The sequence below is a fragment of the Artibeus jamaicensis genome, unplaced genomic scaffold, assembly GCF_021234435.1.
Source record: "Artibeus jamaicensis isolate MK-2021 breed Jamaican fruit bat unplaced genomic scaffold, CSHL_Jam_final scaffold_369, whole genome shotgun sequence".
NCBI lineage: Eukaryota > Metazoa > Chordata > Mammalia > Chiroptera > Phyllostomidae > Artibeus > Artibeus jamaicensis.
The window spans coordinates 34,215,302-34,354,834 of NW_026522042.1; the positions used below are offsets into that span (position 1 = coordinate 34,215,302).

At 55.6% G+C, this 139,533-nt stretch overlaps 2 protein-coding genes and 1 long non-coding RNA gene across 10 annotated transcripts; 2 read left to right on the forward strand and 1 right to left on the reverse strand.

Annotated features, from left to right (window-relative positions):
* Positions 1 to 7,026: 7,026 nt before the first annotated feature.
* SLC12A7 (solute carrier family 12 member 7) lies at positions 7,027 to 89,728 on the forward strand. Of its 7 annotated transcripts, none has more exons than XM_037137419.2 (25): positions 7,028 to 7,198; positions 57,742 to 57,839; positions 58,325 to 58,447; positions 62,499 to 62,645; positions 63,913 to 63,967; positions 65,716 to 65,846; positions 66,721 to 66,962; positions 67,832 to 68,043; positions 69,315 to 69,482; positions 70,844 to 70,942; positions 71,553 to 71,610; positions 72,216 to 72,390; positions 73,835 to 73,953; positions 74,312 to 74,410; positions 74,974 to 75,093; positions 76,485 to 76,589; positions 77,236 to 77,404; positions 78,208 to 78,403; positions 78,794 to 78,963; positions 79,111 to 79,242; positions 81,508 to 81,615; positions 82,927 to 83,105; positions 83,693 to 83,707; positions 86,718 to 86,851; positions 87,985 to 89,728. In XM_037137419.2, the coding sequence occupies exons 1-25, from the start codon at positions 7,069 to 7,071 to the stop codon at positions 88,074 to 88,076; spliced, it is 3,276 nt and encodes a 1,091-aa protein (XP_036993314.2). In that variant the 5' UTR covers positions 7,028 to 7,068; the 3' UTR covers positions 88,077 to 89,728. The 7 variants fall into 7 exon arrangements, with proteins under 7 accessions (XP_036993323.2, XP_036993314.2, XP_036993320.2 ...); XM_037137421.2 differs by lacking the exon at positions 7,028 to 7,198 and adding an exon at positions 38,661 to 38,878; XM_037137423.2 differs by lacking the exon at positions 7,028 to 7,198 and adding an exon at positions 38,661 to 38,878 and having other exon boundaries at positions 57,745 to 57,839.
* Positions 89,729 to 92,709: 2,981 nt separating this feature from the next.
* On the reverse strand, positions 92,710 to 121,392 carry NKD2 (NKD inhibitor of WNT signaling pathway 2). Of its 2 annotated transcripts, XM_037137403.2 has the most exons (10): positions 121,136 to 121,392; positions 121,008 to 121,043; positions 120,602 to 120,699; positions 97,430 to 97,490; positions 96,992 to 97,107; positions 96,465 to 96,560; positions 95,670 to 95,817; positions 95,261 to 95,345; positions 94,524 to 94,651; positions 92,710 to 94,354 (listed from the first exon to the last, which is right to left on the reverse strand). In XM_037137403.2, exons 1-10 carry the CDS (start codon positions 121,158 to 121,160, stop codon positions 93,762 to 93,764), a joined length of 1,386 nt encoding a protein of 461 aa, XP_036993298.1. In that variant the 5' UTR covers positions 121,161 to 121,392; the 3' UTR covers positions 92,710 to 93,761. The 2 variants fall into 2 exon arrangements, with proteins under 2 accessions (XP_036993298.1, XP_036993299.1); XM_037137404.2 differs by lacking the exon at positions 121,008 to 121,043.
* A 5,614-nt stretch (positions 121,393 to 127,006) lies between these two features.
* Positions 127,007 to 128,803, forward strand: LOC128626156 (uncharacterized). Its single transcript, XR_008390080.1, has 3 exons — positions 127,007 to 127,132; positions 127,559 to 127,709; positions 128,620 to 128,803. It is a non-coding gene; the product is annotated as an uncharacterized LOC128626156 (long non-coding RNA).
* Positions 128,804 to 139,533: the final 10,730 nt, after the last annotated feature.

The window sequence follows — 139,533 nt, forward strand, 5'->3', positions numbered from 1 at the left end:
GTCCAGGGCAAAGAGTAGCTGGTCCAACATTTTCTAGAAGAAAAGAAGAATTAACATTTCCTGAGCACTGACTACACTCTAAGGAGTGCCAAGCATTTATCCAGCCACCCATTATCCATTCATCCCCAGAAAGGCTGGGAGCCCCTTCATGGACACAGTGAGGACCCTCCATCCTAGAAGAATCTTTCAGAGGCAGCAGGGGTTTCTGAGCACTCCTGGCCCTCCCCAGGCACCCCTGGCACCCCCGGATGACCCAACAACGTGTGAATGAGGGCAGTCACTGTCAGTCTTGTGTGAATCTCACCCAGTGTCCCGGACAGGGGCCTGGCTCAGCATTTGTCTGCCTGGGGCCAGCTGTAGCGTCTGGGCTCCTAACTTCGTGTAGGAGGGGTTTCACAGTACAAGGCCAGGTGACTGTGAGGGTACATTTATTAAAGCTGGGACAATGAAATGAAGAAGACGTAGCATAGAAGAAATAGGAGAGTCTAGGCCGGGCTGCCTTAGCTCACTGGGACGTCAGAGAAAAGGGGTCTTTGGGAACAGGTTCAGAGGGTTAGCCAGGACCAGCTGCCAGCTCCCCACTGCCTTAGAGTTTAGCAGACCCCTGCCTGCCTGCGGGGGAAGACGTGGAAGGAGGAGCAGGGAAAGGGAACAAAGTGTTCTTTGTCTTGAGGCTTTTGTTTGTCTCTCGCAGGTGGGAATCTTAGGGGAGGTCTCAGGGGAGGGTTTCAGTAGAATATCCATCAGTTCTCCACGTGTGCTCTTTCAGGGTCATAGTCCCCCCTGAGTGGACAGGACAGGGGGACTTGAGTTGCTGCAATTGGCTCTGGCCATCCACACCTGGTTTTGCTGCCTTTCTGGGCCTGGAACTGAAACACGACTGAGGCCTAGATGTTGCCTCCGAGGAGGAAAGGCAGCGGAGGACAGGTTACCATGGGGGGAGGTCCTCGTTTTCCCAGTTTTGCCCTGCCAGGGCTTTCCACCCTGGTGACCACCGGCACCTGGCTGTAAACGGCTTGGTCACTGTGTTCAGCTGTCTGTCTGTTTCCCTATTCCACTTGCCAAGGAATTTTTCTAAGTTTCTCACTGCTCTGTCTCACCTGAACAATGTCCAGCAGCACAGCACATGTCTAGCACCTTCCGACACATCCCTACCCCCGGCCCTCCCCCTGGGCTCCTGATGGCCGGCAACAGAGGGCTGAGCAGGCCAGCTTGGCTAGAAAGTGACCCCTGTTCTCCAGGGCCCAGGAGAGTATCCAGAACTCCAGGGCTGGGGATGAGGGGGCCTCTAGGGTTTGCTGCAGGTCTCCCCACCCCGCTGGTTGAGGAAAGGGAAGTGCTGACGTGGGAGGGGACGGATTATCAAATACCCCTGCCCTGGGTTAGGGGCACCACCTCCCCCAGCAGGGGCTTTGTGCCCTGCAGCCAGGAGCGGCCCCTCTCTTCCTAAGGGAAGCACATTACCTTGATACACACAACCCTGAGCCTGTCCTTCTGGGGGGTGGGAGGGCAGGTATTCTGCCAGGTCATGGGGCAGTGAGAGGCCAGGTGAAGCAGCTTTTGCAGACAAGGTGGGCATCGCCCCTCCAAGCCTGTCTCCTTCCTAAATGAAACTGCGAAGGGTGTGAGACCTCCCTGGCTCAGAGAGAGTGACACCCCAGCCAGGACCCCACGTTCAGCACCATTGTCACTGTCCCCAGCATACAGCCACTGGCAACGTTAAAAATACAGTTAAGAACAGAGGGGACTTTTTTCTTAAAGATTTTATTTATTTATTTTTAGAGAGAGGGGAATCTAGGGAGAAAGGGAGGGAGAGAAATATCGATCAGTTGGTTGCCTCTCATGTGTTCCCAACCGCAGACCTGGCCTGACTAGGAATTGAACTTTTAGTCTATGAGACAATGCCCAGCCCACTGAGGCACACCAGTCAGGGCCAGGGGACTTTCACTTTGAAGGGACTCCAGTGCGAGACTGCGGCCTCCTTCCCTCTGGTCCTCCACTGGAATGAGGTGGGAATGAGGTGCGGCCTCTCCCCTCTCACAACAGGACCTTGAATTTCTCAGAGAGGTGACACTTGAAACCCAAGTGGGATCTGAGCCTCCTGAAGGTTGGGGGAAGGTCGAGCGTTTGTTGTTCATGGGGGAGGGGGAGGACGGGTTTTATTAAAGAAGAGGGGACCTGGAAATGGACAGGCGAACCCCTCTGAGGGCTGGGGTTGTGTCCACAGTACACGGGTGGAGGGGTAAATGGGGACGACTAGCAGGGCTGGGCCGCAGGCCGGACGGACAATAGGTCAGAGGTCCATGGCATGGACCCCAGCGAATGGGCCTCCTCACTGTCCCCCATGGGCCCATGGGCCCATGGCATGTGACATACAGCACAGCCTGACTAGGGTTGAAGCTGCCAGGCCTGGGCTAGATCAGCCCATGTGGCTCAGACCCTGGACCGCACCTGGAACCCCATCTGTCCTCAAGCTGACTGTGGAGCCAGGGGTTAGGTTCAGAGAGCTGGTGCAAGTCTTCACACCACCCCGGACTTGTGTGTGCATGTGTGTGAGTGTGTACACACAGGCATGTAGATTGTCCTGCCTGGGGAGTCATTAAAAATGGCTCCAGCTCTGGCTGGTATAGCGCAGTGGATGGAATGCTGGCCTGGGAACCAAAGGGTTACTGGTTTGATTCCCAGTCAGGGCACATGCCTGGTTGCAGGCCAGGTCCCCAGTAGGGGGGTGCATGAGAGGTAGCCACACACTGATGTTTCTCTTCCCTCTTTCTTCTTCCTTTCACCTCTCTCTAAAAATAAATATATAAAATCTTTTTAAAAAATGGCTCTGAAGTGAGGGCTCCAGGCTCCGGGTTGTTAATGTCCTTGCCCCCAGAGCACAGCTTTATCCACCAAGACACAGAGGACTCTAGTCTCCTACCAAACCATCCACTCAGACTCAACAGCCAGCTGCGTGTTCTACTAACATGTGTCCCAGTGCCCCTCCTGGTGCGTCACGGGGCGCTCACCGAGGAGGGGGTTGGCTTTGGGCAGGTAGAGGGTCCTCTGGGCCACATGGACTGCGGCGCACAGGGGCCTTCTTTGGCCTTAGCCTTGTAGATGGCTCAGCATGGTCGAGTGAGATAAGCCCAGAGAGCACCAAGCCCCTGGCGTGGGTGCTGGGTGGTCAGGTCAGCATCGGGGACAGTGGGGGCTCCGGTACACACGTGGTCAGATAACACAGAGGCTGCTGGTTCCTGCCTGCTCATACCCGTTAGCCAGTGTGCTGATTGCATGCTGACCCTTATGGACACCTGGAGCCTCCGCCCAGTGCATGCACACACATGTACACAAACACACACGTGTCCCCTGCTGGCCCTCATCTATCGTCTAAACGACTCTGAGACTGTGACTTTTGGGGTCCATCTGAAGACCCTGCACTTTGCCACCACTGCAGCCTGGAGGCCTGGCCAGTGTCACCCCTGAAAGTTAGACTTTGTGGAGTGCCTTCCTAGGACGTTTATATCGCCAGGGTGGACACTTTTCACACGGGCTTTAAATTTTCCCAGGCTGAGACTCAGAAGGCTAGATGTTGCACAATGGCTGTCACTTAGGGGATGTGTTGCAAAAAAGGTCAGGAGAGAAACTGACCACTGCTTCCAGGGGTGGGGAACAGGGGTGGCAATGGTGCTCTGTGTTCTGCTGCTCGAATCGGCCAGAACCCAGGGAACTCCACGGAGAGAGGGTGACTCCTCCTGTTCCCACATGAGACCGCAGTTAACAGCAGTCAACAAGTAAATGACGTGTGCATATATAGTTTTAAAAGTGGAGGCTGGAAAAGGGATTTCAGGGGAAAAGAGTAAAACTATAATAACAGATTATGTGGAAAATAATGATTTTGAGAGAATACTCAGAGAAAATCGGCCTGAGAGAGGAGGCCAAAGCTATTTTCAGAAGAAAATCTATAATCTTCAGTGTTTTCACTTGCCGAGACATAATAAGATGTTTTTCAAACTGAGCATTCAGATCAAGATGGTAGAAAGAAAGATTGAAAGAGGAGAAAGTGAAGACAAAAGCTGAACTTAATGAGTGGGAGGAAAAGGGAAAGCAGGACTGAGGGCTAGCTCATGCTTGCACCTGCACCCTCCCCACCTCGTGGCTGTCCGGTGTCCCTTTGCGAACTTTCCTGGCACCCCTGAGCTGCTCCTCAGGGGGCAGGCTGTGTTATTTTGTATTCACAGCCCCTTATCCTCTCATCTCCATTTACCCAGCACATTGAGAGCTGACATGAACCAGGCAGCATTTTTCTGGTTTGGACATTTTAAAGAAGTAACTAGGTACTTTACATTGTTCTCAATTGCAAATGGATAGCAATGATCAGAGGCCACTTAGGTTCTCCAGGGTGAGGTCCCGCCCGTTCCTACCAGGACAGGCAGAGGGTTCTGAGGCACCCAGGGGCATTCACCAAGGACCTCTCAGGTTAGGTGATGCAACCACAGCCCGCATGAGGCCGTGCATCCAGGCTGAGATTAAATGGCCAGGGGTTTCTTTGCGGCTCCAACTTCTATGGATTTCTAGGGCAGCCATGTGCTGAGGGGTGGGGCAGGCAGACAGCCTGTTGCATTGAGGGTGTGGCTGGACCAACTAGGTTTGGGCATTTTAAAGGGAAAGCTGGACTGCCAGGGTGTCCTCTGGCAGGCACTAACCAGAGGGAAGAGAAGGCTTGAGTGTGGAAACAGCCCTCAGCAGCTCCATCCCATGCCTCCCAAGTCAAGTCTGCCTCCAGCTGCCTCCGGGACTTAAGGGTGGCTGCTGGCTAACAATGACCACCAGAGCCAGCAAGGGGAGGGCAGTAGTGCAGGAACACCCATGCCAGGCCCTTGACCAGCACGACTCTTCACGAGAAGACACCAGGACTGGTCCCATTCTGCTTCCGACCATACAAGGAGCTCCACCAAGCATGGTATTTCCTATTACTCTGGAATTTCTAGAAAATTCCAAAACAAAAACAAAAAGGGCGAAAGAAAACAGAAGAGGTAAAAACAACAAAGAAATACAAAGCTATCATTCTTTATAGGTAAAATGATTCCCTTGCAAAACCTAAGAAGTTGAACCTGAAAAGGCAATTGAATAACACAATTTAGAATTCTGTGAGTTGGCAGGTTACAAAAGAAACACACAAAAGCCAGTAGTGTTTTATGCTTTTGTTCTTACATATCAGCACAGTTGCAAGGTTCATTACAGGAGTAACAAAACATGTGAATACGTGTGAATTAACTTAATGAAAAAGACCTGCAGAATCTGAATGAAGGATTCGACACCATAAAGATGTCAGTTCTCAGCTAATTTATTTATATGGATTGGATGCCACTCAGTCAAAACGTAAATGTATTTGGTGGGAAACATTCCAAAATTATTCATATGCTCATTTTGGGGTGAGGATTAGTGCTCAAGAGTGGCTAAGAAAATATCAAAGAATGGGTGGCTAAAGGACAGTGCTGCCGTTCCCATTTGTCACACTCCGAGATCTGTGAAGGGAGCAAGAGGGGTTCCTGAGCACCCAGAAGAGCCCAAAAGTTTGTGCAGGAAGGAGATGTGTGTGGCCAGCTGTTCCTGCAGGTGTGAGAACTTGGACCCTGGTCCTCTTCCTTCCCAATGAATGGAGGTGGGGGGACATAATGAGAGGGAGGGTGCAAGAACAGAATCCTCATCCTCCAGAATCCTGAATCTTTTCTCTTGTGTTTGTTGTACCTCATTCTTCCTCACTAACAGAGCCCCCAAACATTAGTGGGCACATTTCCCAGCCTTCTTCACAGGCAGATGTGGTCATATGACTAAGTTTGTGGTGGCTAATGGTTCGAGCAAAGGTGTTATGTGCAACTTCTGGGCTGGGCTCTTGGGAGGACAGCTCATTGCCCTTTGCCTAATTTCTCTCTCCGCTATTGGAATATAAATGAGATGGCTGGACCCGAAGCAGCCATAATGGGCCATGAGGCGAATGAATTGAATGCCATATGGATTGGATGCCACAGCTGACCACTGACCTCCTTTAAGTCATTGCTCAGATGTCATCTCCCTCTGGGTCCCTCTTAGACACCCCATTCACAATTGTGCCCTTCCTAGAAATGTTCTTGTTTGCTCCTTAATCAGAGCTCTGATCTCTGTCTCCAGTCCAGAATGTATGCTTCAAGAGGCAGGGATTTCTGCCTCCTCATGTCATCCACAGGGCCTGGCATAGCTAGTCACTAGTGAGTATTCATTGAACGAGTGAATGTGCAAACCACGTTTCATATTTTAAAGTGCTATGCTAATAAATGTAAAGTGGTAACAATGGGATGGCAATATGAACCTGCGGCATGTGTTGTAGAAACCCATTAACGGAGTGACTTATCCTCCCCCAGGAGGAGCCTGTCCATTGGTTTCCATACCTCCTGACACCCAGTCTCACCTCCACCCTTCCTGCCCTCCACTCTCCTGCACATCCATCCCCCAAACTCCAGGGACTGGCTGCCTCACCTCTCCATCTCTCTGGGATCCTTGGTACCCGCCTTCATTGGGCGTGGGCAGTGGTCCCAGGCCTGAGCCCCGGCGCTGGGGGTGAAGCCGTGGGAGACCCGAGATCTCCCGCGTCCCATGGCCTGTCCCTCTCCTGGACCAGGTCCTGGCTTTCCTGGGATAGGGCCTCCATGATCTTGCAGTGCGACCCCCCGAGGTTGTGCTACTCGGAAGGAACAGGACTGGCCTCAAGATCAAGAATTCTGTGTCCAATGGCGGAAAAGGGATCCAGCGACGGTCGGCAACCAAGTCCACCCTATCTGCCAAGACCTCTCCTCCCAGGTGCCCGCGCCCCGGCAACGCTCCTGGCTATTCCCGGAACCCTGACCCCATAGAGTGCTGGCGACCGTCTCCTCCCCGCAGGCCGCGCCCCGCCCGCCCCGCCCCGCCCCCACCTCCGCCCGCCCCGCCCCTACCTCCGCCCCGCCCCCACCTCTGCTCCTCCCCTGCCACGCCCTCCCCCACCTGTCCTCCGTTCAAACCCGGCTCACCTCCAGCAGCCCTGGCGTCGCCAGGGCACCCGAGGGCAGTATGTCCCAGCGTTTCGTGGTGACCCCCGCGGCGGGCGGGGTGAAGAGTCCGGACCCTGCAACTACCCCGGAGCCGTCCTTGGTGGATGCGCTGCCCATTCTGAACTACGGCCGTGAGCCGAGTCGCTACGGTACGTAGGGCCAGACGCGGAGGTCCCCTCGGGGGTGCGCGGACATCCGGAGAGTTGCGGGCGTCCACGGCGTCGCAGCTGGGTGGCCGGCGGCCTGGGTGGGAGAGCGGCTATAGCGCTGGCCTTGGGAACGGCCGCGTATTGCTGCGTGGTCAGTGCTGGGTTGAGCTGGTGCGGTGCGTCCACAGCGCTCTCCTCCGAGACTTTGACAGCAGCCGCTCCCGTCCGCCGCGGTGTGTCCTGTCTCGGGGCCTAGAGGGAGATGCTGAGGCATTGTCTTCGGGGGATTGGGCGGTGACAGCTTCTGGGCCCTCAGAACGTCCGTCCAATTCACAGTCCGGGATTGTGTAGGTGTGGGGCTCTCAGACCACCAGGGAAATGTTCTGCTGGGTTCCTTCTCTCTGGGTGTCTCGCAGCCCAAGGGTCAGTGAGGCCTCCGTTCAGGGCTCTGCTTTTACAACACGTGCTGGCCTCTGATCAGCCGCTTGGTTTGTGCCATTTCCCCCAGTGACCCCACCCGCCTTTAATCACTTTAATTATCTAACGTCTACCTTCGTGTACTTTGTCTTGAGAACTCTGATTTGAAAAAATTGAGAAGTGTTGACATCCACATTGGTGTCCCCTGCCTGGTTCCTACATGTGGGGCATGTATAGACAGTGTCCGTCCTGGCCACTCACTGCTCACACTGGTGGGGCCCACAGCCCTGGGCCAGGAGGGTGGGAACATGGGAGGACAAGGCAAAGCCTGGTTTCCAGCCAGCAAAGAGCAGGAGCAGGGTTTGACTGAAGCTGAAGGGCTGCTGCAGCCCTGCCCTTCCACTGCAGTCTCTCTCCATTCCTGGGGGTTTATGCCCCTGGGAAGGGAGGCCCACCCTGGGGCTTGATCTCCCCCAATCCTTTCCTGGGGCAGACTGCCCTTGGGCTCTCGCTTGCCTACAGGACCACAGCAGAGCTGAGGTTGGTCCCCACTACCGTCTGCCATGCCCAGTAGTCCCAGCAGGCCAGCTCCTCAGGTGGAAGGGCCTCCTGGCTGTCCCCCACCCTGGGGAAACAGCGCATACAAGGGTCATGCATGTGCACTCGATGGGGGAGGGTGGCTGTAAGCGTGAGGGCTGAGAGGAGCAGAGCTTTTAGAGGCCCATTGGACAAGACCTTTCTCTGAGGTACTGGGAAGTTCTTCAGCATCACAGTGACATCTGAGTGGTACCTCCCCACATGAGCAGCGAGCTTCCTGTGACGCGGGTGTGCATGAAGCATGCTTGCCCGTAGGCGTGTGTGTGTGTGTGTGCTGCAGACACCCTCGCTGTAGGACAGCGCCTTTGGCACAGACATGGAATGTGTGTGTTGATCCAGTTCTGCTCTGAGTTCTAAATCAGGTGTGAGTATGTGGACAGGACTCTTGTCACCTCAGTAGTGGCTCATTCTCAGGTCACGCGCCTCCCTGTCATCCTCTAACTCTTGAGCTCCAGGAGAGGTGTGGCTGGCACCTGCTGTGCACCTGTGGTATCAACCCCAAAGCAGGGGGAACTGCTCCCCTGCTCCACTGCTCCCCAGCTCCACTGCTCCCCTCAAACCACTGTGCCCAAGCAGGGGGCACTCTCTAGCAGGGGGCTAAGGCTTCTCCTGCTCTGCTTACCAGTAACATGGTCCTTTTGTTTTCCTCTGAGGGGGTAGTTCTGCAGTTATTGATTAGAGTAAATCAAAGAAACTAATGATTGCTCAGGGGTCAGGCAGGCCTCCAGCCTGTTCTGAGGGAAATGGCTTTGATGAAGAACTTGGCGGAAATTTCAGGGTGAGTGTGGGCAAGAACAAGAACTGTGTTTGGAGCCTGCCAGGGGAACTCTTCCTGACAGTAGTCAGCAGTGAGATGACCTGTGCTTCAGGCAAGTGGAGCTAGGTCTGTACTCCCTCCCCAGGGGCCCCTAGGGCGGTGGTCTAGGTTCTGCACTGACCCCAGCCTGGGCTTGCTCTGCCCCCATGCTCTCTGCACAGGAACTGGGGCCTCAGTGGCCTTGGCCTTACCTCTCGGCTGAAAGATGGCCCTCCCAGTGGGCACTGCCCCATCATGGGGCCCTTCTTCTGGCCGGAAGAGCTCAGCTCCCAGCACCCCAAGCAGGGACAAGGGCTTGGGTCAGCTGACCCTTCATGTCTTCCTCTGGCTGCTCCTTTTGGGCCCCTCTGCCTCCCTGGCCCTTGTCACCTAGCACACTGGACTGTGCCCCTGGGGAAAGGGTTTGGTGCCAGGAGACGTGCACAGGCCTTGATGCATTTTTTTGGTCTCTCTCAGGCTGCCGAGATCTTGATCCTCATGCTGGCATAGAGGGCATTGCACCAGGGTTCTCGATGAGACACTGAAGAGAGGGGGCTGTTGGGGCCAGGAGAACCCACCTAACCCTGGAATTCCCCCCACACATTCACCTCTTCTTGTGGGCTGCTATCCACGGGGCCGGTCCCCCTCCCTCCCTCCCCACCACTGGGGAACCCAGGTGAGGATGGGCCACCCCAGCCACTCCCTGGCCGCAGTCCTCAGGTGTGGAAACTGCTGAGCCCGGAGCCGCTGCCTGCCCCACCACCCGGCTGGCCAGGGTTTGCCCTTGGGCTCCACGGTGCGGGAGTCCTAGCCAGTGGTCAGTGAAATTATTTTATGTTGTGCTCACTATATGGGAACAAAAGCCCTATTATTTGGTGCTCCATTTAAACCATGTAAACTGGCTTTTAAAAAGGAAACAGGCTTTATTGACACTTCTTGCTCCAAGCCAGGAAGTGGGGCACGGTGGGCACTTGTCCAAAATGGTCCTTTTACTTGCAGGTATGTGGGGTGTGATAGAGGGGAATTTCTAATCCTTGGGGACACCCAGCCTTTCCGCTCACAAGCTCCTAAGGTCGTGTCCATGTCCCTGTGGTGCCTCCTTCAGCAGCCAGCCTGGAGTGGGAATTGCAGAGTCTAATCACTCAACTTCACTCTCAGACTAGCTCCCCTGGAGTGAGTGCCTGTGTGTGCAGAGAGGCCACCGTGGTGGGGTCTCCGTTCTCTGGGACAGGACAGAAGCCCAGCTGTGTGTCCCCATCTCTGTGTCTCCCTGGCTCAGCCGGCACTTCCCCAGGGCTCCCCCTCAAGCCCACAGCACGCACTGGCCACAGCAGCACGCCCTGCACCATGGTTAGTTAGTTCGCTGAGGGCAGCCTGATCCTGTGCTGGGACAGGAGTCGCCTGTGCATCTTCGCCCAGGAAATGAGAGATGTGCTCCAGATGTGACTACCTGCCCCACCACTCTCCCCCATGTGGCTGCGGGGAGGGAGAGCTGGTGCGTGAGGGCACCGTAGAGCCTTTTGTCTCACAGCAAAGGCCTGACCGTGTGGCCACGGGCCTGGAAATGTCAAAGGTGGTCTGGAAGGTTGCAGGTGCATGAGGCTGAACCATGGCTCTTCTTTTGTTCCTGGTAAAGGGGTGCTGGTTGGAACCCCCAGTGCAGTTCCTTTGGTGAGATCTTCAGAGGTGGTTCAAATCCAGAATCAAGACATGAGATGCACGTGTTCCCCCTTCTGCCTGAGGGCAGTTAGGAGACAGGATCCAGCCTGGAAGGAGAACCTGTGCAGGATGCCGCCGTGAGGACAATGACGTTTGGGGAGGGTCAAAGCCGGCTCCAGGATTTGTGGGAGGAGAGAGCCCAGGGAACACCTGCACACCCTCCCCTCCCTTCTCCCCTAAACCCCTCAGTCCCAGGGCCACACCTCGGAGGGCGGTTGGCTCTCCAGGGTCCAGACTGCCCTATGCCACCTCTGTGCGTCCGATACACCGAGGTTGCAGGTTTGATCCCCCATCGGGGCACATATAGGAATCAACCAATGAATGCATAAATAAGTGGTACAACAAATTAGTCCTGGCTGGTATGGCTCAGTGGATTGTGTGCCAGCCTGCGAATCAAAGGATCGCTGGTTGGATTCCCATTTGGGGCACAAGCCTGGGTTGCAGGCCAGGTCCCCAGTAGGGGGTGCACAAGAGGCAACCACACACTGATATTTCTCTCCTCTTTCTTTCTCTTTTCCCCTCTCTCAAAAAATAAATAAATAAAATCTTTTTTAAAAGTTTTAGGGAAAAGCCCCATTTCCTGGGCTGAATGTGATGCTTTTCATCAGGACCCAGGCTGCTGCCTGTTCTCTCTTGGCTGACTGACACCCAAGGTGGAGGCGACAGACGGCTCTGGTGTCGGCCCCCCACCCCCAGCGTGCTGGGCCGACTCTGTTTCCTTTCCCTTAAATATTTTATGGAGCATGGCGCATGTTAATCTGTAAGCCACCTCTGGGTCTCAGGGAGCAGTGCTTCTGTCCAGAACGCCTGAGGGTTTGGTCACTCTAATCCTGAAGAATTCTTGTCTTGGTGATGTCTAACTTGGCTTAAAAAGAAAACACTCAAAGGCACAGCCATCATTTCTCTTCTTTGCTTCTTAATGTTCAGTTTGGCTCCTTTTTCCCTGGGAGGTTGTCATGGGTTTTGAGGCACCAACTTCCTTTATACAACAAAATTTTCTTTAAATAAAGGCTTTACCATCCAAAGAGAGAATCACAGCTCAGTCTCGAAACGTGTGAGTCAGGGGTCTGCACGGGGGGGTTGGCCTCTCCAGCCTCTGTGCAGAGCTCCCCACACACAGGGGCTCTGGGGGTCCCTGGTCCTTGCTGCTCATCTCCACAGAGGTCAGTTGCTATAGGTGACAAGCAGGAGAATGTCTGTTTTGGGCAGCCATACAACCATCCTTAACCCACTGGGAGGCTGTGATGGCGGCAGGCCCGGGCCACAGCCAGGATGTGCTTGGAACGCCCCTCCCACTGCCCTGGGGGTGGCGCCTACCTGGGGCCCTGGCTGCCCTCCCCTCACAGGCTCCACCCGGGCTTCTGTCCCATGGGCTCAGGCTGGCGTTCCGGACCTGTGTCCATGGATGTTGGCTACTACACCAACATGGTGTCGGGGGCCGTAAAAAGGTAACTGCAAACACAGGCTTAAAAATGCAAACATGCACCAAAGGACACTATAAAAAGACAACCCACAGAGTGGGAGAAAATATTTGCAAATCACATCTGAAATCCAGATGATATCACATCTGATATCCAGATTAATACCCAGAATGTATAAAGAGCTCCTATAACAGCTTAACAACAAATCAAACCAATTACAAATGGGCAAAGGACTTGAATAGACATTTTAAGAATTAAATGTATTGAGGTGGTACTAGTTAATAAGATTACATAAGTTTCAGGTGTACAGTTTTACAATCCATCACCTGTACATTCCATTGCATGTTCAGCACACAACATCTACTCTCCTTCGTCACCATGTTTGACGCCCTTACTCTCTTCATCCTTCCTCCAATCCCCTTCCCCCTCAGTAACCCTCAGACTGTTGTCTGTGTCTGAGTCTGTTTGTTCATCAGTTGCTTTCTGTTTTATATCCTACATATATGAGTGAAATCATTTGGTTCTGGTCCTGTTCATCTGACTTATTTCACATAGATGGTACTCTCAAGATACATCCATGTTGGTGCAAATGGCAGTATTTCATCCTTTCTTAGGATTCAGTAGTATTCCATTGTATACATGCACCATAGTTTCTTTATCCAGTTGTTTCCATGCCTTGGCTACCCTGAATAATTCTGTGATGAGCATAAGGGTATATATATATATATATATATATATATATATATATATATATTAAAGATTTTATTTATTTATCTTTAGAGGGGAAGGGAAGGAGAGAGGGAGAGAAATATCAATGCGTGGTTGCCTCTCATGCATCTCCTGCTGGGAACTGGCCTGCAACCCAGGCATGTGCCCTGACTAGGAATCAAACCATGATCCTTTGGTTCACAGGCCCATACTCAATCCACTGAGCTATGCCAGCCAGGGAAGGGCACATATATCTTTGCAAATAGATGCTTTCAAGTTTGTAGGGTAGATCACCAGGAGAGAGATTACTGGGTCCTGGGTAGCTCTCAAATAGACATCTCTCCAAAGAAGATGTACAGATGGACAATGAGCACATAGAAAGATGCTTGACATCACTTATCATTAGGGAAATGCAACCAGAATCACAGTAAATAGGGCTTTATCCCCCCCAGCCTCGATTTGAATGGCTATCATAAAAAAGTAGAAAATAATGAATGTCAGCAAGGATATGGAGAAATTACAACTCTTGCACACTGCTGATGGGAATGCAGAATGGTCCAGCTGCTGTGGAAAACAGGAGGTTTTACACATAGATTTAAACATAGAATATTTAATATTCTAAATATTCTAAAATATTAAACATAGATTTGCCATATGATTCAGCAATTCTATTCCTTGGTGTTTACCCAAAGGAATAGAAAGTAGGGTCACACAGAGATATTTGTGCACCCATGTTCATGGCAGCATTATTCACAATAGCCAAAAGAGGAGAGATAACACAAAAGTCTATCAGCAGAAGAACGGATAAAGGAGATGTGGTCCAGGACTTCTGGTCAAGATGGAAGTGTAGGTAAATATGCTTCATCTCCTCACACAACTACAGAAAGAATTACAACTAGACATCAAAACAAATAATATCAAGTAACATCTAAAAATTGAGCTGTGTGGAAGTCCAACAACCAAGGATTTAAAGAAGCCACATTCATCCAGATGGGTAGAAGGGTGGAGACCTGGAGATAGGACAAGAGGCAAGGAGACACAGCGTGTCTTGGAGAGGTGGTGACAGCAGCAGCATGGGTGGTCCTACATTCAAGTGCCATGGATAAAGATCAAGTGTGATCCCAGCCCCAGGCCAGACCACACAGCTCAGGGTTCCAGTGCCAGGAAGATAAATCTTTATAACTCTGGCTGTAAAAATCAGTGAGGGTTGGAGCAGTGGAAGAAACTGCCAGATTTTTAGGAGACTCCATTTGAAGGGCCTGCATGGACTTAAAACATAATGCTGACCCACCCCTCTGGGATTCAGAACCAGGGAAAGAGCCAAAAGGGCTCCAGTCGCACAGGGTGAGTGCCAGGCAAACCTCCAGAAGAGAAGCCAGGCAGCAGCATTGTCCCCTGTCTGAACCCTCCCCCAACACAGAACCACAAAGTGGTGAAGCTAGTTGCCCCACCTTGGTGATTACCTAAGACTCATCCCACACAATTTACAGATGCCTTTCCTACAATAGGCCATGCTACTAAGACAGGCAGTCAAAGCAGCTCTACCTAATACACTGAAACACATAAGGAATCTGCCAAATTGAGAAGACAAAGAACTATGGCCCAAATGAAAGAATAGAACAAAACACCAGAAAAAGAACTAAACAAAATGGAGATAACCAACCTGTCAGATGCAGAGTTCAAAACACTGGCAATCAGGATGCTCAAAGAACTCACTGAGAATGGCAACCAACATAAAGGAAGAAATGAAGGTTACACTAAGTGAAATTTAAAAAAACCTACAGGGAACCAACAATGAAGGGGAGGAAACTTGGATTCAGATCAATGATTTGGAACATAAGAAATATGTTTCAACCAGAACAGAAAGAAGAAACAAGAATTCAAAAAAAAAAAAACAAGGATAATATAAAGTGCCTCTGGGACATCTCCAAACACACCAATATCTGAATCATAGGGCTGCCAGAAGGAGAAGAGGAAGAGCAAGAAATTGAAAACTTATTTGAAAAAATAATGAAAGAGGCCCTGGCTGGTGTAGCTCAGTGGATTGAGCGTGGGCCTGCGAACCAGAGTATCGTGGTTCGATTCCCAGTCAGGGCACATGCCTGGGTTGCAGGTCAGTTACTGGCAGGGGACACACAGGAGGCAACCATACATTGATATTTCTCTCCCTCTCTCCTTCACTTACCCTCTAAAGATAAATAAAATCTTTAAAAAATAATGAAAGAAAACTTCCCTAATTTGGCAAAGGAAATAGACATACAAGCCCAGGAAGCTCAGAGAGTCCCAAACAAGTTGGACCCAAAGAGGATCGCACCACAACACATCATAACTAAAATGCCAAAGCTTAACGATAAAGAGAGAATCTTAAAAGCAACCAGAGAAAAAGCAGAGAGTTACCTACAAAGGAGGTCCCATAAGATTATCAGCTGATTTCTCAAAAGAAACTGCTGGCAAGAAGAAACTGGTAAGAAGTACTCAAAGGGATGAAAAGCAAGGACCTACAACCTAGATTACTCTATCCAGCAAAGCTATCATTTAGAATGAAAGAGCAGATAAAATGCTTCTCAGACAAGGTAAATCTAAAGGAGTTCATCATCACCAAGCCATTATTATATGAAATGTTAAAGGGACTTATTTTTTAAAAGATCAAAACTATGAACATTAATATGGCAATAAATTCACCACTATCAACAACCAAATTAAAAAAAAACAAACTAAGCAAACAATCAGAAGGGGAACAGAATCATAGATATGGAAATCATTTGGAGGGACATCAGCAGGGAAGGGGAAGGGGGAGAATGGGAGAAAAGGTACAGGGATTAAGAAGCATAATTGGTAGGAACAAAATACACAGGGGGAGAATAGTATAGGAAATGGAGAAGCCAGACAACTTATATGTACAACCCATGGACATGAACTAAGAGAGGAATTGCTGGAAAGGATGGAGGTGCTGGGCAGAGGGGAGCAAAGGGGGGAAAAATGAGACAACTGTAATCACATAATCAATAAAATATATTTCCTAAAAAGGAAGATATGGTCCATCCATACAATGGACTATTATCCAGACTTAAAAGGGAAGAGCATTCTAACATACGCTGCAGTGTGAGTGAACCTTGATGATATGCTGAGTGAAATAAGCCAGTCACAAAAAGATCAATTCTGAATGATTCTACTCATACAAGGTCCCCAGAGGAGCCAGATTCACAGAGACAGAAACGAGAAGGGTGTGTGCCAAGGATGGGAGAGAGGGACGGGGAGTTAGTGTTTAACGGGGCAGAGGTTCAGTTTGGGAAGATGAGGAAATTCTGGAGACGATTGGCAGTGATGGCTGCACAGCGATGTGACTGTGTGCTTAATGCCGCTAAACTGTACACTTACAATGGTTTAAATGCTGAGTTTTATGTTAGACATATATTTTTATCACAGTACAAAAAAGAAAAGAAGAAGAAAAGCAAACAGGAGAGAATGGCCAAGAATGAACTAAACCCCTCCTGCCTGCTTTTGCCAGAGAACCCCCATCTCTAGTTTTCCGGGAGGAGGCCAGTTTGATTAAATCAATTCTCACCTTGCGGGGCTCTCCCAGGAGTGGGTCCTTTGTAATCTAAATTGCTCTCTGCAAGGTGCGAGTTCAGGCCTCTTTCAGGAGATATTTTTGTCCAGGAACCTTCCTGTTTCAAATAACACCCTGTATGGCCCCTTCCGGGCTGGTCCTGGAGGGGAAGGGGAGCTTCTGAGGGGCTTCCTGTATGTAGATTATGGAAAGGGGGCTGCAGACCTGGTACAGCCCCTTCTCACACTGCTTCCCCCAAGGACCTGCTCCTTCCTGGACAAAGAGAGTGGCAGCCTCAACCACCCAGCCAGGCATTGAAGGGGAGAGGTGGCCCCGAGTCCTCCGGCCCACTCAGGCCCTCTCCTTCCTGGACATGCACTAGCTGTCTTGGTGCCCAGGGCCAGCCTCAGCAAAATGCACAGACCAAATGTCCTGGCGGCTGAGCCTGCAGCCCCTGCCTCTCCTTAACCACCACTGCCCTTTCCCAGACACCTCGGAGTGGGGACAAGCTCTCCCGTCTGAAGAAGTGGGTGGACTCTCGGGAGGCCTCACCAGCCTCACTGGCCTTCCAGGTCCTTCCTTGTTCTGTCTGCTGGTGTTAGCCCTTTTCTTAGCATCAGTGGCCTGTCCCAGAAAGGGGAAGGTGGCTGTTGCCTGTACTTGCTCCCTCAGGAGGCAGCAAATGTTGTTTTTTTTTGCCTGGGACTGTTCAGAGTTGTCCTTGGAGGGATTAAGATCCCAGCTTTGTGCCTGAAGAGGGGCCTGGCCACCACATGCAAGGCAAGACTGGTCACAATGGTCCCTTTGGACATGCTGCATCCTGGGTGTGGAAAAGGGAGTGTGCATGTGCATACACACATGTGTGTGCATGCATGCAGGTGATGTTTCTCCCACCTTAGTAAAGCTGCCATCCACCTCCTCCTCACCTTGGACAGTTTGCAAAGCAATGCCACATCATTACACCATTCATGTCTCTGACTGTCCAGTGAGTGAGGGACAAGGCGTGCAGCCCACCAAGAGCTAGGCAGACCCAGCCCTCAGTCCTCGCTGGGTGAGAGGCAGCCAGAGCTCCTCCCACAGCAGGCTGAGTCATGACATCACCCCATGGTGCAAAGGTGCTGGATGGATTGTTCCCCAGTGGGTGTAAAGTTCCCTCAAAGCAATGCCAGAGTGGTGATGCTCGCAGCAGACATTTGAGAGAAGGTGGGACGTGCAGTCTTTGGGGCCCCAGAGAAGCAGACCCAACAGGATGTGTGTACAGGTAGACAGTGATTGACTCATGAGATTGTGCTTGATTAATTGACACATGAGAGCAAATCCCAAATCTGCAGGGTGGCCGGAGGGCCGGAGCTCTGGAGAAGAGTGGCAGTTTAGACCATAGCCAGCTACTGGCAGGATTCTTTCTGCTCCATGAGGTCGGTCTTCAACTGATTGCATGAAACCCAGCCAGGTTAGGGAGGACAATCTGCTTTCTGTAAAGTCCACCAATTTAAATGTTGATCTCACCAAAAAAACACCACCCGGAAACAACCAGAAAAATGCTTGACCCAATATTTGGGCAGACTTCCAGCCTCCAGGACTGAGTCAACAAATTTCCATTGTTTAGGCCTCCCTGCCTGTGGTGCCAGTTGTGCAAGAGCTGACTGAGATAAACTGTCCAATCGTTACAGCCGTGGGTTCCCCTGGGGCCCCCAGGTGGGCCTGTCTCAGCTCAGCCTCCTTGGTGGCCATGGCCACAGCTCTGCTCTGTCCTGAACCCCCAGCTGACTCCCTATGAATAGCTTGCCCAAGGTGGTCCTCCATGAGGTCATTTGGAGCTGTCGCAGCAAAGCCCAGTGCCTTCTCTAGCCAGGTGCTCCTGGACCGCTCACCGGGACCAAGGCTCCCTCCCTGGTAGCCACCTCTGTCAGGGTCCATGCTCTTCCCCCAACCCCGGCCACCTGAGCCCTCCCTGGAGGCCTGGGCTCCTCGCTGGATCTCGTTGCCTGGAGACTATAGCACTCCTTTCCCCCTGGACTAGGCTCTCCTGTTGCTTCTCATGTCCTAAGTCCTTCCTTGCTTCATTGTCCCAGCTTTAATAAATGCATCCTCATAGTTACCTGGACTTGTGCTCTGAAATCCCTCCTGCACGAAGTCAAGCACCCACACACTACAGCTGGCCCCAGGCAGACCTGCTTAGGGCCAGGCCCCTGTCTGGTAACACTTGCTGGGGCCCACATTCTTCTGAGTTTGGACCTGAATTTCAGTTTTGAGGTTTGTAGTTACGGCCACGCCCCAACCCCTGGTTCCTGTGAATGGGGCCTAATTTGGAGAAAGGCTCTTTGGAAATGTGATTAAGGATATGAAGGTGAAGAGATCATCCTGGGTTATCCAGGTAGCCTAGAATCCACAGACAAATGTCCTTGTAAGTGACACAGAAGGGAACAGGCACACAGGGGAGGCCATCTGAAGACAGAGGCAGAGACTGGAGTGATGCAGCACAGGCCCAGGAGCTGGAAGAGGTGGGCAGGACCCTCCCCTGGGGCCTGCGAAGGGATCGTGGCTCTGGGACACCTTGATCTCATACTTCTAGCCCCAGAGCTGTGAGAGCACACATTTCTGTGTTAAGCCACCATTTGTGGCCCTGGTCACAGCAGCTCTCCAAGTGGTGCCGAGAGAGGCTGGGTGGGCTTGCCTGGGAGGGGTTTCTGGAGTGCTGGGGGTCCTGAGGGTGGGAGTGGGTGTGGAAGGAGAACAGACACACCCCTGCTCCCGCTTCATCTGTCAGCCTCCCCATCACGTGGCATCACGGCTGCCATCAGGGACTCTAGTGTGTGTTGTGCCCTGGGCACCTAGGTGGGCCTCACAGGGCAGCACCACCACTGTCCGTGTCTACAGGGACAGAGGGGGTTCCTGGGGGAGCAGCCCCCAGCCTAGACCCCAGCCCATTCTGGGGCACAGACCCTATAGCCAGGAGCCCAGGGCCTCCTGGGGTGGTCACACAGCAGGGATGTGACCGCTGTGTCCTGGAGCCTACGGATGGTGGACAGAGTGGGACCGAGGGGCAATCAAAGGAGCCAAGGAGGCTGGGACCTGAGCCAAAAATCAGCGCTTGGAGCAGACCTGGCTCCAAAGTGCAGCTCCACCAGCAGCTGAGTCACGTGAAGGCTGCTCTCCCAGGAAGAATGGATCAGTGAGTGCCATTCTCCACCCTCCAGGGCCTAAGAAGCAGCCTCAAAGGAGAGACCCCACCCGTCCCGACCCCTTCTGGGTTTCCTGCACAGAGCCGAGGCCAGGGTCCACACAAAGTGTGGGAGCACAGGGCCGGGGTGCTGCACATGCAGGTGGCACCTGTGCATGAGTGTGTTGGTGACTCACAAAAGCCAGGGCATCCCCTGGAGTCCAGAATGGGAACCCTCGCTGGGCCCTGGGTTCCACCCGTACTTTGTCCCCTGAGCCCTTTGAGCTTTGCTTACATTTGGTAACAGACTTTGCTTGGAAGCCTGGTTGTGGCTTTAAAACCCAGCAGAGGGTTAATGTTGATGTGCTGACAGCGAGATCAGGGCATGGAGCCAGAGCAGGGACAGAGGGTGCAAACACCTGCACGCAGAGCAGGGACGAGCAGGTCGGGGGCCAGCCACGGTGGACAGGTTTACAGGCCGCCGTGGCCATTTCCCCCGAGGGCAGAGTGTTCGTTCTTCTCCTGCACTTGTATTTGAAGATAAAGGATCCTGTTGGTTTCGTTCTAAGTCATTATTCTTCCAGCTGAATGTTGGTGCTCCTGGCAGGTGTGCACTTTTACCTTCTTATTGGGTCCATGGGGCTGGTTGTGGGCAAACCCTCACATTGGGTGACACCCTGAACACAAACCCCTGGGACTAATGACAATAGGAATGAGAAAATGTCCTGGCACGGCTCAGATCTCAGAGCGGTGCTGACACCCCATCAGTCCTGACTGTGGGTTCTGACGATGCGCTGGAGTGAGCAGGAAGGACCTCGACCACAAAGGCCACTCCTGGGAAGACATGCCCTCAGCTGCCCACATGTCCAGCCCAAGGACAGCAGTGCTTATTCCCGGACAGGGCTGTGGAGGTGAACAAAGACACCCCCAGAGCTGGCTGTGGTGGGGCTGGCCCGTCACTCTGTGTGGTAGAGGCTCTGGGGCAGGTAGACAAGAGTGAGAGTCACTCACAGTGGAGCGAAGGGGGCCATGAGCCTGGGGGGGGGGGCAGGAGGCAGGAGCTGGAAGGGGACACCCTGTGTGGGTGGTTGGGGAGCATTTGCTTTCTGTGGCCGGTCCTGAGTGGAAGGGGGCCAGTCGCTGACTGAGTCTTGACCACCTGGGCCCATTGCTGCTGGGCTGCCGGTGCAAGGTCGAGGGGCAGGGTCCTGTGTCACCTGTGGTCTGGCTGCTGCCTGCTGTTCACGCCGTGTCTCAGGGCACTAGTGATGGGGCTCCCTGGGGACCGGCTCCGGATTGTTGGGCGTGGTTTGTTTTCGGGTTGGCAGGAGGGAGCGTGCGTGGCTCCCCCAGCAAGGGAGGAGGACAGCCCTCCCAGCACAGGTGCAGGGAGCCGGGGCGGGAGGAGGGAACCCCACAGCAGGTGGTGGCCTCCAAGTGCCAGTGAAAAGTTGTAGGTCATGCTCTGTAGGGGCACCGTATGACACTGGGGGCACTGTGAGGCACTGTGGGGAGCATGGTGTGACAAGGCTGAGCTCTGTAGGGGGCCCTGTGGGGTATTGTTTGGGGAACTGTGGGGAGACTGTGGGCCATTGTGAGGCACTGTGGGAGAAGCACCAGGATCGCGTGGTTTTACCCAACCCCCCGCTGAGGGGTAGGGCCTAGAGCTTCTGGTCTCCCTGTGGCCTTTGGGTGAGTAACAGGATGACCAGTAGGGGGCAGGGGAGGACCATGACAAAAACACTGGTGCAGGCTTGAAAAATCAAACCTGTGTCTGGTGCCCAAGTTCTGTTTCCAGACTGTTCTATGAGAGCACCTGGTCCTTTGGCCAACTCTGGGACCTTGTCTACCAATCTAGACCCTGCTAGGAGGCCACAGCCAGGAGAGGGATTCCAGAAGGTTGCATCCTAACCTCTCAGCCCTTGCTCAGTGACCTTCAGACACTCTCCCCATCCCATCACTACTCCCAACACCAGCTTGGCTCTGGGGTGTCTACCCCCACCGCCACCCCAGGGCCCTAGGCCTGTACAGGCCCCCAGACCACCCTGCCCATGAGATTCCTGTCTGCGGCCTCGGCTGCTCCCCACTGCCCCAGTGCCCACAGCTCCTACCACCCAGGTCCCTGGGCTGCCCACCTCTGACTGGACTGGCTGCTGCTGCTTACGCAAGGAGGCAGCCTGGGTCCTTCCGAGCTCTGCCTCCCCTTCTGCCTGCTGGGCCTGGTCCCTCCTTCCCCTCCTCCTGTCGCCGGGTGCTCTTCCTCCTCTGCTTCCCTCCTGGTTTCCTTGAAAGGCCTGCCCGTGGTCTGTCCCTCGCCCTTCTAGTGTGTCAGAGGGAAAATGAAAGCTTCTCCCCTTCCCCCATGAGCCTGACTAAGGGGAGTCACACAGGAGGCTGGGCAGGTTTGCCCTTCTGCGCGGCCCCCGTATCTAATCCTGGAGGACAGGGTGTGGAGCCTTTCTCTCAGTCACTTCAGGCCCAGGGAGGGCAAAGACCATCCTTCCTCACCCTGACCATATGTAGAAAGTCCTCTGCCACATGTTGGGGTTCAGGCCCCCACGAGGTTGCCCCCGATACCTCAAAGGCTGCTCAGATGAGGTAGGTGTGCCCTGCCCAGGACACTGGGCATGAGGGCACCTCCCTGCAGCCGTCCTCAGGGGGAGCCCACCCAGCACGTGGCCAAAGCAAGTGCAGAGGCTCCTGGCAGATTCCAGATGGTTCTGGAGCTGCCAGAGTTGGCCACCTTGATGGGGCAGTGGGCGGCAGAGCTGTCGCCACGGCAGCTAAGCCTCCTGTCACCAAACAAGGACAATTTTAGGTGATTGTCAGCATTTTTTCTGAACCACACTCAGAAATACAATCATGGAGGTAACATTACAAGTTTCTTTAGTTTTTTAACTTTCTTTTTCAGGGGAAAATGGAGACATGTGGCCTGGGCTGCCCTGGCAGGGACGTCCCTCCCCCGTGGTCTGACCCCAGGCCCCAGGCTCAGGGCCGGGGATCCGGTTTTCACCTCTGACGACAGCGAGGCACTGTGCTTCTGAATCACCGGCTTTGGGCAGAGGAACAATGCCATGCCTTGGAAGCACCTCATGTATTTGTGAATGTAACTCCATCTGAAATCTTTTATTTTCTTCCTGTTTAATCATGGCAGCGGTGCCCAGTTGAGGCTGTAATTTTCCTCCCGAGACAGTGTTGACTGTCCATGACTCCTGGGCGTTCTCATGTTCATTCCTGGGGCTGCCGTGGAGGCTCCGCCTGGCCCCTCCTGAAGGCTGGTGGCATGGTGTTCCGGCAGCCCCCCGCACCCCTGGGAGCCCAGGGGGCTCCGTGCCCTCCCTTGGTCTGGGCCTCAGCACACAACCGGAGAACTGTGGGGCAGCGTGTGGGGACCTGGCTCCGTACCACATGCCAGGAGAAGGCTTGGAAATTACTCCAGCCTCCTGAGCCTGGGGTCTCAGACAGACCCCATGTGGCTCCCAGGGGCACTCCTGGGGGGCTTCTTACCACCCCATGCCTGGGAGGGTGCTCCATGAGACCCCCCTGCCCTTTGGGGAGGAGAGGGGGTGGGTGTCACCCACTCTGGCTTTCACAGTTTGGGAATAAGACTTATAGCACAAACCAGCAGCCCTCTCCACCCTCGCCTGGCTTGGAGCTGCACAGGCCTTTCAAATGTATTTTTCAGTTGTGGTACAATACAGGCAACACAAAATTAACCATCTCGCTTACTTTGTGTGACATGAAGTGTGTTCCCAGTATTGTGTGGCCATCATCACCACTCTTCCCAGGAGCTTTTTACCTCTCCCACCTGGCACTCTGTCCCCAAGAAACGCTGACTTCCTGTCCCGCTTCAACCTCCAGGCCTCAGAGCCTCGGGAGAGCTTGGGTCAGGGAATAGGATGAGCAGAGTTTGGGGGGCGCTTTCCTTGTCAGTGCTGATGGTTTTTACCAGGGAGCTGCAGTCCTGCTGGGCCTGTCTCCACTCTTTCTGCAGACCTTGCAAGCCCCCAGACCTCTGCACCTCCTCCTGCTGCTCCTCCTGCGGCTCCTTCCCACCTCTTGGTGCCCTCGTCCTCCGACAGAGTATGAATGAATCAGGAGCTTAGCTGGAAGTTAATGTTAAAGATTTGTCCAAGGGTCTTAGGATTTGGAGATCGTAAGCACAGCTAGGCATACCCAGAGTGTTCCGAAATAGAAGGAAAAGATGAGTGTTCTTTTTTTTTAAATGTGTTTATTGATTTTAAAGAGAGAGGAAGGGAGAGAAAGAAATATCGATTGGTTGCCTCCCTTACACACCCTGGCCAGGAATCGAACCCCCAACCTTTGGTGTACAGCAGGACACTCCCACCAACTGAGCCACGCTGGCTGGGGCAAGCCGAGGGTCCTTAGAGGAAAGAGTACACGCCTGAGAAGAATCAGTCTTGCATTCTTGATCTCCGGACTGGTCTGAGATGGTAATCCTCTAGATCAGGGCTCCTCAACCCCTGGGCTGTGGACCCCACTGGCTCATGGCCCACTAGGAACTGGGCAGCACAGCGGGAGGTGAGAGGCAGGAGGATCCAGGGAAGCGCCGCTGCATTGTCACCTAAGCTCCGCCTCCTGCCCCCTCCCGTCCCACCCCCTTCCATGGAAAAATTGTCTTCCATGAAATGGTCCCTGGTGCCAAAAGGGTTGGGAACCGCTGCTGTAGATGGTGGTGTGGACAATGGCTGTCAGACGGTCTGGATGGGTCTGGATGTGGGTTGTTAGGCAATCTGGACATAGGGACATTCTTTCCTTAGTCCCTCAGGGGGTAACTAGAGGGTTATCTGAAGGTCTGATGTATATCTGGGCATTGATGCAGGACTTTGAAGGTTAAGTTCCCAGACTGGTTAAAACAAGAATTGTTTCCTCACACCTCAACCTCTGTGACTTCAGTGATTTAGCAGCTTGACTACAGTGACTCCATTTTATTTTCTCACACTTCCCTCATCCTTGACTCTCTAGAAACATCCCTGATACGCTTAGCAGACACGGTCCTACTTGCCTGTAGGTGGCACCCGCACTTCCACAGTCTCTTCACACCTCACAGGTCCTTCTCCTGGCATCGCTCTCCCCAAAGGCAGGGGCTGCTCCGTGGGTTGCAGGGAACATTCCAGATGCTCATTGGTGATCAATGCCCAATACTCACCCTTTGGTCTCGTCCAGAGGCCTCACATCTCCCTGGGTGAGGGCATCTCACTAAGTGAGTGTGTCTGTCTGGGGTGACATTTTTCTATGCATGTTAGAGTCCCCTGCCCCTGGGCCTGAACAGTGGGGTTCACCTTTCAGTTCTTCAGAAAAACATGGGGAGCCCAGAGCGTGCCCCCACCCTGCCTGTCAGCTGGTGTGATATGTGGCCTCAGAGCCTGGTTGCAGCTGTATTTGCCCAGGTGGGGGTGTTTACTCTCCAAACACTTCCAGACCTGCCTGGTGCCACCCAGGCTCTCTTGGGAGTGTCCAAGCTGGGCTCAGAGTCTCTGCCCTTTCAGAGGCAAGAGGCATGGCTTTCTCTGCAGCAGTGAGGGGCCCCTGCTGGACGCGTCTGCCCTGTGTCTCTTTCTCCTGGAATGGGCAGAGGCGCCAGCAGGAACGGCCTGGTCATGTCTGTGGCCCCTTGCAGGTGGCCCCTGGGGAGGTGCTCTTGATGTTCAGAACACATGGTCATACCCAGGTAGGACAGAACCTTGGGTGAGAACTTGACCGAGGGTCAGCGGGGTGTGGGCAGGTGGGGAAAGGCTGTTTGAGGCCATCAGACCTGGAATCTGAGGGAGACCCTCCCACGCCCTGCAGAGGGCGGCAGGGTGCAAGTGGGCACTTGGAAAGAAAGAATAGTTCATTCTTTCGAATTGGCCAGAAAGGGCAGTGGGGTTAAGGTGAAGGGGTGGAGCCCAGGGCAACTGAAGCGCCAGCCTTTGTGGGTGGATGGAGGAAGACGGTCTGGCCTCTGTGCGGGAGCGGGTCCAGACTGGTGTCTCTGTGAGCAGGGTGCCTCAGGGCGCAGGCAGGCAGAGCCTGAGTGGTGATTGGCCCTGGGCTGCTCCAGGCCACTTAAGGAACACAGTGTTCACGTGTGAGCACACACCCACCAGCTCACCCACACTCACAGCATGCATACAGACACAAGCAAAGCACACACTCACAGGCATGCTCACATTCAGACACCAACACAGACTAACACACTCACATAGACACACTCATGCTCACACACTCACAAGTGTGCACACACACTCCACTGCAGCCTAGCAAGGATTGATGGGAGCAGGGGACAAGTGGCCTTGATCTCATAGGACTCTGAGTTAATGCTGGCTTCCTGCCCAGCTAAGACCACGTGGCTTGGGTAGCTCCTCAACAGCACTCGGTTCTGTGGCAACCGCGCTTGCAGCCGGGAGTTGAAGTTGCTGCCCTCCGACCACTGTCCACTCTGGTCTTTCCTGAGGGCCGTGCGCATTTTTACACAAACTGGCACCAACACGTGACACAAATAGTCAGACATACACAAATTCAACGTTTATCACTTGCATGTAACCAGCCCTGTTAAATGGAAACCTTCATAGCTGAAGCTTGCTGAAAGAAAGGGTTTCCTGAGCCCATGCCGCCCAGAATAAGGACCAGGTCCTGCAGCATCAGCCTGAACCACCAGGGGAAGGGTTGGCTGGAGAAGGCAAACAGGTCCACTGTCCTGGGGCTGACAGGGCCCTTTCATTACAATGAGTTTGGGAAAGAGAGATGTAAGTGGCTTTGAAAGAATTTACACTGACCGCATAAGGAGGTAAAGCAGGGCTCACTCTGGGACCCGGGAATAATCCGAAAGGAAGCTGTGTTTGCTGGTTCTGTGCTGGTTGTGGGCCACAGTCCACAAGGTTCACGTTGACGCAGGATGCCGTCTGGTAGTCAGTTACCTAACTCTCTAGGTAAGAGCTGAAACAGCCACCTGGAAGTCGATTCAAAGTTTCAACACAGTCGGGAATGTGAGCAGTCTTTCCCTGGCTTCTGTTTCGACTCTGTTGACTAACCAGCTCCCAGCTCTTCTTCTCAACGTCAGGCTACTGCAATTTAACTTAGGACATCTCAGAGTTTTTGTCTTGTAACCCCCAGGTAAGAAATAGAATGTTACAGCCAACCCAATCAGTAGCATCTTCGACCTTTCCAGGGTGCATAGGACGACTCACTGGGGCTGTATCTCTCAGTTCTTTGATAACAAAGGCTTTGATTAAGCCTTTATCAAAGGATTTGATAAAATGCGTTAGGCATTATTCCTTTTTAAAAATAAATTCTCTGAAAGAGTCTAGTATAATTGGTGTTATTTTTTCCATGTTTGCAAAATTTTACCAGTAAAGCCACTGGGGCCTGAGTGTGTGTGTGTGTAAATGTTTCAAACAATGGCTATAATTTCTACATGAGATACCATGCTATTCAGTTGCTACTTCCTCTTGTGTAAATTTGGGGGGGGGGCTGTGTTTCCCAGAGAATTTGTCTGTTTCATCTACAATTTCAAAATTATCATCACAAAGTTATTCACAGTATCTTCTTACTATTTGTGTCAGTTCTTAGGGCTGCCGTAACCAAGTTGCAGAGTTGCAGTCCGAGAGCTTGAAACAACAGGAATGTGTTTTCTCTGGGATCCGAGGCCAGAAGGCGTGGCAGGGCCGTGCTCCTTTCAGAGGCTCCCGGGGAGGGTCACTCCTGCCGCCTCTGGCTTTGGGGGTCTCTAGGTGTCCCCGGGCTTGTGGACACATCACTCCAGCCTCTGCCTCTGTTGTCACATGACCTCCTCCCCTGCATTTCTTCTCTGGTGTTTTCTTATCTCTCCTTTTAAAGGTACAAATCCTATTGGAGCACGGCGCCCTCCCCCCATTCCAGTGTGACCTCATCTGAAGTCAGTCATATCTGCAATGACCCTATTTCCAAATAAGGCCACGTGAACAGCTAGAGAGGCCAGGACTTCAACATTATCTTTTAGGGGCCACAGTTCAACCCACTACACTATCTTTATAATTTTTCAGGATCCCCTGTGGTGACAACAAGTTTTTCCACTGCACAGTTTTAGCTGCACTTTACAAGTGTTGATAGGCTGTATTTTCATTATCAGTTAATTCAAAATACCTGCTGTCCATCGTGGTTTCTCCTTTAGCTCATCGGCTTCTTGGGATGTGTTGGGGATTTTCCAGTTAACTCTCTGTGGTTAATTTTCTGCTTTATTCCTTTGTGGTCAGAGATCCTACTGCTGTTCCATTCTTTGGCAGTGATTTGCTTTATGGCCCAGAATACAGTCTGTTTTGCTAAATGTGTTGCGTGCCCTTGAGAAGCACATGAGTTGTGCAACTGTTGGGCTCATGTTCAAGTACCTGTCAATTATGTCAATCTCATTACACATGTGGTTCACGTGTTCTTTGTCTTTGCTGGGTTTTTGTACTTGTTCTATCAGCTACTGAGAGAGGCGTCTTACCACTTCTGACTGCTGGTACGGACGCGTCTGTTTCCTGTAGCTCCGTTAGGCTCTGCTGTGCGCGTGGTGCCAGTAGTACGGGGGCTGGAGGTGCTGATCTGCCGGGGCGGTTGTCCAGTCCTGAGCGTGGATCTTCTGTTCACTGGTGTTGAACACGTTCTCGTTGTTGTGGTGGTGGTGGTTGTTTTGTGTCCTCTCTCCATTAGCTTGTTAGTTGCACGGGCTACTATTCTTGTCAGGTTGCCCCGGCTCATGAGGGTCTGTGTAAAAAAGCACAGTCACCACGTCCCACACAGCACAGGGATCCACAGCGTCACTGAGCCCCCCGGGCCACTGTTGCTGCATTTTTCACTCTACACACTGGTCGCTCTCTCCACATTCGAGGTCTTGTTACCACCACTGCTGTCCTGTCCAGTCGGTGCTCGTGCCCATTTACCAGCATCATTTTCCTTGCGGTTATTTTTGTGCTTCAGTAAGGGGCCCCTTTGCCTTCAGTTCGGGAAGAATTCCGTCAGGTTTTGTTTGTCTGAAAACGTCTTTATTGTGCCTTCCTTTTTAATGGCCAATTTGCTGGCGTGGACATTCCAGCCGGCAGTCATTTTCCCTGTGCACTTTGAAGAGACCTTCCGCTGTCTTTTCCTTGACCGCCTCCCACAGGCTCTAGTCCTGGCCCCAAGCCGAAGTTGCAAATCTTTCTGGTTTGGGTTTTTAATGGGCATTGCTTTTCTCCTCAAAAGCAGAGTGTAGCAATCAGACAGTCCCAGTTGACCCTGTTTTTCTTTCCTTTTCTCTGTACTCATCGGCGCCTTTGTATTACATGGTTTTGGCCTGGGTCGCTCGCTAGTCTCTGGAGAATCTGGCTGTGGCAGCGGGTATTGAGTTGTGGGTGAAAAAACGGGTTCTGCGGAAAGTAACCTCACGGGGTGATCTGATCATAAATTCCTCGCTGGGCAGGTCATGGTGTTCGTCACACTTGGGCACATAGCATTTTAGTAGGTTTACCTTCGCCTTCAACAAGGCCTGCTGTTTGTTTCTGTGCATCTAGGTTAGCACTCCTTCAAAAGGCTCACCCTCGGGAGAGCACAGACTCTTTAACTAGCCTATAATCCCCGACTTGCTTCCTCCCACACGTGTGTAATCTTCCCTAAATTCCCTCCTTAATTTCCAATGTGTAAAAGAAGCTGCAAGTTGTTATTTTCTGGAGCATCTGAGATCTTCCTCTCTGGCATATGTCCTCAGTTTGGCTCAAATATACTCTTATAAGAATTCTCCACAGGTTTGGACATTTCTTACTTTGACAGAGTTGTGAGGCCTGTTGTAACCTTGGTACTGCTGTTGTAATCAAAGGTTTTTTTGGTTTGTTTTTTAAATATTTTATTTATTTATTTATTTTCAGGAAGGGAAGGAGAAAGAGAGGGAGAAAAACATCAATGTGTGGTTCCTCTTGTGCGCCCCCTACTGGCAACCTGGCCCACAACCCAGGCATGTGCCCTGACTGGGAATCAAACTGGTGACCCTTTGGTTCCCAGGCAGGCACTCAGTCCACCCAGCCACACCAGCCAGGGCTCAAAGGTTTTTTTTTAATCCTCACCTAATGACATTGTTTAAAAAGAATTTATTTATTTATTTAAAAGAGACAGGAAGGGAGGGGGAAAGAGGGAGAGAAACATCATTGATCGGCTGCCTCTCACATGCTCACTGATGGGGAGTGAACTGGATACCTTTCTCTTTGCCAGACGATGCCCAACCTACCACCACACCAGCCAGGGTCAAGGGCATTTCCATCATTGCTTTCAGAGAGAGAGAGCAAGGGACACAGGCAGGAAGAGAGAGAAACATCCATGCAGGAGAGAAGCATCGATTGGCTGCCTCCTGTGTGTGTCCTGACCGGGAACCGTAGGTCGTGTCCAGACTGGGGGTCACCCACGCCCGTATCCAGACCCGGGATCGAACCCACTGTCCAATTATGTGCCCTGACCGGGTGTTAAACCTGCAACCTTTCAGTTATGGGATGATACTCTAATTAACTGAGCCACACTGGCCAGGGCTCAAAGCTTATTTTTAAAATGTATTCTTAAAATCATTGCCCTAAGCAAATGGAAATCAATGACTGCAGTGTTTGTAAAAAGTAGTGGTTCTCTGTAGAGGTATCAGTTCATCTTAATAGCACATTAGTCTGTCTGCTTTCATGTAAATTGAGCCAAAGATTTAAGTTTTGAATGAGGTAATTAAACCAAGAGTGAGTTATCTGACTCAGAAACTGTTAATAAACTTCCCCTTCCCTCTCTTAATATAATAGAAGTCATGAAAAGAGGTGGTTTTTGGTTCAGTTGACCAAGTGGAATCTCAAGTTCAAAACTTGCAGTGACGACTCAGCCAGTTTGGAAAATCTTTGTTACAACTGAGGCTAGCCAAGTCTGTGACCCCGGGCCCCCTCACGACTCTAGGTCCGTGGCCAACAGACAACATGTCCCTTGGTCACTCACACGGGAGGCTCAGCCCAGAGCAGGGCTCGGCCTCAAACTCATTATGGGCACATTCTCTCCCTGGACCTTCGTGTTTGGCAGTTTGTCAGAACCCACTGGTATGACCTTGGGACAGTTTGTTGGTCACTTTATCTGGGCTGTGGGTAATAATAGGATAGAAATCACCGCCCTCAGGGCGCCAGAGTATGACCTGCTTATCTCTGGGCTCAGCAGCTGCTTAATTTAAATGATTGTAAAGTATTTTTGTCCCAGCAATGCTGGCACAGGCTGCAGAAAGTAAACGGTACAGAGGAGCGTGCCTTTCCCTCTGCCCACCCCCAGTCCCTGCTGAGATGTCTCCATGTACCTGTGTTTGTTCATGTGTGTGTGACTCTTCACGAAAATGGTGACAAATTTTCCCACACCGCTCTACACAAGGGAAAATCATTTAACAAAGCAAAGGTATTAACAATGGCCAAAAGGTGGAAGCAACCCAACTGTCCACTGATGAATGAATGGGTAAACAGAATTGTGGTCTCCCCGTACAATGGGATATTATTCAGCCTTAAAATGGAAGGAAATTCTGACACCTGCTACAATACACATGAACATGAGGACATTGTGCTTGGTGAAATATGCCAGTCACAAAGGACACACTCTACAGGACACCGCTGACATGAGGTCCCTACAGGAGTCACATCCATAAAAGCAGGAAACAGAATGGTGTTTGCCAGGGGGACAGGGAGCTAGTGTTTGATAGAGACAGGCTTCCAGTTCTGCAAGATTCCTGGAGGCGGGGGTGGCGATGGTTACATGCTAAAAGGTGTGTTAATGTCTCTGTTTTTAATTTTTATTTATTGATTTGGGAGAGAGAGAGAGGGGGATCCGTTTGTCGTTCCACTTCTCCGTGCATTCAGTGGTTGATTCCTGGATGTTCCCTGACGGGGCTCACACCTGCAAATTGGGACAGCGCGCTAACCGACTGAGCCCCCAGCCGGGGCCACATTACAGTTTTTAAGAGTCTATCCGAGCAAATACCCACCCCAACGGGGTGGAAGTGATTGGGAGTTTCCCCCCCGCAGGGGCAAGGAGGGTGTTTTATCAAGAAGATGCGGAGGCAGAGCAAGGGAACTGGTGGGCTGGCCTCAGTGGAAGAAGCCGGCTCTGTGGGACAGCCTCGCTGCGTCTGTGGTGGCTGCTCTGCCGTCCTGTTTCCTTGGATGCAGGGCTGTGGCTCTGGCTGAGGCCCCCTTTTGCCTGCACCAGGCGATGCGCTTGTTCAGTCACTGCCACACACAGGAGCGCACCTCCTGCGCTGGGCTGCATGCTGAAACGTGGTTACATGCTAATTTTATGCTACGTATATTTGATCACAAATGGAATTAACGTTTTTAAGAGGGAAAGAAAAGTCAAAACTAATAAACCATTTTTGACAAGGTCTCGAGGTTGATGGTGAAGAAGGCAGGGGGACCACATGGCACCAGGACCCACAGCATCAGTGACCCAGGGCCATGTCTCACACATAGTGACAGCTGTGACCGCGTGACCCTGGGTGGCTGAGACACACTCTGCCCCGCCCCCTCCAAGGAGAGGCTTTCATCCCCACTGACCACACGGGCTGAGATTCTGATGCTTGGTGGGAACAGCACCCGCGCCTGGCCACAGGGTGACAGGACTAGTGTCCCGCCCAGGCTGCAAGTGCGCACAGCCACACTTCCCTGGGGGAGCCTGCATCCTGAGGACGCCCTGTGGACATTTGTCCAGGGCTCACACCCGGGTGAGGTGTGGACAAGCGGTAGGCTCACCTCCCGGGAAAGGCACGGCTCCCTCCTGGCCTCTCCACTCACTACCCACCAAGGGCCTGGGGACACCCAGCTCTTTGAGCTCCTTCCCTAGTGCCAGCCCCACCGCTCACTGGCTGTGCAATGTCTGGGCCCCCAGACGGGTATCGGTGTTGTGCTGACAGTTGAGGCTCCGCACACAGAGACTCACAGCAGGGCCTGCCATGGTGACTGTGGGCGGCAGCTCCCGTGAGAGGGCTTGGGGGCTGGGATGGGGAGATCGGCACACGGGGGCTGGGAGGATGCTGCTCAGGGAGGCTGTGAGCTGCTGGCGAGGACGCACGGAGGTGCTCTGGCTCCTCTGCAGCTCCGGCGCAGGCTCCGGACAGAGCCACATTCCCTGCATTGAGCGGACCGTTGCCGGGGGACTGACGAAAATTCCATGTGCGCACTGTGGGCCTCTGCCCCAGGAGCCTGTGTTGGGGTCTGCAGGCCTGACGGAGTTCTTTTCTGCCTAGACGGCTTTGTGATTTGCTGGCTTGTTCTTTCCTCGTTGACAGAAGGATGTGATAAAAACAGGACCAGGTCTCCTGCTGTCAGGAAAATGCGAGATTTGGGACCTGGGCGGCAATTCAGGGACCGGTGGAGGCACAGGCACGTGGAAGGTCAGGCTCAGGTGTGCTCACCCCACATCTCAGAGACTGCTGACCACCCCTGTATCCTGTGAGGAGTGGCTGGCCACCTGTGGGGCTCACAAGTCTGTACCTGGTGAGTTCTGTGCCATGAAGGCCTCATCCAGGCGAAAGCAGAGCCCAAGGTGCCCCAGATTTGCCCCCCTGCCCTCCTCCAGGGAGCCGCCACCCTGCCGCCTGCCTGCCCTTGAGCTTGAGGTGGACAGATTCACACAGCCTTCCACCACAGGACTGTGAGATGGAGAGGGGCTTGCGTGGGCACGATGTGTCCCCCTCACTGCTATGCGAGGTTCCACGGGACACACATTCCCGTCTGTCTGCCCAGCGGTACTGCCCAGCCCAGCTGACCTGAGGGTGCTGCTGTGACCATCCCGGTGCCTATCTGTGACTGTCCTCATGTGTGTCTTCTGTGCTCGTGCATTTCTGGAGGGAGTGGAGCTGCTGGGTCATGAAAGAGGTGTGTGTGTGTGTGTGTGTGTGTGTGTGTGTTTGTGTAATTTCCTAGGTTGTTGCCAAAGAGTTTCCAACGTGGCCACACATTCTACACAGGCAGGTGTGCAGGTGATGCCCCAGGATAAAGGGGGCCCACTGCTCCCTGCTCTTGGGGCTGCTCCTCGCTGTGGGCTTCCCTGTCCCTCACACGTGGCTGCTGGCTCCTCCTCTGCGGGCCATCTGTTCACATCCTCACCCTTTTTTCTAGGTCTTTGTCTTCTCTCTGTAGGCCACCTTTATAGAATCCGCATCCAGGCCAGGGGTGGGGGTGTGGATGGCAGCTGTCTTGGCACACAGGGGCCCGCTTTCCTCTCTCTTCACGGCATCTTTAAGAAACAGGAACATCTGACGCTAAGGATGACCACTCTGTCGGTTTCTCTTTCATGAAGAATGCCTTTTGGGACACGGGGGAATTCGGCAGCCATCACCTGTAGCGTAAATCTATGTTTTGTGGCCCCCGACACAGGCTGTGCTCCTGCAAGACTGCGGCTTCCCTGATGGCTTCGCCTCGGGTCCAGGCCCAGCCCAGTGGGTCGGCCTCATGGCGTCCTCCGAGCCTGGAGGGTGGGCCGGACCGCTTCAGCCCCAGGACGGCTCTGTGATGCTGAGGGTGCAACAGGAGACCTGGCCGGCACCCTGTCAGCACAGAGGTCCGCATCGACACCAGCAACTTGCAGTGGAGTCAGAGAAAGTCATGTCTGATGGCCTCGGAGGGACTGAATGGTTGGGAAAAACGTGTCTGTTAGGCTGGTGTGGACAGGACTTTGGAGAGAGATGGAGGAGCAAAGAGGGGGGCTGGGCCTGAACGGAGGTCAGAGGTACCAAAGCCCAAAGCTAGGTGCTCCCATCCCCACCACTGGCATAGGACAGCATGGGGCTGGCTCATTCCTTGGAACTCTGGGGAAAGTCCAGAGGAATGGGGTGTGTACCTGGCCTGCACCCTGAAACACAGCCTTCCAGAAAAGGGTGGGTCTTGCCCTGCCCATGCCATCTCTGACCTGGGCTAGAGTGTGTGGGTGGGAGTCTGGGGGAGAGGGGCTGGCACGGAGGTGGCAGAAGGATGGCCGTGTGGTCCAGGTTTGTGCCACAAAGCCCTGTTGCCCTGACAGTTATTGCTGTCTTTACCGCCCACCCCAAGGCCGTGCAGCTTCAGGAGGGGCTGAGGCTGAGGTCGCTGGCCCACCAGGCCCTGGGCACTTGCCATGGGCGAGACAGCAGTGTGATACCTGTAGACCCAGACAGGAGTGGACAGAGGGTCATACTGCAGCTAGAGTCAAGATGTGTGCTTCCTCCCAGGCTATCCTTGGAGCTGAGGGCTCCTTGGGAACCTGGGGGGTACAGTGAGGGTCGGGGGAGACTGCAGGCTACAGTGCTGGCTGACGGGCCAGGGCCCTGGGCGTCCATGCTCTCTGGCTGGGACCCCAGCAGGAGGTTTGGGGAGAAGGCGGCAGCACTCACGAGTCTGTCCTCTTCCCCACGTTTCCAGTTGCGGGTTTTAAAAAGGCTGCCGGTGGTGTTCCACGGCGTTTCTCCCATCTGCACTGGTGAAGGTGAAATGACACGCTGATGAGAAAACAGACTCGTGTGCTTAGAACTTCCCGAAAATGCCTTCAACCTGCCGTATGCATCGTCTCATGTCAGGAAGAACAGTCTGCATTTCATAGACTGAGTTTTCACAGATCAGACAGACTTTCTCTTCACAGAAATGAGGCGGACCCTCCTTTCAGGACCAATTATCAGATGCTGCTGCACCCTGCTCCCTCCCCGCCGTCCCCTGAACATTCAGCAGAGCAGAATGCCTGGCACGCTGACCACTGACTGCTGTGCAGGCAGCTCCTTTTCAACTTAAACACTTGGTGCCTAAGATCCCCTCCGGCAGTGGGCTGCCAGGGAAGTGAGGCCCTCCATCTGTGGGCTTGGGTGCTAGGTCCCCCTCTTTCTGCCCTGTGGCTCCTGGGGACCCCGCCGGGAGCTGAGCCAGATCCGCCAACTCTGCCTCTGCAGTCCGCCAGGCCGACGACCCATTCCTCGGCCTCCCCTCCTTGGGAGAAATCCCCACACACTGCAGTGGCCTCAGGATTTAGCTCAGTTTGTTGTGAGGGCACGTACTGGGTTTTCCCCACTTTCAAGACCACAGGGGTGGACTCCACCAAGTCCTTTCTGGCCAGGACCTGGGCCAGGCTTTTCCTCCCTCATGGACTCAGCGGGATTTCCTGGTGGGATGACCCCGAGACCTTTCATACCCAAGAGCAGCTGGATTTGGCCTCATGTTTGAATTTCTCAGGGCCAGCTATCTGGGCTCACAGTGACCATCTCGAATATGTCCAGGGAGCTACTACCATTGGTTCGGGATGCATTGCTGCTGCGGGGAATTCACGAATTGGCTGGTCTGGTCTGGCCTCTCTGGCCAAGGCTACCTGCAGCTCAGTGGGGACGGTGCCAGCCCCAGGGCCCCTGCACCCATCCTGGGCTCACTCTCCAACTCTGAAGCCTGGGCTCTGCCAAGGCCTCTCCTGGAGCTGACAGCAAACATTTGCTTGGGATTTACTTGAAGTTACTTGTAAAACCAGAACAAGGCCGGAGGGCAAAATGGTGTTTGGGCCGTCTCACACTTTACGATGTGCTCAAGCACCAGCACCCCTTCAGGGCTCCAGTTTGTCCTGTGGTTTGTATGTGCTCACAGCGAAGTCACCAGACATCAGTGTGAGAAACATCCTTGGTTGCTTCCTGTATGTGCCCCAACCTACCAGGGATTGAACCCGCAACCTAGGTGTGTGCCCTGATAGGGGATCGAACCTGCAACCTTCTGGTGCATGGGACGATGCTCCAACCAACTGAGCCACCCATCCAGGGCTCTGTGTTCTTTTATCACTCCTTACTTTTCTCACACAAACAAAATAAAACCCCAGCAAGGTCTCCAAGAGCTCTGTTGGTGGGGACCCCACCTTTCCATCTTGAAGGGACTGCTCCCTACACCTCCCTGCACCCCAATCCTGAAGGCCAAGGGCAATGCAGGCAGCTTGAGACATCCAGCCACCAGATACCTGGGATGTCTTGAGCTGGGGACAGAGGAGCAGAGCAAGGGCAGCTGGCAGTAGGATATCAGGATAACTCACTAAGGACATAGAAAGTTGTGGCCACTAGTATTTTTAATACAGCCACCTGTCACTTTGAAACCAGGAGCTTTCACTTAGACTCATGAAATGATTTTATTTCAAAAAACTTGCAATCGACAGGAAGATCCAAGAATAGTGTGGAGGCACTCACATGCCGGCAGCCCCACGCTGCCCTTCCCAGCTGCCCTCGCTCCCTGCTGCCCCGCCCATCTCCTGGGTCTCCTTAGACTGTGTTTTTTGTTTGTGTACTCTCAGGTAACAATGCCGCGCTTCAGGATCCAGGACGTTGCTCTGCTGAACCCCAGAACCAGTTAGGCCCTCAGGGCTGGTGGCCTGCCTCTGCCCTGCCCCCTCAGTGACAGAGATGTGTCTGTCCCCAGGGCCAACATAGCTTCTGAGCAGGAGGCAGGGCCCGGAAGCCCGGTCACAGGGGTGGAGCCTAAGGTGGAGAGGCCCACTCTTGGAGCCCCCTCTGCCTACTAGGGTGGGGCAGGAGACATTGGCTGTCCCTGACTGTGACAACCCCTTTTTGAGCCACTGTAGGTGAGACAAACCTGAGATCTTCGGGGCCACCCTAGTCCTGGACAGTCCTCTCAGAGAATTCTTCCCACCCCAACCACCAGGAGAATCCTGGTCCCAGAGGGTAGCCAAAGGCTCCAGACATGTCCTGTCCCCTCTGGGCTTTTGTCCCCGTGGTTCTCACACCCCCACCCTGTCAGGAAGGGCTCACCACACTTTTTCTTCCAAAAACTATAATTTTAGCTTTAGGTAATGGGCCTCCCTCTCACCCTTCCCTTTCTTCCCTTCTTCTCCCCCATTTCTGCCCCTGCCCTCCTCTGCTCTCTGGTAGAGGGATTAACGGCTGGTGGGCATCTTCTTCTCTTCATGGGGGACAGGCTCATTCCCCAGGGGTGGCGCCAGCCTGCCAGAGCATAAGTTCAGGTGGAACTCCTGTCAAGAGTGGTCTCAGGTCTCCTGGACCCTGGGCACCCGAGACAACAAGTCTCCAGCTTCTGCCAGGAACCTGGGACAGGGGGTGGAAACCTGCGCCGTCCCACCTTTTCTTTGTCTTTCATTGGAGATGGCTTTTCTGAATTTGGTTATACGTCGTTGGGTTGTTACAGGAATACAGTGTTGGGGAAAAAGCATAGCTTCTACAGCCCAGAGAGAACCTGGGCCTGCAGAAACACACACACTTCTCGAACAGGATTAGACCATTCTGATTATTCTGTTTCCATTTGTGACCGCGTTTGCCGGTACCACCTGTATTTATGGGTGTTAAAACTGTTTGAGGTGACTCATTGCACCTATTTGTCATAACTTTTCAGATTAACTTCCCTTTGTTGGCCCGTTTCCTTGTGTCTCAGGGGTTAGGAAAGTAACCCCAGGCTGTAAGATACTAGGCTGTCGGGCGTGCGCGCGCAGCGTCCGCGTCCAGGCCTCTCTTTCTTTCCCCGAGCTCTGCCGCAAGCTTCCCTTTCGCTTGGCGTCCCCAGACCAGACCAGTGGGGCGTGGGCAGGTTAGGCGCCTTTGAGCAGGCAGGCCTGGGTCTGGGGTCCTGTCACAGAGCTCTAATGACTTGTGTGTGGGATTGAGTCCCTTGTGGACCGAAGCTGGCCCTCTCACCAATCATAGCTCGTTTCTGCAAGAAACCCCTTCCCACGCGCTGGGCGAACTCCAGCCAGGCAAGGAGGGGGAGGGGAGACAAGATTCCAGTCGGTCTAGAAGGCGGGGGACACTTCAGTTTCGCGACGGAGCCTTTCTCGGGGAACTACTCCCTGGGGTGTTGGGGACTTTGGGCAGGACCCTGCTGGCGGGAGGGGCAGGATCAGTGTCAGCAGCTCGGGGGCAGCTCGGGGGCCGACAGTCACCCGCTGGAGGAGGGTGATACGGGAAGATCTGGGGGCGCGGGTAGTCCTGGCACAGGCCGGGGGAGGGACATCTGCGGAAAGCGCTCCGCCCCGACCCGCGCAAACTTTTCTCGGGGCCGCGGGACCGCAGGTGAGGTCACGTGGCTGGTGGGGCGGGGCGAGGACTTGGCCGGGGGCGGGCCGGGGGCGGGCCGCGTGGACCCCGCCTCTGCGCCCAAGTCCCGCGGCGCCGGCGGGAGCGGGCGGAGCGGAGCCTGGCTTGGACGCGTGGTGTGGCCTTAAGCGCGCAGTGACCGGAGTAACATGCCCACCAACTTCACCGTGGTGCCCGTGGAGGCGCGGGCGGACGGCGACCAGGACGAGGCAGCAGAGCTGAGCGAGGCGCCGGGCGCTCCCGAGGGCCACGAGCCCGACAGCCCGAGCCCGGGTGAGCGCAGCCGCACCTGTCTGCCGGACAAAGGCGGAGCCGGGCTTCGCCGGGATGGGGGCGGTTCGCGGTGGGAGGGGGACCGGAGGAAAGGGTGTGGGGCTTCTCTCCCGCCCTTGTATCCCCTTTCCCAGGGTCCTCCACAGTTCCTCTCACTTCGCCTCCTCCTGAGGTTCCCTCACGCGCACCCCCGTCCCGCCCCCCTCTTGCTTGCAGAGCCCCCACCAAGCTTAGTCGCGGGACGCCGGGTGGAGGATCCTGGCTTTGCCCATCACTTCTAGGGCTGTAGCCCCCTGTGCTGCTCCCTCACTGACCCCCCCCTCGCCCCGGGGCCCTGGAAGCACCTTCTTTCTAGAACTCAGGGTGGGGCAGTGGGGAGGTGTGGGAGGTGGGAGACGCCCAGGGTAACTATGGGAACGGGGGGAGGGGCCTTTGGTGAGAACCCCTGCCTAGTTGTGCCGGGTAGGGTGCGGAAGCTGTGGGGGTGCTTGGCTCGCCGGCGCGCCTTCCTGCTTCCTCAGGCCCTTGCTCCCCACGCGGCGAGACTAAGGGCCACCCATCAAATAAGCCCCAGCTGAGGTCCCAGTTGTGTGCACCCACTCTGTGGGTCATCAACAGGAGTGACAACAGGCCCCTGGCAGGGCGGGGCCTGGGTGAGTGTTGGGGAGAGGCCCCCAACTGTGCTTAGGCTGAGGGGATCCCTGGCCGTCTTTGTTCCGGAGTCCCGGGTCTGTAGCACTTTCACTTTCTCTTGTGGGGGCTCCCTCAGGCCTGTGCCTCCTCATCCTGGCTCCAGGCTCCTGTTCTTGCAGCAGCTGGATGGGTTCCCCCCCCGCCCCCCCGCGGTGATCAGCTTCATCTTTGCTCTCAGCCTCCCTCTAGAAATTGGGGGAAATGAGAGGACCCAGTCTATTATCCACAGCTGGGGCCCCCCCTGCCTGTGCCCCGCCCCCCATTGCAGCCTTGGGAGGAAGCTCTCAGCTCCAGGCACTTAAGGAAAGAGAACAAACAGGTCAGTGGAGGCCACAGGTCCTGAGTGCCCAGTAGGCCGGCATGAAAGGCCAGGCCCTCCTGGGGGCACCATTAGGAGCCTGCTGGAAGGCTTGTCCTGACGGGCTGTTGCATCATCCTTCATTAGGGTCCTGCCCCTTCCTTCAGGTGCCCCTTCCCTCAAGGTGAGGCAGCTGCCCATCTTTGCTCTGCTGGGTGTGGGGCTGATCACCGCTGCTCCCTAGCTGCTTCCTGGCACAGTGGCTTGAGACCAGGTGGAACATGGAGTCAGAGTCTGTAAACTCAGTCTTTCACCACTGCCCTGTGGTTCTGGTTCTGAGCACCAAGAATGAGCTCGGCGGGCCGCCAGGAGCTGTTGTATTCCCAGAGGGGCTGTCCTACTGGGTGTCTGGGTACCACATTCAGTTTCTCTCCAGACTTTGGGGCTTGTTTGGAAGCTGGGGATAATTTTCCTCCTGCCTGTCCCTTCTGCTCTCAGTAGCTCTCATGCGGTGCTCTGGGCCTTCAAGCCCATGGGCAAGTGTATCGCCCAGCTGGCCTCAAGCCCCCTACTTGAGTGTTTCTGCTTTCTGAACCCTGATCCCCCCAGTTTCTGCTGGGGGCTGGCCAGAAACAGAATCTGTCTGGGTGATCGCAGACTGAGGAGCGCCCAGGGTAGGGTCTGTGCTCACTTGTTAACAGACCCTTTATGGTTTCAGCCGAACTTGTGACACTTGGCTAAGCTGGCCCAGAGCTGACTCGTAACTTCAGCATTTATGTTCCATGCACTTCATGCTTTCTCGGAAAGAGACAGCAGAGAAGGTTTCTCCCTGCTCAGTGGTCACAGTGCTGTTGTCTTTCCGTGTCTCTGGCTTGGCTCTGAGTCTGAACGTAAGCTGTCAGACCACGGTCTGAGTTTTAACGTAAGCTGTCTGCACTCAGAGATGCTGAGTGAAGGGCACCATGTCACCAGCCTGATGCGGAGGGAGCCTGGGGAATCCACCATGCGCCCTGCTGGTTGGGGAAGGGCCCATAGGAGTTGGGAACAACCAGGCTGGAGCTGCTTCCAAAGGCCCTCGTGTGGGGTCCACAGTATGTGGGGTCTGAACTTTATGGTCCCAGGCCAGTGGCCATGCCTGCCCCATCACGGGGTCACTGGTGTTATCAAAGTTCCTTCCCAACTCTGGGTGACCCTTGAAACCTTCAGGGAGGTACCTTGCTTTCTGGGTGGGCTTCCTGGTGGTGGTGGGGCAAGTTTGGGGAGACCTTGTCCCTGGAAATCCTCGGGCTGTCGTGGAAATAGGATGCACCATCCTCACCCCTCACCCTGGGGCCCCACCCCTCCTATTTCCACCACAGCCCAGGGGTTTGTGAGACCACACCCTGGTCATTCCAGCCTGGAGGCAGGAGGGCCTGGAGCCTGTGGCACCCAGACTGGAAGGATCCGCAGCTTCCTGGGCCCTCTCTGTGCTCATGGCTGAGGCCTCATTGGGAGCCGTGTCCCTATGAAGCTTGGCCCATTTTCTGACTTTAGAAGCCCCTGGGACATTCAGGCTAGTGGTAGCATGGTGGGTGGTAGATGTTGAGCCCTGACCTTGGATTAGTCCTGCTGCTCTGTCCTCAGCTCTTCTGGCTGGCAGGCCCATGCCTCGTGCTTTAGAGCCAGGAGGACAGTGGCCCTGCACTCAGCTCTGCTTCAGGGAGGCCTCGGCCCTCTTAGAGGAGACACTCCCCCAGAGAGGGAAAATCTGCCGGGCGGAGGGAAGGGGAGGCCAGCATGAGAAGCAGAGGCCAAGGTCATTGTTAGCTTCTGCTGAGGACACCTTTGAGGGCCCTCCCCACCTCCCTGTTCCTTTCCAGTAAGGTGGAACCTGGTGTTCTGGTACGACTGGGGTTCATTTTTCCTGGGGGCTGGTCCCCTTACGGAGGATGGGCACCACACTCTGGTCCCCTGCTTCACAGGACATTTATTCTGCATTTTATTGTGATGGGAGACTGGTCTAAACTGGAGAGGACAGGTTTTTATGTATCCCAGTGTCCTCATACGTTGTGTCTTGGTAGAAATACCTTACTGAAGTGGGGTGGTAGGGAGGAGGAGTGGGGTGTTTTACCCTGACTTCTGATTATGGTGGGTTTTCTACTGACACTGGGAAGCCCGGCCTGACCCCCTTGGTGACACCACTCAAGGTGTGGTTAGTCCTGGAGGCCATGGTCAGCCTGTGCGGGACCACAGAGTGGACAGACATGCAGGGCTCTAGTGGGGCAGGGCCAGTGGCCCCAGCCCCCACAGAAAGTTCTACCCCCAGCTTTGGTGGCTAAGGGAGGCGGTCCCGCCCTTGGAGGTGTGGGAGCCCACAACCCCCATGTGTCCTGCCCCCAGCTGAGATTCTTCCTCACGTGGCCGTTCCCGTGGCTCTGACTCTGTTTCCTCCTCTCTGGGTTGCTGTTCTGCTTTTCGGATTCCTGTCTGTGATTTCACTCTCTGCTGCTGAGGTCCTGTTGGGCACCCAGGGGTCTCTCCTCTGCCCTCTGTAAAGGGGGTCTGCGAGCCCTGATGAGCTGATTCGGGCAGTCCGGGGGAGCGTGGCCTTTGTCCTGACATGGCATATGGCAGGCTGACCGTTAGCAGTGGGCAGTGGGTAGCCTGTAGCCTTCTGCGAGTTCATCTGCTAGGCCAGCTCAGGGGTCGTGCAGCCTCTGAGGCCATGACCCCAGGTTTTGAGCAAGTTTTCTGCCAAGTGCAGGGCTGATGCCACTGGGGTGCTGAGAGCACAACTCGGGAAGGGGAGGCATGTGGGAGTTTAGGGGGCAGTGCAGTTGAAAAGTGGGGCAGGAGAAAACTTTCGGGTTCTGTCCTGCTGGGCAAGGACATGGAGCGACACCCGTCACTGGGTTTCAGGAAGGAAGGGACGCATCACACTGACACAGGAAGCGCAGGCAGCACAGTTGTCCTGTTATGCAGACCCCGTGTTCAGCCAGTCTCCTCGGGATTTGCTGTAGGTGGCTTGGCTCTCAGATGTTTTCTAGGGGTTTTCATGTTAGCTAGACAGTACAGGTCACCACACGTGTGTTTTGTATGGAATTCCATTGGTAAAGGGGAAGGAACAAACGGTAGCTGGACCCTCATGCGTGGAGCACAGCTGAGAGTTCTGGGAACGTGGCCTGCACCCATGCATGCTCCATGCGTGCTCCGTGTGCACACAGGGGTCTGGACCATCTTTAGATGACAGGCCCTTTTCTTAGAAATCAAGTGATGACGTGGTTACCTCCTCCTGCCAAGCCCGTGTGTGTGTGTGTGTGTGTGTGTGTGTGTGTGTGTCGGGGGGTGCCGTGTGCAGTGGGCATGCATCTGCCTGCACGTGTCTGTGTCTGCATGGGCAGCAGGTGAGCACTCATTGCATGTTTGCATTTGTACACACGTGGGCACGTGTGTGTGTGACTGGACAGGGTGGCAGGTAGAGAGGGGCTTGGTCATTGGCACTGCGTCACATGCTATGGGGCATCTGTCCTCTCCTCTAGCCCCCCAGCAGGCCCCATTCAGTATGTGGCCGGGGGGTGCCTTGCCCATCTTGGGCCATGTGAGTAGAGGCAACACGTCTGTGCCCTGGTCTGAAGTGTGTTCCCAGCTTGTGTGCCCTGTGAACAGTGGGGGCCCACTGTCTCTTGGGCCAATTCTGTGGTCTTTTCTTCTGGAAATTTCCCCAGAACTGATCTTGATGCTCTGCCAAAGTGGGGTCTGAGCTGTGGACACCAGTGGTGGTAGCTGCTGCTGCTCAGGGGGGTGGGCTTGAGAGATGCCTCCAACAGCAGCCCCAAAGGGCCAGGCTGCTCCGGGGCCAGTGGTGCTGGCTGTGGCCGCTGCCGCCTGTCCTGTGAGGGTTGTGGAGTGTCTACCCTCATGGTCCCTCATGGTCCCTCATGGTCCTCGGTGCATCAGTGAACAGAGGATTCCGGCCCTTCTCCTGGGGCATGGCAGCTATAGGACTGAGCATGTGGTTTGTGGTGCGATGGGGGAAACAGAGCACCATGAGGGTGTGGGTGTCAGAGTGGCCTCTCTGAAGGGGACATTTGTGCAGGACTTGGGGACTGGGGACAGTGGTGCTGGCAGGGGGTGGTGAGGAGGCAGGGTGGGCCTGCAGGTGTAGACCCCAGCCCTGTCCACATGGAGGCTGCAAGCTTCGTGGCTTGTTCTGCTTCTGAGGCCTGGGCTGTGTGACCGTCCGGTGTCCCTGCACCGAAGGCACCACCCGCCTGTCACTGTTCATGGGTTGGGCTATGGCTGTGAGCAGGGAGCAGCTGACCCCGCAGACAAACTCTGTTTCTGCTTCCCCCTTCAGTGACGTAGGCACTTGTGGCTGTCACAGTGCTGTGCTGGGCCCAGCTGACGGGCTGGAGTCAGACTGTCTGGTGACAAGGATGAGCAGTCAGCTCCCCAGAACACAGCCCCCAAAATGGTGTCCTCTAAAATTCAGCCCTTCAGAATTGCAGCCCCCAGATATAGCATCCAGATTGAATGAAATGCTGTGGCCTATGGGTGACCTTGGCCCTGGACAGAGGCGCCTGGGTGCTAAGTCAGGGTCTGAAGCCAGGGGCAGTGGAGTAGCCCAGGGGAATTCCACAGGGGGCGGCCTAGGGCTGTGAGGCCACACTGCCACGGCACAGGGAGCGGGCGGAGCGGCCGGAGGAGCCTGCCTTCCTCACCCTTCAAGTAACTGACCCTGAATGTCCTGTACTAAGCTATGTGTGACAGGCTTACTCTGTACCACTGGGATTTCCGATGAAGTTCTCCTAGGGGGCATTGGAAAGAGTGTGCTGCAAGAGTGGTCTTGGAGCTGCTCAGGGCCAAGGCCACACAGGAGCTTGGGAGATGGCTGGTTCACGGCCACGTGCTGCAGCTCAGGCTCACAGACCACGCTGGGGTGGCCGGGGTGGACCAGTGGTATCCGTGCAGGTCAGACCCAGTGGGCGAACGGTGGGCTCTTCTTGCCTCCCTGCCCACTGAAGGAGCCGGCCGGGGTCGGGAGCCTCTGCCAGGGCGTCTGCCCAGTGGGCCTGTGGCCACAGTCCTGGGACCTGACCAGAAACCCCCAGGCCTGAGCTCCTGCGTCATGGGAGATGGGAGGACACCTTCCAGGGCCGCCCTCCTCTGGAGGCTGCCGTGATGGCCTCTCTGCTGAACGGCTGTTATCAGCCTGAAGGGGTCCCTTTGCCTGCTCACATCGAAGCCCAATAATATAGAAACAGCAGTTTTCAGCCAAGAAAGTAAAGGTTTATTTTAAGGAAATGGTGCCAAGCCCAGAGTCAGAGGTAAGCTAGAGGTCAAAGGCCTGGTTCCCTGATGGCTATAGGGGGACTTTCATCTGACTTTCCCCCGGTGCGATTGGCCAGAACCCAGTGGCTGACCTTTGTGTCGGGTCCTGATGTCAGCCACGGCTTTGTTCTCACTATTTTCACAAGGGTGTGGTGCCCAGGGTTCCACTTTCACTCTTTCTTGGGCCTGGGGCTGAAACACGACTGAAGTCAAGATGTTATCTTTGGCTTCTTTAGTTTGCGGGAAGGAAATTCTTGGTCCACACACCTGAGGCTTTCTTCTTAAGACAGTTTGTTGCTCATCTGAGTCTATTGTCCTAAGGGCTTAATGATTAAGGAAGAAAGTGGACAGAGAGAAAGGAGAAAAGTTTACATGAAAGAAATGGGATTTCTGCACCATTACTGTGGAGGGTGTAGCAGCCGGGCCTGGGGTCAGGTTCGAGGCTGCATCTGCTGGCGTCTGGTTAATGGCTTTGTGTGTGGCCAGCCACCCGGGTTATCACCGCTGTGGGTATGAATTTTATAAGCATCACCCATCTGCAGATACGAGACTGGAGGGCAAAGTGTGATGTTCGGTGTTGGGTTTTAACTACCGTTCACACGGCCAGGTGCTTTCCATATCAGCGTGTTTGCGGGGGTGTCCTGTGGAGTCATTTTGCAGCAACAGCTGTACTGGGGAGTGTGCGCAGACGTTCGTGAGCAGCTCTGGGCATGCGAGGTCAGCTGGGGGCCCCAGGAGAGAAGACCCACCTCTGTGAGCTGTGCCTGCCCTCATGAGAGGCCCCGTGCTGCTGAGGCCAGGTAACAGTGATGTGGACGGCATGAGAATCGGATGGGTGAAAGGGCCATCCGGACCCTGGCAGGTGGCTGGCTGTGGGCACCCACTGGGGACCGTCCCAAGGGGGTCCTGGGCTCTCTTCTGGGGTACACTGGGGCAGTACTGTCCAGCAGGGAGAACAGAGCACAAAGGGTTAATACCTTTCTTTTGTGAAAAAGAGGGGAACTCCGTCTTTAGAGTAAAGACCTGTTCTGTGCAGATAAGCCCCCAGAGCTTCAGCAGTACCTGCTGAGAATGAGGTGCCTGACTCCCCCATCCATGGCTACTGGTGCCATGGGGTACACTGGTCCTTGAACTTCCTGCCAGGAACTCCTGTGAGCAGGCCCCATCCAGGTGGTCTCTGTGGCTGTTGGGGGCTGTGGGGCTGTGCCAGGGAGGCTTTGAACTGTTGGTGTTGGGTCCAGTCTGTGCTGAGGGTGTCTGCGGGGCCCCATTGCCTGTGCCTCCGGCAGGGCCCTGAGCAAGGCCCTGGTACCTCCTTGAGGGTTCCTGGCTCACTTCCTCTCTCTTTCCCTGGCGGTTTATTTCTGAGAAAACAGTTGGGGGAGGAGTGGAAGTGCCTTTTTGTTTTGTGTGGATGGGGGTGGGAGCTCTGCTCCAGGCAGCAGTTTAGTTTCCTGAGTTTTGGGTCATTCTCCAGCACAATCCCTGCTTGCTGTGTCCTGTGTGACTCACAGCCCTGGGGTTTCTGGCCGTGGGAGGAGGGCCGGTGGCAGTTGGGCTGTGGGATATGCTACTGCCCCGATGCCGAGCCGGTCTGGATGTTCACATGCAGGCAGTGCCCCTGGCCAGCACAGTGGCTGTGGCCTGGCTCCAACTGCGATGCGGGGGCGCACCAGGCATCCCCGTCTGTGTCACTCTCTGCTCAAGTGGGCATGTCCAGCATAGGGTGGTGTGAGGCCTTAGGGGACTCTGGGGCTATCCCTGAGTTCTCCTTATGCCTCGGTTTCCCTCTCCGGGGGCTAGCCTGTCCCATACATGGCCATGACCTCTCTTCTCCTGGGCTGTCTGTTCATGGTGCCTGCGGGTTGGGCCTGCGTTCTTGGAGGCTCAGAGGATGGTCACTGGGGAGGGATCGAGTTGAGCTGAAATCAGAGGAGAGACGCGCCAGGTTGTTCTTAGGTTTCCTCTTCCCTCTGACCAAGGGTCTTGACCACAGCCAGACAGGAGCCGGAGTCGGTAATGGGAGCTGCCCCAGGGGCCTGGCTGAGGCTCTAGCCAACGCCCCCTCAGATTGCCAGCGCTGGTCCCTGAGGTGGGAGAGGTCGGTCCAAGAGCAGCGAGCAGCCATGTGACTGACTGGGTGTCAGGGAGTGGGGTCCCCAGGGGCCTGTCATTTCCCACGAGGGGTTGTGCCCTTTAGATGCAAGTCCTGGGAATATGTTCTTGTCTTGAGAAGCTTTCAGAGGTGTGGTCCCTAGTGATGCCAGTGTGCTTGTATGTGAGCGTGATGCGAACATGCGTGTGTGGGTATATCTGTGCATGCATGAGTGTGTGCCTATGCAAAGTATCTTGATATGAGCACGTTGAAAGCATGTGTGTTTACATGTGCACGTGCCCATGCATGTGTGCCCTGTGTGTCTGCATGTACGCACGAGCGTCTGTGTCTGCATGCACGTGTGTGTCTAACGACTGTCCTGGAACTGTGTGGCCGCTCCTGGTTTGCTGTTTCTCCACGTCTGTGCTTCTTGGTAGCTGAGGGCCTGGTGCTGCCTTTGTTTCCTAGACTGTGCGAGTATTGTGTGTGAGAACATGCTGGGGGGGGGGCTGAGGGCTCTGAATGGAGCGATGAGTAAGTTCAGGCCAGAGCAGGGACCTTGGCCCTGGTTTAAAGGGGGTGCTTCCTTCCCTTCTGACTCTGAAGTCCCCCTGACACCTTCCCTCAGAATCCCCCAGACCCCCTCAGTGTTTCCCCTGAGCACCTCCTCCCAACCCTTGGGGTGATGATGGCAGGAGCCCTGTGGGATGAGTCTGGTTGGTGGGGAAGTGAGAAGAACACACCTGCGCCCAGGTGGGCTTTAACCTGAGGCTACACTGCAAGCCTGGGGGCCTCTAGTCCCTCCTGAGGGAGTCCCTCGTGAGGCTGCTCCTGGCTGGTGTCACAGGGCTGCTGGGGACAGGATGCTTTTGATGCTTTCAGAAGTAGGGGCTGTGGCCCAGTGGGGCAGCCTCCAGGAAAGTAAGCAAGGCTACCTCCTCTCCATGGGGAGAAGCCAGGTGGGGAGGGCACAGGTGTCGAGCTCAAAGGAAAAAGGTTTGATTTGCTCACTTAAAGCAGCAGGTCTTCCCCGTGAGGGGCAGTGGTGGTCCCGCAGGCCTGTGCGTGGGGGGCGTGCCCCACACCCTGTCCTCTCAGGCTCGGGCGGGTTTGTTCTCACAGCACCCTTTTACTTCCCAGGAAGCCATGATGGGGAAGGAGAAGGCTCATCAGTCCTTCCGGAAGACAGCACCAGGGGGAAAACCCCTCAGGACACAGTGGCGGTCATGGCCGGTGGGTTGTGGGTGGTGCTGCTTGTCCTCTTGGTGTTTCCTGTTTTCAACGCAGGTGTTTCTGTTTCAGCCAGAAGCTTGCCGTCAGAAATGTGGGGACTCAGCCTCAAGCTTTCGTGGTTTCTCGGCCTGAATGCAGAGCCTTATGGGCATCCTCCAGCCTCCATTGCCAGGCTGCTGGATTTCAGGTCCCAGCACTGATCCTGGCTGCAAAGCCTGGAGGGTAAAGGGCAAGGGCCAGGGGTCATTAACCAATGGATTATGGAACCTAAAACCACTTTATGTTAGCACTTAACCACTTCAAAGAGGACCTGGCCACTGGGGTAGTGGCTGTGGGGTGCTCTGGGGTCCAGCTGATCGGATGCACCATGAGGTCACCAGGGGGGACTCCACCCTTGAGTCTCCACGGGAAAACCACGTGTTCCCCCATCAACAGCACCTTGGTGTAGGCCCCCGTGTGGCCCCCACAGCATCCAGTGCTGGGCAGACTGCCCTGTGTTCGGTGGCAGGAATCAGCAGTAGCTGCCGATGTTGATCCCACCTCACCAGCTGACCCTCAGGAACGTGTCTGGCTCAGAGCCTTGGCGGTCTCTCTGCTCCTCTCTGGGGAGCCATTCTGGGAGAGACGATGGTGAAATCCCACGTTCAAACTGGAGTAGAAGGCGTGGGGGAGGAATGTGCTGGCTCACTCGGAAGGGGAGGTTGCGTGTGGAGACGGAGTGGGGGCTGGTGGAGGCTGTAATCGGAGAAGGACACAGTGCACTTGGGGCCCGCTTGGGAACGCTGCCCTTGACAGGACTTGGGCTCCGATCCAGTGTCCACACAGACCACCGTGGTCTGGGCTCCCATGCCACAGCCGGACGCGGGCTCCGACTGAGTAGCCGCAGCAGAGCACCAGGGTGCGGGCTCCCAGGACACTGCAGGAAGCTGGGTCTGACGGCCTCCTCTTCATCCCTGAGCCCGGGCAGTGTTGGCTGAGTTCCACTGCCCCACCTGCTTCTCTGGGCTGACGGCTGTCTCCTCCAGCCCTGCACACAACTTAACTATGTTTGCTCAGTAATGACAAGGATGTATACACTTTTCAGGGACACGGAGCCCGACTGCCCTGCAGCTTCCGTATGGTCTCCAGAGTGACTGAGTTCAGGCGTCATCTGGGAAAGGAATCTGCTCTCTGCCAGGCTGGCACCGTCCCCAGTCGCCGTCTAAGGTTTACTCAGGCTGGGGGTTAAGTTTGCATTTCAGGGAGCCAGGAACATGGGCATCAAAACAGATGCAGGAAAAACTGATCATGGAACCCCCCCCCCCCCCACAAAGAGACCAGAGATGGCCTGTGGGGGGGCGGGGAAACTTTCTGGGCCAGCGGGTGTTCCCGCATCTTTGGGGTCAGTTTCACAGGGCGTTGGCAGCGGCTGTGCGCAGAGATGCTCCTGGCCTCAGCTGGATAGGTGGACTCCGCGCAGGGGGCGTGGCCAGCACTGGTGGGGGGTGGGGAGCTCCGCAGAACATCTGTCAACTTTGCCGAGTGTTAAGATGTTTTTGGAATGAAATGACAAGAGGAAGACATAAGATGAATGGCTTCATCTAGGACACACCTGCCACTGCCTACCCGCGGAAGAGGAAGAGGGCGCTCGTCAGGGCTGCGTGCCCTGGGCCCACCCTGCGTCCTGGAACCCTGGGCTCTCCACCAACAGGTGCCAGCTGTCTGGTCCATTCCTGTGGTCTCTGTGGGCTACGGCTCTGGGTCCTAGGCCTGCTGACCAGTCATCATCTGTCGTGTGTCCAGAGCCAGGACCTTTGTGGATAGATAATCTGTTCTGTGTTTAAAAGGTGCTGAAGGTGCTGTGAGCAGAAATGTCTGGAACTTTGCCGACACCTTGAGAGGACCAGCAAGTTTGTGTGATCACTGAGGCCTGGTTGTGCCATAATGAGAAGTGACCCAAGAAATGCTGGCTTCCTTGGACTTCCCTGGGCCTCAGAAGAGGGGGCTTCTCCAGGGAGAGGGCTCTTCTGCCTGCTGCAGGGTGGGGCCCAAGCAGGGCCAGGTCCTAAATCCAGGAGACCTTAGGCTGGGCTGGAGGAAGAACCTGCTGGTGGATCTCCTGGGCTGGTGCAAGAGTCCCATGAGCTGTGTATCGAGAGCTGGCTGCTGAGCTCTGCAACTTATGGCCCGGCAAGCTGCTTGCTTTGTCAGTAAAGTTCTAATGGAACGTGGCCCTGCTGTTTTGTTCCCACACTGTCTTCAGTGGCCACGAGTGGTTGTGAGGGAACAGTGTGGCCCTTTACAGAGGAGGCTTGCTAGCTTGTGGTCTAGAATGTTCTCCATCCTGCCGTCTTTCCTGACATCTACTTGTTCAAAGATACCTGGGTCAGATGTCTTGTGGAGTCCCACGGAACTTCTATATGTCCATTTCTTCGGGCCTGTTTTCAGGAGAAACACTTGGAGGTGAGAATGCCAATGGACAGCCTGTGACGCCGAAGTGTTGGGGTTGCCTCCCACCACCTGTGTGACCTCAGACGACCCTGGTCCTGGACCCCTGGCCTTTGTAATCAATATACAAGGACCTGCCCCCACCCCATGACTTTCACTCAGTTGTATCACAGTGTCTCTCGGGTTCTTGCCCAGTCACTTAATACAGTGATTACAAATGACGATCTCTTTCATGCACTGATGACGTTCACGAACTGCACCTGTTGGTGTTTTCCAGGCCTTCTTTCTTAAGTTTTCTCTTTATGGTCCCACTGAGATGGGAATTATTTCTTTACTTAGCGCACTTGAGGTTTGGTGTAGTTCTGAATTTATGGGGCGCGTGGGGTGGAGCGGGTTCCCACACACCCTGGTGTGCGCTCCGCACCCATTGTCGTGGTCACAGCGGAGAGCTGGTCCTGCGGGCCAGTGCCCACTGCGCTCCAGACCCTGAGCGCCTCGCCTCCTCCTCAGCGTCCTTCTGAGGAGGATGTCCTCAGCTGGGTGTGTCCCCTGTTGTCCTCGTGGCCAGAATGGGGCTGTGGGTTTGGGGAGGAAGCCCCAGAGAGAGTGTGTCCTTTTCATCAGGGGTGCGCACCATCACCCTGGCTGCTGCGGCAGAGGGCACCTTGACCACCGGCCCAGGTGTGTTGATTGTGCTTTGCCGTAACACCACTCTTCCTCTTTTCCTAATTACGAGTCATGAAGCCCACCTCCCAGCCTTTTAATTTTTTTTTAACTGAGTGGCATGATGACTTTATGATGTTGTTTTATTCCGTGTTGCAGCCAGTTGTCACTGTCTTGCCGCCTTGGTCGCCCCATATTTGGGACAGCCACTCGGCTGTGGAGTTGGCGGGGGCTGAGTATTCAGGGTTCCTGCTTTTGATTAGGTGGTGGGTGTTGGTGTCCTCGGCCCAGGGCCTCTGAGCACTCCTGGGACTGGTGGCCCTGGGACAGTCGGGGAGCTGGGCTGACGCTGCCCTCTGCTGTGGGACCGTGTGTTTAAAGTCCACGAAAAGACTAATTGCAGGAAGTGGCTGCTGTTGCAGAAAGTCAGCCGTCTGGCCCAAGCACAGTGAGAGTGCAGAGCCAACCAAGTGGCCGTAGTCCAGGCCATTGCATACCAGGTGCTGATGGCCCATGGCCATACGGTGCCCACTGGAGCCCTGATAGGCTTCGATCTCTGATGGCAGTTTCCGAGGGGCCCACCGCCTGTACCGGTTGCTGCAGAGCCGCGGTCCCGGCACCACACTGAGCCCACTGCGGCCCTGTCAGAGAAAACTTGATGGACTCATTATGTATTTTCATGGTGTTTCCATAAAGTCTCCCCATTTCACTCCATTTGTAGGAAAATAACCCTTCTGTGCTTCAAGAGTCATTGGTGCCTCCATTCTTTCTTTCCTGTGTGATGTAGTCACAGCTCAGCCATCTCCACCTCTCAGTGTCACCTCTGCCCGGTGACGGTGTTTCCTGGTCAGGCCAGTAGAGGGAGCAAGGTAAAATTCACGCTCGCTGGCTCTGCTGCGGTTTTGATGGGGCAAAGGGTCTATTTTAAAACCTAACTCATCTGTTTTCTCAGTGACAAGAGGAACCAGTACCATGGAGGGAGGGGAGGTGGTGGTGGGGAGTCTTCCTCGGGTGGGCTCCACATCCATAACCTCCCCTGCCACCCGCAGTGTGTTACCTTTAAGGAATTGGAATCCCGCCCACTCTCTGCTGAGTCACTCAACGGCTACACCACGTCCTTGTAGCTTGGCTTCAGAGGGAGGGGTCACAGGCTCCTGGGCTGTGACCTTCCACGTTAGAGCGTTGTTTTTCTGTGCAGTCGACAACAGATAGTTACATGTAGATTGTAAACTCAACACATTTTAACATTATTTTTGTAATTGTGAGGCCAGTGTGCATTTTCAGTCCTCAGAATTGGGGTGGGTCAGAAATGTGTTTACCTTTGGGCAGGAAGAGGGAGTGTTGGGGATGGTTTGGGGTTGATCACATGACCTCCGGGCCAGAACTGTGATTAAACATCTGATCAGCAGACCCCGGTTCTTCTATTAGAGCAGATTAACCATGGCTGGGGCATCTCCGAGATGGTTCTTCTATTAGAGCAGATTAACCATGGCCGAGAGCACTCCTGCTTGGAGACTCAGGTGTGGGTCCTGCCCTCGGGCGGCTTGGCCCAGGACGCCCAATCCTGCCTTGGAGCTGTCCACTTCATCCTGGGCCATCAGAGGCCACCACCTTGCAACATGGACACCCGGAGCCCAGGGCTGCGTGCCTGACGGGGCATCACCCAGGGTCCTGCCCAGGAGGGCGCTGTGGGCCTGGTGAGTCTGGCCGGCCCTTCTAGCACCTTGAGAGTTTCCTGTGCCCAGGCTTGTGCCCAGTTCTTGGCATCATGAACGAACAGAGTGATGAAGGGGGTGCCAGCCAAGGTGAGTGGCCTCCCAAAACTCAGGTGGGTCTCGACCAGAGGAAGACCCCTGCCCTTCAGAGCTCCAGCAGGCTTGCAGGGTTGTGTCTGGGGAGTGGAGGGGGTTTGAAGCCTGCCCTGCTTCCCACCTGGGGGTCTGTAGGACCCAGTTTCCTTTGTTCAAACTTTAATTGTAATCTGTCCTTAAAAAACATGAAACAAAGTTTGAGCGTCCTTAGAGGTACAAGTAAGCAGGGCACTCACAGGGACCGCCCAGGTGCTGTGTGGATGATGTTTCCATACTGCGGAGGTGCAGGTGGGTCCCTCGGGTCAAAGCATTGGTTTTTATGGGAGTGTCTTGACTTCAGCAGAGTCGAGTGCAGTTGCGCGGGCACTGTGCTCGGGCCATGTTTTGGGATCTGGGAGGCCGTGTGCCTGCAGATGCTGTCAGGGGCCTCCGAACGCAGGCCCTGCCCAGGTGTGGGTCGCACTGCAGCCCCGTGTTCACCGGCAGAGACGCTCCTCCTCTCCCGACCGGCCGTGCGTTCTGCTGGGCCCGTGAGTGCTGTCGGTAGCACACCTGAGAGTTGACTAAGTGGGCAGCTCTCAGAAATGAAGGGACATGTATTCTCTTTAAAGGACTAATGACTGGAAAATGGCTTGGGTAACGGGAAGAAGCACAGTGGGTCACACGTGGGGAGCAGCCTCCAGACCAGAGGGACCCCCCCAGATGCTGAGGGCGCATCTGCTGCTGCTTTTGTTTGGTGTGTTTCTCCGTTTTCCACCCTCGTCGTACGTGTCACTTTGGTGCCCACAAAGTACCTGGGAAACCAGGTATTGGGTCTGCAGCTTGTCCCCGGCCAGTGGCCCAGGGTGCCCTGGCCCGCTCTGTGCCCCGGCCATTCATGTGTCCTTCATGCCCTGGGCTCCCACTGTCCCGGTCTTTGTTCCGAGGAGTTTACTTCACCAGGTGTCCATCTCTGTCGTCAGGCTCATCCACAGTGTCAACAGTCACTAAATGGCCCCTTAACTGGTGGTGTTCTTTTCTGCTCCCGTGGAGAGCGCTGGGGATACTTCATACCTGTTTAGTTTCCTTCGAGTCCTCTGTCTGGACACCTTGTCTCAGCTGTTCCTTATCCCAGTGGACAGGTGTGTGAAGGCATGTCTACGATCCACCTGCTCCCCGTGAGCATTAGATGCCTGGGAAAGACATCGGGGCCCTTGGAGCTGCTGGGTGTGCGTGGTTCTGGCTGTGCGGGTGGCAGAGGGGTCAGGCCTCAGCACTCACTTGCAAACAAGTCCCGAGAGCCGTGACTACCAGCCTGTGCTTTCCCAACACACAGTATCGGTTTGGGCTGGTGGTGAACTGAGAGCAGACCTCGTGGTTGCCCAGGGACACGTGGGGAGCTGCTGGCCCGAGCTGTGTAGCAAGGCCCTTCCCATGTCGGCTGCATCTCCCAGCAAGAGGAACAAGAGACCCAGGAGCTTGACTTTGTCCAAAGTTGTGTGGCCAGGCTGGCTTATCAAAGGAGAACCTAAAACTCAGTGCATCCCACTCCCTCCCTCGCTTCTGGGGCAGTCGGCATCGGGTGCAGGGTGACTGAGTCAGGGCCTGGCCCTGGGGGCCTCTACACAGAGGCTGGTCTAGACAGAGCCCTTGGCATCTTGCATTCGTCCAGAAACACTGTTAGGAGCCGAGCCCTGGGCTGGCCCGTGACCACCACTAGAGGAGCGAAATGAGCATGCCCAGGACGAGTGTGCTGCTGGGGGTGACCCGCGGGTGGCAGTGACTCGGAGGTCAGCAGGCTGTTGGGAGACTTGGGCAGGATACACACTGCTTTTGCCTTGAGTGTCCCTGCCAGTGGCTTCTGGGCTGGCCCCGGTGTCCCTGGTGGAATGTACTGAGGGTGCTAGAGGGGTCAGGGCCCCATATCATGCAAAGATTTCTATCAGAGCAACACCACTGTGGGTTTTCTCTCCATTCTGAATTCAGAGCATGTATTCAGGTCCCCTGTTTGGGGATCAGGGAATGAACTCACACCTTGAATTCAGGCTGGGCTCATCTGTGGCCTGGCTGAGGTGACCTGCGGACCTGGGACAGGCTGTCCTGAGAGAGTAGCTATGGAGGTGGGGGTCCGAGATGGTCACCTGCAGGCTGTATCTTGTATTTCAGTTCTGTAACACCCATGGTGGGATCTGCTCTGAACCGCTGCGGGAGCGCGGGCAAGGCCACTCTGACCTGTCAGGACTCAGGGTGCTGTCAAACCAAACTAGCCAGCTACGTTTGTTCAGCCGCTTCTGTGAGCATTTTCATGTTCTGGAAGTTCAGGCCATTGGTCAGTGGACTTACTTTTAAGGTATCTGTCCCCAGGAGTCTGGTGAAGCACAGGGTTGGTGGGACCTGAAAGGCACCCCTCATTGGGACTTGAAGTTCCCGAACAGAAGGCCATCGTACTTGAAGCTCCTTTTACCAGAGCCCCCTGCCCCAGGGGGGAGCTTTAAAAAGTCCAGACCACACAAAGACGTTATTGTCCATTGTCCCAGCCCCTGCAGCGAGCCCCCCTTTACCTCGAGCTGTGCTCCTGTTGTGTGCTATGCTGTTACCGTTTTTTATCTGACACACGACGGGCGTAACTCATGGTGAATGCAGCCCTGAGTCTTCTAAAATAAGCGCAGACTTTTATTACATAGTGAGCCATATTTAAAACCAAATCCCCACTAATGGCCAGTCCGGTTGCTGAGCAGGTTTATCCTTATAAAGAGAGCTGTATGTTTGGTCTGAAAGTATCTGGTTAATTGTGGGAGGGGCACAGACAGGGTGTCTGCCAGGAGCCGGTGCCTGCTGTGGGCCCCCTCCCTTCCTGGCAGCTGCGCCCCAAGACAGGCGCCTGCCTCCCCCACCCACCCTCTTCCCCGGGGTGCACAGCGGAGCGGGGACAGGCCGCCGTTGCCTTGCTCTGGCCTCTTCCCTCGGAGGCTGACAGGGTTCTCCTTCAGCTGCCAGTTGTCCTTGGAGAAGCGGGTGAGAGGTGCTTACCGCCCTTCCCCTGCTAGCTGGGCGAGGGCCTGGGACCCCTCCCAGTCCAGGCGCAGGCGCAGGCGCTTGGTGGGGCTTCTGGCCTTTGTGGGGAGTGTGGGGGATTCGAGGTCCAGGGTGGTACCACGCCTGCAGGCAGGGCAGCTGTGACCTTGGCTGCTTCCATGTTGTGATTTAGCCTGTGTGCCCCTCACCGTAGATGAGGTTTTCTGTGTCCTGGCCCTTTTCTCTTTTTCTTCTGAAACAGCAAGCAGTGTGTCATGTCGCTGAGTTGTGTTTTGGGCTTCAGGGCAAGGAGGCCATGCCTGTGTGGAGGGTGTGGGGGCACCTCCGCATCAGTCCTGCCCCCTCTGCAGCGTCTCTGGGCTCATCTCACACCGGGACGCCCTCCCGCCAGCCCCTGTGCCCGGGTTGCCGACCGCGCTGTCCTCTTGGCAGACCGGACCCAGGTGTTCTGGCCCGGTGCTCCTCTGGGACATGGCCTGTTGCCTTGTGGTCAGACCATTGTCTGGATGAAGGAGCAGTTGTTCTTCGGGGGGTCCTGTAGCCACGTCAGTCCCCCGAGATGCCCAGCTCATGTTTCACTGACTATCTGGGGGCAGTGCTCAACTCGGTGGCTGAGGAAATGTGGCCCAGGTTGGGGTGGGGGGTTCCTGCCTGATGGGTGAGAGGACTGTGGGGCCCCACCTGGCCCAGACCTGGCTGCCCGGGCCACCCAGGATGATGTAACTTCCCCACATGGAGACCGAAGTCGGGGAGGGGACACAGGTCCAATTCGCTGGCACTGCCTTTCCTGCCTGGGTTTTAGGTGGGCAGAGATGGGCCCCTCACTCTCCTCTGTGCTTGCGGAGGACAGTTTGTGGCTGCTGAGTGTCTCCGTGGCTCATCATGTTGTACTGGTGGAAGGTTACCCGGGCTCTGAACTGTCCACCACAGGACCTGCGCTGGGGAGGGAGACCCGGGACGTCCGGCCTGGCAGCATTCCAAATACAGTGGTCCCTGCCCATCTTGGCTTCCCACTTCTCGGCATCCAGGACAGGGAGCTGGGACCCTCGTGGGCCTCGCTGGTTCGGGGTCTCGGGCAGAGTGTGGTGTTGGCAGGTCACCTGTGTGTTTGTGTTCCCAGAGAAGGAAGACTGGCCACATGTGGCTCTCAGAGTCCTGCACCCTCGTCCGCGCTCACTCTGTCCCCAGTGCCCCGCACTCGACTCAGCTCTGGACTCCCTCCTGTTGCTGGGATCTGCCCCAAGCTTGTTGTTCCCCTGCTTCCCTCTTGCCTCCACCTCCTTTCAGCTCCTAAACTGGACCCAAACTCATTTCCCAGCAGGAGATGGACACTCGAGAGAGAACAGCCCCATCGTTAACAATGGCGACATGGAGAGAGAAAGTTTCTTTGAAGGAAAGAACATGGCACTTTTTGAGGTACATTACACTTTGTCCTGCAGAAAGCAAGGGGCAGTATAGTAGCTGTAATTTGGACACGTGAAGAGGCTGTGGTCCTGAGGCCCCCAGTCTAAGGGTGGACCAAGGGGCTGGGCCTCCTGACTGGACGCTGGGTGGGCAGGGAGCTGGCAGCCGTCTGTGTCCCGAGGCCCTTACACGTGTGCCCTCACTGCTGACACCTGTCCGTGAGTGGCTTGGGGAGGCTGAATTTTGGGCCATCTTGGGGACCCTGGACCTCCTCTTTGGGTGGGTGACCTGGAACCTGCTCTCTAGCCCCAGACCCCGGACTTCAGACTGCCATGACTGCCGGCCTATTTCAGACCTCTGGGCTCCAGGTGGCCCCGGAGATGGGCTGTCCAGAGCACCCACATGACAGGAGCCCTGCTGGGTGGTTGACCTGGTCAGATCGGGGGTGCCTCAGTTTGGGATCCAGGTGACTTATTCCGTGTCTTCATCCTAAACAGGAGGAAATGGACAGTAACCCCATGGTGTCCTCACTCCTCAACAAGCTGGCCAACTACACCAACCTGAGCCAGGGCGTGGTGGAGCATGAGGAGGATGAAGAGAGCCGGAGGCGTGAGGTCAAGGTAGGCCACCCGCCCACACCCGCGGCCTGGCCCCAGACCTCCCAGAACCCCCCCAGGGCCTCCTTGCCTTCCCTTTGTTTTTCAGTGACAGAGCCATTTTCCTAGGAATTTTCTCAGGGATGTGTTTCTCGGTACCTACCCTAAATAAGCAGAGCTGCCACGAGGATTCATGCATTAGAAAGAGGTTCTTTGGGAGAATTTCTAAGAGCCAAAACTTGGATACCACACAGATGCCCCCAAGGGGGCTGGTGGGCTGTGCTGGGCTCCAGGACAGACCAGCCCCCGCAGTTTTCACAACTCAGGACGCTGTTCGTTCCGATACAGATGAAGCCGCAGGGAACGTGGTTGTGTTGAGTGTCTTTCTCTGGGAGAGTGATGGCTGATGATTAGTTTCTTCTTCCCTTACTTTTAAAACTCTCTCACAATAAGTATGTATTCCTTTAAAATCAAAGATACAAACCGCCCTGACCAGTATGGCACAGTGGGTCGGACGTTGTACCGTCAAGTACAAGGTCACTCGCAGGTTTAATTCCCAGTCAGGGCACATGCCTAGGTTTGCCCATTTGGTCCCTGGGTGGGGCTCAGCTGATTGGTGTTTCTCTCCCTCTCTTTTGTCTTCCCTTCCCATGTCTCTAAAAAATAAATAAAATCTTAAAAAGATACAGACTAAAAATTAAAAAAAAAATTTAACCACCCAAGGAATTCCTCCAGCGCAGACCACAGCTCCCAAGGCCCTGATGGGCAGTCTCCCCTCCTCCTCCTTCTGAAACCTTGGCAAAAATGGGCATCTCCCAAGGTTTAGCAACAGTTCTACTCTTCTGTTCACCTTTTCTGCAAGCGGCTCGCCAAAGGGTGGAAGCTGGCTTTTCTCTATTTCAATGCTGACTCCCACTCCTTGTTGGCTCTGAGAACACCACTTGAAGGGCATTGTGTTCTGAAGGGAGGGCCTTGGAATCAGAGCTGTTTCCTCGCCAGCAGGACAGAAGGCTGTGGGGCCTGAGCCCCTGGCCTCCCAGAGGGGCCCGGCGCTTTCTGCAATGTTCTGTCAGCTGGATGGGGCGGCAAGTAACTCCCACAATGCTGAGCTGGGACAAAGCGTTGAGCAGGATGCTGACCGCTGCCTCCTTGCTCTTCCCTTCCCCGTCCCACTGTGTCCACCCTGCCCCTCTGGCCAGTGCTGGGGCCAAGGTACTGGGAACCCTGTGTCCTAATGGCCTCGTTCACTCTCCCTCTGAGTGTCTCCCTTGTGCCTGTGTCTGACCTGACCTTGGGCCCTTTGGGCTTCAATCCAAGAGCTTTTTGCCCTCTCTCCTTCCTCTGACCGAAAGCCCAGCAGGGTGAACACTCATGTAGTGACACGTGAGGGTGTTGGCTCCTGGTGTTTGAGAAGAGCTGCTTGTTTGGAATGGAAGTAGTAGAGACACAGGGGACGTGGGACGTGGCCTCCATTGTAGGTGCTGTAATTTTTCTGGCTCTGTGGGAGCTGTGTCCACCCTGGCTGTTCATGAAGCCACTGCCCCTTCCCCTACCAGGCAAGGGACAGGGGACGCTGACCCTTGGGGATGCCATGTGGGAAGTTATAGCGTCAGACAAGTCCCCTGGGCACTGCCTGTGGTTTTGTGGGCTCTGGGTCCACTGTGGGGCCCCAACTGTTCATGCACACTGCACACGTCCGTCCTTCTGTCTGTCTGCCGGCGCTTGTGTTCCAGTGAGCTGTCAGCCTGCTCCAGGAAGTAGACACTTTCCCTTAGGGACCTGTGTCCAGATGCTTCCTGGAACTGATCCTCAGCTTTAGCCTGTGGCACCATCCAGGCCTCACCTGCTGCCAGAACGCCTTCCAGGCTGGGGGGTGCAGCCCAGTGGGTCACAGAGGTCCTTGCAGCCCAGACCCCACATCAAGGTTTCTGTTGAGCTATAACCTAGGTGTTCAGCCTGGTCAGTCTGAACAAGGCGCATGGTGTGGACTCACTGCCAGGTCAGGACCTGGAACAGGGCTGGTTTCGGTCACAGGAAGGACAGCTGCCCCATGACCCTCGGCAGGACTGTGTGTAGCCAGGCGGGCAGATTTGGGATGAATCTAGTCATACCCCCCCTCCCCCCCGCTTAGGACTGAGTTTAGGGGTCCTGTGGGGCAGGAGGTGGGGGTGCCCTTTATTGTCTCAGACCAGCCAGGCACAGGAGCTTGTCCCCAGAGCTGGGGTGTTTGTTCCCCTCACAGCTCTGGGGCCGGGAGCCTCCAGTGCCTCAGAGCCAGTTGGATCCTTCAAAGCTGCCTTTTATGAGAGAACGGAAGGCTGGTGTGCCCTTCCAGGGTGACTCGGGACCATGGCAGCTGCTGGGCACAGAACTGGCTCCAGGCAGGCGGGTGGGGCCCACATGAGGCCTGGAGTCCCAGCCACTCTGACCGGAGGGTTTGCTTCAGCCCCCACTGGTAGTTTATCAATCCCTTCATATGTTAGCTAAGATTATAAACAAAGATTATAAAATAGACGCCGGCAGTTTGCCCAGCATTGCTGTCACTTTGCATATTTCATGTCACTTGGCATATTCCTTCTCATTTTTACACAACTGAGACACGCCCACCATGTGTATAAGACCCATAACCACTTTTATTTACACAAAGGTACAGGAATACTTCGGGTGGGCGGGGCTTGTGCAGGGAGGGATGCGCTGGCCAGGAGCTGGAGCTCGGGGCCAGGCGTTGAAGGAGCTGCCTCCCTGCTCCCCAGCTGCTCTCTTAGGTCATTGTCCCCAGGGCCTAGAACCCGCGGGAGCTCTGGGGCCTTGTCTGTACTCAGCGGCAGGTGTTCCTGTCTGTTTACTTTCCATTCTCACCTGAAAAGCCCATCTCCTTTTTTACTGGGGATTTAGCTTGCTCTCCTGTGGGGGGTTTGCCCTCTGGCCACCTCCCTGGGGCTGGCGGTGTCCCCCTGAACCCCAGGCCGTAGCCCTTCTCTGAGCCACCACACTAGGGACTTGTTTTCAGTCCAGCCTTGTCACTCAGGAAAGTTTCTGGGATTTTTTTAATGATTAGTTTTAGAGAGAGAAATGAAGGGAGAAAGAGAGAAATACCAACTTGCTGTTCCACCCATTCGGGAATTTATTGGTCGATTCTTGCATGTGCCCTGACCAGAGATCAAACCCGAAACCTTGATGTGTTATGATGATGCTCTAACTAGCTGAGCTACCCGTCCAGGTCTTTTTTTTTTTTTAATTTACCTACATTCAAAACATTTCCCTCATTAAACAGCATCTTGCCTTTGCAGCCAGATGCCCCCAAATCCCAAGTATGCTGCCTGAATGTGGTCACACTGGCTGTCATCCCACGTCACCGACAGGGAGGGCTGGGGCCCCTGGGCCTTGTCGGTCCTCTCTGGTGTGTGTGGGGCTGGCCAGTAGGCTCCTGGCTGTGTCGCCACCTTTTCCTCTGAGCTGGTCTGCTCACCCCGTAGTCTTTCCAGGGTCACAGCAGACGTTTCCAGCAGGCACCACCCTGGCGCTGCCCCGTCCGCAGTTACCCCATATCCAGCCGTGCGTCTCTGCATCTGCATTCATGGACTCGAAGGGCTCTGTGCACCCAGGTGGCCAGTTCTCTGAGCCTTCCATGGTGCCGTTGATCACCTCCTCCACAGGGGCTGAGACACTGCTGATTCCAGCTGGAGTTGGCATTACCGTTGCATTAGCCTCTTGCTCCCATCTTTTCCCAAACTTTCCCACCTTCCTGCTATTCCCTGCTCTGCTCCTGGCCACGATGTGGTCTTGGTCCCCCTCAGAAGGCCATCCTGCTCCAGCACAGCTGGAGTCCTGCTCTGGTATCTCCTGGAGCCTCATTTCATTTTGGGGCTGGTCCCCCTTCATTTGTCCAGGTCCAAGCAGCTGAAGCTTGCCGCCCTTGCCAGCTCCTTTCTTTGTCCTCCTGTCCCTGGGACCTTTTCCTGGGGCTTGAGGGTGTAGCCGGGGCTCCCAAGGGAGGTGGGTCCCTGAGGAGAGGGGCTGAGGTCTGCTGGACACAGGCGTGACCTCCCTAGAATCACTGTTCTGTCTCTCTCAGAGCCCAGGCATGGGCACCTTCATCGGCGTCTACCTGCCCTGCCTGCAGAACATTCTTGGTGTGATCCTCTTCCTGCGCCTGACGTGGATTGTGGGCGTGGCCGGCGTCCTGGAGTCCTTCCTCATCGTGTTCATGTGTTGCACCTGCGTGAGTGAGCAAGGCTGTCCTGGGATGTGGCGTTTCTGCCTTCGGGGCGGCGATAACTGGATTCTAGGGACCCAACCAGGTGGACACCTGCAGGCTCTCCAGGGTCCGCTGCTGCCCTTTGCTCTGAGGTTGCCCACGTGGATTCTATCCCAGGGCAGCTTGTCACCGGTGCTGGTGTAATCATGGGGAAGATGGGTGTGGCCTGGGGGTCAAGCTGCCTATGACCAAGCTGTCTGTTGGCTGCAGGGAGTCTTATTTACTTGCATCTGAAGAAGTACAGGGGGCAACTCAGTGCCCGAGGGTTTTCACTGGGCCCCATTGCCACTCACAGGGGTCCTGTACTCTGATTAGGTCCCCTTCCACCTATCTGGACATTTTTGGGGGCCTCATTTATAGAAAGGAACGGGTGTTGGTGACTTGCTGAGCCCCAGACCCTGCCACACCAAACCTGGCACTTGGCCTCCACGCCTGTGTCCCTGTCTGTTAACAGCAGGCAGAGTCTTCTTTGCAGTCTCTTGTTGCGTCTGGTTTATCCTGTGGGTGCTCCTCAGTGCCTCCTCCTGGCCATGATTTTTTTTGCTTCCTTTATTGTTAAGAAGGTGATTAAGCTATTCTGTCACCATGTGTCATCTGGAGACAGCTGTGTAAAGAATTCAAACAATGCAGATGAGTCCCCCAGGCCCCTCAGGCCACTTCCCCTACCGGCTAGGCTTCCCGAACCCGGCCTTCCTTGGGGAGCGTCGGTGAGGTCATCTAAAGGGCCTTGCCACATTCTCACTGGGTCACAATGTGTTTCTTTCATTTAAGGGTCAGGAAGTATCTGGAGTAGTGCCAGACACACACAAAAGGGGATAGAAAGCAGGGTAATGGGGTGGGGCCTTGTTTGGGCCCAGACACTGCCAGGCAGGAACAGGTCACGACGGTCACTGGGGCCTTCGCTTCCCAGGCTGTTCCTTCTGGTCCTTGGGTTGTAAAATAGTTACTCCCCAACCCATCAGTGTGGCTGTTTCCTGAGCAAGTGGGCACTAAACACCCCACGGGGCCTGGGCACCCAGGCAGAAGCCAGCCCTTCAGTGCTAGTCGGTCCTGAGTCTGGTGTTTTCTGGGCAGCCTGTAGGAGCTCAGTTTTGGGAGTTAAGTGGGAGAGAAGATGGGGTCGGGGGCTCTAGTCCTGAGTGTTGAAGCTTCGACAGGCCTGGTGCTGTGCTCTCGGTGCCAGAGCAGCCCCCAGAAGTGCTGTTCCAAAAGGGTCCCTGTCTCTTTGCAGACGATGCTGACTGCCATCTCGATGAGTGCCATTGCCACCAATGGTGTGGTCCCAGGTAAGGGGCTGCTGGGGACGGGGTCCTCTGAAGTGAAGCCTTCTTTTTTGTGGGTAGTAACTGAGCTGAGCTCTGCCGTGGATTCAGTGCATACTCCACTTCTATTTTGATGGTGACCTTGACATTAGCCCTTCACCCAAGGCAGCCACAGGTGAGGCAGGGGTGTGGCCCCGTGTGGATGTGCCTCACTCACCTGGAGGTTGCTGCCATCATTCATATCCAAGCAGAGATCTCTGGGGGTCTCTAGAGGGTTCAGGTGGGTCTAGAGGGGTCTAGAGGGGTCAGGGGGAGGGGGACGTCCTCAGCCTGACCAGACCCTGGAAGGGGCTCTGTCAGCAGTGGTCGCACCTTTGGGCAGTGATTTTCGTGCAGCTCAAGGGCTGGTGCCCCTGGTGTCCTGGGGCCTCTTGCCATGTTTCCCCCAAGGGCCGTGGGACTTTGCTAAGACCGGGGTAGGGACCTGTCTTGCAGCTAGGCTCCCAGAGGCTGCTGTGCAGTTGGGATTCACCTCAGAATGGGAACCCGCATCAACACCCCCAAGGTTTCTTTCATGTCAAACTTAATTAAGCCTTTGGTGTCTAGACAAGAGGCTGGTATTTTCTGACCAGATGCGTCCCTTTGATTCTGAAGTTTAATTTCCCACAAACCATTATTCTCTTTTTACAGTGACAAAACTGGAGTGCCGCAGGCTTAATTTAATCCGTTGCCTGAGCGCTGTCTGACCTAGGGGTAGAAGTGCAGAAGGGGCTTCCCAGGTGATGGGGGCGGGGGCTCTGGGCTCTTTCCTGCAGGGTTCACTTTGACATCTGAGCCCTGAAATGATGGCTGCCTGTTTTCCCCAGTTTGGCAGTAGTATCCTGGTACTGAGAGGGCAGTGCCTGGGGTGTGGTGAGCTCGGCAGAGAAGGGAAGGCAGGTGGGTGGGTAGGCGGTACCTCGGACCAGTTTGTTCCTTAGGCTGTATTGTTGCTCAGGAGCAAAGGTGCAGGCAACACGCCTCCAGTTTATTTGCCACCTGGATTCAAGGAACTGAAATAACGCCACCTTGTTCCCCTGCAGCTTGTGCGTGTATAAGTGAGGCCCAGCCTGTTTTGCACCCCAAGCCCTTGTACAGCTGCCCCTCCCCCAGAACTGCCCAGTCCTCACAAGGAGCAGCAGTGGTGTGGAGACCATCGTCCCCCACTAGCCATGAGTGGGTGAAGTGCGAGGCCCCTTGTGTGTCTGACCCGAGTGGGTGTGGGAACCAGTCTCTCTTCACTCGACACCCAGCTGGGAGGTGGTACCGAAACTCGGTGCTGGAGGAGGGATTCCACATGCTCTCTTGGAGAGATGATTCTACTGGCAGACTGGCTTTTAGGTTTGCTTTTCAGAAAGAGGGGCACACTGAGAAGCTCTTCAGGTATTCCAGAGTCATGCCATGGTCTCCTGGTCGGTCTTTGAGCGTGAACTCAGCTGTCCGGCAGAATGGTTGGGCGGAGTTATCAACTGCACTTTGGGGGTGATGCAGACACGATGCCTAAGCATCCCTGGGTTCTCAGCCCTTTTGGGGCAGAAGTGAAGAGAATGGAAGTGTTGGTCTTATGTCAGAAGGTGCAGACTTAATGGGCTCTGTCCCCTGCTTGTGTCCATGGTCACCATGACCAGGTTTTGTCATAGCTTCCTGAGCTGGTCATCTGTTCTGTGAAGTTTGCTTTCACAGAACACGGTGGGTTGTTAACCCACTGTTTTCTGTTTGGTGTTTTTTTGCAGCTGGTGGCTCGTATTACATGATATCGAGGTCCCTAGGGCCAGAGTTCGGAGGGGCCGTGGGCCTCTGCTTCTACCTGGGAACGACCTTTGCAGGGGCCATGTATATTTTGGGGACCATTGAGATTTTCCTGGTGAGTGCTTTATTTGGGGCTGCTTTCCCATGCACAGACACCGACCCCAAGGGCAGCACTTCCCATCAGGCCTTTCTGCTCAGCTGTTGTTCCCTGTCATTTGGCGAACATGCTGAGTCCCTGTACTGAAGGTTTTCCCTTAAAACTTAAAATTGAAGTACTCATGCTCAGTCTTTCTATGTGTCTTAAGGTGCACATGCTTTCCTGGTTTGCTAGACCCCTCAGGTTGAGCTCTTTGGTGTCTCCCACCCTTTGTCCTGACTTCCTATTCCAGTGCTGAGGGTGTGACTGCCAGAAACACTGAGGTTCCTGATGGTGGGCCATGGGGTGACGTGCTCCCCAAGTCCTCATTTGCCATGTCCCGTACCTGATCCCACCCACTTCTCAGAACTTAGTCACTGGTGCCTCAGTCCCATGCTCCCTCATTCCAGCAGGATGCACCAAGCATCAGTCGGCGAGCCTGCACTTGGTGCCGGCCCAGCGTGGTTCTGGGAGGCCTGTATCGGGCTGACACACATCTCCAAGCTGGGATGATACCCTGTCAGCAGAAAAGCACTGTTTTTTTTTCAAACTGGAGAATTGGGGTAGTCTTGTGTTCCGATGCTGCCTCTCTGGGAAGGGCCCTAAGCTTCATCTCAGAATCGTGCCCTAGCCATCACTGTTTGCTGCCTGTGCTTTTTTGTTCCAGAGAGTTTCCTATAGATGCATTCTGGTGGTACAGGGGCTCTCGGGGAAGGAAGGAACCCAGCACTAATCCCCACCAAGAGAAGGGCCCCTTCAGGAGGTGGTGTCTGGCCCCCTCCCTCTCCCCATGCGGTCATCTTGCAGGCAGAGGTGGAGAGGCTGCCCTTCCTGACCTGCTGTGTCCCCACAGACCTACATCTCCCCTGGTGCAGCCATCATCCACCCCAAGTCGGAGGGCGACGAGGCCATGGCCCTGCTGAACAACATGCGAGTGTATGGGACGTGCACGCTGGCCCTCATGGCCATGGTGGTCTTTGTGGGTGTCAAGTACGTCAACAAGCTAGCCCTGGTGTTCCTGGCCTGCGTGGTGCTGTCCATCCTTGCCATCTACGCTGGCGTCATCAAGTCTGCCTTTGACCCGCCAGACATCCCGTGAGTCCCAGTCTTCCGTCAGGGATGTCTCATCCTCAGTCCCTCTGCTTGGGTCAGGTCTGTAAGGATATAACGTTTCCTAGTTTGTAATTCATGTTCCATCTGTGGCCATGATGGCAGGGCCCCAGGGTGGTGGCGCCTTATCTCAGCTAAGGCCCCAGGTGTCTGGCAGTCTTCTCTTCTCTCCTCGGCATCAGGGTGAGCAGTCAGGATGCGCTTGCAGACCAGCCATCTGCAAGCACAGGACAGGAGGTTTGGGGAAGGTCCGAGCATATTGGTTGGCTGGCAGACCTGAAGACAGTTAGGCAGCACCGAGCTACTCCCAGGGATTGTCTACTCCCCTAGTCCTCACGAAAACCCTCGAGTAGGTTCTTTCCTTATCCTTCTTTTGAATGAGAACACTAAATCCCAAGGAAGTGGTCCTAGGTCACAGAGCAAGCAAGCGGCCGGTGGAATGGCTGGCATTCAGGCATCAGGTTACCCAGTGGCTGGGGTGGAGTGGGGTGGGCTGGGAGGCAGCTGGCACTGAGCACCCTCCTGGCTCCTGTGCCAGGAGCACCCTCCTGTGCTTTGCTGCCTCCATGTGCAGGGAGCCACCTGGGTGGGAATAGTCCCATTCATCCCTGTGCCCGACACTCCAGAGCAGGGTGGCAGAAGAGACTGTCCCTTAGCCCTGCACTGCCAGACTCAACTCCTGCGCAGACACAGATTTCCAGCAGCTCATGCAGATGTTCTGGTCAGGCTAAATGGAGAGTGTTAGAAGCTATGGACAGGGGCCACGCACACCTCTACCTGGTGACTGAAGAAAGTGGTGGAAGTAATTTCACACCGGAGTCTCACGTCTTCTTACGCCCCCACTCCTGCTCCAGGGTCTGTCTGCTGGGGAACCGCACGTTATCGAGACGCAGCTTTGACATCTGTGCCAAAGTCCACACCACCAACAATGGCACGGGGACCACCACGCTCTGGGGCCTCTTCTGCAACGGCTCCTCGCCCAGCGCCACCTGCGATGAGTACTTTGCCCAGAACAACCTCACAGAGATTCAGGGCATCCCCGGCGTGGCCAGCGGTGTCCTCCTGGGTGAGTGTCCAGTAGATCTCGGCAGGGCCGAGTTGTCCAGAGCCCAGTCCCTGGGAAGCCTCCCTGTGCGTGGGTGTGCTGACCTTCTCCCAGTGATGACCTGCCAGGGTCCCTGCTCCGGCTGGTTCTCCCCAGGGCCATGGATGGCAGCCGTGCTGTGGAGACAGTGGTTCAGGGACTCCAAGTCCATCCTTTTTCTCTAGGACTTGATAGCAGCTCTGGTGATGAGGGAAGAAGCTAACTGGTAGGGACTGGTTTTTCCTGTCTGTGAGTTCTTCCGTGATGAGAAATTGGGCTGACTCTCCTACTGCACCAGCAGAGAGGCCTCACCTTTTACAGAAAAGGGAGAGGGACCCTCCTGAGGCCGTGGTTGCTGGGTCCCCAGCTGTGTGCCCCGGGCGGAGGTGGTATTGTGTGTCCCTCTGAGGCTGTGATGACAGTGGGTATTGCAGAGGACAGGGCTGGGCTGGGTCGAGATGTGTGGGCAGACGGTCAGGGCTGCATGTGTGCACACATTCTCAGCATGGGGGTCCTGATGTCCAGAGGCCCCTGAATAGTGAGCGCCCCCCTCTTCTGGGTTTTGGCAGAGCAAGCCCTTAGAGGGGGTAGCTATTCACAGGTCACCCAGGGAGGGGGAAGGGGGCAGGGTGCCCTGTTTGGAGGGAGCAGGGATAGGTGGGCAGTGGGAGTGAGGCGTGGAGACGACCTGCAGAAGTTGGGGAACCCGCTGGCGTTCCTGCGGGAGAAACAGATTCATGCTGGGGAAGAGGGCCCTGAGGAGGTGGGCTCTGCAGCAGGGCCCTGTAGGGGGTCTCGGGGGGAGGGAGGGTCTTCCTAGGGTGGGGGCCTGCAGGCTGTAGCCTGGCCAGTCTGGGATCTGCCCAGGGGTGCATTTGCACAGGTAGGAGACAGACCCCACTGTCACCTCGAGTGTGTGTGTGTGTGTGGGTGGGGCCACTACTGCCCCGTATGGACCCTCCATGAGTGAGGGGACCTGCCAGAAGGGATCGCTGATGGACTCCCTCCCTGGAAACCTTCCCTCAGAGCCCTAAGGTGCTTGTCAGGGGTGCCCTTCCTTCTAATTTGACTGCAGGACCGAAATCTTTCACTCAGTGATTATGAACAGTTTCCTCAGAGGTCAGTGTTTGAGTTTGATGTCCTTGTCCTTGTGTGGCACTGGGGCATGCCGGGCAATTCTGCTGGGTCTCCCCAGTGGCGGGAGCGCTGATGGAAGGTTCTGGAGTCCTGTTACCTGTCTGTTTCTCCCACAGATAACCTGTGGAGTGCCTACGCAGACAAAGGGGTGTTCGTGGAGAAGAAGGGCACGCCCTCGGCGCCCGTGTCAGAGGAGAGCCGACCCGGCGGTCTGCCCTACGTCCTCACCGACATCGTGACCTACTTCACCATGCTGGTTGGCATCTACTTTCCCTCCGTGACCGGTGAGGCCTCGGGCGTTCCAGAGCCGCCGCCTCCCTCCCTCGCTGTCGCACAATCACCCTGTCTCTGCCCGCCCCGCCACACTTCCCCTCCATGCTTCCCTCCTCCCCCCAGTTTTCTTTACTGTTTGGCTCAAAAAATGAGCGTTCTGCTCCCCGCCTATTCTGAGTGGGGAGCATAGGAGGTCGTGTGGTTTAAGGGAGCTTTGTTCCACGCTCTCCTGAGAGGCCCATGTTGTTAGAAGTAACTTTTGACTGCAGTGTGGACTTGCCCAGAACACCTGGTGCACTGTTAGGTGGCGCCCAGGAGTGGACATGGAGAATGGTTAGTGGCCAGGCACTGCGGCCGTCCTCGTCCATACAAGAGGCAGTTGACCTTCTGGGATGGCCCTTACTGTAAGAAAGTCTTGTCTCCCTTCACCCCCCACACACATGTGGACACACACATATGTGGGCACACGCAAGAGGACCCTTAGTGCATGCAAGTCCCCGTCCTCCCAACATTGACATGTACATGCACACACGTGTGCATACACACAGCTTCATGTGCACACACACACTGCTGGAGACCACCACCCCCTGGGACGCCCTTCAGCCTACCCCCCCCCCCCCCCCCCGCAAAATTTGAGCCCCAAGCCCCCAGCTGCTCCTGACCTAATGTGGCCTGGCTGAGGAGCTTAGCAGCTTGCGGCTGTCAGTGTATCGGTCCCCCTGGCCCCCACCTCAAGCCTGTCTGCACTCTGGAAGGCTGGGCTACAAGGGGCCGCTCACCGCCTCTGTGCACTTAATTCATCACAGCTCTTCCTAAAGCAGTGGAGTTGGGGGGGGAGGGGTTGGCAAGTGCTTGTTGTCAGTTTCCCCTGGAAGACTGGGAGATGGGGTCACGGACTCACTTTGGCAAGTGTTGGGGTGTGGTCCCTGGGGGTCTCTCTCTGTCCTGTATCCATCTGGTCAGTGTGGAACATGTTCTGGGCGAGTGGGCCTGGTGGGTGGAGAGTGTGAAGCATGGCAAGCATCCGGCAAGCATCCGGGCTGAGCCTTCCTCTGGTCTGGACTGTGACTTAGTTCATGGCAGGGTCAGCTGTTCCTGTGCAGAGTAGGGGGAACATTTGGGGCCTCTCCCCATGCGCCCTGCAGCGGCTGTCACACAGCTGCACAGCGATATCTGGCCTGTGCTCTCTGAGGCCCGGACCGGGGACATTGGCCCACACAGGTGTGGTCTCCTACGCTTGCATCTCTCCAGCACGTTGCAGCCGAGGTCCCGGGCTGCGTTCATCCTGCCTCTGCCTCGGACAGGCCTTCGCCCGCGGGGATGGGGTTTCCTAGGTTTCCTGGTAACAGGGCAGCTCTGCCTGTTTCCGCAGGCATCATGGCGGGCTCGAACCGGTCGGGGGACCTCAGGGATGCCCAGAAGTCAATCCCCACAGGGACTATCCTGGCCATTGTGACCACATCTTTTATTTGTATCCTTGAAGGGGTCAAGGTGTGGGAGGCTCGGGTGCAGGGGCTGTCCATCAGCCTGTCAGGGTGTGAGGGCGCCTGCCCCCGACACCCTCACCACTGTGTGTGGGTCACCACTGTGCCATCGACAGCTTTCAGTGAGCTGCTCTGCTTCAGGTGAGTTCTGCCCGCAACACCTGTCCTGAAGAGGAGGACCTGGGCGGGTGCCAGCCTGATGCGAGAAAACAAGACACAGCACCTGGGCACCATGTCCATAGTGGGTTATGGACTGTGAAATTGTGCATGAACTACATACAGTAACCATGGTACCACCTGTAACTCATCACATGCATTAGGGACGAGTGACTGCGTGTGTATCATGTAGTAACCACACACACGTGCACTGGTCAGTTTTCCCACGCTGTGGCACAGGCCTTGAGGGGCCAGAGGAGCCTCACTGACCTGAGGCCCATTCTGTGGAGCCAGGACTAGGCATTGAGCAAGGCCCCCGAGGGTCACCGGGACAGGCAGTGAACCCAGAATGAGTGGGGGCTCGGTGGCGCCATACCCAACTGCGGCCAGGGCCCCGCTGCCGGCGCATGGTGTCCGCTGCTTCCTTGACCCGAGCCTCAGACCTCTCCTGCATCGTGCTCTTCGGGGCCTGCATCGAAGGCGTGATCTTACGAGATAAGTATGTTGGTTTTTATGTGCAACTTCTGGAAACTTCTGGGGTCAGAGTCAGCTTTCTTGAATGACTTCAGAAATTGAGATCACTCGGGATTTCACACTCTGCGTGTGGAGCAGTAAGCTCCTGTGGCCCCTTTGTGGAGAGGTTCTGTTTGGTCTGGTGCGTCCACCTTCACCTTCTCCAGCCTGGAGCTGGCGGACCATAGAGTCATCTCAGACCCGGCAGAGCTGGGGGTGCAGGGGTTCCTGGGTGAGGCCGTGGTTACCCTCGCTGGCCCCTCCTCTCTGTGGAGGTGTGGCCTGCGCCCCAGGCTCTCACCCCCAACCCTGCTTTCTCGTGGCCATGGGTTTTATCAGCCCTTCAGGTCATGAGGGCCCCTGCAGGTCCCTGACAGGGAGGCTGTGGCCACTGCCCATCACTTTTGTGGGGGTGACGGTGGCCTCACAGACCCTGGGCTGGGCCGTGGCTTCCTTGCTCCTGTGAAGACCCTTGTGGGCAGGACCCGTGAGTTTACTTGGGGTGAGAACGTCATGCTCACTCAGACGCTGGGAAGATGCTTAGTCTTCAGCTCACATTTTGAAAGTCTACCTGACCTGCCCCTCCCACAGGTTTGGGGAGGCCCTACAAGGGAACCTGGTCATCGGCATGCTAGCCTGGCCGTCCCCCTGGGTCATCGTCATCGGCTCCTTCTTCTCCACCTGTGGCGCTGGCCTGCAGAGCCTGACGGGGGCACCGCGCCTGCTGCAGGCCATCGCCCGAGACGGCATCATCCCCTTCCTCCAGGTGAACACACTGCCCGCAGGCGCAGGGCTGTATTGACGGCCCCCTCGTGAGAGAGCGGGCCCTTGGGAAGCAACAGCTCTGGAGCGTCCCTGAGGTTCCGTCCTGGAGCACAGTCTTTACGTTAAAGATGGTGGGACCTGTGTCCCCACCTCCAGCCTGGCAGTCCCCCATCCCAGGCGGTCACTGGGCTGAGGGCACGGTGCAGTGGATAGAGACAGCCGCCTACCACCTGGCTGGCAGAGCAGTTCACAGGAGTGACTGGGAGCTTCCACTTCCTGTGGAGTTGGCATCTGTCCTGTCATCGTCCTGTGGGATGCGGTGCCCCGGGACTGTCCCCCTGTGATGATGATGAGGGTCGTGGTGTCTGAAGCCCCTGCTTCCTCCAGTTGGGGCTGAAGCTTTCAAAATGAACTTGAAGCCGTTGATGTGTTAGTGCCCTGGTGCTGCCATGACAAAGGCCATGGACTCTGTGGCTTAAACAACACAAGCTGATTCTCTCTGAGGGCTGGAGGCTGGAAGTCCGGGGTCAGGGTGTCACGGGGCTGGTTCCTCCTGAGGCTTCTCCTTGGGACGTAGATGGCCCTCTTTTCCCCTTGTCCTCACGTGGCCATCCCTCTGTGTGCATCTATTCTGCTCTCTTCTTGTAAGGACCCCAGTCAGACTGGGTCAGGGTTCACGCTGGTGACCTCAATGTCGCTGTGGCCCCGCACCTGCCGTTCTCACTGTTATCCCTGGAGCCAATCCCAGCAGACTGGGGTTCTCCACCTTTCACAGCTTCTGTCCGCCCAGGACAGACGAGGTGGCAGGTGTGGTGAGGGCACAGGGCCGTGCTGGACCATGTGTGATGGTCAGGAGGTCAGGCCTTCTATTTGGGGTGGTGGCATGGGGGGTGGCCCTTGTGTCCGGGAGCCCCTTTGACTCCCCCCGGAGACCGGGCCAGTGGGGCTGCTCTGCCATGTCTGTGTTTTTCTTTCTGTATCTTCAACAGACCCTTGTCCAGGGGGAGTGGGTGGGAAGCATTTCCAGGCTATGTCCCTGAGCACGGGGCAGACCCTCCACCATGGTTCTGGGGGAAGTTCTGCCACCCCACGTGGCTGGGGGTGAAGGTCCAGGTACCTTGCAGTGAGATCCTTGCAGAATTCTTTTCAGAGCCCTCAGCCCAGCACACTGGGCGTTGCCCTCACCCTGGTCACTGCTCTGCCAGGATTGTGGGTCTGACGGTCCCTGGCAGCTCCTGCTGGCCCTGTGAGCTGCTGTCAGCCCTGTGAGTTCGTGGTGTCAGGTTTTCCTCCGGGCCACTGGGTAGAGTGCGGCACACGATGTGGAAGTCCACTTCTGTGTACGTGCATTGCTGAGACCCTGTGGGTTGGACCAACCAGCTCAGGGCACTGTTCCCGTGGCCGCCTGCCCCTGGCCTCCAGCCCACGTGCCTTTCTCCCCGCAGGTGTTCGGCCATGGGAAGGCCAATGGGGAGCCTACATGGGCCCTGCTGCTCACTGCCTTCATCTGTGAGACTGGCATCCTCATCGCTTCCCTGGACAGTGTGGCCCCCATCCTTTCCATGTGAGCACGGGCAGGCAAGGGCGTATGTGGACCAGGAGTGGAGCGCAGCGCCCGTTGGGACCACTAGGGGGACATGCTCAGGGGACAGCACACAGGGGCGGGCCCAGGGGCCCAGGCGGTTTCGATGTTGGATGGTGATGTGTATGAGGGAGCATGGAGACCCCAAGGAGGGCACTGATATGGATGGTGGGGCGAGGAGACCCCACGGGAGGACAGTGGAGCAGGGAGACTCCCACAGGAAGAACGGTGACAGGGACGAGGGGGCTCAAGGAACTGGTGGGCAGGGACTCCCACAGGATGGAGCAGACCACTGTGGGACCTGGCCAGGCCCCTCTCACACTGCCCCTCGGGTCCCTAGGTTCTTCCTCATGTGCTACATGTTTGTGAACCTGGCCTGCGCTGTGCAGACCCTGCTGCGCACCCCCAACTGGCGCCCGCGCTTCAGATACTACCACTGGTAAGGCAACTGCTGGGCGAAGACTCACGGCGCATCTGGAGGGCCAGCTGCTGCGGCGGCCCAGAGGCCGCGGGGCCTGGTTGTCGTCCTTGGTGGAAGCACCTAGCCAGGCTGCTGAGGGTGGCGTGCCTTTCTTTGTCACCTGGGACCCCGCCATGTGGCACACCGTATTATCAGTATGGGCCCCAGGGCTGCTCCGTCTCATGTCCCCCGGGCATTAGGTGCCGTGTTTTGTGCCCAGCGGGGTGCCGAGTGCCTCGGGGAGCAGTGGGTGTTCAGCGAAGTTGAAGATCCGGGGCTCCAGCAGGTGTCCAGGGATCATTTCAGCCCTCGGAGCCAACTCGGGGTGGAGAAGGCACTTTGCCAGGCACCCCGTCATTTTCTAGGAGTAACTGAAAGAAAGATTCTCCCTGAGGGACCAGGAATGTTTTGGGGGCAGCTGCTCAGATGCGAGATTGGGACACGGGGGCAGGTGGCATGTGAGGTGTTGGGGTCAGGGTGTTGGCTGGGGCGTGGACTCTGGTCCCCACCTGCGGCCACTGGGTGACCATAGCCTTCCCCAGGACGCTGTCCTTCCTGGGCATGAGCCTGTGCCTGGCACTGATGTTCATCTGCTCCTGGTACTACGCCCTGTTCGCCATGCTCATCGCTGGCTGCATCTACAAGTACATCGAGTATCGCGGGTGAGCTCTGGGCCCCGGGGCCACTGCGGCCACTCAGGCCCCGGCCCTCAGTGTGAGGCCTCCCTGGGGTTTGTAGCTAAGTCCTGTGCGGGACCCCCTTGGGCCAGTGGGCTGGGGTCCCTCTCCTGGGGACAGACAGACACACAGGGACCTGGACGGGGTCTCTGCTGCAGCCCTCATCATAATAGGTAGAGAGCTGTTTTTGGTTTTTTAAGGTAACGATATATTATTTTAAGATTTTACTTATTTATTTTAAGTGGGTAGGGTAGGGAGAAAGAGAGGGAGAGAAACATTGATTGTTTGCCTCTCACACATACTTAACTGGGGACTTAGCCCGCAACCCAGGCATGTGCCCTGACCGGGAATCGAACCTGTAACCCTTTGGTTGGCAGGATGACGCTCAACCCGCTAAGTCACACCAGTCAGGGCACATCTGCTGTTCTTAATCGATTCCATGTTATGACACAGCATTAGGTTTACCTATGTGTCTGTATAAAAGCCATAATTATTTTTAAATTTATTTTTACAGCAAAAGGGTGGGAGACAGAGGGGGAGAGAAATATTGATGTGAGAGAGAAACGTTGACTGGTTGCCTCTGGCAAGCCCCCATCTGGGAATCTGGCCTGCAATCCAAGCATGAGTCCCAACCAGGAATTGAACTGGCAACTTTCTGCTGGTTCATAGGTCAGCACTCAATTCACTGAGCCACGCACACAAGCCCGGGCTAAAAGCCATGATTTTTAAGTATGCTTTTGTGGAAACTAAAATCCACCCAATGGCAGCACTGATGTATGATGGATTTCAAAATTTCCAGAAACCACACTGTCAAAAAAAATATAGCTGTGGACAAGAGCACTTCAGACTAACTGCATCTCAGAGCCTAAGGTTATTCACTGGGGTGTTTCCCCAGCCCCCTGGCTCCCTGGCAGCAGGGAGAGAAGTGAGGTGTGGCCTCTCTGGCCAGGTGGTGGGCTGGGTGGGCTGCCTAAAGTTCCACCCCAGTGCTCGGGGGGGTTTGGAAGGAGGTATGGGGGCTGCGACTGCTCGTGCTGGTGAAGCCCAGCCCCTTGGAGCCAGCTCTGCCCGAGGCACTGCCTGCCCGTCTGGGTGCCCCTGCCACAGCTTCTCCTTCATTTCCCCCAGCTGGCCCCAACTCTGAGGCCCCATACAGGGTGTCAGGGCCACCTTGCCCCTACCCCACTACCACTTCCAGCCAGGGTGTCCTCTTTCCGTGTCCTGTCCCTCCCTACTCTTGGCTGGCCTGGGGGCCCCCTCTCCATCACACAAGTGCCAAGAGGGTCCTAAGTCATTACTGGGCTGCTGCCCTGCAGGCACCTTCCTGAATGTGCTGTAGAGGTGGAGGGGGGCTCACAGTTTCCCCTTCTTCCCAGGGCCGAGAAGGAATGGGGTGATGGCATCAGGGGGCTGTCGCTGAATGCTGCCCGCTATGCCCTGCTGCGCGTAGAACATGGCCCGCCCCACACCAAGAACTGGAGGTGAGTGCCGCAGCCCACCCCAAGCCCTGCCCCTGCCCCTTCCCTTGCCCTTGCCCTTTGAGCCCTTGGAACACTTGTTTCTAAAGTCAGACTTACAGGGAGAAACTGTTCCTTCTCGTTAGGAAACAATGTCTTGGAAGCTTCTAGTGCCTTCCCTCGGTCCAGGGTAGGTCAGCCCAGGTGTGATCAGCTTGTGTGTGATCGGACATCTGAGGGCAGTGCTGGGCTCCATGCTGGGCTCCAGCAATGTGCCGGGTGGGGAATGGGCGAGCTTTCCTAGTGGGGCTGCTGCTGCAGACCGAGGGCTTTAGCATGCAACAGCTGGGAGGGGGTTGGGGCAAGGGTGGCCCTTACGGAACAGGAATTTAATCTGCACAGAAAGCTCTTGGTCTCCCTATCCTGCACCTGCCTGGAGGTGTTAACATTCAGAGACAGGAGGTGCCTACTGGGATTTTCAGCAGGGAGCCTCAGGCTCTGGGTCATGGGGTAAGGGGGCGTCTGACTATTCACTGGTTCCACCTGTTTACCTGTCCCACCTGTTCACCTTTCCCATCTGTTCACCTGTTTTATTTGTCTGCCCTGTCTTACCTGGCCACGTGTGAGCATGTGGCAATGAGTTGCTGTGGTAACTGCTGTCCCCACACAGGCCCCAGGTGCTGGTGATGTTGAACCTGGACTCGGAGCAGTGTGTGAAGCACCCCCGCCTGCTGTCCTTCACCACACAGCTCAAGGCTGGCAAGGGCCTGACCATCGTGGGCTCTGTGCTGGAGGGGACCTACCTGGACAAGCACACGGAGGCCCAGCAGGCCGAGGAGGTGGGGCGGGGCGGACTGGGGCTGGAAGACGGAGGTGGGACCAGGGTGGTCTGTGAGGAGTGCAGGGCTGCACATGAAGGTCTTCCATTTCAGTGCCCCAGGCACAGCGTTGTGTGTCAGGCTGTCACTCGTCAGAAGAGACAGTGGCCTTTGAGTTTGAAACCTGCAGCACAGAAACCTGCTAAAGAGACACTCCCCAACATGTGATGCTCCCAAGGCTTTAGAGAGACAGCCAGTGTCCGTTATACTCAGGAGGGTCGCAGACTCGGCGACCAGGGCTGTTTAGCTCCAACCTTGGAAACGTCCTCCTGATGGGCAGGGTCCTCTAGAGCCCTCATGACGGCCCGGCTCAGTCTGTTTGCTCCCGTGTTTGCGGTCCCTGTGCTGCTGGGTCTGCCTGCTTGGAGGCTCTGGGGTCTCAGCAAGGGCCGAGGGGGGTGACTGTAGCCCTTTCTGAGTATCCTTCAGTGGCCGTAACTGATGACCACCCCTGGGGGGCGTGACATGCTCTAGTCAAGTTGTCAACAAACCTGTGAAATAGTAGGCAGTTTCACAACAACATACAAGGAACCACGTCGAGTTGTGTGCACAGCACTGTCCGTCACCCCACTCTCCCGCACACATGTGGCTGCACACACACACAGGAAATCCCGCAAGGCCTCCGGCCTTCACTGTGGCAGTGGTGTCTGTGCGGAGTGTGCCCAGCACTGCCCAGGCTCCCTGAGGTGGGTTGGCGGGGCTGGCAGTGCTGCTCCTGCTCGGTCCCGTGGGCACCGCAGCACTGACCCCTGACCTCTCCCCAGAACATCCGGTCCCTGATGAGCGCCGAGAAGACCAAAGGCTTCTGCCAGCTGGTGGTGTCCTCCAACCTGCGGGATGGCATGTCCCACCTGATCCAGTCGGCTGGCCTTGGGGGCATGAAACACAACACAGTGCTCATGGCCTGGCCCGAATCCTGGAAGGAGGAGGACAACCCCTTCTCCTGGAAGAACTTTGTTGGTGGGTAACGTCTCCCACAGGCTGTGGGTGTTGGGGTCACTGGCTCGAGAGGTGCTCCCTGCTGACCTGTGGGGCCCCCAAACTGTGCCTTTTCACTCGAAAACATTTGAAAAGTGAATGGCCACTTGAAAGCCTTGAGCTGCCCTGTCCCTTCCTCCCGATGAAGCCCCCAGTTTGGCCGTCCCTGGGGAGGGCCCGGGCTGTGCCCCACACGTCCCGGCGCTGGCTGTGGAGCTGCTGTGGGCCGCGGAGGACGGCCTCTGGAGCCCGCCCCTGCCGGGGCTCTGCGGGGACCCTGTGGCCACCTCCTGCGCTGGCTGGTGCCCAGCAAGTTCGTGGAGTGTGTAGTTCTGTTGAGGTCCCGCTGACCCGTGTGCCACCTCTCCACAGACACCGTCCGTGACACCACGGCAGCACAGCAGGCCCTGCTGGTGGCCAAAAACGTGGACCTGTTTCCACAAAACCAGGAACGCTTCAGCGACGGCCACATCGACGTGTGGTGGATCGTGCACGACGGGGGCCTGCTCATGCTGCTGCCTTTCCTGCTGCGGCAGCACAAGGTGGGGATGGGGGTCATGGGCCATTGGGGTCACACCGTGGGACGGCACTGGGGAGACATTTGATTTGGGGGGTCGGGGAGGCCTGTGTCCCCTGAGGTGGGCAGTGGCGGCCAGCAGCATCAGAAACCGCCCTGTGTGCACCCGCAGGTGTGGAGGAAGTGCCGGATGCGCATCTTCACGGTGGCCCAGGTGGACGACAACAGCATCCAGATGAAGAAGGACCTGCAGACATTCCTGTACCACCTCAGGATCAGCGCGGAGGTGGAGGTGGTGGAGATGGTAAGGGCAGCTGGGCCGGGCTGCCTGCCGGCTGTGCTTCTTGTTCACGTTCGGCATAGTTCTGGATTTGTGGGCGCATGGGGCGGAGCAGGGTCCCTGCAGGCCTGGTGCGGACTCCGCACACTGAGGGCGGGCCCTGGGCATTGCTGCCCGCCGTGCTCCAGGCTGTCGGCGTCTGTCTGCTGTCGTTCCTCAGCGCCCATCTCTGTTCAGGACCCCGAGCTGCACTCCCTCCTCCTGTGACAGTTTCTGTTTTTTATTTATAACCTTGGCAATTTAGATGGGCCCAGGTGTTTTGTAGAATGTACCCCAGATTAGATCTGTCTGATGTTTTTCTCATGACTGGACTGGATTTCGTTTGTGGGAGGAAGACCCCAGAGGTGGTGTGCCCTCCCCAGCGTGTCCTGTGAGGGGAATGTGACATTCAACCCGTCACAGGTAGTGAGGACCTGCAGTCCAGCCACATCCGCCGGCGCCCACTCTGTAAAGTCCAGACTCTGCTCTGGAAGTGGGTCCCCAGGTCCCCTGACCCCGGGAGGGGGCTCAGCGGTCAGGGTCTCCTCCGCGTGCGTCGTGCTTCTGTGTGCGTCACGCGGGTGCATTTGTGTCCAGGGCTCCCACTGCTTTCCCCTTTGGGGTGTTCAGCACTGTTCATTCTGTTGCTCACATCGTCCAGCATCGGCTGCTGGGACATGTTCCACGTGGCTCCTGTATCCCTTCGCTGTCGTCCCCCGTCCTCCTGTTACCATTCATCAGCTACCTCACCCATTTCAAATCACCTGAAGCCAAACTGAACTGAGAGCCGATGAGCTGGCCCCCATTTGAGGCGGGCACAGAGGCCTGCTGTCAGCGTTGTGGTTCTGAGTGATTGTGGTTATTCTTCTTTTTCAAAGCCCCTGGTCCTCGTCAGCTTTCCAGGTGGGTTAGTTGGTGCCATTTAGTTAACAATAACATTGTTAAAATCTACAGTTCTGCTTGATTTCAGTTGTGATCGCTAATTAGGTTTAAGTAGGCAGTGTCTATTTTTTAGGGATATAATTGGGTTTCCTTTTTGAAAGTGAGAACAGCCCTGCTCCTGCCCGGGACCACCCTGCTACCCACCTGTTGAAGGGTTGAGCACTCCTGTGCAAGGAAGAGGCCATGCCTGATGTCTAGTTAGTGCCGTCTTTCCTTCCCCTTCGGCTGCTTCTGGCATCTTCCTCAGCTTAGCCTCCCCGCTCCAGAGTTTTGCAGGACAGAGAGGGCCCCAGACACTGCTCTCACATGGAGTACTGTGCATTGGGAGCCTTGTTCACAGAGCGAGCGCTGGGGTGTCGCTGGCAGCCGCCAAGCCTGGGGCTCTGGGGTCCTCAGGAGGCAGTGGACCCACGGGGGGCCTGAGGGCCATGGACCTGAGGGGAGTGTGTAAATGAACAAGGAGGAGAAGTCTGGTCAGAGGCTAAAACTGAACAGTTGCAAGTCAGGGCCACTAACTAGGAAGGTGGTGTTCCTGGCCAGCAAGCTTCAGAAAGACCAGAGTCGGGACCATGAACCATGAAGCGTCAGCACAAAAGAGCTTAGGGCTTTCGTTAAGACTTTTTAAAAAATAAGTAGGTTTTATTAAGGGTGTCAGGGAGGAGCATCACGGACATTTAGCTAATGTACTCAAAGAGCACCCAAGCCCAAACCAGCTTGCTGTGAGTACCAAGGGTTAGTGCCTCCGGCAGTTGGTTCAGCTGGCCGTCTGTCTGCAGGGGCCTTGCCTCCTGGGTGCCAACGTTTGCAGCCTTAAGTAATAGAAATGAGGGTGCTTTTTATTCTGCAGAGAATGATTTAAATACCTGGAGACAATCAAGAAAATAAACATTTTATTCAGTAAGAATTTAGTAGAGTGGACCGATAACATAAGAATTAATTTCCCCACACAGTGACTTATGAGAAAGTGTCAGGGAGTGACATCCAGCTCACAGAGCCCTGGGGCCAGGGGCACAGAGCTCCACGGAGGTCCCAGGGGCAGCTCTCCCCGGGCTGGGGGCGTGGTGCACCCCCAGGGACTGGGAGGACCCAGCATCACGCACTAAAGGATGGGCCAGTGTCAGGAAAGGACCAGGCTCTGTGGTCGGTGGGCCTGTTACACATGTAGCCCGCAGAGGGTGAGACCAAGAGGGAAGGGCCGAGCAGCCTGTTCCGGCAGCAGCTCAGACACCGAGCGAAGCCAGTGATCTTGTGGCGAAGACATCATGTTCTGTACACATTGAGTTACTTGTATGTCCTGGGACGTTCTAGGTGGAGAACGACATCTCTGCATTCACCTATGAGAAGACGCTGGTCATGGAGCAGAGGAGCCAAATGCTGAAGCAGATGCAGCTGTCCAAGACGGAGCGGGAGAGGGAGGTATGTGCTGGCCCCGGACAGCCTCCAGTTAGAGGCGGTCAGTCACACGGGCGATGGTGTAGTGTGGGACTCTGTGCTTCTGCAGACCCCACAGAGCTGTCGGGACTAGGCTTTGGGGGGTCACTTTGAGCTGGTCATCTCTATCCCTGGGTTTGTGAATGACCGGGTGGCTTGACTTCTACCTCTACCTCCTCTCCCCACATGGGTCAAGGCCACACAGCCCCACTGGCCCTCTGGACCACACCCAGGACAGGTTCCAGGACTGTATCACCCCTGGTCTCCCGTACACAGTCTGTCGAGAGCTATCCCAGCCACCCACAGCCCCCTCCTCTCTTGCATCATCTGCTCAAACCACCATGGTGCCCTAATTGGTCACCCTTCTGTCCCTTTCAGCCTCAAACCAGCAACCACAGTGAGTCCTTACGAGCCAACTTGTTAATCCCCCCCCAGGCTCCATGCCTGCCTCACACAGTCCTGCCACTGCCTGAGTAACCTTCATTCAGGCCCCTCCAGTTTCTCATTGATGCTGGCTCGTGCCCTGAGCCCACCTCATCCCCACAGGCCTCCCCCATTTCCCTCGGGCCATTCATCAGCACCTCTGCATGCAGGCTTCCTGGGGTACTTCGTGAAACGCTATAGCTGCCTCCTCCCACACCACACCCATCCTCAAACTCCATGTCACTTAATACCCATCCCAAAGCATAGCTTCCGGGCAGCCCTTGTGCTGTTGAAGGATGAAAGGATAGATGATTGAATGAGTGGGTGAGTGGGCAAATGAATAGGGGATGAATGAATGAATGAATGAATGAATGAGGAAGAGTGGATGGATGAGGGGATGAATAAACGATAGAAAAGGTGATGAGCAAGGGGGTGAATGCGTGAATCCAAGGAAGGAAGGATGGATGGGTGAGGAGATGAATGAATAGATAAATGAGGTGATGGATTAGTTAGTGAGTGAACGGATGGATGAGTGGGTTGGGAAGCAGAGATAGCATGTGGAGCAGGGACTTTTCGGATGTGAGCACTTGTGTCAATATGGAGTCCTGGGTTCTTTCTCAGTGGCTTTCAGAGCTGGAGCCAGAGAAGGAAGTGATGAATTTGGTCTGGAAGCCCAGGAAGAGGAGAGACTGGTGGGAGTGGGGGCAATGCTGGGGCCTCAGCTGGGAGGCCATCCGGGGGTCCCTGGGTTCCGTGGATCACAAAACCCTCTCGGTTCCGTGGGCCAGCAGCCTTTCCCTCCCGTGCTTGCCTCTTGCCGAGGAGGTTGGAGACCTGCTGCAGTGAGTCTTGTGCTGCCTGCCCTCCCGCCAGGCCCAGCTGATTCACGACAGGAACACTGCCTCCCACTCTGCGGTGGCTGCCAGGGCCCAAGCCCCGCCCACACCGGACAAGGTGCAGATGACCTGGACGAAGGAGAAGCTGATCGCTGAGAAGTATAAGAACAAAGATAACAGCGTGTCCGGGTTCAAAGACCTCTTTAGCCTGAAGCCGTGAGTGTCAACCTGGTGACGGGGGTGGCAGGTCCCAACTCCCTTCGCTGCCTGTGACAGGGCAGCAAGCACACAGCTGCAGCTTCAGGCCTGGAGGGCAGGGAACCAGCCCAAGGGCCACAGCGTTCTCTCAGGCCGGCTGGCCGGGGCCCAGGCAGTGGCCTGGTCTCTGTTCTTGGTGGGTCACACAGCAGCTTGAAATTAGGGCTTCTGGATGGATGAGGACTCCAGCTCGGACCCCGCTGATGATGCAGGCTGCCTGTCGGGTGCCCATGGAGGGCACGTGTGGCGGGCTCCCAGGGGAGGGGTCTGGGTTAGAGTCACAGTTACACAGTCCCAGGGTCCCAGGATGGGAGAGCAGTGCAGCTTCTCCCTGGGTTCTTCAGCGGTGGGCTAAGACCCTAAAGCCCGGGTTGTCAGGAGGGGCCTGGAGGCTTTCTGGTGCCGGTGGGGTTGAGAACCCCTTGCAGAGAAAGACCGAGGTAGGCCAGGAAAGGGCAGCCTGGGGTGAGCCCACAGTTGTTTAACAGTGTGTGCCACGATCACTGCTGAAGTAACATGTTCTCTGTATTTTCTCTTCCATGTAGAGAATGGGGAAACCTGTAAGTCACTCGCTCGGTTTAGGACACTTGCTAGCCTGTGTGCCTCGCATGCCCGCCCATGCACCCCTCGTAAACTGTGTGCTTGGCCGTGTGTGCATGTGTCCCCATGTGTGCGTGCGTGCGTGTCCGTGTGCAGGCAGAGCTTGCTCGTCGCTGCCGTAGCTTTCAGTAATTTCCTGTCGAATTTGCTCCTCTCCGTTTAGAGCGGCTCACGGCACATTCCTGAGATCCATTCTCTAAATATCACGGAGGAACTTGAGATCTGGGTGGGTTGGTCCTGAGCCAGCTCCGCACAACCAGAAGCATGCGTCTCGGCAGCTGTTAGTTGGTTCATCCACATCCCTGGATCAAGGCGACAGATATAAAACCTCAGTTCTGTGGGGACGGAATTGGCTGTGTTCCCCACACCAGACACCTTTCAGCCCATAGACGCTGCTGTCCTTTAATGGCCACGTGCTGTGGATGTGGATGAACTTTCTGCATGGTCAGACCACAGCTCAGTTCCATGGCCAGGGGTCCAGGGCCGGCTGGCTGGGTGGGAGGGGGCGCTCCCTGATGCTGCTGTTGGTCCATCTGTCCATCCCTCTCTGTCATTCCCCCTCCTCCTGCCCGGCTGCTCCAGGAACTTTGGGCTGTTTTCTCCTGGGCTGGTGCAGCCTGAGACAGTGTCCACAGTGGAACTCTGGGGACTAGGTGGCTACACTTGCTTTCTTGGCTGCAGACCTGAGTTAATTCCATGACAGCGTTGGTCCACCGAGGGAGCAGACCCTGCCACGTGGGCATGTCAGGGAGGCTGCGCTTCCTGCTGTGTTTTTCTGTAAATTTACCCCCCCCCCATAAAGTCTACAAATTAAAAAACACAAGCACGTGGACACAGACAGGGTGGGGTTTCTCCCTGAACCACCACTGAACCATGGGCCTGCGGAGATTCCTGTGCCCACGTGGCACACTTGGGCTCAGGTCAGGGGCTCCACGCACCCAAACCCTGCCGCCTGCACCGAGCAGGGTCAGAGCGGACCCCTGCAGGCCTGGGGACTCAGAAGAAAGCGAACCAGGAAGAGGCCATTTTGTGGACAGAACTAAGCATGCAGGTGGACATTGCTCCCGGTCTTCCTCAGGGTTAGGCTGGGAGAAGCTTCTGGAAGGCGGGAGGTCAGCTTATACCTGCCGTGTGCGTGCTTTACTGTGATATCCCAGGGCACACGCACTTTGCGATGGTTCGCAGGCCCTCCGGGGTGCATCGTGCGTGTCTTTTTTCAGTGTTTGCTAGCGCCCCTCCCCGTGTTCCCTCCAGGAACCAGCATCTCCCTTTTCGACTTGCTGCCCCTGGTACCCTCCACCCCAGACCCTGCCTCCCAGCCTCGGAAACCCTGTGGTGAGAGTCCTCTCCTCTGGCAGTCGGCGTGTTTCTGACACACTTCCGGCTCGTGGACTCCAGGGCAGGCTGCCGGGAGGGGGCAGAGGCGCGCGGTCCTCGTCCCTGCCTCTGGCCCCCCAGCGGGGGCGCGTCGGCCTGGAGCCACGCTGATTTTAAGATTATATGTGTTTTCCAACTCTTAACCCTGAGAGATACTGTAATATCTCACACACGCATTTCTAGAATCGCTGCCATCCCCACACACACTGGTAATTTTGGCCTCTCCAGGCACCTAATTCATGGTTGTTGCGATGCGAGGTCCCGGCCGTGCCACGGACAGAGACCCGATCTCTAATTTGATCAGTCGGAGTGGGAGGGAGGAAATGAAGGGTCTGTGTTCCCGTCTTCCTCCTGGTAATAATTGGTGGTTGTGATTGGGTTTATTTGGCTGAAGGGTTGAGTTGATCAAAGGGTGCGGCCTGGGCGTTCGTCCTGCAGGCCTTTTCCTGACCCCTCGTGTGCGGCCCCTGTCTGTCCACCCGTCCCTCTCGTGTCTGAGGCACTGTGACCTCGTAGAAGGGCTGCAGCCGGCCTGCCCAGGCTGCATTTCTGAGGCCGGCCATAGATTCCCTGTGTGTGACCTCAGAATTGTCCAGCACAGGAAGATGCAAATGCTTTGAGGCAAGCGGAGCTCCCAGGACGGCTACTCCTGAGTGCTTCCTGGAGCCCAGTTCCCTAGGGAGAGAGGCCCCACGGTCACCTGGCCGGGGGTCCTCGGGGTCCTGTGGGGTTGCCTGAGTGCCTGGGTGTGCCAGTGGGTATGGGTCTGCAGTCTCCCTAGTCTTACTTAGCTGGGGACCCTCTCCTGGGGGCCACTGCTGGACCTGGGAAGTGTCAAAGCACAGTGGACCCTCTGTCTACTTGGAGTGTGGAGAACTGGGTAGTCCGTGAGGACTTGGGACACAGGGTCTGGGTCACTGAGCATTGGAAGCTCTCCTTTAGCAGGAGAGCAGCGTCTGGGAGGCTGAGGGCTGGATGGACCTTCATGGTAGCCGCATCCTCAGCCAGGGTCTAAGGCTTTGTTACAGGACTTAAGACTGCAGTAGGGGTGGAAGCCAGGTGCAGGGGCCTGGTCCCTTCCCCACCACTTCTGGGCTTCGTGGGCCCCACCCCGCCTGTGAGCAAGAGGTTGCCATGTGTATAGTTTAGCAGACTCGCCACAGGGTCGTGTTTAAAGCAAGGTTTGGCCACAAGTCCAGGGATTCCAGTGGGAAACAGTTCGGAGCCCCTGGGTGTGTAAGTGCCTTTCTGGGCCCAGAGAGCAAGCTCGCCCCCAAAGCATTCGCTTCCGCCTGTGTGGACAACCGCTTATGAACTAGAAGCTCGGCAGCTTTAGTGATTCTCAGCCCAAAGCGTTTGGAGGCCAAAGCGCTCTGGTTGCTCAGTACCCCCACCCCTGTTCCCTAATTCCCAGCACGATTCTCCTGTGGAATCACCTCCCGTGGAGCTTTTGGGACTGTGAATCCACTTGAATCGATTCATTTCTACTCGGCCCTTTCTAACCAGGGTGAAGTAGGGCCGGTCGGGCCTCTGACCCGGCCTGGTGCCCAGTGTCCCAGGCTGGGGCACAGAGTGACCGTCCCCCCTTTGCAGGAACCAGTCCAATGTCCGGAGGATGCACACGGCTGTGAAGCTCAATGGTGTCGTCCTGAATAAGTCCCAGGATGCCCAGCTGGTCTTGCTGAACATGCCCGGGCCCCCTAGAAACCGGCAGGGGGACGAGAACTGTATCCTTTCCTGGGCTCAAGCCCTGGGGCAGGGGCAGGTGATGGGGGCTCTGAGCGCCCCCCAGCTGGCTCTCCTGGTGTTTCCCTGGGACCTGTGGGCAATCGTGTGTGACTCCATCTCTAGGATGACCCGACCTGCAGTGATGGGTCCACAGGCCTCTGCCAAGGCTCAGCTCTGAGTGCTCTTGGCACCTCACTGCCCTTTAAACACCCTTCTGCCTATTGAGCCCTCTGTCCCCACATGGGCTCCCCAGTCCCTCCTGGTTGCTCAGGGTGTCCCACGCATTAATGCAGTCCGTGACCTCAAAGGTCATGTATTAGCCCTACCCCAAACTGTGCTGTTAGTCTCTAAATGTGTGTCAGCTGCCACATGATGTAAGGGACAGGTCCTCACACGGGCTCCAGACTGCTAAAGGTCTGTGGCCTGGGGACTGTCCCCCGGGGTTCAGCCCCTACTATCCTCTGGGGGCATGGGTGGGGTTGGCAGGAGAGGTCAGCAGCTTGGCTCTTCGATTTCAGTCTCAAGCTGACCACAAGTTAGGAATTCATGTTTAGTTACCATGACATCCCGGCCTATTTGGGTGTCTTAGTGGACAGTGGACATATCAGTCAGGTACATCCCTCCTGGTGGCAGAGCCCCAGGTGAGGGCAGGGGTTTTCTCTAGGTCACAGGTGGCAAACACAAGGCTGTGGGCCGAATGCGGCCCTCCACTTTATTTTATCGGGCCCAGCACCTTGTTTCTACCCAGCGGCAGCACCAAGCTCTCACTGAACTGTTAGGGAGCAGTTCCGTATACACAGTCCTAACATTACGTCTGGCCCTTGGAAGGCATCCGTGAGGCTGACGTGGCCCCCGGTGAACGTGAGTCTGACACCCCTGCTGTGGGTTCTCGGCCACCTGCGTTGCCTGGAGGCCTCTTGTTGGGTGGGGTCAGCGCCTCTGGTTGTATTCCTGGGACCCTTCCCCTGCCCCCTTTCTCATCCTCACCTCAGGGACCTGGGGTCTGGCTTTCCCTGACTTAGCCCTCACCTTCTTTCTCAAACTGATTCCTAATGACACAGGACCACTCTCTCCACGTTTTACACTTCGTGTGCCGTGGGACTGGCTGTGGCCTTAACTCAGCCCACCCCAGATATGGAGTTCCTTGAGGTCCTGACCGAGGGGCTGAACAGGGTCCTGCTGGTCAGGGGCAGTGGCCGAGAGGTGATCACCATCTACTCCTAATGTCTGGCCACTCTGGAAGCATGCTGGGCAGACCCGGGAAGGTGCTGTACACACAGGCCAGTGGCCTGATCTGCCATTGTGGCTTCCTACGGAAGTTTCTAGAACACCACTGGGCTCTCCTGTCCAGGCTGAGAGACAGCGCAAGACTGAAAGTTCTCCTCGAGTCGAGGAGATGACATGCCCTGGGTGCTCCACGTGCTCCTGAGGGAGGCTCAGAGTGTCTGGGATGCAGCTGGCCCTCCCGTGGGGCTCTGTGCTCTGCCTCTGGATTCTGGAATTAATCTCCTTGCCTGCACCTGCCGGGTCTGTTGTGGCAGTCACATTGCAGTTCTTCCCCACCCAGGACATTCACAAGAAGCCACATTTGGACTGAGGGTTCACCTTTGGGCTGTGCATTTATAATGGCGAAAGGTCAGCCTATGGCTAAGAGCTCAGTATGTGTTCATTAGTCCCCCATCTCTCTGTCCTTTGAATATCCGAGTTTGTGTTTCCATACATGCAGGGAGGCCAGTTGACCACGCCCACATCCCCAGGCTCAGCCGCTTGGCCTCAGTCAGGTACCCTGTCTTGTTGGGGACGTCTGGTAAGGGAACCTAGTTGTTGGGGAGCACAGAGTGGTCATCTAGCTGGGTTTGTGCTCCAGGAAGCTCTTGAGGGAAAGACCCCCCAGTGGAGGAGCCCTCTGAGTTCCCAGGGCACTCCACAGACTTTTCATAAGCACTGGCGGGCCCAGCCCAGCGGGCACCTTGTTTCTGATACACAGAAACGGTGCATGTCGAGAGCTCACACCTTCAGGTCCATAAGCACACCACACAGTTCAGCTTCTGATGTGCACTCACTCCTTTGACCTCCACGTCCACACCTCACACCCTGGGGTGGGGCGCCAGGCCGCAGCCGTGGGAGACCTGGGGTGGGAGGGGCACATGCACTGAGGCGTTGGCCGGAGCCTGTGCCCCTGCCCTGCAGGAGGGGATGACGACAGCTGCGTTCGGGGCACTGGCGCAGTACCTTTCAGTGATCTGTAGACTTTGCACTTTACCTTGTGGTCTTTCTGCTTGTGGTCATGATCACGCTCACTGTAGTAGGTGCTGCAGTAGTTTGTGCCTCACTTTCTGTGTGGCTTATTTATTTGTTTAAACACCTGGGCGTTTCGATGCCAATCGTCCACAAAGAGATTGTGTCTAAGAAACAGGCCCAAAGGACCAGGCCCTGGCTTTCTCACACTTCCATTCGCTCCCAAGGGAATTGGCCTGGGCTGCGGATTCCATGTTAGGGTAAAGGCTAAGCATGCATTTCCAGACATTTCTGAGGAGCCATCGGGCAGCCTAGGGGGCCTGCGTTGCCATCAGAAGGACCACTGGCTAGAGCATGTGCCAAATAGCCACAGCAGGGCTGGGGGTAGGGTGTGCAGACTTTTGCTGATCCTGGTTCAACACTGAGTTAAGTGAAACCCGCCTCACTCATGGATGTGTGGTGAGCATCCGTGTGTCTGCCCCACCTGCCTGTCTGCAGCCTCAGCACCACGTAGCCTCTGCACTGAGCTTTGTATATCTGTAACAGCAGTCAGTACAAGTGAATTTTGTTTTCCTTTTACAGCTTCCTTGTCTTTGTATGATTTTTGTTAGTAGAAGAATAAAATTCAATGAAATCTATGTTGAAGAATCTCATGTCTCGTTCAGCATAAAAATTAGACAATTGCACAAAGTGCCCCCATGCCTCCCTTCTTTCGGAGGAGTTTGCTGGAATTGCTCAACATGTAATTTCAGGATGGAATCAGCAAATGAAACCTGTGTTTAGAAGGGACCCCTTGTGACACACAGGCTTACAGCAAGACCACACCCGCACAGAGGGGACTCCTGCACTGTGCGAAGAGGTAGAGGGGTGGTTACTGTTGAAACAGTTGAAGCTCCTCTAAAAGCTCCTAGAACTGTTAAACAGAGTCACCATGTGACCCAGCCGTGCCACTCTCAGGTGCACAGTCCAGAGGAACATCTGTCTGCGTGAACTGGCAGGCCCGTGTTCACAGCAGCACTGGTCATACCAGCTGAACTGTGGGAACAGCCCAGACACCCATCCACTGATGGTGACTGAAAACGTAGACACGTTCACTGGAATAAAACTCAGTTGTTGAAAGGAATGACGTTCTAACGTCCCACCCTAGGGATGGGCTGTGTGAAAGAAGCCAGCCACAGGTCCCGTGTGATTCCACTCACATGAACTGCTGGATAGTGGGACAGAACGTGGACTGTGGTGAGTTAGTGACTGAGTGGGCACGGGGTTCCTTTAGGGGCAAAGACGGTTTGAAGTGTTCGTGGTGAAGCTCGCAATCTGAGAGTGTGCAGGAAACAATGCCATGCAGTGAGTGAGATGTGTGAACCGTCTGCCGTACTTCCTGGGGACCTTGGGGGCAGTTGGACACAGGACCTCATACCCACAACCTGGAGTACAAGGGCCTGGCCTTTGGGGCAGAAGTGAGGGTGCCACGGGACTGGGTGGGTCAGGCTGCTTGGGGAACTGGAGGAGACTTGAGGGAAGATGTGGAAAGGTCCCAGGGCCATGACCACACATCCATGGGCACCCACACAGCAGGTTTGGCACAGCACAGGGTCCTCTGGGCCTCAGACTCAGTGTGGCACCTTCACCACTGGACAGCCCTGGAAAGGGTTACAGATGCACGAGACACCAGAGCTCTAAGTTGGTGTGAAAGACAAACTCAAACTGCCAAGATACGACGGAACTGCGGTATGTGTCAGCCACAGCCCACAGTGCCCGCGAGCACCCTGGAAGAAGGCATAACCCCTTCTGAGGCTTCTCCTGCACTTGGCCCAATGGGCAGGTACCTCCTTGCTGAGTGAGCTGCCAGCACCTGACCCAACTGGGTGCTGCCACCTGTGTCACCCTCCAAGGAGGCCCCTTCCACTCTGAGAGCTGCTTTCCCTGGGGCAGCCCCACCTGGGATGTGGACCCTGGGTGCTGTTGGTCTCTGGGCCCCACTCAGGGCCACCCGCCCCTCTGCTCCTGCATGCAGGCCTCTGGGGCCTGGCCAGCACAGCCTGTCCACTCTGGCCCCGGGCCTCCCCAGTCCAACATTGCCGGGGCCTCGGCTACACCTCCTCAAACCCTGTTTTCACTGGGACTTGGTCAGGTGCTCAGGAGACCAGAGGGCAGCTCTGGCTTGTCTGTCTCTTGGCTTTTCTTCACTAACCTCATTCCCTAGGTGAGAGGCAGATGAAGGTGCAGGAGATGGGAGACCAGGAGGTCTTGGGACAGCGTTCACATCTGTCACCACAAGCCAGGACTGCTTCAGAAAAGGGAGTGCCGAACACACATGACTGCCCACTGGATTCCAGCACGGTTATTCGGGCAGTGTCCCTGGAAGTTTCGTCTCTGTGTTGTCTGCCTAGGAACTTAACATGTGGGAACATCTGCACAAGCTTTACTCATGTGCCAGGTGCTGTCTTCATTTCGAAAGTCACAAGGTGCACTCACAACGTGAGCAGACGAGGCGTGTGATCCCTGCCCACCAGAGGTCGCCACTGCCCGTGGGAACTGGTGAGATGGACTTGTGCAGGTGGGCCAGGTGGTGGTTATTTCTGCCTGGATGATATGTTCTCTGCTGCGTGGGTTCACAAGCAGCAGACACACTCAACATCCAGTTTTTAAAACCAGGGTCTAGCGTCGGAGGCTAGCGTTCAGGCCCCAGCCCACCTTCCTGCTAGCCAGTCTGCTAAACGCCTACAGAGAGCTGTGGCAGGGCCGCAGGGGGCTGCTGGAGTTCATTAAATGAGGTTCTCAAATGTGGGACCAGGTGCAACAGCTCCACTCACTGCAGCGTGGACCCAGGTCAGAGGACAGGCGTTTCTGTAAAGACCCCAGTGCTGACGGTGTCACCGTGCAGGATGCACATGAGTGGAGCATCCAGACACTGGCTGAGGGCTGAGGATCCGAAATACCTGGGACTGAGATGCGAGTGCTCCCGCCCCAGGGACCCTGAGAACCCCCAGTTCTCCCTCACCCATGGCCTTGGCTCACAGACACCAGGGACTCAGAAGTCTGAAGAAGCTTTACAGTGGCCAGACAGGGACATGACGGCAAAAGGGAGGAGACAGTTGCAAATAACGCATCAGCTCCTCCGCAGTCTCATCACCGAGAGCCCAGCATCTCTGCGAAACCCGGGTCCGTGCTGCCCCAGCCAGTGGCCTGAAGTGTCTGATTAGCATAAACCCAATTTGGGACTTAGGTTTTGTTTTTTGTAGTAGTAAAGTGGAGGGAAAAAATTATGTCTGGAGTTGGGTATTAATTTTCCTTCCATAAACATCTGTATAAACAGATACACACTCTGTGCAGCATGAGCCCCCACAGGCCAATGCAGATGGATTGACCATACCTATTTAAAAAGCTCACTTTGGCCTTGGCTGGTGTAGTTCAGTGGATTGGGCACCAGCCTGCGAACCAAAAGGTCACCGGTTCAATTCCTGGGTAGGACACATGCCTGGGTTGCAGGTCAGGTCTCCAGTTGAAGGTATGTGAGAGGCAACAGATCATACTGGTATTTCTCTCCCTCCCTTCCCCTCTCTCTAAAAACAAAAAAATAAAATCTTAAAAAAAATAAAAGGCTCATTTAAAAATGGTATGACATATTACAAAATGCGCATTTTTATTATGCCTGGGGGAAAACACCTCAATTACAAGGCGACCACCAATTTGCTCAATTCTTAGAAACAGTTCCGTGAAGGCGAATGCAAAACCACCTGCCCAGACTCTCAAGCTGCCAGAAAGTCCACTTGCTCACCTGCGGTGGAGGGAGGAGCAGCCCCGCCTGCCACGGGGGCCGCTGCCAGCCAGGGTTCTGTGGCCCTCAGACACCATCACTGCCCCTTTCCCAAGGGGGATCCCACCGTTTTTTCTGCTAGCAGACATCACAGAAACTGCCACAAGCACTAAGATGCTCTGTGTGTGAGCCCAGAGGACACACATCCCGCCTCCTGTCCAGCAGACTGAGCGTGTGAGAAACTACCACCCCCTGGCCTTGCTGTCCATGTCTGCGTCCACTTAAGATGATGGTGCCGGCACCAGCCCACCTGTGCTCTCCCTTTGCGCTCATGGCCTCACTTCCAGAATTTATTGACTACTGTTTGGGGAGCACTTCACAGCACCCTCATGGCTGCCCAACTGTTGTGAGCTGTACTCAGTGTGGTGGAGCAGAACTCAGCACCGCACATGCAGCGCACCGAGGAACGGTCACTCCCCAGAACCTGGATGAGTAATACACAAGGGCTGTGACGCTGTACATTCACTGCTGGCTCCGTAACATCAAGGCCTCGCCACTCTGCACATCTCAGTCCAAGGCACGTGGAGTAGGAGGCGTTTCCTTGAGGAAAACTCGGAAGTCACTTGAACCAAGTCCCTTCCAGGCCAGGAGGGCTCACTTCGGAATCATAAATGAAAGATACAATTGTACTCGTCTGTGCTTACATGTGGTTTTATAGGTTACACAGGATCACTTCATAACTGTGAAACGTCAGTGGCATCAAATGTGTTCAACATGTCGTCCACCGAGAGCATGGAGGAAAGGAGAGCAGAGGAAGGGCCTTCTCCGCAGTGTTCACTGGTGCCACCTCAGACGCCCACGCCAGAGACCTGGAGCTGGGCACCTGGTCGGGGCAGCCGGCCAGGGGGTGCACGCTAGGATGGGTGGTGGTGGTGGTAGTGGTGGTGGTGGTGGTGTTCGTGGTGGTGGTGGTGCTCGTGGCGCTGGACCAGGGGCACTGAGTAGGCCTCCCCCACCAGCAGGGGTGGCAGGTCCCGTACCACCTCGTGCTCCATTACCACAGGCTGGCCCAGTGTGGCCTTGAGTGGTGAGTGGCCCTCCCTGCCCTTCTGCCGGTATCTTTTGTGGCCATAGGGCTGTGGCGGGGGCTGCGGTGGAGGCTGTGGGAGGTGGTGGCCGTCCTGGGGGGGCTGGGGCAGGGTGGCTGGTGGGTAGTAGCCGAAGGCCCTCCCGGGCTTGCCTCCACCAGGCACACTCCCACTGGGCACCCCGGGCGGCCTGCCCGAGCCCTTGGGGGACTTGAGGAACTGCTTTTCCTGCCCCTTCAGCCGGGGTTGCATGTCCAGGACCCGGGCAGCGGGCTCACTGGCCAGCAGGACATGGTCAGCCAGCACCTGGGACCTGCGGTTGTGCATGGTGTGTGCATCCGACTCCTGGGAGCGAGACCTGCCTGGGGGGTGTGAAGCTTTGCCCTGGTGCTCCTGCTTGGCCTGTGTTGGTGGGGACCCTGTACACAGGGGACACAGACTGTGAGACCCTCTGTAGGGCCTGGCCACCTTGCCTTGAGGAACCCCACACACACGTGGGCAATGCTGTAGCATAGTTGTTGCAGGAGCCCTGGAGCCCTCAAGCTCCTAAGGGAGTCTCTCACCCAGGGACTGGTCTCTGGTACCTACCAGGTCCAAACTTAGATGTGTAGTTTTCTATTCCAGCCAGGTCCAGGTAGTGGTTTCTCCGCTCAGTGTTCTCATCCACGCAGTACAGCCCCCTCACGGGGCAGGGGTGGGAGTCAGCGTTGGACCTCCTGCATGGGGCACAGGGCAGAAGGGGCCTGACCTCCGCCCCAGGCCAGAGCAGACATTCCTCAGAGAGGAAGGGGACACTAGAGCGGATGGTCAGTGGGCTCTGACCAGCACCCACCGCCCAGAGAGGAGCGTCAGAAAGGGTGAGTGTCCAGGACAGGTGGCCAGCCAGCCCGGGCCCCAGCCACACCTGAGGATCATTGTTGCAAACTGCCTATGGAACCTGCAAGAACTCCTGTCTTCTGGCCCACCTAGGACATCTGGTCGAGCTCTGAGGCAGAGAGTGGGTCACTGATCTGACACCTCCACTGTCCCTGCCACTGCCACAGCCGGCAAGTGGGACCATAGTGTGCAGAATGCCAGACTCACGGTCTCCAGGCTGACTCGCCCTTCAAGCCTCACCCATCTCTCAAGACAGACCCTGGGTGTTCTCGGTTCCAGAATGCCAGGCCATAAGGTGGCACCCTCGCCCCAACGGGAGCCCAGGTGCTCCTCCTGGCAGTCTGCCCTGAGGGAGCAGTCCCGAGGCCTGCAGGAAGCGAGGTGTGGGTGGGCTGCTCCCACCCGAGCAGGGCACACCTGGAGAGCGGAGCCAGGTCCCGGCCCCTTACCTGATATAAGCAGCCAGCCTCCTGTCAGCCGCCCTGGAGTCCTCGGAGAGCTCGCCTTCCGTCCTGCAGCGAGTGGGCTCCCGGTCTGAAAGAAGGAATTGCCTCACCCGTTTGTGCACTCGTTCAGTCGTTCACTGAGCAAATACTGCTGAGCCCCTGCCAGGTGCCAGGCCCTGCTTTCCATGTTCGGGAAACCAGAGATTTTGCCCAGGTGTGTGTGTGTGGGGGGGGGTGGTGCTGAACAGTAGAAACGATGAACAGTAGTCCCCATGGCCTGGTGTGTGGAGATAAGGGCTCTCGGGAAATGCAGAGTGGGGGCGGGGAGTCAGAAGGGGTGTCTGCAAGGAGGCGGTAGGCTGCCATTTAAAGCAGGATCTTCAGGGCATCTGAGAAGACATAGGCCCCTCACCCTGTCCAGCAGGGGGACTCTCCCTCCTCCTGCTGGAAGGCTCGGGGCTGACGGTCAGCTTCACACGGAGGGTCTTACTGCTGCCGGAGGAGTGATTGACTGAGGCGTCGACGACCTCATAGATGGTGTGCATCAGGCTGGACATGTCCTGAGGATGGCACCAGCGTCACGGACACAGGCAGACCAGGCTGGGATCTGCCCACCCCGTGCCACCGCCTCCAGGCTGCCTGCCCGTTTGAGTCCCTCTGCATTCCACACAGACCCTGGCTCAGACAGAATGACCACCATGGCAGCCCTCTTTACTTCAACTTTAGCCCCGCGTGGCACCAAACAGCCTGGGTAAGTAGCCCTGCTGCCCTTGGAATCACATCTCTTAGACCTTTTAAATTTCACACCGAATCTGTCAAAGGACTTCGCAATCAAATAACTACCAACATTTAACTCAAACCCAGTGACACTTATTTTTGTCATCCTATGTGCCTGCTTCCTTTCGAGAGGCACACTGCCCATCCTGGACACACGGCCAGCAGAGGCCAGTGCCGGGGCCACCCCGAGGTCTCTCACCACTGTGCCCAGGGGATCCAGAACCTGGCCATGCAGGGCCGACAGCCTGGGGCCACAGGACTCCCTGGGCTGCCTCGATTGCCTAGATCCACCACCCTGCCCTCACCCTGGGAAGGTCCAGCCTCTCCTCCTACCCCACGGGCTCAGCCTGTCTCCCCATCACAGAGGACATGGCCTGTCTGCTGCCAGCCCCGACCTGGGGACCATCTTCCAAAAACACAAGCACATCACCTCCCGGGTGGCCTTCCCACTGTTGTCGAATCCATAGAGTGTGAAGGTCCACTCCTGGCGGTTGTCCTCCTCCACCGAGACGTCACACTGGAGCGCCTGCAGGACACGTGGGGGCAGAGGCAGGTGGGGTCATCACCCTATGCTGGGACCCCTGAGCCCACCCACTCTTAGGAGAACAGGCCCCCTCATTGCTCCCTCAAGCTCCTGCCCTGGATGAGCTGGGAGACCAATCAATGGTAGACCTCTGTGTCATTCCCGAGGTGCTAGTCCCACAGCTGGGGAGGCCCCCAGATTATTTGGTGCCACATCGGCCAGTTTGAGCTGGATATGCAGTGACCCCTTCCTTGTACACCACCCCTCTCCCAGAGCTTGTGGACATTAGAAGCACAAGCAAGCTTTGCCATGACTCCTCCAACCGGCTGAACCTCAAGCAAACTGTCCAGGCGAGAGACTGTTTTAGGGCCAATGTGTGCCTCTGCATCCCAGCTGCAGACCCCTGTGCACCGTGAGGCAGAGCAAAGACCTACGTCGATGTTCAGGTGCTTCTTGCCCAGGCCTCGAAGGCCCTCGCGGCTTGCTGTTCTCTCAGCCTCATCTGCACTGAAGACCTCTCGACCCTCGGCCTTCTCAGGGGGCAGGGCCACTGGTATGGGAAGGAGAAAGGAGGACCTGTTTTCCCCAGCCCAGCTCGGCCCAAGCAGGTGAGTCGGGGCAGTGGGGATACGCAAAGGTGCATCTGGAAGCCTGTGGTTCTTCCCAGGCCTGCAGCCCTAGCCTGGGACAGCCAGACATAGTCAGCAGTGGCTTCAGAGACGGAGGTGAGGAGGAGGCTGCCTTGGGCTGCTCTGGGTTTGGTGGGGAAGTTCAGGAGCGTGGAGCATGGGCGGTCCATGTCATCAGAGGTTCATCTGTCACATGCCTGGGGTGCAGGGTACAGTCTGTGTGGTCTGGGGAGCAGGACTTACCCTCTAGAGGACACTGGTCCTCCCGGAAAGGTCCCTCTGTGGAGTCACCGCTGAGAAGTTCCTGCAGAGAGAACAGGGACCGTGTGACTGCATGGCTCGGTGGAGCAGGCCGTGAGCACCAGCCTTCAGGGGTGTCACTGCAGAGGTGCCAACCCGTGCACACCCCACGGTGTCATCTGGTTCCATTAGAACCACCTCCAGGGCAACATGTAGCTGCCAGACACAAGAACTGGGTGAGTGATGCCCTGTTGCTGCCAGGGAACGCAGGGGGCTGGGCCCCCGGCTGTGGGGCACTGGTGGTGGGGCAGGGGGAAGGCACCTCCCCCAGAGCAGCCAGATGAGGCTGAGGGGTCGGCTCAGAGAAGCCCTCAGAGCCAATCCCAAAACCAGTCATGGAGAAATGGGATACTTCCAACAGAAACTCTGCAGAACAAAAGCTCACATGATCCTCATAATGAGCCCACAAAAGTGAAGGACACGAGGAGAAGAAATATGAACGGGGTGATCAGGGAAGCACCTTGAACCAGAGGACCCTGCCTGGCAGAGCCTTGTGCCTATACCAGCCACTCACCGCAGGGGCAGGAGGGCTTCCTGGGGACTCTAGGGTGGGCAGGTGCCCTCTGCTTCCCAGACATATCTGTCCTGACTCAACGGCTGCAGGGTGGTGGGGGCCTGGGAGAGGATGGACACAGAGGTGTCTGCATGTGGGCACGAACCCCCAAGGCTACTTGACAGGACAGTCCTCTCGGCCCCACGGCTTTATCCTTCCTCCTGACAGGGAGCCACGGCGTCACTCAAGGCCCCTCATCTTTCTCTTGTCCCCAGGCCTGGAATCCAACGTGAGTACTGCACTAAAGTGCCTGAAAGTTCCTTCTGAAAACAAACTTCCTCCACATATAGCCAACGCTAGAATCTACGGTGTTTACCGGCAAGCTAAATCAGCAGCTACCTCTGAGATGCAGACAGGCTCAAATAAGCGTGGGATGGGGTGGGGGGAGAGCATTTGGGAGAAAAGTAACAATTTCTCATCCCCGTGACGGCTGCTTTCAGTCAAATTCGTCCTGGTTACATAAAAATGCCCTTTAATCTATGCTGTGTTGGCTAAACAAAAAGGCCAAAAGCTTTAATTGCCACGGATAAACCTACCACAGGGATGCTGGCCAACTGTGCGGCCCCTCCCCACTGGGGTGACCTCCTAGGTGCCAAGTCACAGATAACTGGGGCCCTCGAGTGAGATGGGGCACAAGCAGATACCCCACCTTCTGAAGTCCAGCAAGTGCCCACCTCCCACAGAGCCCCGCCCCATCCTGGGGTGCCCCTTACCCACCTATCCTGATCTGAGCACCCTGTGGCGGAGACCCCAGCTCCTGGAGCTTCGCTTTCTCTCTCGCTCCCTTTGCCACCCCCAGAGGATCCCAGCCTCATGCCTATAAAAGTCTGCCTCTCACCCTGACCAGTGTGGCTCAGGGGGTTGGGTGCTGGCCTGCAAACGGAAAGTTCGCAGGTTCTAATCCCAGTGGGGGCATATCCCTGCGCTGTCAGGGGTGGGGGCTGGGGCTGGCGTACAACAGGAAACAGAACGATGTTTCTCTCCCTCTTTCTCCTCCCCTTCCCCTTGCTCTAAAAAATCAATGTAATCTTTAAATTTATTTAAAAGTAAAATCTTTTTTAAAAGATCTTATTTAAAAGTAAATAAAATCAACCCGTGAATGTGTAAATAAGTGGAACACATTGATGTCTCTCTCCCTCTGTCTCTAAACGAATAAATAATAAAACTTAAATACAATCTTTTTTTAAAAAAGAGAAGGAAGGGGAGGAAGAAAGAGAGGGCGAGCCCCAGCTGGTGTGGCTCAGTGGATTGAGTGCGGGCCTGTGAACCAAAGGGTCGCTGGTTCGATTCCCAGTCAGGGCACACACCTGGGTTGTAGGCCAGGTCCCCAGTGGGGGGCACATTGAGAGGCAGCCACACACTGCTGTTTCTCTTCCTCTCTTCCTCCCTTCCCCTCTGTCTAAAAATAAATAAATAAAAATTTTAAAAGAAAGAAAGAGAGGGAGAGGAACATCAGTGTGGGGGAGAAACATCAACCCTTTGCCTCTCACACCCCCCCGACTGGGGATTGAACCCGCAACCCAGGCATGTGCCCTGACTGGGAACCTGCCACCTTTTGCTTTGCAGGCTGGCACCCAACCCACTGAGCCACACCAGCCCAGGCAAAGAAATAAAATCTAAAAAAAAAAAAAAAGTCCGCCTCTCATCCCGATCCGGCCCACCTTCTGCCCAGCCAGGTTTCTGTGGCGGGTCCTGAGCACTGTGCTCCTTACTCCCCTGGCTGGGAGCTCTGCTCCTGCCACAGATCCTGGGGCTCCGTTATCAAGCAAACAGGGTGGGCCTGCCCTACTGATCCCCTGCAGCACAGGGGATTAGGGCGGGGGACAGTGCTCGACGCTCTCCTGGCTTCCTGCTCCCATCCGCAGCTGCCCTGGTGCATTATATATCCGCTCCCCGGCATCTGCTGGCCACGGGGACTGGATTTCAGCCTGAGGCATCCCAATGCTTCATGAACACCCAGGTCCTTCTTTTGCATGTCGGTGTTAGGGGACTTCGACCTTTGCTGTGGGGTCCCCCTCACCTTGCAGGGGCGCTCAGGAAAGACCACTCTGGCCCATCGATGAGCTGCCCCAAGGCTACCATCCGTATCTCCTGCCCAACTCCGTCCTGAACACAGGCCATAGCACGAGACTAAGCTGCTCTTCCTCCCCAGCAAACAGCCCTGTGCTGGAAGGGTCTGTCCCAAGTCCAATGCTGCCCTGGACCTGTCCCTGGAAGGGTACAGGGGTACTATCCCAAGTACCCCTGCTCTTCAGCTTCCACTGTTCACACATTCCTTCAAACTTTGCTGCCTCTGGGATCTTAGCAAACACACTCCCAAGCTGCCAGGGGCCTCTGTTTTCCTTGGAAACCCATGCTCCTGCATACAACAAAGGTGGGAACCTCTGGGAAAGACCTTTGAGGGGAAAAGTGTGGGGGGAGCTGCTTCTTCTTCACCTGATGACTGAGGGAGGCTGAGCACCAGAAAAAGAGACCTTATGAGACATGCTGTGTTTCCAACCAGCAGCCATGGGGACTCATTCAGTTGTTTTGTCCCAGGAAGGACAGGTGTCTCCTCTTTTCAGATAAAACAGATAAAACCTGCGCGTTTCCTTGCAAAGATCTGTGTTAGTTCAGCCCACGGCTCTTTAAAGGAGGTTAGTGCAGAGGTGTTTGGGAGCTGGGTGGGCTTCAATAAACAGAGTCCGAGGCCCTGGCCAGGTACTCGGTTAGAGCATTGTTGGGATACGCCAAGGTTACGGGTTTGACCCCAGGTCAGGGCACGTACAAGAATCAACCAATGAATGCATAAATAAGTGGAGCAACACACTGATGTCTCTCTCTCTCTCTCTCTCTCTCTCTCTCTCTCTCCCTACCTCTCCTTCTAAAAAAATAAGTAACATTTAAAAACAGGATCTGTTGAGGATAGCAGAGCCTGGGGGACAGTGTGATAGTACCCTGGGGCAGCCATGATAAATGGCCACAAACTGGGGGCTTAAACAATAGAAATTCACGCTCTTAGTTCTGAGGCCAGAGTTAGAAAGCCAGGCATCACAGGGCTGCACGGTGTCTGCAGGTCCCAGGGGAAGGTCCTTTTGTCTCCTCCAGCTCCTGGTGGCCCCAGGTGTTCTGGCCTTGTGGCCACGCCTCCAGCTTCTGCTGTGTTGTCATAGGGCCTCTCCCTGCGTATGTCTCTTCTGGGTCGAGTCTCTCAGTGTCTCCCTCTCACGGATACTCACGAGGGCGGTTGGCACCCCACCAGGATGGGATCACATCTGCAGAGACCCTTCTTCACATCAGGCCACAGCCGTAGGTTCCGGGGAGGAGGACAAGGGTCTGTGGGGCCAGTGTTCATTCAGCTCCCACTGTCCAAAGCCGGGCCTGGTCTCCAGGCTGCTACACTGGCCAACAATTCTCAGTCGGCCGCTGAATCGCTCAAGCCTCAGTTTCCTCTTGGTGAAACAAGGAATGGGTTCCGAGGAGGGAGCTGGGGCCCTCCAGGTGCCCACCGTGTGCCAGGAGTGCCCACACGCCACACTGTGGGACCTTCCCCTTAACAGGGAGACCGGTGCTGTAAGGACAAATAAGGTAACGCCACTGGCTCAGACACCGAGCTTGCGGACTGGATTCCTCCTCCTAACCTAAACAGGTCGGTAACAAGGCTGAGGGCCGGAGACGCGCATGCACGCAATTCTTGCTTCAAGAGAGAAATGTGATGGACACACTGCCAGAAACTGCTTTGCTTCTCCAAGTCGACTCTTTGCAGACTCCAACAGGCCTCTCTGGCTTGCGTTCCTGAGAATGTGGTATTCCCCAGGGGCAAATATTTACACTGTCCAGAAAACCAACTCTGTGTGCTCAGTCCCAGGAGAAGGCCCCGCTTCTGTGAAAGGGTCCAGGACGTTAGTGATGAGACACCAGGAGAGTGGGTGCCTGGCACCTGGGCACACACCCCCCACCAGGCAGGAGAGCAGCTCCGGTTCCCATGCTACTCTCGGAACCGCCACTTCCTTTCCATTAAAACAGACTCAGGTGACCCACTCAATGGACCTCAGGACCCTGACAGCTCACAGACGAAAGCCCCAGCACCTCTGGCCTTCTGGAAGTACTGCCCTTCTGAACATGAAGTCGAGACTGCTCCTCGAAGTTCTGGGTAAGTTCTCAGATCCTGTGTCTCCTCCTCCCAGGTGTAGTGCGGGGCAGGGCAGCACTGGACTCCATGTGGACCAGAGTCCAAGCAGTTAAGAAAGAGGTGGGGGAGGGTAGAGAAAAACAGAGAGGGGACAGGGAGGAGGTGACCCGAGCAGGTGTGTTGGTGGCATCTTTCCAGAACTGCTAACAGAACTCACAGGTGCTCCCTCAGTGACTCTGTAGGTTCCTGAGGAGATGACCTTAAGTGCTGGGTGAATATTTAGGACCATGGAGCCTCCAGGGCCTCCGCTCGTGGTCACAGGGGCTATCTAGAAGGTGCTGTTTACCAAGTGTTCCCATGAGGTCAGAAATAAGGTGGACTTCTGGGTATGTTGTCACCTCCAGCAAAGGTGCTCCTGGATTCAGAGCGCCTCTCTAGGTCTGTACCCCTGCTTCCCATCTCCACTTCCTATGGCTGTAAGGGGCACAGGGCGGGGACAAGGGCAGGACTCTGTGCCAGGAACAGCCTAGTGGGGTTTCTGGTCAGCAGGGAAATAGCCTCACCTTGGTTCCCTGCTCTTAACAGGTAACGCCTAAGCAGGTCAAAGAGACAGCTCTAACATATCTCACGGGGAGGCCTTGGGGACAGCTGAGATAAAAGGGCCATTGTCACCACCTCAACTCTGACTTCTGCAGTTAGCACTGCCCAGCCAGCCATGGAACTCTCTAGAAGTAAAAAGCTGCCATGTCGAGAGCTACAGGGCAACCCTGCTCCTCTTTGCAGGTGGCTCAGCACAAGAGTAATCCTGCAAGTGGTGGCAGCCCCAGTGCTGGGTGGTCAGGGAGGAGCTGGGGACCAGGAGCCGCCTTCCCAGCTGTGATGGACTGGGGCATCACGGGCCACATGGGCACGGCAGGCAGGGAAGGGTTCGTGAGGCTCAGAGGAGAGGCCAAGGATACCGGAGAGAGGCCTGGTATGGCTGGGGTCCCTCAGGGGAGATGTCCATCAGGCTTTTGCTGCAGGTGACCAAGGCCATTTCAGGGCAGTTTGGGAGGTGCCTGGGGCTGCATGAGGGTGGAGGGCAGTGTGACATCCAGGCCAGGATGACCTGGGCCCAGGAGGTGCCTGAATCCCCACTGGAGGCCATCATGACACTGGATGTTCTGTGGGGCAGACGGGGGTGAGAGATGGGGGAAGCCCGGGATCGTCGTGCACCAGACAGAACTAGACCATGCAGGATTAGGCGAAGGGCGAGGCTGGGTCCCGAGCAACCCCAAGGGTGGGGACACCCCAAAGGGGGTGAGGAGAAGTATCAGGGTCAGAAGGGTCAAGGGTCTCAGAGAGAACAAGGAGGCGGACAGCACGGCTACAGGTGGGCACCGCGGGAAGAGTCAGGGAGCAAGGGAGGGCAAGTGGGAGGAAGGAGGGGGTAAACTGGGGGGCAGGAGAAGGGAGGGGACTGAAGGCCTGTGCTTGGTGCTCCGCGGGAGCCTCCAGTGGGAGAGGCCCGTCACGAAGCGCTCCAGCAGAGAAACATGGACGTGGAGGTGGGCAGCGCGCAGGTCCAAGGCTGTTTAAATAAAAGAACCCCGTCGTCAGGGCCAGGAATTCGAGGCGAGTTTCCAGACGCCACCAGACTGAAGGCTGTGTGGGAGCACATCTGCCCCCGGGTGTCTAAGGGACCCAGGCTACTTTCAGAGCCTGTTGTAAGTAAGAAACGCTTTGTGAGGGGGTGGAGGCTGCTTTATGCTGCTTGCCTGCCAGCGGATGGAATTTGACTTCAAGGTGATCCGCCAGCGTCTGTCTGGAAACACCACGGCAGCTTTGAAGTGGAAGTCTCGGTTTCAACGGCTAAACAGTTTCAGATGTGACAATGTAGTTTTATGAGCTTAATAATTCCGACACATGTGCGGCTGAGGCCCATGGTGGGTCCCATTCAAGGGGCCGCTGTAACTGTTATTCTGAACTTCTGATTTTAAAGCGAAGGATTAGGGACGATGAAACCCAGCATCCACGGGCAGGGGGCCATGCAAACAGGCCTCTCAATGAGCTGCAGATGGTTTTAGTTTCTTTCTTTCAAAATTAAAACAGAGCTTCAAGATCTGAGAGGGGCGTTTCTAGATTCTGCCCATCGGTAATCCTGGGTTAGGACTGTTTAATCAGGCTTTGTAATAACCAAATTTGGAATTTACATTTAGAGACTCAGTCATTTGGGATCAAAGGGTCTCCTAAAATAAACATGTGTCTCCTCACATGACAGCGGTAACACACATCCTGGATGAAGTCTCTGTCTTCTTCTTATCCCTGTCCCACTTCTCAGAGTTTTGCTCCTTTTAGTAAGACAAGATGTCTGCCACACCCCACTTACCCTGGTCTATGGAGATTTATTCGTTGGTACTCACCCTAAAAAACACCCTGACCACAGAGAGGGTTCCCAAGGGCCCTGCACTTAGACCACGCTGGGGAATGACTGCCAAGCCCATGCTAAGGACGACTGAGGACACATGCCATGGGACAGGCACATCCACTGGTGACACATGGGGACAAGAGTGTCCACCGATGACACACACCGTCAGGGATCCAGCCCGGTGGCCAGCCCCGTAAACACATGCAGGGACAACACTATCATTAGTAGGTCAGTGAGGGGCTGGCTTTAACAGCCTGGTGGCCGGGATTCTATTTCTCCCACACTTGGGCAGAGGGACTCATGCTACCCACATTAACTGATGCGCTGGGGAGAGGAGCTGTAAGATCCCCCGACCCCAAGCCCCAGGCTGGTGACTGGGACCAGGATCCGCACCCTCCCAGAGTCTCCACTAGACTCAGGTATAGCTGAGGGTGAGCAGGCTTGCGGAGTGGGGGAGGGAAAGTTTCAGTGCAGACACTCAATGTACTAAAAGACACTAAGTGAACGGACACACGTGCGTATCTAGTCTATGAATACATATGGACGTCCATGGGTAACACAGACCATATGTTTACACTATGTGTGCATACACACCATTTTCACCCTTGATAATTGAGAAGTGACCATAAAGTACCCCAACAAACCTCAGGGAGTTCCAGTCTCGGCATCCCGGAATTTTGCTTTCAGCTCAACACTAAATGCTACAGGGTCACCCTGCAGCCACTCAGCACACCTCCTTCTCTGCCCCCAGTTCTGCTGCTCCTGTTTTTGTCTTCAGAGTCAATGACACAGTGTTTTGCAGGAAAAGGAAAGTCGAGAGTGATTGATCTTCCAAATGTGGCTGCTGTCCTCTGAGCATACTAACTGCAGGTCAGGAAGCACACACGACAGAAACAAGAGCCACGTCTCAGCACCCCCGAGCCCTTCCTACTCTCAGCCACCCCCATGCAGACGAGGTCCGCGCCACTGGGTTTCAACTGCAGAATTCACCTTCCCCCAGCCCGCAGTCTTCCACGGGAAAACCCACTGGACTTTTCCTTTTCTTTCATTAGTATGAAAGCCTCATGTTTCTGATTTTGAAGGAAGATTATTACAAAGCTGGAAAGGAAATGTAGGCATTTAAAGCGTTTAACTTAGCAGGCAGGCACTACACGTTGCCTACTGCGCATGTCAGGGCCCTGGGCAGATGTGGCCAGACTGGACACGTGGAAGGCTACTCTCTCGCTACAGCACCAGGACCCCAGGCTGAGCTGCTCTGGGAAAAGTAATGAGCATGTTTTCTTCTTCAGAAAGCACCTCTGCAGCATCATGTGGAAACACACCCTGCACACAACACGGACAACGTAATAACCTCAGCCCGGCTCTGTTGTTGTTGGCTGAGGCTCCGGAGATCAAAGGAAGGAGGCCCGGCCCAAGGCGCACCCTCCCTCAGCTCTGGTATCTGGCAGCAGGGTCTTAAAGGAGCAGAGACAAACCTAGGCTACTTTTATGAACACCAACCAAAATCTACCCTGAAAGTTTAGTTGAGACCCTCCATGGGAAAGATAAAGTGTTAGGAGGAAACCTGACCACATGTGTGGTAAGAGACGATCTTGTCCTGAATCCAGGCAGCTGCAAGGTTTGGGAAATTGGGGGCAGGGCCCAGGATGAGCCCTGGCAGCGCTTCTGGGGGGTGTTCCCAACACTACTGAGCAAGAGAGACGGCCCAGCGCGGGCTTCTTTGGATGAAGACAGGTTTGGCACCATGAGGTGTGAAGGCGGCCGGCCTGCAGAGGACCATTGTCTGGACACTCAGGTGGCATCCTGGTCACGCGGTCCTTTGACTAACCCGACACTTGCCGAGACTTGCTGAGACTTGCTGAGACTTGCCGAGACTTGCCGAGACTTGCTGAGACTTGCCTGCTGGGGCTCTGAGCCCTCCAGACAAGCCATGACTGATGTGGTCAATACCCACTGCCCCCACCTGCTGACCCTGCAAATCCTAAAAGCAGGCCCTGTGTTCCCTCTGTCCTTGCATCCAGAGCAGGTTCCTTCTCCATCTGGGCCATGTTCTCTCCACGACAAGCCAAAAGGAAGGGGAACTAAGGGGGGCCTGAACACCAGGCCCAGCACCTTCTAAGCAGCTTCCCCTCAACGCGGCCAGAAGCCCAGCACCACCCTGAGCCTCCTGGGTAGCATGGGACAGCCCCAGTGGAGGGGCCCAACCCTGAGCCAGGCTGGGGCAGGTCCTCCTGGCCACAGGCTGGGAGCAGCAGGACCACCATGGTGTTCCAGCTGAGGGCTTTTCCCTGCTCACCTCAGGGCAAGGTGACCATAGCGTCACCATCTCGACACGAGGACCACAGATATGGTTGATTTGCCACCCCAACCACTCCCCAAGCTCCTGAAGAAAGCAGAGCTGGCCTCTGCTTAAAATACATCTCAGGCCTCTGGGGTAGCCTCTTGGGACAGCCATACACACCGCATTTCCTGAGGGCTAAAAACAGTTTTGTTTTAAAGAAAACCTAAACCACTTTAAACAAATCAATGGAAAGAGAGAAAGGGCAAGTTGCCCTCCTTTTTGGCTCCAGCCAACTTTTCCGAAGCTGGGAAGACAGGGTCTGGGAACCCCGAGAATGCTGACTCGGTGGGTTTGGGGCACAAGGGCCACCCGGCCCTTCTCCCAGCAGCTGCAACTTCTCACAGACAAAGTGCCCAGCCCCCCTCCCCCCCGGGGTGCAGGGATGTCCAGAAGGCACCCACACTGACATTTAGTGCATTCAGCGTAGCTGCTTCTGGGAGGTAGGCTTGGGATGTAGGTCCTGGTTATTCTCTCCACCCCCAGGTTTCACCACAGCTCCCTGCACACAGAGCCTCGGTGGCAAATGTGGCAAAGCCCAGACAGCACCCTGCCCCGCCCTGTCCTATCTGCTCCTCAAGCCTGGAGCAGCAGGACAGCTGTCCTGACCCTGATTCCTATTAGACCTTCTGTCCCTGCCACGTCCCCACAGCCGTGCAGCCTCCACCCCCACCTGGCTCCTCATGCTCCCTTGCTTTAGTTCTCCAGGCCCCAAGGGGCACCTGTGCTGTCACCCGCCGTCTGACTCCCCCACAGTCTGTGAGCAATAGTGCCTGCTGTGAGCTTCGTGACTGGAGCAGGCAGGGAAGCCTGCTGGTCAGAGCACGGGCTGTGGCGGGTGGGGGCTGCCTGGGCTGGGTTGCTGGCTGCACACCTCCGTGCAGTGTGCCTTTGGGCAAAGGGCTCAACCCCACGGAGCCTTGGTTTCCTTTCTGTGAAAGGGGAAATGACTGTTATAAAGGGTAACTAGTGATTGTGCTGAGTGCTGTGAACTCATTACACTCGAGTTAATGAGAGGAGACCTGTGGGTGTCACCTCAGGTATGCCAGGTACGCACAGAGCTTCAGCGGGTGGGAGGTTGGTGGGAACACGCTGAGAGGCCAGCTGACCATGGAAGGTTGGACCATCCAGGTCCCCAGACAAGAGGGAAGGGTGTGCCAAAGGCCACCAGGATTGGTGCCCCACCTCTAGGGAGGTCCTCCTTGAGCACTAGGATTAGGTAGGTTTTTTGTTTTTGTTTTTTGTTGTTGTTTTGTTTTCAGAAGACAGACTGGACCTGGGCCTCACCTACCCCTGAGCTTATGCAACAGGCTGTGTCCCAAAGGGCTGTCCACTTAAGACCTGAGATACTCAAGTTTACAGGGAGGACGAACCCTGGGGAGGTCCTGCCACTGCGGACTGACTGCCCAGGACCAAGGCGGGCAGCCCGTGTCGGTGAGCACTGCCGGCAGGAGGGGCCTGCCCCTGGAGTGAGCCGCTCAGACCCGGCCTGCTGACGGCTCTGCCACAGCAGCGCTCCAAAACCGAGCCCACCAAGGCGCTGCAAGGGTTGTGAGAAAATAATATACAGTTTGAATTTTTGTATTAAAATATGCCATTTTTGTGGGGTTCTTTTGTGCCTCTGATTTTAGAGCTCAAAACTTGTTACAATTTCCTTGGGAGACACTGCAGGACAGAAGGAAGTCCCTCCCCTCCGGCTGCTGAGGGCTGGCCGTCGTCATGAGCAAATTCCAGCTGGCACAAAGGACAGGATCGAACAGACACAATTTGTTTCATTCTGGTATGAAAAGGCTGCCAGCGGTGCCTGCCCCATACCCACTGACATGAAAATGGGCACGGAACTCACAGGCCCGCAGTAACGTAGTTCGTGGGGAGGCAGATGGTGTCCCTGCAAGGTCTGCACTCCATTACACTCAGGCCTCTCAAAGGAGAGGCAGCCCAGCAGGGTGGTCATCTCAAAGAGGTGGGCAGCCCAGAGAGGTGGGCAGCTCAGCAAGGCTGGCAGTCCCCAGAGAGGCAGCCCTGACCGAAGCCAAAGCTGTGTTCTGTTTTGTTCCAGGACTGCATGATGAACTTCACCCAAATGGGTGACTGTTACACACTTGGTGAGACAGCCAGTTTGTGGGTGAGACTGTTCTCATGTCATGTGGAAATTAAATGGCTGTCCCTCCTATTTAAGGAGAATGATCCCAAGTGCTAGGCATCGTGGCAGCTTTTGCCTGCTGGACAAATTAGGCAGAACTGAGCCTGTGAAGGTCCCGCAGCCTCTCTGGGGAACAGCTGACCCCAGGTCTGTAGGCGCCAGCCCAGTACTATAAAGAGAAATGAGAGGGGGCTGTAGAGAGTGCCAGGCAGCCATCCTAAAAGGCTTTTGGGGAGGGACGTGTGAGCAGACACCTGGAGGCAGGAGGCAGTGAGCCAAGCTGTGAGGGACAGGCCTCTCTGCAGAGGGGCAGCACGTGCAAAGGCACTGGGGCAGGACCAGCAAGGAGGCCAGAGCAGAGTGGGCATTCTCTGGGTAGGGGCAGGGGCAAGACACAGGGTAAGGGGTGTCAGCCTCCTGGGCTTTCATTCTGAGGAGGTGCTGGCATTGGCTGGCCTTGTGCTCGGAACACCCACTTGGCTCACAGAGATGGAGGGGAGAAGTAATTGAGAGGCCAAGTGGACAGATTTCCAGAGGAACGGGACCTGGGTGTGACAGAGGACAAAGGACCACTTTGCTGAGCTGGAGGAGCTGGCCAGTTACATCGTGTCCTGCCTTATTCCCACAGGGCGCAGGCGGCTTCCTCCCACCTCAACTGCACTATGAAGAGGAAAACCACAAGGCAGTAAGTCTCCTAAACATTTGGGGGCCCTACTGTGTGTGCAGTGATGTGTAGCCTGGTTCAGCATCAGCCTGGGCCAGGGGGCTGCCTCAGTCTAAAGTGGATCCCTGAGGTGCTCCTTCTCAAGGTAGAGAATTCCACATGCTGACATCAGCCCTAAGCTAGTTAAAAGTTGTTCCAAATGCAGAGACAACCACGCCCACGACCCTGTTTCTAAAAGGTCCAGCTGTGGAGCTGAGCTGGGCTGCCGTGAGGGGCCCGCCCTGCCAGCTGCCCCCCCTTCCAGGCCGGGCTACTGAAGAATCACAGAGCTGACCCAGATGGGGACCGAATGGTGATGTGCAGCAAATGGCCCTGGAGTTCACCGTGGCTGAAACGGAACTCGTCATTACACCAGAGGTCGGTCCGCAATCATGGCTGAGCAACTTCCATTTTTACAAGCACAGAGCTCAGATCTGGACACAGTCATAAATCAACAAATGTGAAAATGGAGCAGCATTAACAGTTGTTCAACGTGGACACTGAAGGGTGACCTCAAAATAAGGATTTAAGGCTTATTTTAACACTAATGTGAAGACCACACCCAGGTGGACAGAAGAGCTTTGCCAAATGAAGTAGAAGACGGCAGGTGTTCTGACGCTACATTTTCGTGGGCAACGTACTGGGCTGAACAGTACCCCCAAATCCACATCCACACAGAACCTCAGAACGTGACTATGTTTGAAAGTATTTGCAGATGTGATTAGTGAAGAGGAGGTCATACTGGAGAACGGTCAGCCCTGACCCAATGATTAGCGCCCTCGTGAGAGGAGGACACAGACACACATGGGCAGGAGGCCAGGTGAAAATGGAGGCAGGGCCTGGAGCCGTTCGGCCAGAAGCCCAGGGGGACCTGGAGCTCCCAGCAGTTGGAAGAGACAAGAAAGGACTCTCCGCGGGAGTCTGCAGAGCCCGCAGCCCTGCTGACAGCTGGGTCTCAGACTTCTGGCTTCTCTAGAGTCATGAGAGAATAAACGTCTGTGGACTTAGGCCACCAGTTTGCTAAACTTTGTCACAGCAGCCCCAGGACACCAACATGGGTAGGTTCAGGCTGCATTTTCATTATTTATAATATTTAACCCTCAGGTCCTCCCAGCACATGCTCGCACTGGTTGGCTATAAAAGCCCAATGATCCCTGAATGACCTACCATCAGACGTCGCTGCTGACAAGACTATGTATCTGCCTTCCTTCAGGAAGGATTACCCAGTCTGGTGGGATCTGGGGTGGGGTCGGCCCCAAACTTCTCCTGAGCATTCAGGGACCCTATGGCCCTCTGGGGTTTAGGACACACTCGTGGACATCGGGCACTGATGGACATCAGGGACTGGCTGGGAATGCTTGTCCTCCTCGGGGAGCTGGACCTCAGAGAAGCAGATGTCCCTGCAGACCACGAGGATGGGAACACATCCCAGATGGTCTGGGTCTGCTGGGCTTCCAGACAGGAAGAAAGGAGGAGGGGGAGAGAAGGAGGAGCGGAGGAGGTGAGGAGGAGGGGGGAGAAGGGGGAGGGGGAAGAACACAATGCCCAACTCCTGGGAAGAGTAAGTGGGGCAGGGGCAAGCCCGGCCTCTGCCTCACCGTGAGCCGTGTCCAGCAGGCAGACGGCTTGGCGGCACGGCCTGCATGAGGGCGTCCAGCCCAGCCCCGCCCTCGCAGAGGTTCTTTGTCTGTCGCAGGGAAAGGAAATGAGCACTCAAAGAGGGAGGAGTGTTTCAAGGCATTTTCTTCTCCAGATGAGAACAGGGGAACACTTTCTTACAAGAGCAAAAGTGGGGATAGTTGAACCACAGAAAAATATCCACCCTTCCTTCTTCCAACCAAAACAACCCGAAGGAGTTACAGGAATTGGCTCTGAAAACAGGAAACAGAAAATTCAGCTCACAGTTCTCCCCAGCGCCACCTCCCCTGGAACCCTTCCGGGGGACCTACGGGTGGCGGTAGGAGATGCTTATGGAGGAAGAGTGATGCCCTGAGACCTTCCTAAAGCCAGGGTGCAGGCGGCCACCTGGCTAGGACATGGGGGGCTCCGGTGGTAAGGGGCACCGGTCCGCGACAGGTTGGAGGAAGAGGCCCAGACACCCCTTGGATCTGCTCTCCCAAATGACAGGCCCCAGGTCAGGAGAGAGCAGCACCACAGAAAAAGGAAAACCCTCTTACAATGGAGTGAACGATTTGGAGAGACCAACTCAGGATGGACAAACAGCATTCCCAGCCCTATGTGCCTGGGGGACTCAGGAAACGTGAGGGGGCCGTAGGAGGGTGTACAGCAATGCAGAGCCGGCGTCCAGCAAAATACACTCGGTTTAGAAAGTAAAACAAGAGGAAAAGGTGCCCAGGGACCGAGGCTGAGAGTGGCTGCGTCTCCACTCATCCTCGTGGACAGGCCAGCAGCCGGCAGAGACAGTGAGGAGAGCAAGGTGCGGGAGAAGGTTGCTGAGGAAACCTCGTGGCCTGATAAGGGCTGCACCGTGCCCCACCCCCCATTCATTTGTGGAAGTACTGCCCCCAGAGCTGGTGGATGTGACCTTATTTGGGGTCAGGATCACTGCAGATGTTTTTGGTAATGTTAGGGTGGTGCCACTATGACCTGAGTCCTGACAAAAAGAACATCACATGAAAAGAAAGACACACAGAGGGAGGACCACGTGAGGGCGTGGGTAGGGGACGGTCTTCGGTCCCAGGAGGGAGGCCTCAGGGGAAACCATCTTGATCTCAGACTTCTGGCCTCTAAGACAGAGGCGATACATTCCTGCTGCTGAACCAGCCCCCATCTGTAGTGGTGGTTACAGCTGCCCCAGGAAACCCATGCCCGAGGCCACCAAGGCCCACCCTCTCCCACATGGGGGTGGCGAGGGGCACCTTCTCTACTTCTCACACCAGGTGGGTTTTCTGCAGTAACGCTGTCAGCTCCTCACTCCACACGTGTAGAATCACCAAAAAAGCACCCTGCTGGGTGGAACATCAGGGGCCAGGAGGCTGTCCCCACGTGAGGCAGGGAGCAGACCCTGCCTGCACACTCCTCTCTGCTCTCCTGGAAGCTCAGCATTAACCCGACAGCATGAAGGGTGTTTTACCTGTCCTACCTCCCAGCTCTCCTCACAGGCAAAGGGGATGAAACTGCAGTGGGTTCAGACCAGGTGGCCATGACAACCCCGTGAGACTGTGGTGGGGACTTGCATGGCCAAGGAGAGGAGCCTAAGGCAGGGGTGTGGCAGGCTGCCCCTGGACAGCCATTTGCCTGCAGTTCCCCAGAAAGCAGCTCTGCAGGGGCCTGGGGTCTGTCCCCGCTGGGCCTGCCTACAGGCTGCCTCGGGCCTCAGAGGCTGCCCTGAGAACTTCTGGGGGCAACACCAGCCTTTCCTTCCAAATCCAGACACTTTCTGAGGCAGGTGCCCACCAGGGAGAGGTTCCACTTCACACCTGCAGGAATACTGAGGCTGATGACATCACAGCGACTCAGCCAGTGGGTTTCCTCATATCCCGTCTATTGGACAACTCACTTCAGGAGAGGAACTGCCCAGGTCAGGCCCAAACAGCTGTTTCCATAAACCAAGCCTCTGCTAGTTCAAAGATGGTGGCGCAGGCTTCCTTTCTCGGGAAGAGGAGGTCAGGGCTGCATGACCCCATGTCCCCCACACCTGCTCTGTGCACCTGCCCACACAGCACGACACTCCTCCGTGAGGAGGATGACCCCGCAGGTACAGCTCACTGATCCTGGTGCGAATGCAAGCCTCATGCCCTCCAGCCCAGAAGCACTTGGTGCCGGAGCTCAAGAAGGTCGGGATGGAGCCTGACATTGGTGATTACTGACACGTGTGGGCTGCTATCCAATAGCCACCCTCTCAGCCCTCCTGCTCGGCAGCGCCAGAGCCAGTTCCCACTCCAGACTCCTCACATCTGTCACTTCCACTTCCTCATAGGGCTCCCAGCAGAAGCACACGGCCTGTGAGCCATGGATGACAAGCTGTGACCTTGAGACACGAAGGTGAGCAGTAGCACCAGGCCTGGGGATGGGTGTGGGTGGCTGAGTGGCCGCACAGGCCACCTTTCACTAACAACAGTCATATAAGGGAAATCCCAGGAGGGCGAGCCTGCCACATCTAAAATGACCATGGCACAGGGTTCCCAGTTGTTATCTTCGACAATCTGGTGGGGCAGCCGGGTTGGTGCCCGTTGGCCATACAGAATAGGGTAGAGGACAGGGGATATAGGCCTTGACCTCTCACCTCCTGAGGAAAAAAGCGACCAAACCCTTGACCCCAGCCTAGACAGACAGGATGGAGAGTGACAGGGCAGTGCCATCCAATTCCCACACCCAGGGAAGGTCCGTGGCCTGGCACAGCCAGGGATGTGCTGCCCCATTCCCGCCAAGTCAGGATAAGTAATGGTGCTGGAAACAGCCTAAGTGCCCATCAGTAAACGAGTGGATCAAAAACTATGGGACATTTAAACAAGGAAATACTATGCAGCAGAAAGAAAGAAGGAGCTCCTACCTTTTACAACGGCATGGATGGAACTGAAGAATATTATGCTGAGTGAAATAAGCCAGGGGGTGAAAGACAAATACCATAGGATCTCATCTATAAGAGGAATCTAATGAACAAAATTAACGAGCAAAATAGAAACAGAGGCATGGAAACATGGAACATACTGACAGCAGCCAGAGGGGAGGGGGGAGGGGGAGGGGGATAATGGTGGAGAGAAGGGGAAGGGACTCATCAAAGAACATGTGTGGATGACCCACGGACATGGACAACGGTGTGGGAATTCACTGTGGGAGTGGGGCTGAGCTGAGTGGAACAGGGCAAAGGGGGAAAATTGGGACAACTATAATAGAATAACAGCAAAAACATTTTTTCAAAAAGAAAGATGATTATAAAATTGAGTTCATCAGTCACTTTGCTGTTCACGTGAGAGATTAGTCTGTTCCTTGCCAGCACAGCAGGGTCATGGTGCTTAGGAAGATGATCCAGGAGGCTAGGTGTCCTGTGTGCATGGTGGGGTCACAGTGCCCAGGACAGAGCAGTCACTGATAGCCTGCATTCGTCACCCCAAGCTCACCTCAGACCCCTCAGTGTTAGAGTCAGAAGGACCAGGCTCACTCCTCACCAGGGCTCTGTCCAGTTCACATGGGTTTCTGGGCCAGGGTCGGTGCCAGGAGCTGCTGCCTGGTCACCCCAGTGGCGCTATGGCTTCCCTGCACCAGCAGCAGCCCTCCCCCCACGCTCAGGAGTTTACACATCTTGATCGGTGCTCTCACCCCCTTTGAAAGTCAGCTGTTTGGCCAGAATGCTGCCAGGGCTGAGCGCTGCTTTCTGAAGACTGCAAAGTAGCACGGGTTTTTATGAAAAAGATAAGGTGTAAGCTCTTCAACAGCAAACACCCTCAAAGTTATTCAAATGACAGCCACAGTGAAAATGTAGGAGAGATAGTGACAGAAGTGAATTGGAAGCAGCATGGTGTTTTCTCGTGGTGGCTAATCATCGCCTCCCTGATGAAGGCAGTGTCACTTTGGGTCTGTTCTTTCCCTTTCGGACCGCTGAAATCTCAGCTCATTCAGCAGCCACACGGGCTGTTTGTGCCTGAGGAAGCTGCCACAGAGCTCTTGTGCAGTCTGTGTTCCTATGTCCCTATGCAGCCAGAGTTCATTTGCTCTGTCCATGAAATCCCCGACTCCAAACTGCAGCGATGCTCCTCGTACTTCCTGAACTTTCCATCTAAGCCCTGTTCTTGTCTGCATGTGGGGCCTGAGTGCCCCTGTGGATATGGAGGGTCAACATCCTCTGAAGCCACTGCACCATGAGAACACGTTTGCATGTCCAGGTGCTGTGTCCCTTGGGCAGGCCAGTAGCATGTGCTGTGTTTCCAATAGCTCTCTGGGAGCTTCTCCCAAAACCATCGTGTCAGGAAAAGTGCCTTTGCTGACTCCTGTCCTGGCATGGGGGAGAGGCTCTGCAGCCGGCCTCTGGCCCCACTGTGGCCATCACAGACCTGCTGGCCTATCCCCAAGGCCAGAGTCCCAGCTTAGTCTCACCTCACGGACATCAGAGTCCTTGACACACATCATGAGGGTGCCCACACCTGAGCTAATGAGAGGTGGGCACACACACTGACCCTGGCTGGCTGAACTACCATCCGCAGCAGCCCCTCCAGGGGCACCTGGTTAGGGCAGGTGCAGGTACACAGCATCCAGCCATCCATACTTCCCTCATCCCCTACCGAGTGTCTGATGCTGTTGGCTGCATGCCTACAGATGGTCCCAGCACCTCCTGCAATCCCCACCCACACAGGGGACAGCCAGGTGAGTACGGTGGATCCTCCCCTCTTAGAGAGTCCCGCCTGCAGACAGCACCTGTCCACGTCTGCAGGTGAGGAAAGGATGGCAACTTTAGCTGTGTACTCTGGAAACACACTCAGAGCAGCAAGCTCCCTCATATGGGTCCTTGGGTCAGTCCTATAACCCCTTTCTAGGAGGTATTACTCACAGAGTAGCCTGGTGGCTCCTCAGGTGTGAACTGGTTGGGACCACTTGGTTCATCCTTAGGTACAGTGGCGTCTGGGAGAGCCATTTGCAACTTCAGAAGCATGGGTGGGCGTGAGGGGCTGATGCAGCTGACCTGGGGAAGAGCCCCTGGTGCTTGGTAAGGCCTGGACCCCCCGGACCGTTGTCAGTGTTCCCACATCCACATGTGCCTTCTGTGCATATTTGGCTTCTGTGCATATTTGTGCCGGCCTCACTGCACAGTAGGGCCAGGTGTGAGGGCAGGGACATGGCTGCTGGTGTCGTGGTTCCCACCACGGACACCAAAAGGAGTGAAGAGCTCTCAGCCCTGATGCCCAGACACCACGCAAAGGGCTGGTACTCCATGAGGTTAACGTCCCAGAGCACAGGTCACAGAAGAACCAAGGTCATCCTGAGGAGTTGCACTGTGGCTGGAGGACCTGCACCTGTCTCACTAAAAGTCTCCTTTCATGAGGCCTGTGGCCAGATAGCCAAGGACGAGCCATGGCATCCACACCTCCTCGTCCCTCTTGGGTGTCTCCTGCAAACCTGTGGTTTACTCCCCGACCCACATCACAGTTTGCCGTGTTGACTGCAGATGCGGTGGCGTCCAGGTTTTGTGCAAAGCCAAGGGAACTTCCCAGGGATTTCAACAAGAAGTCACAGTTAACATCTCAACCACTCCTAAGATCTTTAAATCCTGCGGCTGCCATGTGCTCTGGTGGTATGGTGGGTAGGTGGGCAGGTGAGCGCTGGCTCCTGGGCTGCCAGGTGAGCAGGACGGAGCAGCCCTGCCGCACCAGTGTGGGACAAAAGCCTGCTGCCAGGACAAGGGGGGTCCAATCCCCAGATTCCAAAAGCGGTGAGAAGCCACCTGTGGACAAGACTACATGCAGGGCAGATGGAGTTTGCTGGAAGCCAAAGCCCTGTCCAGAGGTGAGTCTCTCTGTGGGGTTTCAGGGCTCACCATCCTGAGTCCCTGCAAGGCTGCCTCCATCAGGAACATGTGCAAAATGTCGGCACATGCAAAACTGCCACATGTATATGTGTGGAACTGGTGTGTGGATCCTTAAAGCTGAGACCCACCCAAGACAGTACGAGCAGAGCCCTTCCCAGCTGCCTGTCAAAAAGTCCTGGGAGCTGAGAAGCAGACAGCTGGGAGTCCCACCATTCGGTAGGCCAAGGCCCTACTGGCCTCCTGGACTCACACACTTCTGTTCAAGTCTCAGTTAAATCACCACCTCCAAAGTGGCCAAAACATCCCTTTTTCAGGCTTCCTTGGTGGAAATCTGTGTTTTATCCACAAAAAAATTTCAATTGATAGAGTGATTCTTATCTTCCGAACTTTTCCACGGGAGAAACTGCAGAGAGGCAGACAGATGGCAAGCAACGGTGTGCAGGGAGGGGCATGCTGCCAGCTTAGGGACAGCCGTGTCTCCGCAGAGCCTCGCCGTGATGCCTCTGTTCCTCGGCCACCCCCACCTGTAACCGCGACCCCGCTGCTCTGTGCTGGCTCCACCTTCAGAAATAGTACTGCCACGTGCTGCTGGTGCTACTGCCTGCCACTTCTCATGATTTTAACACACGCATGACCTCAGCTGCTCCACTTCTTAGATTCCCTGTGCTGTGCTCGCCAACATCCCCCATCACCCTGGCACAGCCCTGGCCCTGCAGGGTACTCAGCAATGAGGTGATGCAGCTCCTGCCATGAGCAGACTGAAGCTTTTCTCAGAATCAACATGGAACATCATTTTACACTGTGAAGCAGGGAGTGCACCTGCCTGGAAAAAGCTAGTATCTGTAAGAATATTTTAGCTGTGCACTAAGCAGATACCAGGAGCCGACGTAGCTCACTAAAAATTAATGGGCAAAACAAACTTCATTTCCTTTATGTTGGGAGGTGGGGGAGGGCAGGTGATAGTTAGATGCACTTTATTACCATGTGGTCATTTGCCACAGCTCTTGGGCAACATGGTGCATCGGGGCTGACCTGCATGGACATGCAGGTGAACTTCAGGGAAGGGAGGAGCACATCACACTCACTGAGTGGGCTGCCTGATCCAAGCAGGCTTTCCTTGGGGGTATCACCTGGAAGGGCAGAGATGAAGGATGGAGTTCTGGGCACCACACAAAGGGAAGGGCACAGGACACTGGGCTGGAAACAGGAGATGTGTAGGACTCGACACCCAGACGTCCCCCAATCAAGCAATTTCTGGGGCAGAACCAGGAGCAGGGTTGGTTAGGCACGGTTCGAACTGAACCTGGGCAGGAGCCACCCCCGTGTGCACCCAGCTTTGCCTGACAAGCAGGGGAGCAGCAACATGGCGGTGGCGAGGACACCTGTGCATCGGTGGCAGGGTGTGCCTGGCCCAGGTCTACACTTCAGGCTGGTGCTTGGCCAGGGGCTTGCAGCACCATGGCCAAAGGAGGAAGATATGGAAAAAGTAGAACCATTGTCATAAAGCTAAAATGTATTTCATTTAAAGGACCACCTTCTATTCTGAGATTTTGCTCTTTCTACGTCTTGGTGTTAAAAGGAACGTTCTTTCATGAAATGAGCACGTCTTAATCCTTTCAGGCTGCTTCAACAATTACCACAGACTGGGTGGCATATAAACAGCAGAAATTTATTTCTCACAGTTCTGGAGGCTGGACATCCAAGATCAGGGTGCCAGCAGATTCAGCATGACCTGAGAGCCCTTTTCTGATTCAGGGACAGCACTTTCCTGCTGTGTCTTCATATGGCAGACCTGACAGGGAGCTCTCTGGGGCAGTAATCCGTCAGGGCTCCACCCTGGTGGCCCACTCACCTTCTTATTGCCTCACTTCCTAACACCATCACCTTGGGGGTTAGATTCCAACACATGAATTGGGGGGAGAACACAAACATTCAGACCACAGCAGAGAACAAAATGAAAAGGGAACAACCCAAGCCAACTCCTATGCCATTCTTTCAAAAAATGTCCCGGGAGTGGGAGTCCAATCAGCCAGTTCCAACTCCAGCTCTGACAATGTCACGGCAACACTAGTGTGTTTTCATTTTCAAGGACATATTCCCACTGAGCCCCTCAGCCCAGAAGAAGCACTGCCGGGTGCTGCTGGAACTCCCCTCTTTGCTGCTGCTGCCTTCTGAACAAATGAGAGTGAGTCCCCAGAGAGTCCCAAGGACCGCGTGAACACTGCCAGGCCCAGCGTGCCCGTGCCCCAGGGAAGAGGCCCCAGGCAGCACAGCTGGTGGAACCAGGCCCAGCCCTTGACCACGAAGCTAATGGCCACACAGCTTCCTGCCTTCCCCATTCATACACCACACACAGGAGAACCAAGCTAAGAGGCACCATCTGGTTATCAACACCCCCACCTGCCTCGGAGAAAGGAGGCAGGCCTGGGCTGCTCCCTGGGTACCCCCCTTATCCTTCAGTATGGAGAAGCACAGGTTTATCTAATGTTACCATCCAACATCACTATGATGCCCTAGAAAATTCCTTAAAATGCATTTCCTGCCTTCACAGGTGTGGAGTTAAACCTCCATTTCCAGAAAGCGGGAACTCTAACTCCAGTATGAGTTTGATTTCAGGGCGAATCTGGGCCCTTCCCAGGGTGAGCTGCAGTGTTTTCTAATACATCCAGAACTTTTCACTTATCAAGTGGCCAGAGAACGTCATTCTAAAACCAGAGATAACTGCCCGTGAGCAGTGGGGCGGGGTGCTGGGGGGCAAGCAGTGGGGGAGTAAGGGTCCCAGCCATCTGCTGTGGCCATCTACCCGGATCCAGTTCACACTGACGCCCATCTGACATCCACTCTCTCCTGCTTGGCAAACATGTGCAGGTCAGGTTTACCCAGGGCCCCTCTGGTGCTTCCCCACAACCCTCTGTCCAGCAGTTCTCTGCTTCTGGAAGCAACATGTTCCAAATCCACTTGAGCAGGACCCTTGCAGCCTTGGGAACACCTGCAGGCTGGGTGCCCCTGCCCCTCCCTAATCCATATGGAGCCTGGCTTTCCCATGAGCCTCCCTGTAGGTCAGTGGTCACCACCATGCAGATGGGAGGCCTCTAATTTTGGCTATCTTTGCTGTGCAAGCCTTGATCCTAAAGCAAATTGTGCCCTCTCCCCCCAAGCCTCCAGCCTGGGATATTAACGGCTCATCGTCCGGACCCCCTCACCCAGCCTGGACTGTGGAGGCTGGAAGGAACAGGTTCTCTCTGCCCAGCTGGCATCACTCCCTCCCGGCCTTCTCAGCCTGCGCCTTCTAGGTCTGGGTCCAGAGAGGGGGCACAACTCGTACTGTTGTTCCCTGGCCTCGGTGGCGCAGCCTCCTGGCCGAATCCCGCCACGCCTACCTGCTTGTCCCGCGCGCGGTGCTCCACGGCGCCGCGCCGCTCCGCCTCCACCATGCCTTTGCGGCCACTTGAGTACGAAGACACCACGAAGCTGTCCCCTGCGGCCCGGCGAGAGGAAGCGCGGGAACCGGGCACCAAGGAGGGAATGAGAGCGAGGTGAGCCCCGCGGGCGCTGTGCCTTAAAGGTGCCCCGCCACCAGGCGCGCCAACCCATCTCCGTGAGGCCTGGGGCGCAGGGCTCCAGCTGGGGAGCCGGGGCCGGGTCGGGGTGGGATGGGGTGTAATCCTATGAGTTCTCGGAGACCGCGCCGCAACGTCCCCCAACCCGATGGCACTAGGGCAGAATGCACGTCTGGCTCTTGGCTCGGGGTCCCGGCCGGGTCGCCGCCCCACCCGGCCCGCTCACCTTCAGGGCTCTCTCTCCGCTTGAAGGCTGCAGCGGCTGCGGCGCGCCAGAAGGAGGGCGCGGGAGAGGGAAGGGTCAGTAAGTGGCCGGCGCCCGCCCCGCCCTCCCGCCCCAGGCCCGCGTCTCACCGTGCTTGGACTGAAATTTCCCCATCTTGCCCCAGCCCCTGCTGCCGCCCGCGCTCCGGGTGCGCGCTCAGGTGCTGGTCTGGGGTCCGGTGCCCGGGCTGGGCGTGCGCGGGGGCAGCATAGACCGTGCGCCTGGCCTCCGCGCCAGGTCGGAGGAGTGGGGTTCCCGGGACCGGTACAGCCGGGACGCTGGGGTGGGCGGGCAGGCGGGCGCGGCAACAGCAGCAACAGAAACAGCCCGGCTCCCACTGAGCGCGCACGCCCGCGCTCGGGCTTTAACGTCGGCCCCCGCAGCGCCCCCCGCGGCCACCATCTGCAGCGCACCGCCCCCAGGACCTCGACCCCCACCCACATCCAGGCTCCAAGTCTTCTGGTCCGGGCCTGGCCCTGCTGGGGCCTGTGCTAGTTCCGGGACTTGGCGTGGAAGGTGCCTGTCAGCGACGAGCATCCGGACGGCCTATGAGCATCCAGGGGCCCCTTCGGTTCTGTGCTAACCTTTTTGGGGAAAGCTTCTGAGTAGGCCATCTAGAATGAGATCCCCAATCCTAGAGGAACGGAGAGTCCCTCCTTTCACAGGAGAGGACCCTGGAGCACTGCCCAGGACTTTAGAAACACAACCTGCATTCTTGTAGCTGAGGATGTGGTGGGTGGGGGAGTAAGCTTTGGAGGGAGGATTCAGAGGACTGGAGGCCCCTGGGGGCAGGACCTTGGAGAAGGAGCTGAAAAGGGCGCTGTCTCTTCACAGAACCAACTCCCAGTCTTGGCCTGGCTGGTATGGACCAGCTGACTTCTTTCCAGAGGTCCAACTCCAGCCTCTTTCTGCCCCACGGTAATTCAGGGCAGGAAATGAGGAGCACTGGGCTGTGGGCTGGTTATACACTGACTCCTCAACCCGACTTTGGCCTTGGCTGGGGCAGGGTCTTTCCTGGACGCCTGGGCAATGGGGAAGCATGCAGCCGCCTCTTGGAGCCCTGGGCCTGGCCATCTGTGCTCAACCCCCTCCAGGGACAGGCTGCCGGCACACGCTTCCCTCCCTCAACACCCTCTCTGTTCCTTCCCGGGCATCCTTCACCATGTGGGGACCCCCTTTGGAGAAACCATCTTTTCTCACTTCCTCCCTGGGCCCCAGCTTGCCGCTTCTGTTCAACTTCTCCCCTTGCCTCCCCTGAACTTCCCTCACCCACCAAGCACCTATATCTCCCACAGTAGTTTCAGCTCAGCAGGTGCTGTAACTATGTGGTCATTCCCACACATCCAGTCATGGGTGACCCCACCGTGGCCTGGTGCCAGCTCCAAACCCTGGGGATGGACGGCTATGGTGAGGCTACTTATCTGCCCCGGTGCCCACCTTCTTTTCCTTGATGGAGCTGGGCCTCCCCAGCTCACCAATGCAGCTAGCCCCCTTTGCCAGGCCCCTCCCTGCCCCTTGCCCCTGGGATAACAGGCATCAAAGAGTTGATGTCCAGCCATGGACGATTCACATGTTTCATCTCATCCAATTCTCAGGCCATCAAGGGGCAGAGGTTGTCATCACCCATTTTACAGTGACCCAAAGTGCCATGTGATTCCCCCAGGAATACAGCTGGTCAGTGACAAAACCAGCCCCTGACCCCTGCAGACCCTGTGGTGACCGTCAGCCTGGAACCAAGCTGCACACAGAGGTGCAAATACAGGGCATGTGAACAGTCGGTGGGCACACTCAGATGGGAGCCATTCCCACTAGCCCTCCTACAGGACCCCAGCTGGAGGTCTGGCCATAGAGTAGGCTACTTCATGCAAGCAGACATCCTGGTACCAAGGGACAGGGGCCTCTGCTAGGCCTGCACCTGGGCCAGGCTCTCATCCTGAAGATGGGTACCTTCCAGCTCCAGGACCCCTCTCTCTGGGCAACCCTCCCAGACTCTCTTAGCCCCTTTCTCTGTCTTCAACAAACTTATGTGCACACTTAACCCTCAGTTTAGAATATAATGGCTTGTCATCTTCAGTGGTTTCATGTGTCCTATTAATGTGTTTTTGACAATAGTAATAACACTATTGTGGGTTATGCAAAGTAACAGCTTAGAGATTGAATGCCCTTCCAAATGTCTTGTGTCTATCCATCACCTTGTACCAATTCGAGGACAGGCGTGCAGCCTGTGTGCAGATACAGTCCTGTATGGAGCTGTGCGGAAGAATGCAGAGGGGAGGGAAGGTGTGCTGGCAGCTGTCCCTTTTGTAGAGCACAGGTGACCAGGCCCAGGGCTCCAAGAGGTGGCTGACACGCTTCCCCATTGCTCAGACATCCATTGAGGATGCTCACAGGTGCTGGGAAGCCCGCCACTGCACACTGTCTCAGGGGAGGTTGGCTGGCATACCCGGCCAGGTGTGCTGGCAGGCACCACTGAGTCTCATTCCTGAGCCTCTGGTCTTTGTTAAATGTAGATGGCTCCAGGGCTGGAGGGGGCCCGGATGGTGTGTGAGGGCTCCTGGAAGCCATCCCCACTCATCATGTTCCCCAGGCTGGCCTGCCCTGGGCTGGACAGTGTCTGGGGTCACATTTACCTTGTCATACAGAGCTAGACAGCAGAAAGTTCTCATGTGTTCCACATTGACCTGGATTACCTGGAAAGGATTTTAAATTTATTCTTTACCAGTTTTATAGGTATATAAATCGTATACTCTCTAACTTACCCACTTGGAGTGTACAATTCAAGGGTTTTCAGTACCTTTATAGATTTGTGCGACCATCACCGGTCAATTTTAGAACACTTTCGCTGCCTCTCCCCCAATGTTCCTGTCACGCCTAGCCTCAGCGAGGCTAGAGACAGCCTCGGGGAGCCTGTCTCTACGGATTTCTTTCCTCTGGACGTATTGTGTGAGCGGAATCATGTGATGTGTGGCCTTCTGCGTCTGGCCCCTTCCACTGAGCATAGTATTTCCAAGGCTCCTCCATGCCGCGGCACGCGTCAGGGTGCCATTCATTCTCACAGCTGCGTGAAACCCAGTGTGTGGGCCCACCCCGCTTTGTCTACCCGCCCATCTGCTGATGGACATCGGGGTTACACTTTATGGCTCCTTCGAACAGAGCTGCACAAGCCTTGCTTGCACAAGCTTCCATTTCTGTTGGGTGTGACCCAGGGAGGGGACTTGCTGGGTCTCGGGGTAGCTCCCTGTGTAACTATGTGAGGAACCACCCGTCTGTGGGCCCAAGCATTTTCCACAGCGGCCCTTACTTCACAGTCCCACAACCTTGCGGCCAGGCCCTATCGCCCCACACTTTCTCTGATACCTGTTAGTATGTGACTTTTTCAATTTTGGCCATCCTGGTGGTGGGACATGGTATCTCACTTGCTTGATTTGCATTTCCCCAATGGCTAATGATATCAGGTATCTTTTTATGTGTTTACTGGCCACTTGTTAAGATGTAAAGTTCTTTATATACTATGGGTACGTGTTCCTCATCATATATATATATATATATATATATGATATATATAAAATATATAATACACAAATATATATATATGATATATGATTTTCCCATTTCGTGAGTTGTCTTTTCCCTTTCCTGATGGTGCCCTTTGAAAGTTTTCAGTTTTGAAGTTCAATATTTCTGTGTTATCTCTTGTTGTTCCTGCTTTAGGAGGCATACCTCTGAATTCTTTAAGTCTCAATTTTTGTCTTTCTGCCCACGTGGCAGCATCCTGGGGGCCGGGCACAGCCAATCATCCCAGGAAGTCCCAGAGTGCTGGGGATTTCTTGACTACAAGAAACTGAACTCACTTGCTCCACCCCCAAAAGGGTCATGTAATAGAGCCACACATGGGTAGAGGTGGGACTAACCTGGGGTAACCCACCCACCAGGACACTTTGGGAATCTCTTAACCAGATGACTGCAGACTTCCTTTTCAGATGTAGATATGACAATGCAGCTCTCAGGAGCCCAATTCACACACAGAAACTGGAGAAGAAGCAAGGATGGCCCACCAGCTTTTGCGGTGAGGGTCCCATGGAAGGGCCTGTGTGCAGGGCAGAAAGGTAGGGCAGAGGTGGCATCCTGGTCAGCATCCACCCCTGTGCCTGGGGGGATGACGGAATGATGCAGACAATTCTTCATGAGGCCAGGAGGCAGCTAACAGGGCTAGGCCAGCTCACAAGCTTTACATATTGCTCCTGTGTCCTGGTCACTCTGTGTCCAGTGGTGCCATCACCTCAGCCAGCGACCTCCATCTGCTCCTTGGAAAGTCGTCCAGGACTCCAAGGGGTGTGTTCCTTGTTCCCACAGCTGCTTCATCCGCCTGAGGCCCAGACCCCTCCTGAGCCTCATACTGACTTTGGGGAAAGAGCATCAGTTTTGTTCCTCATCTGGGTGCCCCAATCAGGAGGTGTCTATGAAAAGCCTGTCCACGTGCCCTGCCACATGGGAATCGCAGATTCCCCACATACGTGTCCTTCGAAGGGGGCCTCCATCGGTGGCAGGGCACCGTGTGATGCTCAGACGTCAGGGGTCCCAGGAGGGCTCCCCTGGCTGGGACACCAGGCCTCGTCACTGCAGCCGTGGCTCTGTCCCTGAGCACACAGCTCTGTCCACCTGCCCAGTGAGACACCAGCTCCTGCTCTGCCCAGCTGCCTGGACTCTGTCTGAGAGGAGCTCGCAGTGGCCATCTTGGCGCCTCGAGGAGCACGCGAGGCCCCCCAGACCTCCCTCAGCTCAGGCCTCCAGGCCCGGTCATGTAGGCTCTTCTCACTGTGCGCCTCCCAGAAGCGTGAGGAGTTGGCACCACCATGAAGCACACGCCATGGTGAGGCTCACATTCCTCCGTGCAGCCCATGGCGATCTGCGAGTATCGACCTCACAGGGTCATGGGGTGTCCTGGGTGTCCTGCCAACCTCCTGGGCAGCAGCAACAGGCTTCCCCACATCTCCAGCTTCAAGGGAGATGGGAAGGTGAAAGGAGCTTGAGGGTGTGGCCCTCACTGTGGACCCCTGACTGTCTGTTTTGGGGTGCACTCACTGCCTGAGCTCGGGAAGGAGGGGTTGGAGTGCTGGCTGGGAAAATTACCTGTGCACTTGCCCGTGAGCAAGGCCTCCCCTCGGAAGGCATCCATCTGGCTGTCCTGCTCCTGGGCCTAGAACAGGGGTCTGCAGGGCCTTGGGGGCCCTATGGGCCGCATGCACATTGGACTTCAGAGGCAGCATTCTTCGTAAAAATACGAAAAACTGTATCTTAGAACTGTGCCTCCCCTTGTCATCTGCCCAGTTCGGTGGTGTCAGGTTTGCAATGGTGGTGCTGTGACAACGTGAACGCTACCAGGTGAGTCTGCTTTCCTGGAGCCTCTGCACAGGCGCTGTTTGTAGGCACCCTGCTTTCGTGATGCTGAGCAGTGTGTCCTTGCTGAGGTCTGTTTGTGGGCCAGCCCTCTACCCCCTTTGCCTGTGGGATGGGCCTGCAGGGACTTTGCCTGTGGACACACTGTTCTGCCCTCCCCTGGACTTGGTCCCCTGAGTGTCCTCATCCTCCAGGGTTGGCAAGTGTGGGAAGGGATATTTGCAGCATTCTGTCCACCGAAGCCCAGAGGAGAGGGATAGTGGGGAACACGGGATGCACCGGGACCAGCTTTGGCGCACAGCAGCTGCGGCTGGAGCCTGGCCCAAGGCCTCTGGCTGCCCTGTGGCCCCCAGTCCTGGGCAGCTCGTAGGAAGGCAGAGCAGGGTGGGGGCCTCACCTGTGTCCTGCATTCTCCCTTCTGCATCACGGAGCCTCCAGGACAGTTTTGCCTATTGATAAAATCAGTTCTCAGTACTTTCAAAGAGAAGGGCTATGCTGCAGCCTTATCTTCAGTCATTAATCTGCATTGTTACAGGTTTTCAAAGCCTTCTCATTACCACTTCAATGCTTCCAAAAACCTGGAGGTGGATGTGGGCAGGGTGGGGCACCTCATCACTTGGAGGAGGAGCTTCTTCTTGAAGTCTGGACAGCTCAGTCTCCCTAGGCCTGAAGGACATGCCCAAGAAGAGGTGACTCTCCTGATGCCCCCTCTGTGTCCACAGCTGCACTGGCTGTACCATCCGTACCAGTCTCCCTGGTGTGGCCTCGGGTTGGGATGGTCCAGGAACCCTTAGTCTATACAGGGATGTGGCTGTGGGGACCCTCCCCTAGGGGCCTGAGTGTTCCTGCCGTCAGCTGGTGCTTCCAGTAGGGAGGGAAACGCTGGGCCAGGCGTTTGGAGATGAATGTGCAGCCGGACACCTTTGCACTCGTGAAGCCTTTGCAAACGAAGCACAAGTGTGTTCTTCATTAAATCAGGACAAAACGCATCAAATGCGGGGTCCTCACCTGAAAGGGGCCACTGGCCCACCACATGTCACTGGAGCACAGGGCATCCAGAGCAGGGGCTCATCCTGTTTCTGTGGTTTTACTGTCACCATCTGTTCCCTTTTAAGGAGAAGCAAACGACGCTGTTCTTCGTGGTCTGCGCTGCTCACAGCCTGCACCAGGGCTGTCCTCTCAGAAACTGCAACCACACACTGGAAACACTGTTTCGTCGGGTGCAGCCAGGGGCCCTTCGGGTCCCAGGTGGTCATTCAAAGCCCTGTGAGTGGCCTGGGGAACACAGCCCCCGTCCACACAATGACCATCTTATGTTTATTGAGTTGAAGGGTGCTTCCTGTGAGGTGTACCCCGATGGAGATGTGCACATGTTCAACCCCAGATCAGCCCATCGACCCCCAGTGACCTCGGCCTCCTGTCCCTCTAGCCATGTCTCCCCTCCAGGTCAGCAATAGGAGAGGTGGGCTGGGAGAGGGGGCTAGCGCGACCTCCACGGCTCCCCTCTCTAAGTAAAGCAAGCCCGAAGAAACTCAGATGGGTTTGAGACTATTGCCACCTCTATCTGCTTGCTTCTTGCTTACATAAGATTTTTAGGGAAGAAACACAAATTTAGTCGCCCGGGGTGACTGGGATGGAGGCAGATTGTATGGGTGAACTCTGACCTCCTCCCCCACTGCCTACTCAGTGCTCCTCCCACAAGTGGTTCTGGCAGGAACAGAAGGGCTGCAATGGGATGCGGGCAAGGACCCTGTGCAGGTCCAGCTACTAACAATAGCCACTCAGCCGTTTGTATCTGATATCATTTTCTTCTTCTGTAAACAAGGTCCCTGACCCTAGTCCTCTTGCTGTGGTCGTCCAGGCACAAGATAAAAGGTTCCCTGGCCATCTGCCCTGGTGCCCTTACAAGCAGGTTTAGGCAGGGGAAGGGGAGACTGTGACGGGTGACTCCAAGTGGCCACAGCTGTGGGAGGCAGGAGCTCATACAGGGCCATGATTCAGCCTGGCTTCAGCACCTTAGAACACCAGACCCCCAACTAGCCCCTCAGTAACTTAAAATTACTGAGGGTGTCATGTTGTCCCAGAGGGCAGGGGCCCTGTCTTATTCAGGGCACACAGTAGGTGTGTGCCTACTGTGCTACTCTATCAAACTGAACTGCTCTCTTTTCTCTCCTAGGCTTTTCAAGTACCCTGGGTTTCCCAAGCTGGGGACACTGCCTGAGTGCCTCCCTTGGTCGCTGGTCACCTGGTTGATGCCCCCAGGTGAGGACGAGTGGTTCTGAAGCTCCTGGACCCTGGGCAATCCCTCCGGCCTCCGGGCTCCCAGGGCGCCTCTTCTCTGTATGCTGACACTTGGCATTAAACATTTCTTTCCTGGCAGAAGTCATCTCTTTAACTTGAATGCTTGCAGCTCTCAAGAGCATCATTAAAGTCTCTCTCTGAACAAACTCCGGTTGCCTGCTTTCAGCTTTTGCTGGCCATCGCTTGGTGCCTCAGGACGCATCCTCCTAGGCCGCCAGAGCTGACTGACCAGAGTCTGTCTGCCCCCAGTCACCGTTCTGGCCTTGACGAGGAATCAGACACTTGGCATGTTTTGTGGGAATGAGACATGGACCAAAGAGCTCTGCTTCTCAAGGGTGAAAACAGAACAAAGCACAGCACGCCCACTCCAGCTGCGGCCCTTCATCTTCACGGCCTGCTCCTCCGGTTCTCTTCCCCACACTCAGCGCACGGCTACGTTTCTCCTGAGGGGGCTTGTGCAGGAGGAGCCTCCATTAAGGCCTCCCCAGGGGACTGTCCTGGGCCCATAGGTTTTATCTCTCTGCTCCCCTAGAAAGGGGGCTCAGTCTTTACATGCTGAACCCCGAGGGCCCACAGCCACGGGCCTGCTTCTTCTACCCCCACCAGATGTGGGAAATGAGATGATGAAAGGAGATCCAAGAGAGCCAGCGGAGAGAGGAGGACGCTTGCAGCAGGCATGGCGACTAGGCCCCCTGCTGGGTGCCACCCAGCTCTGCCTCGCCCGGCTCTGCCCCACCCGTCTCCCGTGGGACAGAGGTGGGGAGCAGCTGCACTGGTCTCCTGACCTACAGGGCCGACCCAGGGTCAGGCCCCTCCTGTTGGCCCCCTTGCTGGGGAAGACCTCCACATCTGAGATGCTGAGAAGTGGCGTCAGGGACAGAGGGCAGGGGAGCAGGACCAGGCCACTGAGGCTGCAGTGTGCAGTGGGCGGGCGCCCGGGGGAACTGAGCGCTATGGGGAAGCCCCAATGGCCTCTGCAGGGAGAGGGCACGGTCTGGGTTTCTCTCTGGTCATCAGGTGGCCTGATGTGTGTGAGAGCTCTGCAACCAGAAGCGTTCCCTCCAAGGCCCTAAGGGAGCTGGCACCTTCCTCTGTCATGGGGCCTGGGGGGAAGACTGAGGTCCCCCACCAGGTATGTGAGGTGGCGAAGGCCAGCTGAGATTTGGAAGCCTCTGCCCAGAGAGGCTAGGGGTGGCTGACCTGGGTCTCTGTTGACTGTAGGGGAGGCAGGCCTGGCCAGGGAAGGGACATAGGGCAGTGACTCTGCTCTGGTGAGAAACTCAATAATTGTCCAGTGACCCCTGAGCATGGGGTAGGGGTAGAGTGGAGGGTACTGCTGGGTGGCCCAGGGGGTCCAAGGTTGTGGTCAGCACTGCTCCTGAAGGTTCCAGGTGCCTGGAAGCCACCGGGGGTCTCTTGTTTCCTAGGATTCACCTTGTGGGGAGCAGGGACCTCAGGCAGCCTTCCCAAGTTTCACTGTAAATATTTCATCAATATGACATCAGGTGGGGAAATGCCTGCCAATCCTGGTACAGCACCAGCCAGGGCAGGAGCTCCATGCTGCTGCCAGGACGCCTGTCCTGAGACCAGTGTGCACCTGCTCCCTCCTCAGTCTGGTGGGGGCAGGGGCTGGGGCGCCAGAGGAGCCTGGGCGGTGGGAGGCTGCACACACTTTCACTGAGGTCCTCCCTGTCTTGGCTGCCAGCAAGGGCCCTGGCCGGCTTCCCAGGACTCTGAGTCATGGGTCTGTGGGCACCCCACACATTCGTGTTCCTCAGCCACTTGGGTGCCCCTATGCAGAGCTGGTGCTGAGACCGTTTAGTTGTGTGACAATGTGGATCCCTCCACATTTTCATCCTCATAATGGGTGTAATTATGGTGGCCATCAGCCAAAAGATGGACTAAAGGTAAAGCAAGATAATCATCGGCAACTGGGACGAAAAAAGCCAGAAGCTACCTCGCTCCAGTTTATCTGGCCTCCGAGAGCACCTGGCTTTGCACATCGCCCACACCTGTGTGAGGGTGCCGGCTCAGGCTCTCATGGGGGGTGGGAGTCCAGGGAGGTGGCCAGAGAGGGGAGGGACACTACTCACGTCTCCTGCCAGGGCTGTCCAAGCCTTGCAGCCAGTGTCCCAGGAGAAGGTGGGGGCCTCGTCTGGCCCAGCCCCCAGTGGGGCAGGGCCCCTTCTGCTGTGCTCAGCCCTTTGAGGCCTTCAGAACCACCCTCTGCCTTCCAGGTTGCTGGCAGGGGTGGGGGGCAGGGGCAGGGGCTGGGTCACCCTTGGATCACAAAAAGTCAAGTCCCTCAGGGAGCCCTCCACCTGAGAAGTGCACAGGCAGGTCATTATTCCCTTGGACAGAGTGGTAGGAACCTTCTCCGAAAGAAGGGCAGCCTTCTTGGTGAACTCTCGTTAGCCTTACCGAAAGAACCATCCTCTGGCGCTGTTTTTCTTGTTTTTACCACAGACGGAGGAAAATTTCATTATGGGCTCGCACTGGCTGGGGACCAGTTTCTGGGAACCACTGATCAAGCGTCTCCTTAGAAGAATTCGCAAATAAAGGAGAAAAGAGACTGCAATACGACCACAGGGCTGGCGCTAGAGGGGCCATTCCTCTGTGGCCAGAGCAGCCTGACAACACAGCCAGGGTGAGTGTCCCTTCTTCCTGCTGACAGGGGGGAACAAAAGTGACACTCAGGTCCAAGTCCATGGGAGCCTCCAAGCCCCCGGCTTTTCCCGCAGGGTAGGGGCTCTGTTGCTTCCGGGGGACCTGGAGCTCCTGGGGCCAGCAGAGTCCTGGGCAGTGATCAGCCTGTCACGAGAGCAGCCAGGCCCCCAGGAGTGAGGCCATCTCAGCCCAGCTGCGCATTAGAATCAACCTGGCACGTTGCCTTTTCAGTGCCCGGGGTCCCTCCAAAAGGTCCTGAGTGTCCCTCCTTTTGAAAGACCTCCTGATCCTGCCGGGCAGCCAGAACACCTTAGACCTGCTGGCAGCCCCTGGAGTCACGGCAGCATGACGTGCAGTCCACCCCAGGAGTGACCTGGACTGAGTCTGAGTCTGCTCATGACGTCTACTGAGCTGGGATGACGGGAGTGGTGACATTAGTTCAGTTCTGATTTACGGAGCCCTGTTAGCAGCCTCTTAGATACCGAGTGTCCTCAGCACAGCTCTGGTGATACTGATGACCGCTGACAGCCAGCTCCCCAGGACTGCATGCAGAGCCCTGAGGTGTTTAGTTGGTCGTGGCACAAGCCAGCATCTGTGGTAAGGACTCATGTCTCGGGCTCACCCTGGATGAGATTCGGAGGCAGGATGAAGGGGCTTCTGGCCTCAGTGACCACTGGTCTCCGTGGGCTGGTTTATTCTGGGCGGTATGTCTGAGATGAGAATGGGGTAAGTTAGTCATGCTGACGAGTTCCACACTGAGAAACGTGGGCTTGTCTTTTGGGTCAGGGCGCCAGCCGTGGGAAATTTTCCTACAGACATGCTTGCATGTGTGAGTGTGGGTATGCTCTTGTGGGTGAGTGTGGGTGAGTGTGGGAGTTGTGCCCCCACAGCAACCCTGCTTGCAAGTCGATGAAATCACTGGAAACACCCTCCACACCCACCAACAGGAACATGAGTTAAATCACCACATCCAGGTGATGGAATACGACACGGCCTTTAAAAAGGGCCAGGCTGTGAGCAGACTCAAGTGGAAGCACGTCCAGGACTGACTGTAGATGCAAAGCAGCCATTCCTAGCACAAAACTTTGCTAGGATTCCATGTGCACAGAAACAGTCCCATCCGCAGACGCGTGGGAAGGGTCTGCACGAAATGCACGTTGAGTTGGTAACAGAAGCGGCTTCTCTTAGAAGGAGGATGGGAGACCTTTGTTCCAGTTTTGAACTTTTGTTTTTACAATAAACACATGTTTTTTAATAGATGGGGGAAAGATTTAAAAATTACAAGTGTAAGGAGAGACAGATGTCAGAGAGTGCACCACGCGAACCCAGGAACGTTCTCAGGAGTGTACATGGAGTCCGTTCTGAGCAAGGATCCTTCCGCAGCCCTCACTCCAAGGACTGCTTAACCAGTCAACTGGTTAATTGGTCCACTCTGGTTCTAAGGTAACTGATTAAATTCTGCAGCTCCAAGCCCGCAGGCTGCACGAGAAAGTCTGAAAAAAAGTGGAAATTAGAGAAAGAGAGCTTTGAGGACTAGGATGCTTCTAAGGCAAGTTTTGTTTTCTTTAGCGACTCGTCCACGGGGACCGACTAGCTTGAATGCCTTGTGTTATTACTATTTTATCATTTGTTTTGCTCTAAAGATACAATAGCCCGAAATCTGTGTTGCAAACTGACCAAATGCCTCGGTATAGGAGGGGATGTGGTAGAAAACAAGGAGCACGTTTGTCCAGGCAGGTGGGTTTCAGGCTGCTCCAGTCCGGACACCGGCGCCCAAGGAGGCTGCGGGTGATCTGTAAGGGGCGGGGACCCTGACCCCCAGTGCTGCCTCCCAGCGATGAATGTGGAGTGGGGGAGAGGGGCCTGCTGGGGGCCGATCTGGAGCAGGTCTTTTGCTTTCGAGGTTGTTTTACACGTCAGTCAGCACCAAGCCATGCACTTTTCCAGGAAAGGCTTGCTGTAACACGTGTTAGGTCTCCTTTCAATAAGAAGAGGAAAAACAGAGCTTCTCTCTGTCTCTGAAGACAGGAATGGTTCAGACTCGACACAAGTTGAAGGAGAGGAATATATATTATTCTTTTGTTCCTTTACCCCAGCCTTCCCTGAGGTGAGTGACTTCTTAGAGACAGCAGGTAAAGGGCGGGGTCACCACCAGAAGCCTGGCCCGCAGGACCAGCTCCCCCAGGTCCCACACAGCACACGGCCCCTGCTTTGCTTTGAAGGGGTGTTATGTACGGAGCAGGGGAGCGTGCTTCAGTTCCCCACGGCTCCTGCCAGCCTCCAGAGAAAAGGCAGCTTTCTTCTCTGGAAAATTGGCAGAATAAAGAAGGAAGTCAGCTTGCAAAACACCAGTGGAAAAACATCATTCTTATCTTCCTGGGATGGTCCCTTTGGAGGAGCTATGAATGGCTCCTTTTGGCTTAGAAGACACAGGGAAGCCCCAGGCCCCATCTGCCCAGTAGGCGCCTGGTGGGCTTCTCTTTAATGTGTCCATGTTCTCCCACCTGTGGGAGGAGCTGCTGGATGCCTTACCACACAAGCCTCCTCTCCAGACTGGAAAAGGCACACATCTTTTTTTTTTTAAACTTTTAAAAAAGATTTCATTTATTTTCAGAGAGAGGGAGAAAGAAAGGGAGAGAAGCATCAATGTGCAGGAGAAACATCAATCAGTTGCCTCTCACATGTCCCTAAATGGGGACCTGGCCCGCAACCCAGGCATGTGCCCTGGCAGGGAATTGAACTGGTGACTCTTTGGTTCACAGGCTGGCACTCAATCCATTGAGCCACACCAACCAGGGCAAGGAAAAGACACCCATCTTATTCAGCCATCATGGAAGAGGAGCTTCTTTTTAAAATGTGGCCACACACTTCCAACCACCCCAAGATGTCCCAGGAGAATGACACTAACTGTGGTCACCCACTTCTTCAGCACACGGTGCAGCCTGGCCATCCCGGTCCCTGGGTGCAGAGGCTGAGTAAGGCCTGGGGGCTGAACGCAGTAGGTGCAGGCGAAGAGGACAGCTGGGAGAGGAGGAAGAGCCAGGCGGGGTTGGCTGGCGGAGGTTTCCAGGAGTGGGTGTGCTGGGGCGGGTGGGGAGCTCCCTGTGCTCCTGGCTGAATCGAAGAGGGAAGGGCAAGGGGTGGCATCATTTGGAAACTGCTGCTCAGCATCCCTGCAAGCTTTGGATGAAGATATGAAAACCGTGGAAGACAGAGGAGGAAGAGAGGTGGCACTTCATCTTGGGGGCACAGAGTAAGCTGTCCCTGGGTTGACCAAGAGTGGACCCCCCCAGAGCCTGCAGGGTACAGGGACCCCAAACTTAACAGGAAGAGAGCTGTGGCCATGTGCTGTGGTGGGTGGGGGGTCTGCATCTCCCCCAACTGCAGGATGGCGGTGTGGGACAGCCCCGGGACATTTGCATACTTGCTGGAAGGGTTTCATGCTCTAAAGTCATTTCCGCATGTTCCATTTGCCCAAGAAGGCTGCCAGCCCTCCTCAGTTATGAGAGAAGGAGTCATCCCCAGTGAGGCTCTTCACTGGATTGTTTAGTCCAAAATACGGGCAAGTCGCTGAAGAAAACACACGGCCTGCAGCACCCCTCCCTCCAGGCCCTCCTGCCGGGTCTTCCCAGGGAGCTCCGGGAAATGGATTTTCAGCCAGAGGGACTGTGTCCTCTCCCTTCACCTCAGACACTCCCCAGGACGCCGGCCCCTCCTCACTTCCTCTTCCTGCGCCCAGTCCATCCCCTCCTCCTGTGCTACGACAGTCCCAGCACATTCCACCTTCATCCCTGCCCAGGTATCCAGAATCATTCACCTCTGTGCCCTGTGCCTCCAAACCCCTGCCTCCTGGGGATTCTCCCTGGCCTTCCAGGCTACATGATCCCCAACTTGGTGGACAAGGTTCATCTCGGGTCCTAGCATTGGCTCCTTTCTGTCTTCTTGCTCTTTCCTGCCCCCAGGTAACATGGCCCCTCGCCCACCATCACTCTGCACTTGTCCACCCTGCTTTTCAAGCTTCCTTCCCATCAGGAGTCTGTTGTCCACCCCCTATCCCCAGGCTCTAGGAGACCAGCAGGGTTGGCCTGACCTGGGGACCTAGAAGCAGTTTGGCCAGTGGGGGATGTCAGGGATGGCTCTGTACATGCCACACACATTCACGTGTACCCACATATGCATGCACACCCAGCACACAGGCACACACAGGCTCTCACATACACACACGTGTGCACAGTATTGCTCCCCGCTGGCCTGGCAGTCAGCCTGGAGGCAGCAGGGACCACCCAGGACACCAGAGTCAGGAGGGCCTGGGACCAGAGAGAGGAATATTCAGAGAGAGATGCAGAGAGACAGAGGGAGACAGAGAAAGAAACGGAGACAGACAGACAGAAACACAGAGGGACAGAGAGACGGAGCCCGACAGGGAGAGGGAGACGGGGAGAGGCAGACTCAGAGAGGGAGAGATGCGGAGAGGGGGAGTTGGCGTCTGCGGGCCCCGCCGCCGGCTCGTGGGATGAGCTCTTGCTGCTGAAATGCTCTTTCCCACGCAGGCTCAGGCGAGGCTCTGGGGCATCTGGCTGTGGGGCACTCAGCAGAGCAGGCAGCTACCTGTGGCCCTGCAAGCCCATGTCGACTGCTGTCACCTATTTGAAAACCAGCAGTTGATTAAATGTTCCCTGAGAAAGTTTTCACTTTGTGTTTTTATTTCCCAATCACTTTAACCCGAGGGAAGAAACCGGAGTCAGGGCTCTCCGGTGGGGCGGTGGGGTGCCTGCCAGAACCCTCCCCCTCACTCCAGCTGCGCTGGCCGCACCCAGACACACCTGTGGTTTCCCAGGAATGGATGTGCATTCACCTGGAAGCAGGACCAGCAAACACTGTGCACTTGTGTATCCTTTGAATCGAGGGAGCCCACATCCAGGAGAGCGCACAGCTCCTAACTGTGGAGTTTGATGGGACTATATGCATAAATACAGCTGTATACATAGTGTAGGGCAAAAGTAGGTTTACGGTTATTCGTACAAAAATAATACAATAATTAATAAATAACAATACAAGAATAAAGTGTCTCCTGTACTCTACAACTGTAAACTAACCTTGCCCCACCCTGTAGACATGTATTCCTCTTTCCAAATCAGGTCAGACAAGGTACCCACACCCCAGAGGCCACTCCCGGTCAGTGCCTGGCCCAGACATCCCGCCGTCCCCGTTCCTATCACCTGGACCAGTGCCCACTGTCCCTCAGCTTCCAGAGAGAGCCACACTGGCCACCGGCTGGCCTCCTTCCACCCTCGCAGCTCAGGGAGCTGTGTCCTGTGATTCAACATTCTCCGTCCTGCAGCTGGCTGACCTGTGAGTGTTTCCACTCGGTGCTGTGGTTGACACAGCCTTGGGGACATGTGTGTTGGCCTGTCGGCCTCTCACACATGTACTCTGGGTGGACACGGGCCCGGGAATTGGCATGTGCCCAGCTTTGGTAGACGCGTCCAGTAGATTACACGAGCCTTGAGGTCACTGTGTTTGACCCTGTCCTCTCCCCAGCCCCCGCCCGGTCTTTGGCCCTCCGTCCCTGGCCCCGGTTCTTGGCACTCCCCCTACTTCCAGCCTCCTCAGCACTGTGCACACCAGCTGTCCAGCATCTGCAGCACTGGCTTGTTGTGGTTTTAGTTTATGTTCCCCTGATTATTAGTGTTATTGAGCACCTTCCCACGCACTTAATGGTAACTTAGAACTCCTCCCTTGGGACATGCCAGGTCAACCCTTGATCACTTTTAAGTCTCCTTGGTCCAGGCTCTGGACGTCTCCTGTCAGGTCTAACATCTCCCCAGACTGGGCTGGGCTCCTGCCTCCAATGGAGCTTTCAGATGAACAGGCGTTCTTAATTGCAATAAAGTCCCATTTATTCTGATTTTTTCTTTTAGGATCAGTGCTTTCTATGTCTGAGAAATCTGCCCCTGGGTCATGAGCACATTTTCCTGTTTCCTTTCAGAACTTTTATGCTTTTCACATTCCCGTAAGGTCTACGATCCAGTTTAAGTTTATTTCTGTGTTTGACGTGAACTGTGGGTCACGGCTCATTCCTCCCCCCCATGCCGACATTCAGTTCAGCTGCTGAAAAGACCACCCCAGCCCACTGATCTGCAGTGGTGCCTTCCTCACGAGCAGCTGTTCTGTCTCACTGCCTCGCCCTCCCTGCACCGATGCCACACTCTCCAAGAGCAAAGACCAGCACGGCTTCCTCTGCTCCAGCCCCTGCAGGACTGTGAGCAAAGGTGCCAGGGTCCCCAGCAGGCTGCCCTGTGGGTCCACCTCACCCTGTGTGGGACGTCGGCTCCTCGGCGCCCCAACAGGCTCGGCACTGGGCTCCTCCCAGGGCCCCTCACAATTCGTGGGGATGTACACAGTGCCCGTGGAAAGAAGAATGCATTGTTTTCCAGGAAAGCATTTAACGAGACTCACCAGCCAAGACAGTGTAAGAGAAATAAATAAGGCACAATTGGATCCTTTATTCTACCACATTCCCGGCTCCACTGTTTTTACAGACTACGCTCTGGCATGCTTTTCCTGCCCGGCTCCCCCTTTGCCTCACGCCTCTTCAGCTCTCACGGTGAGCAGCCCGGTATTTCCCTTTGACCATAGTGTTTATTAAATATCGATTGCAGTAATAAGAAACGATTTGTACCAAAGTCAAAAGGAAAAGAAAACATATCGAGTAAACCAGGACGTTTTTGCCTTGCTCCTGTTTTAAAAGGCAGTGCCCATGAAAACAAAGCAGACATTTGACGTGCGGGCCGTGGAACCCTGGTTCCTCGGAGAATGCTGTTCGGGAGACGGGGGGCGGGGGGGGCGGGGGGACGTGGGTTCAAAACTGCTTTTGTCATACTTGTCATGGTGAGGCATGCCTTGGCAGTGCTTTGACAAACGCATGAAGAATAGGAAAAAAGCAAGTGCCTGAAAGAAAATCGGGTCCCTGGTGGGGAAGCCACAGGACTCCATGAGGAGACATTCCCTCCCCGACTCCCCGCAGCACCCCAGTGGGTAGGCCAGACATGGTGGGACCTGGGCCATCTGGGCCATTGGACTTGCTGGCTGAACCTGTATTGTTGTCAGGAGGGTGAGGGGTGACCATCGGCGGAGCCAGGCTGACCGCTGGATGGACCTCATTCCTGGCCGAGGAGTCATGATCTTGCTGAAATCATGTATCAGTTAATAGCTGTTTGTAGATTCCTTTATATTTTATTGAAAAATTTTTGAATATTTGTTTTCCTCCATAACATTTCTTTTTAAAAATATTTTATGTATTTATTTTTAGAGAGAGGGGTAGGGAAGCAGAAAAAGAGGGAGAGAAATATCAGTGTGTGGCTGCCTCTCACATGGCCCCACTGGGGACCTGGCCCACAACCCAAGCGCATACCCTGACTGGGAATTGAACTGGTGACCCTTTAGTTTGCAGCCCGCGCTCAACCCACTGAGCTATGCCAGCGAGGGCCGATTCCTTTATATTTTATATGTGTTGTCAATAAATAAAGATAGTATTATTTCCCTCTTTTTCTTTCTGTTTCTTTTACTTGTATTGTTGCAGTGGAATGAGTCTCTAGTAAAATGTTAAACGTAAGTGGTAAAGATTGGTATTCATGGCCCTTTGAGTGAAATCTCTCAACATTTCAGCATTCCACATGATGTTTATAGAAACTGTTCATTGTATAAAGGAATTTACTTGCTTTTCTTTCATTTCTTAGAGTTGTAATGAATGGGAGTTGAATGGTTAAAAGCTTTTTACCAGCATCTGTTGAGAGGATTGTTTTTATTTTATTTGGTTATTTGTGACATATTGATTTATTTTTAGTATTTTGCCATTCTTGCATGTCTGCATTGTACCTCTTTTGGCTGTGTTGCAGTTCACATTCCATGGATTATGAGTTGCTAATTTTTAGAGCATAATTGTGTTCATGTTTTTAACAGGACCGTTCATAATTGCATCATTTTGGTCGACTTGTATTTTTCAGAATTCGTTTAATTTATCTGAACTGTTGAAATTATTGGCATAAATTGTTGGGCATACTTTTTTATGATTTAACATCTGTGAGCTCCTTAGTGACAGTTCTGTTCTCATCTTTGATAT

Bases quoted from the DNA above. Each gene is read 5' to 3' on its own strand.
- SLC12A7 (XM_037137419.2), top strand. From the start codon at position 7,069: ATGTCCCAGCGTTTCGTGGTGACCCCCGCGGCGGGCGGGGTGAAGAGT. The intron at 63,968-65,715 runs GTAAGGGGCTGC...GTTTTTTTGCAG, and splicing joins CACCAATGGTGTGGTCCCAG to CTGGTGGCTCGTATTACATG. The intron at 73,954-74,311 runs GTGAGCACGGGC...TCGGGTCCCTAG, and splicing joins GTGGCCCCCATCCTTTCCAT to GTTCTTCCTCATGTGCTACA.
- NKD2 (XM_037137403.2), bottom strand. From the start codon at position 121,160: ATGGGGAAATTTCAGTCCAAGCACG. The intron at 120,700-121,007 runs GTGAGCGGGCCG...GCCGGGCCGCAG, and splicing joins GCGGAGAGAGAGCCCTGAAG to GGGACAGCTTCGTGGTGTCT. The intron at 97,108-97,429 runs GTAAGTCCTGCT...TTCCCATACCAG, and splicing joins GGACCAGTGTCCTCTAGAGG to TGGCCCTGCCCCCTGAGAAG.